This window comes from Ochotona princeps, chromosome 19 (assembly GCF_030435755.1).
Source record: "Ochotona princeps isolate mOchPri1 chromosome 19, mOchPri1.hap1, whole genome shotgun sequence".
Lineage (NCBI taxonomy): Eukaryota > Metazoa > Chordata > Mammalia > Lagomorpha > Ochotonidae > Ochotona > Ochotona princeps.
In genome coordinates, this window is record NC_080850.1 from 48,040,580 (window position 1) to 48,181,031 (window position 140,452).

A 140,452-nucleotide genomic window follows, 5' to 3' on the forward strand; every position below is an offset into this window, starting at 1 on the left:
ACATATCTCTATGATATTAATAAAAGCACCCTGTAATTTCCCTAGCCAAAAAATTATCAAAGCAGCTAAAGCAGCTACATGTTCTGTGCTCTAAAGAGTTGCAAGGACAGGCTAACCTTTAGGGTCACAGTAACTATTTTTTGCCATAGCAGTTTCTGCTCATACTCCCATCACTTCCATTAGTTTGTAGGATTCTTATCAAGCCATTTCCCAGAAGGTGTGCTACATGTCCGGGCCAGATTCTGGGACAATGAGTAGGCACACAATAAGGTGTCCAGAAACGGCATGGGTTTAATTGTACTCCCGTTTGTAAATTGTTAAAGGCCCACTCACAGAGACATGATCAGCAACATTAACTCCTAAGTTGACATCCGTAGCAAAAACCATCCCACAGGGGCAAACAACAATGCCTCAATGGATTATAGCATTCTTGGTGGGGTGGTGGAGCATCATGCAAAGGAGGTAAGACTGCATCGAGGTGGTTGGAGAGACATCCGCCAGACCCTGCCATACAGCTGGAAGCTCCTCGCTGCCTTGCCAACAGGGGAGCTGTTCTCTTCACACCTCATGTTGTCCACTGCATGGACCCCAGCATGCTCATGGGCAGCCCCGGAGGCAGCAGGTGGTCCCTCAAGGACTTGGTCCCGTCATGCTTACGGGAGACCGGGTGCAGTTTCAGATTCCTAGCTCTGACCTGGCCCAGGCATTTGGGAAGTGTCTCCCTCTGTCTTTCAAATGAAATGAAATTTAAAAGGTTGTGAATTGCATGGGCTTCTGAGATGTGCGTCGCCAGGAATTGTTTCCCCATAGACAGCGGTGGTGCCGGCAGGTGTCAATCTCTTTTATCTGGAATAAAGAACTCTGTCTTCAGCGAGCCCCACTACTTCCCCAGTGTTTTCTGCTCTCTAATCTGTCATGTGCAGACGTTGTATTCTGGCTATACCTGTTCACTACTTCTTGATGTTTCTCCAAGGACTGAGACTGTAATCTCAATGCTAATGTACATCTGTATTCTTTAACACACCTGTGTTTCCTAAAGAGAGCAAGTCCTTTCAAAGTAATTTTTTCCACAATGCTATTTGATACATTGTTATCATAAATGGAGAACTACGATCATGAAATCTGAAGGTAAGATTGACAACACAATAAATGTAGAGCTTCAGGAAGTTCATAGAGAGTGGCATCTAAAGGTAATGTACATTCGCACGAACTGTTGAGGCTGTTGGAGGGGCTCAGCAGAACCAGCCTAGGAGTTTTTGAGCTTAAAAAGGCAGCAAAGGGAACAAAATGATGTTAGCACCTGGGCCAGTGTTCTGCACAGCACAGTTAACTGCTCTGTGGCTGTGTCTGGGAGCGACTAACCACACACACAACACACACACACACACACACACACACACACACACACACACACACACTCGCAGGGACCCTGCCAAGGCTGACCTGCCCTCCAGGTAGACTCCATGTGTATTCATCCTCTCGTGGAGATTCCCTAATTTGAAGCCCAGAGCTTGATCCTACAATGGTCCAGACATAGTGTCTGTGCAGAGTTGGTTGTGGTTGGGCTGCGTATGTTTGGGGGGCGTGCTCTGGAGGAAGGCTGGCCTGTGAGTATGTCAGGGTCATTGCTGGCTCCTGGGGCTGCCCTGACCGCTTCCCCTCGTCCAGACCTACACCACGTGCTGGTTGAGACGCATGGCCACCTGGCTGGTTTTTGGTGGCGTCTGGTAAGAGATTCTTTCTCTGTGTCTGTGACATCGTGTAACATGCCTAGCAGAGCAAACCAGATATGATGTGGCACCTGTCAAACCTGCCAGGTGTGGTCCTCATGGTGCCGGAAGTCAGGACCCCAGCAGTGACCCCCTCACGGCAGTAGCTGGCCAGAGTGACCTGCTAGGCTGCTCACTGCACTGTGATGGACGTGACCTGTGCGCTCACTGCCCACTGCCCAAGGGATGGTGAGCAGGGGCCAGGGAGCGTCTGGGGAGACTGTGCTGAAGTCACGGGCTTGGGGGTCACTCAATCCTTGTCTCAGCATTTGTTTTGCTTGGTCTCAGTCATTTTACACGCACCTGCAAGATGGTCTCTTCGTTAGAAGACGGGGGGGTGGGTACTGTCTTCTTTGTCTGCCTCGAGTTGCGGCAGGCAAGGCTGCTTTGCCAGATCCCTGAGGTTCCACTGCAGTTTCACACTGGTATCCGCAGGCCGGGACCCATAGGCACATGGGGCTGTCCCACGCCGTGGACCAAAAAGCTCATTCTGTGTGTACACTGAGGGTGTGTTGCTTAGACCAGACGTCCTTTCCTTGGGCCATGTTTAAAGTGGACTCTCCGTTCCTCCTCCAGGGATTGCCCTGTGTTGTTCTCCATCTATTCAGTATCATCAACGTGAACCCCCATTGCCTGGGAGCTGAAAACCAGGAACTAGAAGTGGAAAATAGAAAACTTGGTTCAGTCTTTTTTATTTATTTATTTATTTATTTTTTACAGATTCATTTCATTGTAATTGGAAAGTCAGATATACAGAGAGGAGGAGAGATAGAGAGGAAGATCTTCCATCCATTGATTCACTCCCCAAGTGGCCACAATGGCTGGAGCTGAGCCAATCTGAAGCCAGGAGCCTGGAGCCTCTTCTGGGTCTCTCAGGCAAGTGCAGGGCTCTAAGACCTTGGACCATCCTTGACTGTTTTCCCAGGCCACAGGCAGGGAGCTGGATGGGAAGCAGGGTGGCCAGGATTAGAACTGGCGCCCATATGGAATCCCAGCGTGTGCAACGCGAGGACTTTAGCCACTAGGCTACTGTGCCGGGCCCTTGGTTCATTCATTATTGGTTGACTTATTCAGTTGGTTTTCTCTGTTGTCGAGAGAGCAGAAGTATTCAAGATGTCTTTTAGCCCCCCCTTGAAACCAGCAGCTTATCACTTCCAACATGCTCCACCACCTGCTCGGCACGGAACAGGGAGTCAGGATGTCATCGTTGTCCTTGCAGTCAGCGTCTACTGACAGCCTTATTTGGCAGGAAGAAAGAGAGAGAGAGAGAGAGAGAGAGAGAACACAAGTACTGCCGTCTCCTGGATCTCTTCCCAAATGCTCCCGGTGACGGAGAGTGGACCTAACCAAGACTGGGAACCAAAGCTTCAGTCCAGTTCTCCAGCTATGCAGGCAGAAACCCCACTGCTCCAGCATGTGCTGTCTCCTAGCGACTGCGCTAGCGCTGATCGGGTCTTCAGTGCCTTTCTGGGCCAGCACTGAGGCCCAGTGAGCGACGCTGATGCACTCGTTGGATTCCTGGGCGCTCTGCTTCCCACCAGCTCCCTGCTCATGTCCTGGAGAAAACCGGGCAGCTGAGGATGACTCAAATGCCTGCCCCTGCAGGCCACCTGGGAGACCTGGGTGGAGTCGCTGGGTTCTGCCTGACCTGCTCTGGCCATTGTGGCCATTTGAGCAGTGAAACCCAGATGGACACTGTCTGGTACTACCATCGTTATCACTGTACTTTCCAAATAAACAAGCAGTATTTTTAAAATTAAAAGGAGTTGGCCAGCGCTGAGGGAAGGCCAGGCTTTGCAGGTGGGCAGGCCTGGACTAGACCCTGGAGCTTGCTTGGACAGGGCAGTTCACCCCCAAAGCTTCAGTTTGCTCCACTTGCCCTGGGGCACCGGGGCTGCTTCCCTAGAACTGCTGTAAGATTCAGGGAGGTGGACCTACCAGGGACCTGGCACAGGCCCTGGGGACCAGGAACTCAGGATGGGGTTAACAGTGACAAGCAGCTGGGCCAGGTCAAAATCAGGAGCCAGGAGCTTCGTCTGGGTCTCCCCAGCTGGTGTGGGGCCCTAGCACCTGGGCCATCCTGCTGCTTCCCCGGGCCATTGGTCAGCGATGACGCACCCGGCACTGACACCCCGGGCCATTGGTAGGGAGCCTGGTCAGCGATGACGTGCCCGGCACTGACACCCCGGGCCATTGGTAGGGAGACTGGTCAGCGATGACGCGCCCGGCACTGACACCCCGGGCCATTGGTAGGGAGACTGGTCAGCGATGACGCACCCAGCACTGACACCCCATAGGACATCGGTGCTGCAGGTGGCAGCTTTGCTAGGCACGCCTCAGCACCAGCCCTTGATCAATGTCCTAATTAACCCTAAATTAAGTGTGCGTTCCCATAATTTTGTGATTTTGCTTGACGCTTCTGAGGCTGCATTCTGAGAACTTGAGAACTTGAGAATGCTGGTAGCAAGGCCCAGGTTTTAGCTTCAGAGGTATTGTCAAGTTGCCTCTGAAATGATTCAGTTGATGCTTTTCTAAAAAAAATATTTATTTTTTTAATTACAAAGTCAGATATACAGAGGAGGAGAGACAGAGAAGATCTTCCGTCCGATGATTCACTCCCCAAGTGACCGCAACGGCCGGTGCTGTGCTGATACGAAGCCGGAAACCTGGAAACTCTTCCGGGTCTCCCACGCGGGTGCAGGGTCCCGAGGCTTTGGGCCGTCCTCGACTGCTTTCCCAGGCCACAAGCAGGGAGCTGGATGGGAAGTGGAGCTGCCGGGATTAGAACCGGTGCTCTTGTGGGATCCCGGCGCATTCAAGGTGAGGACTTAAGCTGCTAGGCCACCGGGCCCCAATTGATGCTTTTTAACAGTTGACTTTATTTTATGCCATCACTAGCCTCAAATGTTAACACTATTTTTTAAAATCATTTTTGCTTGTTTGAAGTATTGAAAAGAGTGTCTACACAGTCTGGGACAGTGACTGTTGAGTCTCTTGTGTATTTTTCACAGCATTCTGCATAGGATGTATACACATTTGCTTTTAATGTAATTGGCTACACGCTATACAAAGTGTTCTTTTTCTCCATTAATAATAACATTCTAGCAAAGTCTGCAGCACACACATCCATCTTGACAGGATGTAGGTGTTCCAGCGCTGGATGCTCTCTGTATGTTTAAGTAGGCTGGGTTACCATTGTTTCCCCGCGACCTTGCTCAGCTGTATGAACATGTGGGTCCAGTTGGTTCCTACAAATGAAATGTCTGCTGGAAACAAATGTGCATTTTTCTATTTCAAATAAGATTTATTTGAAAGGCAGAGTTGGAGAGAGAGGGATTTTCATTGGATATTTCGCTGTTTCATTGAGCACAAGGGTTAAGGCTAGACTCAAGCCAGGAGCCTACAGCTTAATCAGGGTCTTTCCACGGCCGTGGCAGGGGCGCACGGACCTGGCCCGTTGTCTGCTTCCAGTTCAGTTACAGAGCAGGGAGCTGGATTGGAAGCAGAGCAGCGGGGACTCGCACCACTGTCCGTATGCGTGGGTGGCACTGCAGGCTCTGCTGTTGTTCCGAGCAGTGCCATGCAAGCAGAGCTGCTTGCAGCTCCAGTGTGTGCACTCATCGTGTCCTTGCAGCCTCTCTCAGCTCAGACTGTCCGAGGCGCTGCTCATCAGGGCAGTGGAAGATGATACCGTGGTTTAATTTTAACGTCCACCTGTCCGACTGGGGCTGATAACTGACAGACTCTTTTAGGAGTCTCAGGGCCGTTGTTTTTCTCTGTGACCTTTCTCTTGACATTGATTGCTCGTTTTTCAGTAGCGTTTTCGCTAGCTGTGAGGTTTTTATTTATGTCGGGCAAGCTGGCCTTGGCCGTTTCTCTTGATTCTAGTCCTTCCCTGAGGGTTTTTGGTCATGAATAGGCTTTGCTTCTGCTTTTGCATAGAGTGTATCGATGGTGTGTGTTCGTTTCCGACATTTTGGGCCTCAGGAGAGAATGAAAAGGTATTTCTCACTTCTTCAGGCACCTGACACACCTGCTACCTATTTTGGAGCCAGCTGGAGTCAAGTTTCTTTTCTGTCCAACTGGCAGTCTATCAATTATCAAACCTGCCCTCTTGTCCCCTGCCTGGGACAGCTGCTCAGCAGACCACACACACTGTAGCACGAGTTCCCCACGGGGGGGGGGGGGGTGCTGCGTGGAGCGCTGCGTGGCTTCAGGTCCAAATCTTGATTGTTTAGAAGACCAGCTTGTTATTCCACCGCTCCCTCTTTGAGAAGCACAGGAACCAAGAGCGCCAGTGAATATTTACAACCTCAGCTTGTATCAGACCCGATTTACACTTAAAATTAGGGCTAGCATGGTTGCATAGCAAATTTATTCATCCAAGGGGGAGGGTTCCTAAAAACTTGGGTGAAATGCATGGAATTTTAAAAATATTTTTGCACCAGCCATACTTAAATCCGGTTCTCCATGAGCTTTCTGGAGTCCTCTCACAGAGACATCTCTGTTAGGCCACTCTGCTCAGTAGGATGGGCAATAGAACACTGCTGCTGGCAGGCGTAGACTGCGTGTCTGCAACATGGGGAACAGACCTTCCACGGTCATAAACTGCTCAATGAGAGAAATGCTTCAACGCATCTCGCAGTTGGCAGTCGTGGCTGTGCGGTCGACAGAGGTATGGGGACGGTGAGCCTACTGTGTGGTAGGCAAGCCTCAGGACTGGATCGCCCCTCCGTTGGCTGTCTGAGACCTCAACACCTTCTGTCCTTCACAAACAGAGCTGCGAGAAGGCAGCCTACCTTGTGGGCTTCGGGAAGACACAGGCAGTGGGGTCTCCCAAATCAGAAGGTGAAAGACCCCTGCTCGCTTTCCACCGCCTCCCCTTGCCGCTGGCGGGGAGGTTCTCAACTCTGCCAGCCCAGCATGGCGGTGTGGTCAGCTGCGGCCTCAGGCCCGGCCTGGCCTGGCAGCGGCTGTAGAGTCTCCACATGGCAGGGAGAAGGGCCAGCCGATGGCCATGGGGATGCACCCTCACAGCTCCCACCCACTACCACAGCCACTGCCAGGGAGGGCCCAGAGAACACTGTCTCGGTGTGAGAGAAATGGGGGCTTTCCTGACTTGGGGGGTATAGAAGCATGTGACAGAGCGAGCTTGTGGGAGAACAGTGGCCTCTTGCCTGGCCATGCTACTGTATCCATCAGCCTATCACTGTCCTCCTCCCGTCTCACAGACTGTTGGCAAAGCGCCTGGTCCATTCATGGCAGCCATTCCAGTTTCCAGCATTGCTGTACTTGATTTATGCGAACATGCGCATCCTGGTCCTTAGAAGGATTTGGAGGCGGGTGTGTGCCCAGCCCGACATCTTACTTCTTCCTCTTTCTGCTCTAAAAGGGAAATGGGGACCCCCGAAGTGTCCTGAGCCAGAGGCTGACAAGAACCCTACACAGAGGAGGTTCCTCTTTGCGGGTGCCTGGCTCTGGGCCCTGGGACGCCTCGTTTGCAGTGGACGTCTCCCGTAGCAGGCTGCAGGGCAGACCAGAGACATTTTGATCTCTAACAGCTGCATGCCAAGCTCTGGCAGAGGAGCAAAGACGCACGGAAGGGCAAGGGCCAAGGCTCCCCTTCCTGAACAGCATGCCTCTAGATTTGCTTTTTAAAATGTTGAAGATAATCGTCCTATTCTTGGAATCTGAGAACCAGAAGAAAACCACAGGGTGCCCAAGTAGGAAAGAGAGTCTTGGAGAAGCCCAGGTTGGGCTTAGGAGCAGCAGCTTTGAAAGGCTTGCCTGCTGTCAGAAGCAGCGGGGTTGACTTCTGGTCCTGTATCACATCCTTGAATCTGAGCCTTCGCAGCCCAGCGCCAGGGTTCAGTCAGCTGCCATGTCCAGCTGGCTTGTGCCTCGAGCTGCCTCGAGCTACCTTGGCCGTGACGTATGCGTGGTCCCCCTGCTTGGAGCTTTATCTTTCCTTTTTTGTTTTGGCTGTCAGCCTTGTTTGGGCAAGCTTTCTCTTCTTTCTCCCAGCTGTTGACATCTTTCAGATTCTTAAACTTTAGGTGCAAATAGTTGACAACAGCTTAAACCTTCCCTCCTTTCATTTTACCGTCAGCGGCTGGAGCTGTGGAGTCCTGGTGTGGGGAGCTGGGACGGAGCAGGCGGAGGGCTCTCGTAGTCCCTCTGACCCCACTGTGGGTAAGACTCAAGTGTCTGCAGCGCTCCTTGGGCTGCAGCTGCTGGATCTGAATCCTGCAGGCCGTCATGAAAGGAGGGTGGAGGGCAGGGAGACTGACCCGACCTCCAACCTGTTCTTGAATCAAAACAGTTCCTTGTTTCACTTTAGCCGTCCTCTCCAGCCCCCAGCAGTGCCAAATGTTTGAAAAAGGGGATTCCATGGCCTAAACCAAGATGGCCAGCAGGGTGGATGAGATATGATCGTGGAATGGGAACGATACTGATTCCAATCTCAGTTCCGACCCACCAGAGGTTGCTGCCCCCAGCTGCCCCTTGGGAGAGGGGACCCCAGGCAGGAGAGATAATGCAGGTAGGAGACATTGCTCAGTGGACTTGGTGAGTCAGGCTGCTGCTATAACAGCCGAAGCCTGCCGGTGAGTGCTATGTCCCTGGGCTGCTGTGGGGGTTGAGTGAGCAAAGCTCTTTGTCCAGCATTTCAAGAATGATTGATTGATTGATTGATTTTCTACTTACTGCTTTGTTGGGAAGGCAGAGTGACGGAAGCGGACCTTCATCCACTGGCTCATGGCTGGCCCCAGCTGACAGGACTGGGCAAGCCAAGAACCAGGAGTCTGACCCTGGTCTCCCAGGTGGGCCATCTTCCACTGCATTTGCAGGTGCCTCGGCAGGGAGCTGGATCAGGAGTGGAGCAGATACAGGGTATCAGGGATGCGGTGGTGGCTCGGCATGCTGTGCCACGAGGCCCGCCCGACTCCGCCGGATGCAGTGTGGCTGTCTTCCGCAGGCATTTGCTTTCCCTGGGGTCTTCCTGCTCCGTGCACTTGCCTCCCAGCTAGACAGGAAGTATGTGGGTGCCGTGTCTGTCTCATCCTGAGCCACTGGACTCTTGTGAGTCCACAGCAGGCAGCCCAGCACCTGCCCCATGGTGAGTCCCAGCAGGTGCTAGAGGGTGGAATCGGGATGATCACAGATGATGCTGGGCGCTTTGTCCTGCAGTCCCTGGAACTGTGTCACCCGATGTCCCCATTTCTGTGGGCTCTTTAAAGATAGAATGCTACGCTGACTTCTAAGCCTTTGTGATTTAAAAAAAAAAAGCTTCTGGGATTTGATATTTTTATCTACCTACATAAAGATGTAAAGAAAGGGAAGGGACAAAGGTCAAGTTCTTTTGTGGGTTTTTAAGTACACTTTTGAACCAACTCAATAAAAGCTTACATTATCTGTGTTGAACTATAGGCTGCCGGGAGACTGCTTTGACCCACGCTGCCTTTCCGCTCGGTGAGAAGCTGGGGCCCCAGGAGGCGCTGTGGAGATGGTTACATCCATTATGAGCATGCACAGAAAGTTGGTTTATTTTCAAAGACTTCTTTGTTTATTTGAAAACTAGAAAGAGACAGAGCAAGAGAGAAATACAGGCAGATCATCTGCTGGTTCAGTCCCGAATGGCTATATCCAGGACTGGCCCAGGCCATAGCGGGGGGCCGGGAATTTCATTGAGGTTTGCAGAGGCCCCAGTGCTAGGGCCACTTTCTGCTGCTTTCCTAGGTGTCGTAGCAGGAAGCTGGATATGCGGTGGCATAGCACCGAATGGCATGCTGGTGTCACTTTTATGAAACTAGGAAACAGCTCTGCAATAGGTTCCCCTGCTGCAGCGCGGAGGGAATTATTTGAGAATATGTGTTTCTATGTGTTATGTGTAGGGCAGAGTTCTCTGGCCTGGGAAGGGCAATCTGCCCAGCTAGCTGATGCATTTTGCCTCAAAAGTTTTCTTTTAAAATTGAGTTTATTTTTATTTGAAAGAGCAACAGAGAAAGTGAGAGTGCGCATGTAAGAGCCATCTCTTGCTCACTGTAGGTGGGCCAGGCTTGCAGCTTCATCTAGGCTCCCAGGTGGGTGGCAGGTGCCCACGCCCTTGAGCCATCACTGTTGCCTCCCAGGTAACACGTGTATTCCTGTGTGTTCGCAGGCAGAGCGGCAGGAATTGGCATCAGGGTCAAGCAGTGACCAGGCAGTGTGCCACAGGCCCGCCCCTCGCGGAGAAGGGTCTGAGCGTCCTCACACACCTGTGCCATGAGGCCCTGCTTCTGCTCGTCCTCCCCTGAGAGCGCTGGGGGAGGAGCGTGGGGATCCCTAACACCTTCACTCACTCACCAAGGTAAACCAGCAGATCTGAATCAGAAGTCAGACTGGAAGTTCTCTGAGACTTTTATAACTTTTCTGATTCGGGGGGAAATCAGGCTGAATCACAGGAAAGTTCCCCATGGTTCTTCAAGTGTGCTAAGAGAAGTGGCCATTGCAAGTCTAGCAGTTTGTGATGCTGATGTAATGCACCTGTGACTAGATGGGAACTGAGTGGACACTCTGTGGAGCTGTACCTTCCCCGGGTTCATGTGGGTCCTGATCTACGTGTCTGCCTTTTCCCACAGTGTGCTTCTCCGCCTCATCAAAGGGAAATTCACGCCACAGCTCAATGCTAAGCAGCCAGAGGACAGCGTGAGGGCTGGGAATGGTGACCTGGTTTCAACGCACTGGTTTATAGGTCACACATTTCTGGACTCACGACATCTGACTGAATTAGGTTGCGGCCTGCAGGCGCTTCACCTAGCTCTGCCATAAATGAAACATCCCAAGGGTGCCCTCCACTCCCTGCGCAGTGACTTGCACAAAGGCATTTCAGCTGCCGTCAGTTACCTTGGTTTTTGGTTTCAGGAGAAACGGGGGCCCTCCAGTGGTTGTGATAGGGAAATATTCTCAAAAGTGAGTGAGAAAGTGAACCAGGCTATAGTTTGCTTCCACATCTGAGACTCCAAATTCTGCAGCCCTAACATGAAATCCCCTCCGTCCCCCCAGCAGAGGGCAGATCTCAGAGCAGGACACCATCGCTCCAAGGCTGCATTGATTCCAGACGACCAGCTCCAAGGCTCCTCCTTCCCTCCCCGCCCGCAGCCAGGAAAAGCAGAACCGGAAGTGCAGCAGAGCTTCGAGGAGGCCTGAGCGCCCCAGGGAGGGCAGAGGGCTGACCAGGAACGGCAGGTGTTCCTGGGGTATGGACAGCTAAGCCTTGAACCTCAGTGCTGGGCACCAGAGCCGCGGCTGTGACCTTCACCTCGCCCTGAGGCTGTCACCGCTTGTTCTGCCAGGCGTGCTTTGCGCTGCTGCGTGGGGGCTCCCGCTCCAGTGGGTGTCCGAGGCAGGACCTGGGCCCAGATGCTCAAACCTAAGGTGTTAAGAGCAATTTCTGACTTTTTCTCTGGAGGACCCACTCTCAGAAATTAGGACATGGTCACAGGTGACCAGCAGACGTAGCAGCGTCTGCCTCGGTGAAGCTGCGCAGCCTCAGCTTATCCTGGGCACCTGAAGAGGTTGGTCACAGCCTCACAGAAAGTTAGTGTCCCAAGAGAGACCCCTTACCAGGGGACGTGGGGAGGAGGGGCAGCTGGCAGGCAGGTGCTGCTTCCTGCGTGGCCCCTCTTGGGCTGTCCCGAGGGGAAGATGTTTTTCTCCCCGGACTGAACACACCCATGAGTCAGACCAACCCAAGCCTGGCTCAGGTCTCCTGCCCCTTGCCTCTGCCTCGCCCTGGCTTTCCTGGGATTGCACCTTCCTCACAAATGGTGCCCATGAGCTTTTCGCTTCACCTGTGTTTCCAGGGGAACCCAAGGTGCCAGCTGCCTCGTCTGCGGGTGGGAGACTCCTCGCCCCGGGACCGGCTACAGCTGTGCTCCCCAGAAAACTGCTCAGAGACACACAGGCTAAGCTGTGGGCACGCACCAGCTGTCGCTGTCACTCACACTGACGGCTTCTTTGGCTGCTGCCTCTTCGTTTATTTTTGCCTGCGTGCAGGAGAGGACTTGTTAACCGGGGGGCTGGGCTGTCAGAGTGAGGGTGGATGAGTGATTCACTGAGAAGCTGCTGGCTTCTGCTTCCAGTGGCTTCGTGCTTTTGGGCTTCTTCTCGCTGCCCCAACCAGCTGCTATCTCATGCCTCCATGTTCCTCTTCAGATTGCTTTGTCTTTCAGCCACCTGTAACACAGCTTGTACTTCGGGGTCCTGAAAAACTATCCTTAGGGGGCAACCTGAACAGCCCTCACAGCCTAGGTTATGGAGGAGCTGAGTGTTTCCATAATGCCTCATGTGCCCAATGCATATTCCCACAACGTCCTGTGTGTCACGTGCATTCCCACAACGTCCTGTGCATCACATGCATTCCCACAATGCTTTGTGCATCCCATGCATTCCCACAATGTCGTGTGTCACGTGCATTCCCACAATGCCCTGTGCGTCATGTGCATTCCCACAATGCCCTGTGTGTCACGTGCATTCCCACAACATCCTGTGTGTCACGTGCATTCCCACAATGCCCTGTGTGTCACGTGCATTCCCACAATGCCCTGTGTGTCACGTGCATTCCCACAACATCCTGTGTGTCACGTGCATTCCCACAATGCCCTGTGTGTCACGTGCATTCCCACAATGCCCTGTGCATCATGTGCATTCCCACAATGTCGTGTGTCACGTGCATTCCCACAACATCCTGTGTGTCACGTGCATTCCCACAATGCCCTGTGTGTCACGTGCATTCCCACAATGCCTTGTGCATCATGTGCATTCCCACAATGCCCTGTGTGTCACGTGCATTCCCACAATGCCTTGTGCATCATGTGCATTCCCACAATGCCCTGTGTGTCACGTGCACATCCCCATGATGCTCTGTGCATCCTGTTGACATGTGTCACACTGGATCCCAGCTGTGCACGTATGGGTCTTCATCCCTAATGCTTAGACCCTCGAGGACAGGGACCAGGCCCTTCCCAGTGAGTGTGGTGACGTGGGCACATCATGAGCTGTGAATGGGTGAACACTGCCAGTGCAGTGACTGCCCGGCTCGTTGCAGCGGGGCAACCTGTGCCATATGTAGTACTTGGTTTACCCACGGATCCATCTGGTGAGTGGGGCTGATGCCTGCAGCGGGCCTGTCTCGGGCAGAGGGGTTGCTGCTGTGCACAGGGTGATGAGGAGGGCAGTCACCCATGTGCAGGAATTGCTTGCCTCAGCAAACACGTATGAAGCAGTGTCATGGACTCATGTGGATGGTGGAGACCCAAGTGTCCCATAGCTGATTCTAGAGAGCAAAGGACACTCATTAATCACCACACAAGTAGGTGACCCGTGGCGACAACTGCTAAGGAAGGAAACGCACACTAGGGAGCTCCTAGTCTCCGTGGAGTAGAGGAGGTGAGGGAAGGGGCTGCTGGGAGTTGATGTCGGACCTGCACCCAGAAGGGTTACGATGAAGGGAAGGGTAAAGACCATTCAAGACGTGGAGATGCTGGCGATTGCTGGCGGCTGGTCTGGGACCAGGGGTCACTCAGAGTTTTTGGTTGCTGATGAGTTTTTGGCTGTTGGCAAAAGTGAGTTGGTGAACTTCAGAGTTGTTGCTTTCTATTCTTTTATGTTCTGTTTTATGTAGCAGATTTCTGCTTTTCTTCTTGCATGTTATATAGAAATCAATCAGGATGAAGAGCTATTGTACCAGTTTTCACCAGCAAGGACTGTTAGGATTAGTGTCAAGGGAAACCGACCCCACTGACTGGTGTCAGGTCTGCCTGTGAGAGAGGCCGTGGTGCTTCTCACCTGCCAGGCTTCTGCGTGCCCTGCGCCCCCTGCACCCATGACACCTGTGCCAGAAAAAGCGCAGTCCCAGCTCCAGGCCCCCAAGAGCAGGCATTTGGTTTCCTTTTTCAATGGCCTGAGCACCTGCTTCGCAGGTGACATCTGGTGGATAGACGGAGAGGCAGTTTTCTGTCCTTGCAGAGTTTATGGGAGGGGCTCTGGGGAGAGCTGGACTGCATGGGTTGGACACTGTGCTTGTTTCTCTGGCTCCATCTTCTTTGTAAAATTTTAAAATTTTAGTTATTTATTTTTATTGGAAAATCAGTTTTACAGAAAGAAGAAGAGACAGAGAGGAAGATCTTCCATGTGCTGGTTCACTCCCCAAGTGGCCACAATGGTCAGAGCTGAGCCAATCTGATGCCAGGAGCTAGAGCCTCTTCCGGGTCTCCCACTTGGGTGCAGGGTCCCAAGGCTTTGGGCCATCCTCAGCTGCTTTCCTAAGCTACAACCAGGGAGCTGGAAGGGAAGTGGAACAGTTGGGATACGAACTGGTGCCCATATGGGATCTCTGTGCATGCTAGGTGAGGTTTTTAGCCACTAGGCTACCGCACCAGGCCCACTTTGGCTCCATCTTGTCCACAGTGAGCAGCATAGTCCTGGGAGCAGGTGGTATGCAATCCAGCGGGGACCTCAGGACTTGTGCTTTGCCGTATAAAGTGATGAGCTGCAAATGATGTCAGACTTCTCAGCGGCAATGTTTGGAAAACGCGAGAGCAGAACACCTGCGGTGTGGGAGGGCACTCTCCCTCTCTGGACCAGCTGCTTTTCAAAGTGTTGCCTTGCAGTGAGTGTTGGCACTGTGCCTGGGATGCCATTGGGATGCCTGTGTTTCATTTTGGGTCCTAGTCATGGCTCCAACCCTGGGATGAAGTGTGATTCAGGTACTGAGTCCCCTCCACCCGTGTGGGAGACCTGGGTCGAGTTCCTGGCTCCTTGTCCTGGTCCAGCCATGGGAGTTGTAAGCAGTGAGGAGTAAAGCAGTGAATGGAAGCTTGTGAGTCCCCTCTCTGTGTGGCTGTGGGGTGGAACCAGCTGAGGCTGGAATTGCTGGTGCTAGATTTCCCAGAGCAGCCAGAAGAGGCAGAGTCATTGTACACGCTGCCGGCCGTAAACTTTAGAAAGAGGGTCAGCGATCATTAGTTACCAACAGTTGTTTCTGGAGAAACCAAGACTTCTTTCAGAGGGGTGGAGGAGTGGGCTCTCCAGGAACTTGGAGAACTACACTGCAAGTTCCATCTGTCCCCTGTGTCCCAGGCAGGGGAGGCCTGCTGCCATCGGAGAGTCCCAAGGCCTGCCACCCCAGTGCTCGCTCCAGGAGCACACCTTCTTGTCTGTCAGCTCCGAATCTAGAGATAGGTACAAGAACCACCACCTACAGAGCCTCATCCTGTCTGCTCAAAGCTACCCCAACAGAATGCATGCTCGAACCCACCTCTTGCTGATTGTAATGGTTTCTGACCAAAGCTCACATCAGTATGCATGTTAGAACGGCGAGCCAGGCTCCCACGGGAGCACCCAGCAACAGGGAGCTGGGACGACAGAGCTTTTGAGCGCCCCACTGTCCACGTCGGGTGTGACGCTGTGCCGCCGGGATTGCCGCTGAGGCACCTCTGCTTGTACCGTTATTAGCATGGTGGATAATTTTGCACCATTCTTGATATTCTGGGAGAAGGAGATTTTTTTTCTCTTGATTTCCTTCAGACCCTGCTGAGAGTCTGTTTGCTCAAACCTTGGCAGATTTTCCCCCATCAGTATGCAGAAGTGGTTTTTGTCAGTAGCTTTTTTTTCTGTGTCTTTGCTGTAAGTTTTCTGTTAGCAAGTGCATGCTGCTTTTAGCACTAGAATTTGAAAGCTTTCCTCTTTTGTCTCTGCTCTAAAACAAGTTGAAAATCACTGCAGCCTTTTTATTCTGCAAACATTTGAAGCCCTGTGGGTCCACACTCTTGGGGAGTCAATCTCTTGAAACAATCTAGACACTATTCAATTCCAGTTCAAACATGCAATACCGTGATGAAGAAGCAGAATATTTCCTAATTGTATTTATTTGCATATATCTTAAAGATGGGAAGACAGAGAAGGAGGCAGATGGAGAGATTTTCCATTCAGTAGTTTATTCTCCAAAGGCCTGCAATAGCTGGATTGGGCCAGGCCAGAGCCAGGAGCCACAGAGTCCATCCAGGGCTCCCAAAGAGTAGTGGGGCCTCAAGTCCTTGAGCTGGGAGCTGGGTGGGAAGCAGAACCAAGCCTCAAAGTGAGACTCTGCAGTGCAAGCACAGGCTTTGCAAGCTGCATCTCAGCCGAGCGCCTCACACCCTGGGAGCCAACCTGACGATTCTTCCTGTTTCTTGAGCTTTTATTGTTTAGTGCTTAGATGTTTAATTTACTGGTTTTAGTAGATTATTTTTTCTTAAAAAAAATCCAGATGTTCAAATTTACTTGTAAACAATTGAGCACAATAATTTACTATGGTTATTTTATTTTCCTCTGTATATATATATATATTTTTTTTTCTTATGTAATTGTTTTAAAAATAAAAAGACTTTGGAGTGAGGGAGAGAGGGAGAGGCAAAGAGAGGGAGAGAGAGAGCAAGAATCTCAGTTTGCTGGTTCACGGCCCACAGTGGCGGGAACCAACCCGGGCCTCCCAGCAGGTGTGAATGAACCTGCCCCCTTGAGCCAGCACTGTTGCCTCCGAGTCGGCCCTGGCAGGAAGGCATCAGCAGCTGGAACAGGGCTCGGATCCGGACGGCTGGGGAGTGGCAGTGGACGCTGGTATTAGAATCACTAAACACTTTTGCATCTACTTCTGCTTGCTTTCTTAATTATAATTATCTACCAAGCCACCTGGCAAGTATGTTTGCTCGAGTTTGTTAAATTCATTCACTTGGCTCATTATTTTTCTTGGTTTTGATTTTTAAGGTTTTCTTTTCCTATTGCCTAATTCATTTTTCCTTCTTGCCTTTTTTGTCTGATTTTCCCTGTATTTTTGAACAGCCTCATTCCCTCTTCCTTTTGTGCTTGTTGACATATTTATTCAGAACTAAATCTCTCCTGAGGATTGTGTGCAGATATGTGGTGGGATCGGTTTTTCCTTATTCAGCTGAGGTTGTAGTTGCGCCGCCTCTTTGACTCTAGAGTTTGAAGAATATACGTCCAGATGATAGGATCATTTGCAGAATTTCACCAGAGTAATTTCTGCCTTTTGTTGATGTTGCTGGATTTTTGAATATTTGCATAAACATAACCAACATCCAAACTGTTGTGAAGTCTACACCTTGCTGTATGCTAACATGAAGTTAAAAAAAAATGGATTTCAGACCGTTTGGGTTTTTTGGCTTTTGAGGGCTATTTACCCAGGTAGCATTCACGCTGTGTCCAGAGTGACCCCCTCCTTGGCTCTTGCCGGCGGGCTCCCCAGGAAGAGGGGGGCTGCTGCAGCAGAGGCGTCTGACAATTTCACTTCCAAGTCTTGATGCGTCCACCTGAGCCTCTCCCAAGATCTGCAGCCAGACAGCTCTGTAAAGCAGCAGAGTTCATCGAGGAGGCAGATAAACAGACCAACTGGCTGGGGTCAGCTCTCCTTTCCTTTAGAGAGTGACCCTGAGATGACAGTTACATGGGTTTTTATGGAAAGAGTGAGTTACACAGCCATGGGAACCAGGTGAGTTGGCTGCCACATGAGGCTGCCATCGGAATAATGTGTGACCAATGGGTGGGCTATACCAACCACAGGATGCTGTCATGGGGACAGTGGGTAGGCTATAGCAGCCACAGGAGGCTGCCATGGGGACAGTGGGTGGACAATGGGTAGGCTATAGCAGCCACAGGAGGCTGCCATGGGGACAGTGGGTGGACAATGGGTAGGCTATAGCAGCCACAGGAGGCTGCCATGGGGACAGTGGGTGGACAATGGGTAGGCTATAGCAGCCACAGGAGGCTGCCATGGGGACAGTGGGTGGACAATGGGTAGGCTATAGCAGCCACAGGAGGCTGCCATGGGGACAATGAGTGAATAAATCACACAAGGCCACGCCCCACCGCTGAGCCCCGCCCCGCGCCACACCCCTCCTCCACCCTTGGCCTTGGCGCCCCATTCCCACCCCCGTGTCTCCCCTCACGGTTGGATGGCTCCGCCCTCACCCTACCTTCATCCTCTCCCCTCACTTTCAGAAGGCTACGCCTTCAGCCTCGCCCCGCTCTCCACTGGCCACGCCCTCATCCCACCCTCAGCCTCTCACCTCACGTTCACAAGGTCACGCCCTCATCTTTGCCCCGCCCGCCACAGGCCACGCCCTCACCCCACCCTATTCAGATAGCCTCTCCCTCAGCCCCTCCGTCACGTTGGACGGCCACGCCCGCGGCTCCGCCCCGCTCCGCCCCTCACGGCGGCGAGGCGCGAGCCCCCAGGGTTCGGGGGCCGCGGCGGCGGGCGAGGCGAGGGAACATGGCCGCCCTGACGACGGTGGTGGTGGCGGCCGCGGCCACGGCGGTAGCCGGGGCTGTGGCGGGGGCGGCGGGCGGGAGCGGCGCGAGGGCGGCATCGGCGCCGCAACAGGTAACGGGGAGGTGCGGGAGCGAGGCGGGCCGGGCGGACCGGGGCCCTGGGCGCTGCGGGCCTCCGATGAGCCCACTCCCGGCCTCTCCCCGGCGCCTCGGGGCGCGTCCCCTGCCTTGGACTGACCGAGGCCGCGCGGGACACGGTCGGGTCCCTTCTCAGATCCCTGCGGGAACGGGCCTGGAGCGGCCGGGCGCAGCTCCCCTCTCCTTACCCGGAGTGCACGGAGCCCAGGGTGTGCCCACTCGGCCCGGCCAGCTCAGGGAGGAAACAGGGACATACGGAGCACCGCTGGAAAGGCCCGGGTCTTGCGTGCCCGGTCGTATGCCTTGAGGTCCGCTATGCTGGCGAGGGGTGGCTTCCGAAGGCCAGGCGGGCCAGGCGCCTCCCCGACCCGGTGCGGTGATGGTCAGTCCCCGACCCTCTGGGAGAGGGGGTTGGCTGCCCGGGCCACGCCTGGGGACAGGCCACCTGGCTGCTTCCCCACCTGTTCCCGTCGTGGGCCTGGAGAGCTGCCCTGTAGCCGCTACCTTGGAGTGGGAGGCAGCTGGTCAGTTGGGAATGTTTTCAAACAGCAGGACTGAGCACAGTCCGTGGGTGGACGTTCCTACAATTCCAGCAGCCGGTGTGTCCTGACAGGTGGCTGCTGGGGATGTCCCCGGGACGGGCTCTCAGCCTCAACCTGGATCCCTGCCCTGACCGTCCTGTCTCCACCTGCAGTCACATACTCATTCTGTTTGTTTACAACTAGTGTAAAATGTTTGTCCTAAGTGTTTGGAATCTCAAGTTCTTCTATGACGAGAAGTCATAGTGTTTCTGATCTGTGCTTTAAAAATTATTGTTTGCCTGTTCATTTGAGAAGCAAAGGGAAAGCTCAGAGCACAGGCACTGGGGACTCAATCCAGGTCGCTCAGGAGGTGGCAGGGACCCCGTCGTTAGATCACAGTCTTCCAAAGTCCCGGGTGGCAGGAAGCTGGCATCTGGAGGCACAGCTGGGCTTTGAACAGCATACTTCTGACTGCTGGTGCCCATGTGCTGCCTGCTCTTTGCCCTCCTGAAGACTGAAGGTCTCAGCTCCCCACCTTCTTCACAAAGACTGTTTCTCCTCTTGGGTGCGTGGTGTCTTTAAATGTTGAATTATGCATTGTGAAAACTATCTTCAGGGTTCAGCCAAGTGGCTAAAGTTCTTGCCTTGCATGCGCCAGGATCCCATACGGGTGCCAGTTCTAATCCCGGTGGCCTCGCTTCCCATCCAGCTCCCTGCTTGTGGCCTGGAAAAGCAGTCGTGGATGGTCCAAAGCCTTGGGACCCTGCACCCATGTGGGAGACCCAGAAGAAGCTCCTGGCTGGATCAGCTCAGCTCTGGCCATTGTGGCTGCTTGGGGAATGAACCAGCAGATGGAAGCTCTTTCTCTTTCTCTCCTTCTCTGTGTAAATCTGACTTGCCAATAAAAAACAAATAAATGTTTAACATCAACAGCAACAAAAACTCATCTTCAGCAGCATCACACGGTGGGATGTTGATTGTCTGACGTCTTCTGCTCCGATGTCCTAAAGGTTATGGACGGAGTACTCCTTCCATAATATCTGCATTCCTTCTGACTTCAGACATTGTTTATTGATAAGGCTGAGACACATTTGCCTTCTGCAGCCTATCTCAAATGCCCTTAACATCCAGTATAAGTTGGACCAAATTAGGAGCCTGGAACTCAGCTCTGGTCTTCCACATGGGTGGTGGGGACCCCACAAGTACTTGAGCCAACGCAGCTGCCTCCGAGGGTGTGCGTTAGCAGGAAGCTGGCAGACCGGCTGTGCGGATACCCAGCGCTCCTGCCTGCACTTTGGCTTTTCCTGTAAGTCAGAGTGGATATCCTTGCGTGTGACCTGGCTGTGTGTATATGCAAGTGGAGTAGGCTACACAGTGTCCCAAAGGTATTCATGTACCGCAGCGCCTGTGCGTATTTAAGTTTACAGCTTTACATAGTGAATGGGACTTTGCAGTTAGCATTGAACTAAGGGTCTTAAAATGTGGAGATTGTGCTGGATTCTCTGAGTAGACGCTTTGTAATCACAAAGGAGCCTGCATCTGGAGGTGGGGGAGTCTGAGGTAGTTGTGGATGTGATGACAAAAGCAAGACAGTGGAGTGGGAAGGGGGCCGGGAGCCGAGGGAGGGTGTACATGCTCAGTACAGATACATGGCTTGGGATCAGCACAGTGGCTGTGCACCTGCTGTGCCAGCATCCCACAGGAGCAGTGGCTGGGCACCTGCTGTGCCGGCATCCCACAGGAGCAGTGGTTTGAGCCCCAGCTGCTCTGCTTCTGATCTGTTTCCATGCTGATGAGCCTGGGAAAGCAGTGGAAGATGCCCCTGCTGCCCATGTTGGGAGCCTGGTGGAGTTCTGGTCTTTGGCTCCAGCTGTGGCAGTGGGCACTGGGGAGTGAACCAGCAGACGGAAGAGCTCTCTCTCTCTTATAGCTCTTTCAAGGAAAGGAATAAATCTTATAAAGAGAAAACACTGCCAGGTTTTAGTTAAAAAATTAAAGAGTTGGATTCTTTTTATTATTGGTGGTTGTACAAAATTCCTATACTCCATCATTTAATATTTGATCTGTAGCAGTTTTACTAGCAACAAGTAATTTTTATACTTCTGTTAAAATTTTTCACAATTATTTTCCACTTTCCCATACTTTGTGATTAATATCCACAAAGGAACACATGTAAGAAAAAGTTGTCTCAACAGAAACAATACAGTTTAACAATCAACACATGATCAAATTATTTCACATTTTGTAGTGGCCTGTGATGTTGTGACGTTGCATTCAGCATGCTATTCAGTGTTCTCAGAGTGACGTTTTCCCCTCTGATGAGATCATACTAAAACCAAGCCTTCTCCATTGCTCTGGGGTTGTCACTGCAGAGGCCTTGGGCTCTGTGTTCTCAGTGGACTCTGTTACTCATCTGTCAGCTCGCACCGCCAGGCTGGCCAGCAGCCTTCAGAGGGTCACTGGAGCAGTCTTCTGAGCACGAGTGTGTTTGCAATTACTCCCTTCCTTTTGTAGCTCTTTCACTGTTGCTTTCAGCAAAGAGGCTTCATGGTCTTGCACAGCCCAAAGTATTTCTGAGGAATCTTCATGTATCTCCCTTCCCAGAAGCACAGGGAAGTGACCTTTGCTAATCTCTGATGCTATTTGTGTCTACTGGTGAATTAGACTTTTTCATGACAAGGACCTCCCAGGCAACAGCTACCTTATTCGGGAGTTTCTGTGCAAAGTTCAGTTGGTCTCTAGTTCTCTCAGCTGAGTGGGAGTTAATTTTCAGGAAAGGACACAGGGACCCTGGCTGAGAGCCCCACAGGACCCCAGTGATGAAGTTCATCGTCTCCCGAGTCGAGGGACACCGTCTGCTCCTGCTGGGGCGGGGGTTCTTACCTATGTGCTCCCCAGAGCGCTAGAGCTTGGAGGGACCCTGGAGCTCAGCTCGACTTCCTGCCACCCGGCTACTGCCAGCAGGAGGCATTGTTCTCTGCCAGGGCTGGTCCCAACTCCACCACCCGCTCTGTCTGCCCTGACCTGCAGCAGGTGCAGACCCTCCTCAGCCCCAAAGCTGCTTTTCAGTTGACCGGTTTTTTTTGGGCAAGGTACAATAGCCTAGTGGCTAAAGTCCTCGCCTTGCATGCACCAGGATCCCATATGGGATCCAGTTGTAGTCTGGGTGGCCCTGCTTCCCCTCCAGTTCCCTGCCTGTGGCCTGGGAAAGCAGTCAAGGACGGCCAAAAGCCTTGGGACCCTGCACCTACATGGGAGACCTGGAAGAAGCTCATGGCTCCTGGCTTCGGATTGGCTCAGCTCCAGCCATTGCGGCCCCTTGGGGAATGAATCAATGGATGGAAGATCTTCCTCTCTGTCTCTCCTTCTCTGTGTAGATCTGACTTCCCAATAAAAATAAATAAATCTTAAAAAGAAAAAAAAAGAAGTTGAGTTGCTGCATCAGTAACTGATTAAAAAAAAAAAAGAAATGAAATAAACTTGGCTCTAAACTCATCACAGGAGATGCTGTCTCTCTCCACTCTGGTTGTTGGCTATAAGGGCTATAAGCTGTTTTTGTTCTCTGTGCAGAATGATGGTGGCTGCAGCGCTGCAAGCGGAGTTCGTCCTTTTCAGCTGCAAAGCTGGAAACAGAAAGTTAGTCGCACTAAGAAAGCAGAATTTGTACGTACTGCAGAGAGACTGAACAATCAGTGAGTATGGAAATTTACTAAGTCTGTAATAACTGTAGTGAGCAATGTAAGATGAACTGTACTCCACTAAGTTATGAAATTATAGCCAGTAGCCTTCAAATGTAGCCAGAGAAAGGTGGGAGATATGAAATTGGCAAATAATTATAGACAAGTTAGTGTAAAATTAATTTTCAGTAATTTCAATTTTATTTTTACCTTTTTAATGTGTATTTCAAGAGATGTATAATAGCTGTTTAGATTTTGTGTATCAACAAATTGAAGTACATCTTCATTTTGTAACTGTGGATAAGCATTCAATAGTTTGTGTAAATAGTTAAATAGTTGTTTGGCTTTGTAAGCGATGGACAGCATGCTTGTACGGATGAAGGTGCAGAGGGCCAGCTGTGGTGGCCTCGGGCTTCCCGTGCCGGGCGTGCTGCCTCCCAGCGTGTGACCTCATGGCCAGCTGCCGTCCTAGGCATGCTGTGTGTTGTGGTCACACGGGTGGAGAGGTTTCCATTTCTGTCGGGTGTCTGGCGTGTGTATGAGTTTCCTTGAAACAACTGGTGGCATTCCCTGATTGTGAGTGGTGTCGGCAGCGCTGCACTCCGCATCATAGAGAATAATGACAGGAATTGGAAATCCAAGCACGCCCGCCCGTGCACGGCCTCTGAGAGCTGTGCTGAAGTGCTGCTTTCAACTGTCGCTGTGTGAAAGAGAGAAGGATCTCAAGGTGGAAAGTGGTGTCGGACCAGAGCCAGTGGCCCTTCTCTGTGGAGAAGTTCCCTCAGTAAAAAGTTCCAGGTTGAATTTCAAAGTTCACACCTTGGTTCCTGTTGGCACCTGAATTGTCATTGTATTTATTCAATACTGGCATCTTTCCTCCAAACTTTGAGTTGTAATGGGCAAGTACAAATTGTATGTATTGGAAGGTATGTGATGTGATGTTTTGACTCTTGTGTATGTTGTAAAGTGGTTGCCACTGATGAGCTAATCAGCACATCCACACCTCACGAAGTGCAGTGTATGTGTGCATGTGTGTGCACATGCACAGTGAGGATCTGTTCTCTTAGTGAAATATTGTTATTCCAAGTGAAATAAGCCAGACACAGAAAGACAAATACTGCATGATGTCATGTAAATGTGGAACCTAGAAAAGTTGAACTCCTGGAGATAGAGATGAGAAGGGTGATTGCTAAGGGTCTGGAGATTGAGGAGTGGGGATGGCAGTTAGAGGTTGAAGGTTTCACTGCCCAAATGGCTTCAGTGACCAGGAGTGGGCCAGGCCAAAGCCAGGAGCCTGCCTCTCCATCTGAGTTTCTCATGTGGGTGTGGAGATCCAAGGCAGCAGGTGGGTCAGTATTTGCCGCCTCCCAGGTACATGAGCAGGAAGTTGAATTGCAAGTGGAGCAGCTGGAACTCAAGCCATCGTTGAGCTGGGATGCTGGTGTTATAGACAGTGACTTCATCTGTTACAAGCCAGCGTGGTCCCTGAGGTTGTGAGGCTGCGATGTACAGCATAGTAAGTGCACTCAATTATACATGTTAAATATACCTTATCCAAAATGCTTGAGGAGCTCAGGTTGTTTTGAATTCAGAAAAATTTGCAGATATGTATTGAGGTCTGTTGGCGATAAACACAGAATTCATTCATGTTTCTTGTGTGCCTAATGCTGAGTTCCTGCAGTCTGTACTTGGTGCACCGCGCTCTGCCCATGGCCCGTCACTTGACGTGGGGTGGGGAATTTGCACTTGGGACATTATGTCATGGCTCTAAAATGTCAGACTTTGCAGCATTCTGGCTTTTCATGTTACAATGTTCAATCTATAATTGTAGTTTGCTCATACTTATATCTTTAATATCCATAGTTTGAAAACATATGTATTTTTTTTTTTTTTAAAGATTTATTCATTTTATTACAGCCAGATATACACAGAGGAGGAGAGACAGAGAGGAAGATCTTCCGTCCGATGATTCACTCCCCAAGTGAGCCGCAACGGGCCGGTGCTGCGCCAATCCGATGCCGGGAACCTGGAACCTCTTCCGGGTCTCCCACGCGGGTGCAGTGTCCCAATGCATTGGGCCGTCCTCAACTGCTTTCCCAGGCCACAAGCAGGGAGCTGGATGGGAAGTGGAGCTGCCGGGATTAGAACCGGCGCCCATATGGGATCCCGGGGCTTTCAAGGTGAGGACTTTAGCCGCTAGGCCACGCCGCCGGGCCCAACATATGTATTTTTTTAAATTTCCCAAATAGGTCATCCTAGACAGGTCCAGGTTTTGGCAAATGTTTTTTCTTCACCAAGTGGCTGAAGTTAACAGAGACAGCCCAGCAGTTGTTGGACTTTGTGGTCAGGCTTTCTCCATCTGTTGGGAGTGTGCAGGAAGTCACTGTAGGAGTGTTTCTCTTCAGCAGCTGTGATTAAATACAAAGGAGGAACAGTGTGCAAGAAGCTGTATTTCCATGGTTGGTAGGGGTGCCCTCACTGCCCAGGGCCTCCCCCCACGTGGCCACTGGAGTTAGTTTCTTATTTCTGTTGCACAGATATTTTATGTGTTTATGAGAAAACAAACACAAAATTGAGACTTTTTCATTTTTTAGATAAATGCCAGCATCCTGTGTACATTTTGTCTTGTCTTTGCTTTTTAAAAATGAAAGTGTGTCAGATTCTGAGGTGTTGCTGGCTGTAGGCATGGGGATGGTGCTGGAGTTGTGTCCGTAGGCGTTGGTGCCTGTAGGTATGGGGATGGTGTTGAAGCTCCCTGGGTCAGGTGTGTGTATCTACAGGTACTCCCAGAAGCATGTTGGGGTAATGTGCAGGGCAGTGCATTTACTTTACCTAAAGAGAAAAGGGCACGTAGAAGGAGAGGTACAGTTGTTGAATGGTTATGAGGTGCTTATCATATTGAAGTCATGTATGAAGTGGGTGAGCTTAGCAGCCTCCATGTTGGGTGTGTCGAATATGTTCTTGTAAAATCATGTGATTCTGGAACTCTTTCCTTATCGATTCATTTACAGTACTACTCACTGTATTTCGTTTTATGAACATAACAATTATTTAGCTTGCCCAACATCGGGTGGTGCTTAGGTAGGCTTGTGTCTGCATTATTCTGTCTGTGTGTGGATATCTGATCAGGAGAAATTCCTGGAAGCTAGAGGGAGAGAAGCCTGTAGAGGTGACCAACGCTGCTGCTCCTTCGGCAGTGTTTGACCAGCAGTGCCTGGGAGGGCGTCATCCCCACACTCTTGGCTGTAGGATGTGTGTGTGTGAATGCATGTTGTTTTGCCGTCTGATGGGCCTCCAGTGTTAGTGGGGGTACTGTTCCTGCTGTTAGGAGTGAGTTGGAGAGTTTCCTGTGTTTGGTGGCTTGTCTCCATTGATACACATTGAGTGTCTTTGTAAGTTGAGGTGCGTAGCCCAGGAGAATCTAACTTCCTGTTAGAATGTGATGTGTCCGTGGCAGACACTGCCATCAGATGGCAGTAGTTTTCCCACACCTAGCAGGGAACAGGTGGGTTTCCCAGTCTGCCACACAGGATGTAAGCAAGCTTCCCCCACCTCCCTGCTCTGGGCTCCGTTAGTGTTGGCTGTTTCCTCTGAAATCCATTTGGTCCTTCACTGCCTCTGTCAACTAGCACAAGCTTCCAGAGGAGACATGCTAAGATAAGTCCCTCGTGCTCTGGGCCATCCCATCTGATACCACAGGTGCCTTGGCACAAAGCAGCAGGTGCAGGACTCTGCCAGCCGTGGTGCAGCTGAGCCTGTTTGGGGTCAAGTCAGGGCCTTGAGGTGCTTCACCGGGCCTCAAGCAGCAGTTTCCCCCTTGGAGCAGAAAGCAAGCATGTGTTGACAAATTGAGTTCTTTGCTCAACCTAAAGTTTTCTCCACAGCTATCTTTGTTTTGTTTTGGTTTTGCTTTGCTTTGCTTTGCTTTATCTGAAAGCTCAAACTAGCAGTTAGAACTGCTCAGCAGTAATGGCCTAAATCACGTTTTAGTCACCAGGACGCCCCCAATGTAGGGGCTCAGTGAAATAAACATTTTGCGCTTCAAATAGCAGTTCAAATTAGAGTTGATTCTAGTGGCACTTCACTGTTTCCTAGCTACTATTTTGACTACTCTTTGGACTCCTTAGCCTTAGTAATCTGAGTAATAGTATTCTTACCCTTTAAATGGATTAATCTAAGTACTGATTTGTGGATATCTTCATATTTTGAACAATGAGTATGTTTATTTAAATCATATTTATACCATTTGTTTCTTTTCCCAAAGAATTATTATCATAGAAAAAGATAAATGCAATCATTTCTACAACCAAAAAGGTGACTTGAGGATTGAGCGTAGTATGCTGGAAGAATTGGAAAATAAATTGATTAACAGCAGGAAAACAGAAAGTAAGTTGGGTTTGCGGTGAGCTACAAACTGCTGAGTGATTTTAAGTTGTAGTTTTGCTATGCACTTTGTCATTCTTTGTCAAAAAACTTGAGTTGGTGCTAGGTTTGTCTTTCAGGCCCATGTCATTTCTTCAGGTCACCATTTAGTTGTTCCATTCGGGCTGCCTTTTATATGTCATCGTATTTTCCTCAATTTAATAGTAAGGAGTGGTTTTGTGTTCTTGATTGATCAGCCAGTAAATTCTGTTTCAGTTTCTTAGAACAAACATTAATTGGTCCTTGGGCTTTGTGATCCGAGCTCATCCCTCTGGCGTCGACTGGCTTGCATTGGTGAGCAGCGACAGATCCAGAGCCACTCATGGGCACGTGGGTGGGATGGCTGAGTCACACAGGGCTCACACGTGGGTGTCACCACCACAGTCCAGCCCGCAGCTGCAGTTCCCAGTCACTGATGACACCCAGGACTATGCCTGCCTCACGCAGCTCTGTGACAAAACTTTGGCTCCTTGGGAAGTTAGACTGCAAACGCTACAATCTTCAGTACTGCTCAGTTTTCCTAAAGGAAAAAGCAACTCAGCCTTATAAAATGTTAGGGTTTATGATACAGACATTAGATTCTAATGATACTCCCCTATTGCCAAATGAAAGGAATTCCTAATACGGGTTTTTTAAGAATGTAAGGTTACCCCATTTTTAGGAATTACCTTTGTCAGGTAGTAGGAAGGGTCATTTTCTTTCCCGAGGTGCAGTGATAGCAAGCCCTGTTGTGAATGCCGGGTCCCAGTACTCTCTACTCTTAGTGCAGGAGAGAAATGTGGCTAGCCCAGCGCTAGCACGTTTTACTATCCCTCAATTCCCTTGGAGACAACTGGGAGACAGATCTTTCTGTTTTTCACTCATGCCATTGGGCAGAATATCCTGCTTGGTATTTTTGGGTTACTTGATATTCCCTTTTATAAGAAACTTTGACTTTCTTACTTCTCTTGGCTTTATGGCAGCCAGGGCAGGAAGGCCATGTCTTAGGGGAGCAATAGGGAAATGTCCCCTCATGTGTGATGGTTCAGAAGCAGCAGACACTCAAGGGTTCATGTCATCCTAGCCTGCACCTATGTCACATTGCACTTCAATGCTTTGTCTGTGCAGAGCGTGACTTCCAAATGCCTATGTAAAAGGATGATTTGTAATACAGCGATTTTTCTGTCGCTAATGAAACTATGACAAAAATAAAACAAACGATACTTGTCTTCACCAGACAAGTTTGTTGATTCACTGTCTAACAGTGAGAAAGACTCTCTAAAATAGATTGGACAAAGTTTCTGCTTCTATGGAGTTATTAGATTTTAGTAGAAATACAGAATTATCCAGTTATACTTTTTATGTACACATACATGTGCATGCATGTATATATATGTGGTACGTGGGAGGTGTTTTGAATATTAGCATTGGCTTTAATTAATAGGTGAACTTTAAAAATAAAGTTCCTCTTGAGGACTTTTTGCCAGGGTCTTGGCTTCCTGCTCGCGGTGGAGAAGGTGCAGAGCCAACTGAAGAGTAGGGCCCAATGTAATCAACTCGCATCACCGTTACTGGAACGTGTGTGCGTGAATGAATGTCTGTGGCATTAGCCTCATAATTTAAATAGCTGCTAAGGAGTTTTACTCCACAAAGTGTACATGACAGCCTCCTCTCTCTGCTGCTGCTGAAGACTGTCAGAAAATGTCCTGGAAACCCATCTATGTCTTGGGTTCTTAAAGTGGGAGGGGCATCTTGTTCTTTCTTGTTCTTGGGTTGAGCCATGAGTCCTGTGGCATGGATACCATCAAATAGTACCTAAGGTGCCAGTTGGTATCACTCACCCATTAGCGGCTATTTTTGGATGAGGTCAATTCCCAGTGGAAGATATGTCAGTATTCACAGAAGTAGTTACTGGTTAGACAGTTGTAATATTTCTACACTAGAGCTAAGATCAAATTCTGTTTGTATTTATTACAACAACCCAAAGAAAAGAAAAATGCTGTTAAAAACCAAGCAACCATGACTGAGTCTGCTAGGTGCTGATCTGTGCATCCACAGCAGTGAGAACAGTGCTGGGGTCTGCCTCCCTGCCTGCTGCGCTTGTGCGGACTGGCACACTGGCCTGCTGTCTTTAGGGCAGGTGCCTCCAGCAGCGGCTGTCTTGTGTGGCTATCCTCTACTGCGTGGGTGTGACCAGTATACGTGTGTAGGATTTTGAATTGTAGCAACATTTGTCACAGAATTATTTTAAAATACATTCTTCTTTCTTATAGGAACAAAAATCCAACAACAGTTGGCCAAAATATATAACAATGTAAAGAAACTTCAGCATCAGTTAAAAGATGTGAAACCTACACCTGATTGTGAGTAGTTCAAATGTTGTAATCTGTTCTGTGTACAAGTGTTTTTAGTGTTCACTGGAAAAGTATATACTTCTCTAATACAAAATGTACCTGCTTTTCTAGTTCATCATTAATGGAACAAAACCTTTACCATGCAGGGATCAATAAGGATATATTCTAACATCTGACTTTTGTGTAGATGTTTTTCCTTTAAAGCACAACAAATTTTTAAGACATTTATGAGGTAGCTGGGGTAGATCCTGGTGTCATTTATAGGATGGAAAATCTGTGATGGAGAAAAGTTACCACTTGGCTAACTGCTGGGGTGGAGGTAAGGACTGCTTTGCTCAGCACTGCATTTGGAAGTCGTTTCAGAGGCATTTCAACTAAAAGTACTTCAGAAGGTTTGTGGAAAGTGAAATTAAGAGACAAGTTTATTTTGGCGTGAATTTTGAAATCTGTATGATTTCAGAATTTGACAGAGGATTTTTTTTCATGAACTTTTTGAAGATCCCTTTTTTTCTTTTATTTGAAAGGCAGAGTGACAATGAGAGAGAGAGAATACTCCTCCTTTTGTTGATTCACTCCTGCAGCTGGCCACAACAGCCAGGAGTGACTGGATCGTGTTCAAAAGCCAGGATCCAGGAACTCCATGCTGCTCTCCCATGTGAGTCCAGGGGCCCCAGCTCTCGGCCGTCTTGTACTGCCCTTCCAGGCACATTGGCAGGGAGTAGGATGGGAATGGGACAGCTAGGACTCTGGGCCCCGGATTTGGAAGCTGGCTTGAAGACTTTTTGTATGTATGGATTTCAAAATTGTTTTATATCAAATTACATAGCTTAGAATGAATGATATGTTTGACGAATCTCTCACCCCACTGTCATACATGAGAAAAGATAGCAGCTGTATCAGTACTTCTTGGGTTATACCAATACTAATGTGGGAAATCTAAGCACTGACGCGAAGTGCTCAGGCTGTGTGGGCTCAGGAAGCACATGTTGGGTCAAACCTGGGGTCTCTGAGTTGCATGAAATTTGTGGCAAGTCACTTGATTTCCCTGAGCTCTGAAGTGGGGTGATCATGAGGTTATGTCAGGATAGTCAGGGAGGAGAAACAGAATAGGGCACACAAAGCATGTAAGCACTGACATTGATAAGCGAGCATACTTGTCAAATTAATGAAATGATCGAAATGAATTGATATTGTAATGCTAAAGTATTACAAAAACATGAATTAATATTGTAATACTAAAGTATTTCATAAGAATGATAGAATAAGTGGACAAATATGTTTACATGTTTTAAAGATTTATTTTATTTGTTATTTGAAACATGGAGTTATACAGAGAAGAGGAGAGCCAGAGATGTTCCATCTGCTGGTTCACTCCCCAAGTGATCGTAACGGCTGGGGCTAAGCTGATCAGGATCCAGAAGTTTCTTCCAGACCTCCCAGGGGCCCACGTCCCTGGAGCATCCTCCGCTGTTTTCTCAGGCCATAGGCAGAGAGCTGGATTGGAAATGGAACAGCTGGAACACGATCTGGTGCCCACATGGGATGCCAGCACTGCTTTTGGAGGGTTAGCCTACTTCTCTATGTGTATTTATTAAAAAAAAAAAAAAAACAGAAACAAACTGTAGGTCAAGTTGAAAGATGAATTTAGAAAGTATTAACTTGAAAAGCTGATACCCCAAAAACGTACCTGCAAATGAGAGCAATCAGGATGACTAGCCTAAAAGAAAAATGGCCCGGATTATAATGTGTATGGTGTGACAAATTAAAAAAACAGATTGCAGCTAATTAATGATGATGAAAATGTCCATTAAATCAATGATGATTGCAGCTGGCATTGTGGTGCAATGGGTTAAGTTGCCACTTTGAGTGTGCCCACACTCTTTATCTGAGTGTCTGATTCCAGTCCAGCAGTCAGACCCAGCCGCTGCCTGCTGTCCGTGCAAGGCAGCAGACACCGTCAGGGCCTGAGCCCTCTCCACCTCCGTGGCACGCCCCGGGGCAGCTCCTGGCTCACTGTGCAGGTGTCTGGGGAGTGAACCAGTGGGTGGGAGATCTCTGTCTAAAAGGAAAAAAGTCACCGATGACTTTTGCTTCTCTTTTGGAAATGGGTTGTAAGAACATATGAAGGCTCTCCCAGGACTGGAAGAACGGTAAAACTGTAGCCAGCACACGTGGCGTGTGCATGCATTCTTCTTTAACATTTTAGGATTTATTAATTATCCTCTATGTTTACCTTGAGCCTTCCAAAATATAGATGCAAGGATATTTGTAGCTATTAAAATATTTAATGATAGGAAAAATATGTAATGAGAAAATAATTACAGTCATGGAAGTTAACTTTTGAGCATAGCATTCCTTAGGCTAAGAAATGTTTCAAATTAGAGGAACATTTCATTTTTTTCCTTAATATACATGAACTCTTTGTGATACTCAGATAGGATGACAAAATAATTCTTCCATGGGTTTTTGTTTTCACAGTTGTTGAAAAGCTCAGAGAAATGATGGAAGAAATTGAAAATGCAATTAACACTTTTAAAGAAGAGCAGAGGTTGATGTATGTGTTAACTCATTTTAATATAAATATTATTGATCATGACTAGGATGCTGTAAACAGAATTTTGTTTATTTAATGAATATTAGAAGGAATATAAAACCTCTATTTGTTTTAGGGTTTAAATCACTTTTCATGTTTAAAGTTACAATGAGTTTTTGTTCATGTTTGGCAACCATAAAATCCTGAATGAGACAGCGAGAGTTGTATTTCTGAGGACTGTCTCTGAAGGTGTGCATCCAGGAATGTTGAGAATGTTGGGAACGGGCGGGGGAAGGGAAGGGCTAACGTGGCCTTTGCATCTTCTCACCCCTCTGACATCTTAGATATGATGAGCTTATTAAAGAAGAGAGGACAGCTAATAATGAGTTGACCGCGATATCAAAAAAAATTGACACGTGGCCTTTGGGCAATTTAGAGAAGGATAAGGCTCCCAGGGCAGCCTCAAGCAGAGTTCCAGGGGACAAGGGACTACCTAGCACCCTTCCAGAAGAAGTCGTGGACTTTGAGAAGTTCCTGCAGCAGACAGGAGGCCGCCAGGGCGGCTGGGATGAGTACGATCATCAGAACTTTGTGAAGGTGAGAAGCAGACACCAAGGGAAGCCTGCGTTTGTGGGAGCAGCTCTCGAGCACCTCCCAGGAAGAACGCAGGAGGAGGTGCAGCAGCATGAGCAGTGGTACCAGAAGTTCCTGGCTCTGGAGCAGAGAAAAAGAGAGGTAAGGCTAGCCAGAATCGTCATTGTTTATCGTGTGGGTGTGGGGCGTGGACTCTTGTCACTAACTCTGCAGCAGAATTGTGGGAGGTGTGCTGGCAGGAGGAGATGGAGGCATTGCAGGGCAGGGGGCAGTGGTTCCGAGCGGTGCTCCCCCAGGACATAAGCAGCACGCCGGGTCAGAGCATTGCGGGAGGGGGAGCTGTTTAGCTCCCCGGGTGGGAGTGGTCCAGCTCTGTCCTGTCTTTGGAAGGAACGGGTATTACCAGCAGAGGTCACATGGCTTTCAATAGAAAGTCAAGAGGTTCTTTTGACAGTTTCTTTGAGACTTTTGGACTTTAACTATGCTTTGCTTATTTTAATGACTCCAAATGTTGGCTACTCCAGAGGAAAAAATGAATCCTTCATTGTAGCAAATACCTAAAGAATTTCATTTTCATAGAAATGTTATTCTGGCTTTCATTAGATCAGCACTTCTTGGCCTTAGCAGTTGTGTGGGTTGCAGAAGGCTTGCCGCTTCCCTTTCCCTGCAGCCTTGAGGTATTCCTGACTTGTTAAATGTATTGCTGTCCCTAGACATTGCCACGTATCAAAGTTGGCCCAGTTGAGAAGTGAGAATCCTAGATTTAGGTCCTCTAAGCCTTTGCCATTTTTAGATAGACGTTTAGTAGCTTTCTTAATGATGGTCTTAGACCTCTTTGATTTAACAAGTGGCTGATGTACCCAAGGGACGCTGAAGAAATACTGGTCGCATAGCTCCATGTAAAGCCCTGGAGGACATGGCTGGAGCTTCCTGTGCTCATTGTTTCCTCCTCTGAAAGAAGCTAAGGGGGGAGGGGGAAGTCCCAGAGCATGGAACTGTGTCATGAAACAATAATTTTTAAAAAATTAAGGAGGTTAACTTTCAGGGCATTAAGGAACACATTTTGAAAGGTGCCCAGCAGGTCACAAAGGACAGAGTTCTTATGAACTGCATTCCTTGGGAGCCTGGGGGTCAGCAGAGGAAAGGAAGATACAGAATTCCATCATCAGACTTCCTAGAGTTACAGTAATTTTTTTATTATTATTTAAAAAGTTTCCATTGGAAAGGCAGATTTACACAGGAGAGGCAGGGAAGAAGATCTTCCATTTGCTGTTTAACTCCCCCAAGTGGCCACAGCTGCTGGATACTGAACTGATGTGAAGCCAGGAGCCAGGAGCTTCTTCTGGGTCTCCCACGTGGGTGCAGGGTCCCAAGGCTTTGGACCGTGATCTACCTCTTTCCCAGGTCACAAGCAGGGAGCTGGGTGGGAAGTGGAGCAGCTGGGACATGAACCTGGTGCATGCAAGGCGAGGCTTTAGCCACTGAGCCATCATGTCAGGTCCACATTAGCAATTTTTTAAAAAAGTGAAAGTAGAAAAAACATTGTGTTTGTTAAAAAAAACGTAAAAAAAATCTTAAATACCTGGCCTTCTACAAATAGGGTTCTTTCTAAAAAGGTGAAATTGAGGTCACATTTCAAATAATGGTGGTTGTTTAAAAACACTTCACCCATGCTGTCTTTTTTTTTTTTTTTTCATGATTTAGTCTATTCAGAATTGGAAAACTCAAAAACAGCAAAAAAAGGAGGAAATTTTCAAGTTAAAGAAGAAGGCAGACAACATGCCTGTGCTTTCCCATGATGAAGGTGAAGACAGTCCAAACCGGGAGGAGGCACAAAGAAAGAAGCAGAAATTGGCAGTTGACGCTTGGAAGAGACAGAAAAGTCTAGAATTGTCCATGAAACATGCTTCCCGGTTAAAAGAAGAAGAAGAGAAACAGAAGCAGCAGCAGAAAGCGCGCCAGCGTCAGTTTAAACTGAAGCTGCTGCTGGAAGGCTACACCCAGCAGAAGAAAGAGCAGGAGGAATTGTTGAGGCTTGAAAAGGAGCTGAGGGAAAAGGCAGAAAGAGCAGAGAAAAGAAAAACAGCTGCTGATGAAATTTCCAGGTTTCAAGAAAGAGTGAGTAAATGGTGTTCTACATAATTTGTAAATGTTACGCCTGGAGGCCATGGAGGCGTTAAGTCCATGTTTATTTTGGCAAAACCCAGCGCCTCGTCCATCTATTAGACCTGTGGGGGTGGGATACTGAGTGTGCAAGCTGTGTCCCTGGTTCCTGGCAGGTGGCGTGTGGCAGGGACAGGTGCAAGCCTGTGTGTGTGACAGGGGAGAGACCCGGGAAGCTCAGCTCAGGGAGGGCAACCCAGGCGGAGTGCTGGAGGGTGAACACTCTGAAGTGCGCTGGGTGCAGCCAGGAGCAGGCAGGAACCTGGGAGAGGCCAGGAAGGCAGCCACTGTCTCGTGTCCCTGCAGCCCAGCTGGGTTTACCCATGGGGGACTTCCCCTTTTGTTCACTGTTCCCTCTACACCATGATGTCAGCTCCGTGGGACCAGGGGGTTTTGTGTTTTTGCTCTCCCCAGACCAGAGGGGTCACGTGCAGCCTAGGTATGTGCTGCATACTTGAAGGCATCATGGTGTGTTTGGGTGGCAGGATTACAAATGCTTAAATATGTACACAGAGAAATGCCAACAGGGAGACTGAATCCAGACAGTCACTAGACACAGAGGATAGCTACACATGAGGTATGACTGTCGGGAACTGTTCATGTTTATCAGAGCAGACTCAGCGACATTCATGAAGCAGAAGGAAGAGGAGAAAGTATTGAGTGAAAAAAACAACTCTCAGAGATTTTGATTTATTTCTGTTAGCCCGCATGTAACAAAGGGTTGATGCCTCCTTGCCTCTCAGAAAGAGAGCCACTTACTAAAAGAATGAGAGAAGAGTAAATACCAACCAAACAGAAAATACAGCGTGAGATTCCTTAAACCATGTGTATCCATGTTGGTAAGTGGAAATGACTGAATTCACTGGAGACGGGAGCTGTGGACGGACTCCCGGACTCCCACCGCAGGATGGACAGCTGGGCGTGGGCAAGGGACATGCGCGGTCCTCTGCTGGACAGCTGGGCGTGGGCAAGGGACATGCGCGGTCCTCCTCTGCTGGGAAGCTTAATACGGAAGGCGGATTGACAGTTAAGGTAATTTACTTTGAAGTGTGAAACTTCCTGGTTAATTTTACTTTTAATATTGGTTTTATCTAGGATTTACAAAAACTTGAATTGAAAATTTTAGACAGACAAGCGAAGGAAGATGAAAAGGCAGAAAAGCAAAGAAGACTGACGAAATTAAAAGAAAAGGTATTTTGTGCTGAGATCCTGACCCTAATTCTACAGGTTTTCTTTGTGTCTTGCTTAATTTCTGTGTCACCTACTTCAAGTTTCATACTTGTGTACTTGCATATTGGAAAGCGTAACTTTTACAAGCAGCTGCTGTTTGAACATTTTAAGCACCTTTTTCTTTCATCCTGAAGTATTGCTTCCTGCTCACCCTTCTTTCCATTCTTTGAAATGAACCTGTTTTCAGCTGACAGCAGCTGACTACATTGTTGGCTCTCATTGGTGTTCCGAACTGGAGACTTTGTGACCTAAATGGTAAAGCCAAGGACTGACTGACGGTGACTTACCTGCATTTGTGATTTGGCTACAGTGTTACTGACACATTTGGATAATAAAACTAGGAAAAATAAACAATAGTAGTTTATCGATAGACTGATGCAGTCTTAATTTTAAGACCTATTTTTAAAAAGTCAGATTCAACAGAGGAAAGACAGAAAGATCTTCCATGTACTGGTTCACTCTCCATATGGCCACAATTGCCAGAGCTGGGCTGATCTTAAGCCAGGAGCCAGGCGCTTCTTCCGGGTCTCCCACGTGGTTGCAGGATCCCAAGGACTTGACCCATCCTCCATTGCTTTCCCAAGCCAGAGACAGGGAGCCGGATCAGAAGTGGAGCAGCTGAGCCATGAACTGGTGTCCATGTGGGACACCTGAGCTTCCAGGTGGAGCACAAGCCCACTGAGCCTCAACGCCAGCTCCACAGTCTTACTTATAGCTATGGGACACAGTTAGAAGCTTACTGAAAGAGGTTATGCATAATTTCATTACTGTTAATATTGAGGATGTGTTCTGCAATTGCTTTGTGGCTGAGTCTCTTAGTGCCGTTGAGATAACTGGTTCTGTCTGACTTCTGAGTTCAGGTTGAAAACCACGTTGGGAGAGATCCCACAAGGCTTCATAGACCTACCAAAGGCTGGGAAGAACGAATGAAAAAGACTGGACCAACTGGCTGTGGGCCACTGCTGCACATCCCACACAGGTGAGAGAGAGTGTGGGTACTGCTACCCAGTGCACATGTCTGTATGGTACCTTATGGTGAAAGGCCGAGGGAAATCAGTATGCAGTTTTTTCTTTTCTTTTAAAGATGTATCTTTTATTGGAAAGTCAGATTTACAGAGAGAAGGAGAGACAGAGAGGAAGATCTTCCATCTGTTGGTTCACTCCCCAAGTGACCACAATGGCTAGAGTTGAGCCAATCTGAACGCAGGAGTCAGGAGCTTCTTCTAGGTCTCCCATGTGGGTGCAGGGTCCAAGGCTTTGGGCCGTCCTTGACTGCTTTCCCAGGCCACAAGCAGGGAGCTGGATGGGAAGTGGGGCCAGGTAGAACACGAGCCGTACCCATATGGGATCCTGGTGCATGCAAAGCGAGGACTTTAGCCACTAGGCTACCACACCGGGCCCAGTATACAATTTTCAAAGTTAACAATCATGATTTTAATGTCTAAATGTTTCTAACTGTTCTTTTTTTTCCTTAGAGCTGTTCCAACGTGGAGACAGGGATTGTAGGGAGTAGGGCATGGTGAAATCGGTGTTGAGCTGAAGAGAACGCTACACTGTGTGGTTATGCCAGCAGAAGGGCACTAGCCGCGACTTGTAACATCACTGTCCTGGCTAGACTGTCAGCGTGCTGTGAGAGCTGTCATGAGGGAGTGTTGTGTTGCACAGCGGGTTCCTGCTGGGGGGAATGCAATATTTAATTTGTATGTTGGCTTGTTAATGAAATGAAAGGTGTTCAAATATGCTCATGTTACATTGTTGCATTTAATACTCAGAACATTTCAAAGACACTTTGTTTTTGTCATGGCATAAAAAAAATTGGGGCAAAGGTTTTTAAGCCAAAATTTTCGTAACTTTTATAACGTGTAGGTAAGTTGGCTTGAGTAACAAATGTTAAGTAGGTTTTCTTTTTGAGTTATGAAACAAGTTACTACTTTTCTAAGTTTAACAAATTGGTCATTTGATTATAAGAATTTAGTGTAATAAACATTTTGTATCTGTTTTACGCATGCTTTGTTTTTTATGGAGAATATTTTAAAAACATGCCTCGGGCCTCGTGGTGGGGTGATTGATGTGATTCTTTCAGTTCCTTCAGCTGTTCACAAATTTATAAATTTTGTGTCTTCACATCTTTGTGGCTAATGCAGTTTTCTTTTCTGCTTCTGTTTGCCTTTTCCAAAAACAGGAAAATTCTTTGATATGAAACAAGCCAGCTTTTAGAGTTGTGATTTCTGTTGGTGTCATCCAAAATGTTTTGAAATTGCTAGGCTCCATGGTCAGGCAAGAGAGTCAACTTTGAAATGTGTGGACCTCTGTACAGAAAAGTACATCTTAGCAGAATTCAGGTTTTCGAATTACCTCAGTTCTTGGCTATAATTCTTATATTGTGTGGGGAAGGTGCCATATTTGTAAATATACAGCAAACTTGTTTTTTTAATAGTATCTTTAGTTATAATTTGATAACACGTAGGTTAAATGCTTTACAAATTTACTTTAAGCAGTGGTAAAGCTTCTATTTTCCAGCAAAATCATGAGTTTCCACTTTGGATACAATTAGTGCTGAATGAGAGAACTGACATGGAAAGTCTCTAACAGGAGTGCCCATTTTATTCATGTTCCTGTTCCTCGTAACTATTAAAAATGCGTTGAAGTGTTTAGAAATAAAATACAAAGGGACCAGACAGTTTTAAAACAAGCAAGCAGTGGCAAGGTACAGAATTCTTGACTGTTGCTTCTTCACGTGTTGTCCATGTTACACCCAACTGCAGCTTTCAGCTTCCTACCTCTAAAGATGAGCATGCTGGGTGATAAAATGGAGTTTGTTGGTGTTTCTTTTTTGAAGATTTGTTTATTTGAAAGGCAGAGTGAAAGAGTGTTCTTGCATCGTCTGGTTGGCTCTCAGAATGGCCACAACAGCCTGGGCCAGCCCAGGTGGGAGCCAGGCACCTCCAGGGTCTCGCACGTGGGTGGTGGGTGCAGTGGATGGTGGGTGCACGGTCAGGGACCTTAGCAACCTCTGCTACTTTCCGTTCCCTAAGCAGGAAGCTGGATCAGAGGTGCAGCAGCCAGTCGAACCAGTGCCCACAAGAAAAGCTGGCAGCAGCCTAACCCACTACGTGACGGTGCCAGCCCCTGTTGTTATTTAAGTATGCAAGTTTCTTTGAAGAGAGCAACCTTTCTAACTGAAGCTCGCGAGAACTTTATTATGAGTCCTTCATGTAAAAAACAGCTGATGGTGTCCTCACTTGCTGACTCTTACGGGGCCTGGTACATGTGCCAGTAAGAGACTGAGGGTTAAGCCCCTGCTCCCCGAAAAGGGCTTCCAGGCCTCCGGGGTGTCCTGCACGGCGTCCCCGAAGGGCCGGCTGGGGGGACACGGGGTGACCCGGGGTGTCCCTCGTGGTCGGGGTGTGTGGGGTGACCCGGGGTGTCTTGCACGGCGTCCCCGAAGGGCCGGCTGGGGGAACACGGGGTGACCCGGGGTGTCCTGCACGGCGTCCCCGAAGGGCAGGCTGGGGGACACGGGGTGACCCGGGCTGTCCTGCACGGCGTCCCCGAAGGGCAGGCTGGGGGACACGGGGTGAACCGGGGTGTCCCTCGGGGTCGGGGTGTGTGGGGTGACCCGGGCTGTCCTGCACGGCGTCCCCGAAGGGCTGGCTGGGGCCGGGGTGACCCGGGGTCACCCTCGGGGCGCGGGAAGCTCGCGTACAGTGGCAGCCCGCGGGCCTGCAGCGGCACCCTCCTGACGAGTCCTGCGCGGGCAGAAGGCTGGTGGCCGGCCCCTCCGCGGACCCCGGAGTGGGGCCCCGACCCGCCTGCCGAGCTCCCTCCCGGGTCCCGCCGCGCGGCGACTGCTTCCGGGCCGCGGCGGCCGTCGCTTCCGGAGCAGCATGGCGGCCGTGGAGGATGATCCGCTGTCCGGGAGCGGAGACGGGGAGCGGCTGGATTTCCTGCGGGACCCGCACGTGCGCTTCTTCCAGCGCTGCCTCCAGGTGCTGCCCGAGCGCTACTCCTCGTTGGAGACCAGCAGGTGGGCGGAGGCCCGGGCGCCGGAATCCGCGGTTCCTGGCGGGCGGGACAAGGTCTGGCGCGCGTGGCCGCCCGGTCGGTGACCGGCGCCCCTCCGCGCCCTCCGGGCCCCTCGACCTGTTCCCGCGGAGAACGACTTTCCAGGAACGCTCTCTGGGCGGGAGGCGCGAGCGCCGCCGGGTGGCCTTGGAGACGGTGGAACCCGCGGACGCGGGGTGCCCAGTGTGGCCGGGTGCGCCTGGGGTTGGGGTGCCCAGTGTGGCCGGGTGCCCTTGGGGTTGGGGTGTTCCTCGGGATCGGGGGTGTAGGCAGGACCATGGGTGTGTCGTGTGCTTGGTATGCCCTTCGGGGTCAGTGGTGTCCGGCGGGACCCGAGGTTCCCTGTGTGGCATGGGGTGCTCCTGGAGTCGGGGTGCCCCTCGGGTCGGGGGTGTCCCGTGTGGCAAGAGTGCCCCTTGGAGTCGGGATGTCCTGTGTGTGCGGCGGGACCCGGGGTGCCCCTCGAGGCCGGTTGTCAGGGTCGCTTCCCTCCCGGGCCGCTGTGCCCGGAGCAGCTCAGGACTGCGTGGTTTTGGGTGGTTCCTGCAGTGGTGGGTTCCGGGGAGGAGCTGAGCTGGACGTGGCTGGAGGGCGGTTCGGGGGGCCGTCTCCCTGGCCCAGAGCGTCCTGGGAACGCCCCTTTTCCTGTCATGAGCTTTGAGGTCTCTGCGGTTTTGCCTCAGGATGGCCAGACCTTGGGATCCGCCACACGCCGGAGCTGGTGTGCCCAAATGGCTCGCGTTCACCCCATTTCCAAGTTCCTTCCCCTCTGTCGCTGCGGTGGCCGCCGCCCTGGCCACCTGCTGCTGTTTCAGTCGGCTGGCCTGGCTGGCCGGACACGGCCGTCAGCAGAGGTCTGGTCCAACGGTAGGGACGTACTGGAGTTCCAGGACTCAGCCGTTTGCTTGTGGCTGTAAGGTGTGTTTTAAAAAGGCGTGGGAAATCCCTGAGCCTAAGGAACTATTGTTATGAGAAATAGAGAATTAAAAAAAAAGGATAAGTGTGGATGAATTGTGTTTGGGTCATACAGGGAGGAACGTTGGGTGCGCTCAGAGCATTCTGCAACCCTTCCATCCCTGCACACCACCTCTGGGACCCCTTAACATTGCAGCGTGTGGACCAGTCTCTTCGGTTGTCAGACTGTGGTTGTGCTTGCAGCTGAAGGGAAGTGGCAGAACTGGTGCCCCGCTGAGCACAGCTTGCAGTGTTGGGTCTGCCCTGGGCGTCATGTTCTCTGTGTAACCTTGGTGTGCTGAGGCAGCCAAGTAAAGCCCTGTGTGTGCTGCTCGTCCCTTGGCTAGAACTCTGGGTTAAAATCACTTTTGGTTTTCTGGTGGCTCATTTAATAACTGTAATCAAGGTAATTAGCTGTGTCAGTTTTGTGGTTTTTTGAGCTGTTTTCTCCTTCCGGGCACAGTTCATAACTTCCCTTCATTTCAAGTTGGGTCCTTCTGTGCTGTGTATGACTGGAGCTTGACACTAAGATGCTTTGAAGAGCTTCCAGCCTTTGTAGCAGGGATGCTGGCCACATGTCTCCCTGCACTGGACAGTGCTGGCTGTGGCACGGTTCTTGCTGTGTTACAGTCCCACCACGTTGACTGGCTGCCCTGTGTGCTTACAGGCATTCAGAGTTAGGCCCTTGATTTAAACCTTCTGTTCTTTTCTTTTTTTTTTTTTTTATTATTGTATTGTTGTTGACAATCTTTACATAGTTAATTACAGTTAAAGGAAAAAGAAAAAAAAAGAAAAAAGGAAAAAAAAGGTTCAGGGGGATAGGAAAGTGGGCAATGCCATTATGCCCATATTGTTTCCATCCTGCATCTGAGGTAAAGGGGGACATTGAGGGAGAAGCCCCACCCGGTTTCCCGCCCACCCCAAGTCCCGGATATGGGGCATGCTCCGAGATATGTGCCCAAGTGGTGTTAATAGTTCTCTAGTTATGAATCGCTGCCCGTTTCGCTCGATGAGGTGGTCCACTGATTGATATGGTCCATCATAAAGTCTCCGTTTGCCCCATAATTTGCTGCCAACATATAGCTGAGATGAATGATTGATCTGCTCTGTCTTCTGTCTTTTCTTGATTAGAGTTCTTTTCTCTTAACCAGTAGATATGAAACAGCTGATTTTTTTTTTAAAGATTTATTTATTTTATTGGAAAGTCAGATATACAGAGGAAGACAGAGAGGAATATCTTCCATCTGTTGGTTCACTCCCGAAATGGCCACAACAGCCAGTGCTGTGCTGATCCGGAGCCAGGAGCCAGGAGCTTCTTTCCAGGTCTCCCACGTGGGTGCAGGGACCCAAGGCTTTGGGCTGTCCTCAGCTGCTTTTCCAGGCCACAAGCAGGGAGCTGGATGGGAAATGGAGCTGCTGGGATTAGAACCAGTGCCCATATGGGATCCCGGGGCATTCAAGGCAAGGACCTTAACCATTACGCTATTGCGTCGGGCCTGAAACAGCTGATTTTTAAGAACACCTCTACATATGCTCTCATCCCACATGGGTTGAACATTTATTTATTTTCTGACCTAGTGTTTCAGCAGAATTTTTCCATTTCCTGTCTTCTTAGACTGACAAATAGGAATAAACAATTTTTTTAGACTTCTGTGGTGATAATGACCTTGTGAAAATAAAAAGGAAATTTGTTCTGTGTCATCTGAGATTTTTCTTTTGTGTTGTCAAAAGTGATAGTAGTATATCATGTGCATGTTAAACCTTGGATTGTGAACTTTGGCAGTGAACAGATTTCTATTTCAAGTAGTTGAGGAAGTTGGTTTTTTTCTTAAGATGTTTTATTTATCTGAAAAGCAGAGTTACTGTGGGGAGGGGAGGAAGTCTTTCATCCACTGGTGTCCTCTCCGCCTGGCTGGGGCAGTGCCGCGCGGAAGGCAGGAGCTTGGAGCCCCATCCAGGTCCCCTGTGTGGGTAGCAGGGACACAGGGAGTTGGGCCATCTCCTGCTGCCTTCGTGGTGCGTTAACAAGGGCTGACGTAGAGCAGCTGGCCTTAAACGGGCTCCCCGTGCGGCAATGGCGTTGCAGATGGACAGTGCTGGCCCCAGGGAAGCTTTTCCTGGTCTTGAGGTTTTACTTTTCTCTCTCTTTTTTTTTTTTTTTTTTAAGATTCTTTTTTTTTTCTTTGATTGGAAAGGCAGATTTATAGAGGGAAGGAGAGACATAAAGATCTTCAGTCCAGCAATTGTCTAGTAGTGGTCCACGCCACAAGAAGGTGTGTGTGTGTGTTGGGCAGCCTGGAGAGGCAGGCGTGGGCCAGGCCGGGGAAGGCGCTGTGTGTCTTTTCTGGAACCTTGCATCTGGGGCTGTGTGAGTGACGGGAGCTGGCCGAGCAGTGGGTCTTCCCAGTTAGATGGGCAGTTCCCAGTGGTAGTCACGGGTCCAGACGTGGGGAAGCCGGTTAGAAGCCAGTGAGAGCAGGGTAGGAAAGGGCTGGAGGAGTGGTCACGCTAGGGGGTGGGTCATGAGGCGCTGTCCGGTCGAGAGGCAGAAGGAGCAGCTCAGGTGCGGGGTTTCTAGCAGCATCTATCAGAGGCCTGCTGTACTCGCTCTTGCCCTGACCTATGGTCTGTGGTAATGTTCAGTCAGCATTTCTTGCTGGATAATTTGAGAGTAAGAAGACTTACCTGTTCATGTAATTCCAGAGATATGTAATCACTTAAAAGTGTTGAGCAGCTCAGTCAACCACGGAGAAATGGCACAAACGGAGAGTAACACTTGGAGTTCTAGAACTCATGCAGCCCGTCAGCCATCTGTTCCAATATGTATCCAGCATTTATGTGCTAATATTTTTGCCTCATTGTTTATTCTAATGTGTCCTGTTTTGTCTGTCTTCCCTTTTGTGTCACAGCGCTGCTCACTTACACTCTGAGACGTCTGCAGTGTGATTTGGTTGGGCCCCTGAGGTCCAGGTCAGCGCGGCCCGCTAGGGAAGACAGGGAAGTGGTGCTGCGACATGCCCACAGCTGCCCAGGACTCTGGAGTCTCCTTGGGTCCTGTAGGCGTGTGTGCCACAGCAGGCCACACTGGCTTTCTTTTTGCAGCCCGGCAGCACTCCTGACTCAGTAGTGTCCAGGCAGGAGCACCGAGGACGTCTCCCCTCCGGCCGGGCCTGCTCTTACCCGTCCTGTGTTGGTAGTCCTTGGGTCTTGTTGACTGTGCGGGTGTGCGAGCATGTGTGCGCGTAGCCCAGCGTTGCTCGAGCCGTGTGTTTGGTTTACTCTGAGCTGACCCGCTGATGGACTCAGCATGCCCCTCTTCCTCCATGTGAGAGGATGTTCAGGGAGGAGTGGGCTGACTTCCTTCAGCGAGTTCCCTCACAAGAAAGGAAGGCAGCACATGTCCTCCAGAAGAGAGGACGGCGTCATGTTGGCCATGTGTGTTGGGATTGTCCCTCGGTGTACCCGTCGGGGAGACCACCTGTGGTGGCTGCCCATGAAGCTGTCAGCTAGATGCTATTTCCCATAGAAGCTCACAGCCTGGGTTCTGTTTTAACACCTCACTTAACATTCTTTCACAGAGCTGTGGGCTACTTGAGAGTTGTGGTGTGATCGGAAATGCAATTCTGAGGGCCTATCCTGGAGAGAGACCAGCCATGGGCTCCCCAGAGTGCGTCCTGCCTCTGCGTGTTGCCCTTGCCGGCCTTCGCGGCCCTGCAGCTGCTCATGTCAGCCTGCTCCCGGGAGCCGGGACCCCGTCAGCCTCAGTCTCCGCCGACGTCTCAAGCTGCACTTGCATGGCTGCCTAGTAAGGAAGTGGGCAGGATTTCTAAATTCTGCCAGAAGATGAGTTTTGTATTTGATACTTGTTTGTAAATGGAATGCTTCTGTATCCAGAAGCAAGTAATAGCTAATTGAGGTCCGATGTGATAGGTAGCAGTGTGACTTTAGGGCAGGGCCTCTGTAGGCCCAGCACTTGCTGTTCTGGGGGTAGTTGGTTGTGCACAGGCCTGCCCTGAACCTGTCAGCGTGTTTGTAGGAAGTCAGCTGCACTTCCTGTAGCCGGGAAGCCATCCCCTGGGAGGCTCAGGAGGGGCTGTGCCCTGGTAGCCCTGGTAAGATGCAGTACTCCGAAGCCTGGCTCTGTCTTTCAGGCACCGGGAAGTTTACAGCAGGTGCCTGGGCTCCTTGGCCTGCGGTCCTACAGGGCCTGGGGTTGCTGAGTGTCCAGCCTCAGCCAAGAAGCCCTCGTGCTGGATCTCAGGGGTCCTCAGGAGTTTGATTTTCCAGAATTGAAATCTCGAGCAGATGGCTTGAATGCTTTGGCGTTCACTGTCTGCAGCGAGCCCAAGGGCTGGACTGGCTCGCTTCGGAAGTTTTCGGTTTTAGAACAGAACACCAGCTTGCTTTCAGGCTTCGTGACCTTTGGGCTTGTGTTATGACACATTGCTTTCACAGACAGGAAGCTCTTGATTTTAGCCACTCTCTGACCTCAATTCCTGTTCTCCCTACGTTTATTTCTCTTCCTCTTTTAATAAATTATTAGATGATTTTATCTGACTACAAATATCTCATTTACTTCATGGATTATATCCAAACTGAAAACCCTTGTTGCTGTTCTCGGGGGTGGGGTACAGTATTGCAGGTCACATAAACCCTTGAGTGCATGCCGCTGACAAGACTGCCCCGCCCTGTGACTCCTAGGGGCCACCAGAGCAGTGATTTGCAAAGTACTCCGGCAGCGTTTCCGAGTGTCCCTGAGTCCTGCTGCTGTGTTACCCTGTGGTGTCCCAGAGCATGGTTGGAGCCACAGTGATGGATGGTTCCTCCCGGAGAGCTGAGTGTGACTGGGTCCTCAGATGGCTGTTGATTCTGTAGAGCTGTGGAGCGTGGCAAGGTGCTAACGTGGTTGTTGCTCTGGTGTGTTCCAGGGCATGGTTGGAGGCTAAGATGATTGTTCCTCCTGCAATGTCATTACATGTGACCCCATGTCACGGTCATTGTTACTCCTGCAGTGGTCTATGGGGTGACTGGGTCCTCAGGTCATTGTTATCTTGCAGTGATCCGAAGTGGGATGAGGTCACATGGCCATCACTGCTATTCCTCCAGGTCTGGCAGATGTAAAGATGGCTTCCACTTGCTGTGTTCATGGAGTGTTTGATGCGAGGGTCAACAGAATATCTGCGTTAGGGGTCATATTGATTTCTGTTATTGGAAGCAAACACTTAGAAAAATTCAGTATCCTTTGCAGAGTCATGTGGCTGGAAATTGGCCAACTTGAGGTTAGAGTCTATGGCTGATGTCTGAGCTCATTACTACCATGTAACACGGGCCCTGCTGCCTTTAATGTGATCCTGGTTTGTCTGCACAAATCACTTCCCTAATTCAGGTGGATCTCAGTAGGTTGTTAGAAATAAATTGAGGTAATGAATGAGGAGTTTGCCAGCAAGGTGTCCGATACATGGTTCGTAGTCCCAGTAACTGAGTTTCCCGAATGTTTACCGTCCTTATGTACCAGAGCTTTGTTTCTGTGCTTAAGCTTCGGTTGGAATTAAGTCACTCTGGTTATCTACTGGATGCCAGTCTTTTCCCACCGGGAATCAGAGAGAATTAAGCCATTTACAAAAGAATGACTGTATTCTCATTTCTCCAGAGGTTGGTAATGGTTTCTAGAAACTACCATTCTAGAAGCCCAGGAGAGGCGTTAACTATTACACATGGACCATGTCTTAGGGCAGGAATTAAGGCTTAATTCGCTCTGGTGGCCTTCCTGGAGAAGTTACAGCCATGGCTTTGCTGTGCTGTGAAAATGTTAGGCCAGACAGTCTGAAGTGTTGGTTTATTGCTTGGTCTTGTTAGGCTATGGAAGTGACGTTGACAGTGCTCAGGTCGCCTTCCCGGACGCTGCGTGTCAGCGTGAAGGGAATTAGGGAGAAGAAGTTTGAGGAGGACTCGGGTCTCCAGAAATGCGCAGCCTCTCGCTGGCGGGGGGAGGAGTGCCTCGTTCTGCTGTGCCTCTCTGGGAAAATGTAGTTGAATTACATGTATACATCCCTGAGTGGGTTCATTCTGCCCTAGAATTCAATGTGGGTTATTTTCAAGGAATCACACTGTTGATAAATGGGTTTGGAGAAGATAAATGTACTCTCATCCCTCAAGAATTCAGCACAGTAGATGCAATTGCTTTGGGTGTGTGGTGACAGGGACGTTTTGCTTGTCCCGGTCGTCTGAGTGTTCGGTGCAGGCGGAGGGAGCTGCTGTCAGGGTCCTCTCTCCCTCGGCTTGCTGATGCAGTCCAGTGTGCCTTCACTAAGCATTGGTTCCTTAACCCCTCAATGTCTCTTTACAAAGATTGAAGCAGGCTGTGTTGTGCTATTACATTGCAAGAATGGTAGATACATTTTTAATTTATTATTAGTTTTTGAAAGATTTATTTATTTTTATTGCAAAGGCAGATATACACAGAGGAGGAGAGACAGAGAGGAAAATCTTCCATCCGATGATTCACTCCCCAAGTGGCTGCAACAGCCGGTGCTGTGCTGATCCGGAGCCAGGAGCTCTTCCAGGTCTCCCATGCAGGTGCAGGGTCCCAAGGCTTTGGGCCGTCCTCGACCGCTTTTCCAGGCCACAAGCAGGGAGCTGGATGGGAAGTAGAACTGCCGGGATTAGAACTGGCACCTATATGGGATCCTGCCGCATACAAGGGGAGGACTTTATGTACTAGGCTACCGCACAGGGCCCCTATTTATTATTTTTATTGGAAAGTCAGATATATAAAGAGGAGGAAAGATAGGAAAAAATTCCATCTGCTGATTTACTCCATAAGCGGCTGCAATGGCCAGAGCTGTGCTGATCCAAAGCCAAGATCTTGGAGCCTCTTCCAGGTCTCCCACGCGGGTCCCAAGGCTTTGGGCCATCCTCCACTGCTTTTGCAGGTCATAATCTGGGAGCTGGATGGGAAGTGGGGCCACCGGAATTAGAACAGGTATGCATCTGGGATTCCAGCACCTGCAAGGGGAGGGAGGACTGTAGGTGCTAGGCTATGGTGCCAGGCTCAGTGGTGAATATTTTTGACTCTTGTGATGCAGTTTAAATTATTGTAGGAGTAGCTTATGTTGTTACTTTTGTGAATGAGGCTGAGTTCCATGGTTTGATGGTTATGATAGAATTTTTCCCTTTTTCTCTTTTTAGGTTGACAATTGCGTTTTTCGCACTCTCTGGTCTGGACATGTTGGATTCCTTGGATGTGGTGAACAAAGATGATATAATTGAGTGGATTTACTCCCTACAAGTCCTTCCCACAGAAGACAGTGAGTGAGTTTTTGCCATCTGATTTTGAGTGTGACTGGTGCCTGCCACACGTGTGGAACACACCTCCTAGTGTGTATTATCATGCTGTTGGCATGTTTATTCATGCGTGCTTTGTGATGAACAGTCCCATTTGTTCAGATACAACACTTCAGTCTCCAGCCTCTTGCGAGAAGGATCTAGAGTTGTCTTGGATTGAGTGCTAATTCACAATTGTGTCACACTCTGTGGTGCATTCCCAAATTGATGACTGCTGATTGGTTGTGGGGATTTCAGGGTTATGCTTGGCTAATTCTGTAATGTTCGTTTCCTTTTTCGCTCAGCTGTTCTTGCCATGGCGTCTGTCTGTAGTCCTCTGTCCTGTTCCCTCCAGTGCTTCACCAGCGTCTCTTTCATGGTTTCGGGGAGCACTTCTATCCCTCATTTTTATACTTCTTAAAACTTTTTGAATAATTCTCAGACTTCTTCAGTTCTGTGAGCAACTAAATATGAAAAGTTTCGTAAGCTTTGTTCCTTACTCCAGTAGGTGTAAAGTTCTAATTTGAATGTAGGAATTCTGACCAGGAGCAAGCATTTGGTGTAGCAGTTAAGCTACCACTGGAGACTGGAGCCATGTTCCCTCTCTTTGGGCCTGGCTTCAGGTCCTGGCTGCCTGCTGAGGCACACCCTGAAAGGCAGCTGGTAAAGGTGCCAGTCTGGGGGTCCCTGCCTCCCACATGGAAGACCTAGAGGGAGTTATTGGCTGGCAGCTTCAGCCTGGCTCATCCCTGGGTGTTGGGACATTTAGAGAGTGAGCCAGTGGATGGGAGATCTTGGGCAGTCGCTCCATGTATCTACCTATTTCCTTTTCAAATACATTTTCTTTAAAAAGAAGGATGAAGCAAATAAACTCTTGAAAAACCATGAAGTTTTAATCAGTGATCACCATCTACCTGTGTCATAAAAATCAGCACCTGTGGGTTACCAGTGTGGTTTATTGGTTGAGTAACATTTATATATCTCACTCTAACTTTGGAGAAATAATAAGCCAAAAGGTTATTGAGAAAAACATTCAGCAGTCAGTGAGCAGCAGTCTGAGATCCACTGGTGGCTGGGTGTGAAGGGGGTTCATCAGGAGCTCAGCAGGTGAACCCAGGCAAAGAACGGCTGGTCTGTTTGATTTGATCAGCAGCAGAGACAGAGCAGCAGATCCCAAACAGGCCGTGTGGAAACTGGGTGGATTTTCACAGCCCAGACCCCCCCCCCGAGCTGCACGGGGGCACCATTTTGTGTAGGGAGGCAAAGGCTGCCCTGGGAATGAAGTTATTTTGGGCTCAGTGCATTGCAATGACATTGCATCCTACAGGTTGCTCCCGAAATAGGTCTGAGTAGCTCCCGGACCTGACGGCCAGCAGATCAAGAACTCCATGAGTGGTGCATCGGGCGCCTTTGTGTACAGTGTGGCAAAGGCTATGAGACTTCAGTGACAACAGTGAGCTGCACATGCGCTGAGCTGGGAGCAAACTCACTTCCAGTTCAGTGCATCGCACTGAAATACCACATCAAAAATAATATCGACTTTGGCATCTTACGTCTCAAAATAGGTCTGTGTGGCCCTCAGACCTAATAGCCACCAGGTTCTGGCAAGACCTGCACCATCAACAACCTAGCTGTTAGGACACCTGGTGTCTCCCTAATCCTGGAAACCGCTCTGACCAGAAGTGGGAGAAAGGTTGTGTAGACAACTGTGCAGCCTCAGCATGGCATCACAGGAGGTGGAGACTGGTGAGCCAGCAGCTGGGGCTAAGGAGACTGTGGTGGAAGTCTAACGTAAGAACTCAGACCTGGAACTTGCTGGAGGGAGTAGCACAAGTGGTTCCAAACAAAGAGCTGTGTACCAACCACAATAAATAAAATTGAATTGCAGACCTGTCAGTGACACAGCTTAGAAACCTGCCCCAAGAAGAATCTGCTAATTATGACCAAGAGCAAAAGAAGAGACAAAGGCACAATGAATATTACTGAAGACTCCCCTGCAAAGGAGCAAAATTCCTTGCCAACTTCAGAGTTAACTAAGGAATGCATTGGAAAAATGAGGGATACAGAATTCAGAAAACTCATTCTAAAGGTTCTTATCAACAGTGAGAAGCACATACAGGGTTGACCAAAAGCAATCTTCACCACAATACATGATAATCAGGCTCTCTTCAATCAAACACAAGGAAAAGATCCTTAAATGTGCACATGAAAAAAGTCAATTGACGTATAGAAGAACGGCAATCAGACTCACAGCTGACCTCTTACAGGAAACTCAACAAGCCAAGAGAATGGTGTGACATATTCCAGATTCTAAAAGTAAAAAATTGTCGACCCAGAACAGCATACCCAGCAAAGCTGTCCTTTGTCTTTGAAAATGAAATAAAATTCTTCCAGAGTAAAGAAAAACTCACACATTATGCCTCTTCCAGACTTGCCCTACAAATGATTTTTAAAAATGTTCTCTTGGGCCCAGCACAGTGGCCTAGCAGGTGAAGTCCTCGCCTTGAACACGCTGTGATCCCATATAGGTGCCGGTTCTAATCCCAGCAGCTCTACTTCCCATCCAGCTCCCTGCCTGTGGCCTGGGAAAGCAGTCAAGGATGGCCCAAAGCCTTGGGACCCTGCACCCGTGTGGGAGACCTGGAAGAGCTCTTGGCTCCTGGCTTTGGATCGGCGCAGCACCAGTTGTTGAGGTCACTTGGGGAGTGAACCATTGAACGGAAGATCTTCCTCTCTGTCTCTCCTCCTCTCTGTATATCTGCCTTTGCAATAAAAATAAATACATCTAAAAAAAAAAAAAAAGACATGCAGTAAGGTTAAGAGAACTTTTTGGACTAAAATCTTGGGCTTCTGCATTCCCAGTCTGAGTACTGGCTCACTGTTGAAGTTTATGGGTCCGTTCCTAGTGGAAACAGTCACTATAGCACCTCCACTCACTCCAGGGCTGTGCAGGCCCTCCGGGTGTGGCATATGAATAAGTGTGATGGCCATTGGAGTATGGGCCATTCTGAACATCACGAGGAAATACTCAGGATACAGGGGCTAAGTATAGCTTTGTGCCTTCTGTTCTCAAGGACTTAAGTGGAGAACTCCAGGCTAGAACAGATCAAGGGGTATTATGGCTCATTGCTTCTTTATTTTAATTAAGGGACAGACCATCAGACTCCCCAGATTCCTGCAGCAGCTGAGCTGGCCAGGCTGGGGTTGGAAGCCATGGTCTCGGACAAGGTCTCCTGGCTGGGTGACCTCCTCTGCTGTACAGTTGCAGGAAATGGAGCCAGGACTTGGACCCAGGCACAGCACTGCAAGGTGTGTAGGGTCCCAAGCAGATGCTTATTTTTTTTTTTTTTAAGATTGATTTATTTGAAAACTAACACAACAGAAACAGAGTGTAAGATTCATTTTCTGGCTTCTTTCCAACTGACCTCAGCTTCTGGGGCCGGACCAGGCCACAGGCAGAGGCCGGGAACACAGGGATGCTAGGGGCCCACGTGTATATTTGGGCCTTCTTCCCCTACCTTCCCAGGTATGGCAAAAGAAAAATGGGTAAGAAGCATTGTAGCCAGCATCCTGCATGGGATGGCAGCATTGGAAGTGACAGATTAACCTGTGGTGCCACTACTACCCTGCTGCCTCCACCTCCCCCTCCTCCTTCCCCAGTGGTATCTTTATTGCTGCATCAGCTGACTGTTTCTGTTTAGTTCTTTTGCAAGTGGAGCTTTTAAAGGCAGAGAGCCTGATGGTTCACAGTTAGGCAGCTAGTTGGTGCCAGAGGCAGGATGGGAATGCAGCTCTCTGTTCCTTAGCACTTGGGCATTTTTCTCATATACGGATTCTGGGCACTGAGCCCCTTGTTTATCGTGTGGTTTTTCTGTGAGACACAGATGTGGTTATGAGAATTCTTTTTCTTTTTTTTTTTAATTTTTATTAATTACATTGCATTATGTGACACAGTTTCATAGGCTCTGGGATTCCCCCCCAACCCCTCCCCATACCCTCCCCCCATGGTGGATTCCTCTACCTTGCTGCAGTACTACAGTTCAAATTCAGTTGAGATTGTTTCATTGTAAGCATATACCAAGTATAGAGTCCAGCATATTATTGTCCAGATAAATTCAACAGTTTCTCGGGTAGACCATCTCTGATCTGAAGGTGGAGCTGGCAGAATATCATCCCGGTCCATTAAAAGTCCCGACAAAACATCAACAACAGTTTACAACACTATGGCATTAATTGACATGGTATTGAGTAACCAGTATGTGAAAAAATGCAAGTTCTGAACCACATCCTGTGACTACTTCATTGACATTTCAGTTTTTGGAAAGGGATGCTAGATTTGGTATCTGTTCCTTAATAGATCTCGTAAATTATTAGAATTGTTGGGAAATGTAGATACAAGTATTGGCTATTAAAGGGAAAAATACTGAATGATGTCAGCTTCTGGTTGGTTTTTCAGGTGGCCGCCCCGAGTGTGGTTTCGTGTGGTACGTTCAAGCTCTGTAGCTTGAATGAAAGAGCAGCGGTTGTGGAGACGTTGTACGTGTGGGCAATTTTTGTGAAGCTAGCCTCAGTGTGTGTGTGTCCTTCCTGCCCCTTGTCGCCTGCTGGAGACCTTTCCAGCAAGGCATGGTCCGAACTCTCGGTTGGCCCTCTCCTTGGAGGAAACACTATTAAACCACTGGAGGAAAGAACATTTGCTCCTGTCTTGCTTACTTGGGATTTAAGTCAGTTCTAAAACCAGCCCGTGAAATCTTAAAAAAGATGTTGAAGAAAACATTTTTTTAGCTACAAAAATTTTTTTATCTTGTCTGGATCTTAGTTGACATCTAAGAAGTTGTGTAAGATATGTTTTCCTACTAGGAAACTTGGCTGTTTCTTAAGAAGACCTATTCAGAATTCTTTCTGTGTTCGTAAAACATAAATGTATATTTCTATGTGTGACATATTGCTACATTCCTCACTGGAAATCCATTTGCTAAGTGCAAGCATCTTTTTAAGTGGGGATTAAAAAGTTAAGAATGTGCTTACATCACATTTTGAGTTCTGTTTAAGCAGCGTTACCTTTAGTAGGTATGATAACATTTTATCTTAAGGACCATGCCTTTTTAGAAGCACCTCAATGCAATTTTTGATATAATTTTTACTTTATCTTTCTCAATGCAGTTGTCTCTTGAAAGAGAAATTCCTATAAAAAGCAATTCACATTGTTTCTTGAATGATGAAATACACTACTTGTCAAAGACACAATCTTTTTATGTCTTGTTAAACTTTTATATTCTAGAAGATAGTTATGTTAAATATAAATGTACTATTGTATAATACTTGGCATATACTTAGGAACTTAATATAAACCTAAAAGTTCTACAGTGTGATCTGCTCATCAGATAAGAGCTGGCTGAGGGGTCAAGCCACCCAGCTGGGACTCTGGTGTCCCACATGGGGGCTGATTCCCGTCCTGGGTGTTCTGCTTCCAAACCAGCTCTCACTTAATGTGTCTAGACGTCCAGTGCAAGACGGCCCGGGTGTGGGGGGCCCTGCTACCCACGTGGGAGACCTGGGTGGTGTACCTGACTTGTGGCTTCAGCATGACCCAGTCCTGGCTGTTTTTGCCATTTGGGGAGTGAATTAGCAGGTGGATGTCTTTCTCTGTCTCTCTTTGTCTTTCGGATAAATCTTTTGAAATAAAAGAGCTGAATATCTTTCATGTAAAGACTAGGAAATAGATGAACTTTCCTTCTAGTTAACAGCTAAACATTCTAGTAGGTTCTAGTAATTTATCTTTCTACATAGTTACACATAAACATATACTTATTACATTATATTCAGACTCCCACTTTTGCTGCTCTTCCAGTGTACCCGGTTTCCATTTTTCTTTCATAACCTGATCTGTTCTCTCTGTTAACAGCTTGAACTGGTTTGACTTTATGGTGCTCACCGACCCAGTGGCTTTTGGTTCTGTGTCAGACAGGGGTTGGTTGTTTGTGTATTTGGTTGACCGGTCCCTACCCTCTGTGGTTTTTAATGCAGTGCTGGGATAGGACTTGGTGAGCATCTATACTCTCACAGGTCAGATACTCTCACACGGTGAACTTCTAGTTTGTTCTGTTACTGCTGAGCACAAACACTAGATGGTGCTATTCTTGTAAAGATGTGCTTTATTTGACAGGCAGAGTGCATGGACTTAAAAGGAGATGGGCGTGCACACACAGAGAGAGCTCTCCTGTGGCTGTAACATCCAGAGCTGAGCTAGGCTGGGATGTTTGGTGCTTCATCCAGGTCTCCCATGTAGGTGGCAGGCACCCACTGAGGGACGCTGTCTTGTCCTGCCTTCCCAGGCATGCCAACATGGAGCTGAATTAGAAGCAGAGTGACCTGGATGTAATTCTGCATGCTTAATAGTGGCTTGCCTTGTGGTGCCACAACACTGGTCGCTGGTGGTGCTGTTTAGTAACACGGGAAGACATTTGGATGTCACTGCAAGTGTGCACTCAGTCCTAAATTTGGAGTGAATTGCATGTTAATACTTTAATGATTATCACAAAGATAGGCTTATTAGAATAATGAAAGAAATCCCATCAGATAGATCATGTTAGGAACCCAGAGAGAGCTTAATAAATTAAGAATGTTGAAATGTTATTATTTATTTATTTATTTATTTATTTGAGAGACGCAAAGAGATAGGCAGACAGCTCACATCTGCTCATTCATCTCCAGGTGCTGACAGTGACTAGGTCAAAGCTGGGCTGGGGCTGGGGCTGGGCTGGGGCTGGGCTGCTGGGCTGGGCTGGGCTGGGCTTAGGGCTGGGCTGGGACTGGGGCTGGGCTTGGCTTGGTTTAGGGCTGGGCTAGGCTGGTCTTAGGACTGGGCTGGGGCTAGGGCTGGGCTGGGCTTAGGGCTGGGGCTGGGCTGGGCTTAGGGCTGGGCTGGGCTGGGCTTAGGGCTGGGCTGGGCTGGGCTGGGCTAGGCTGGGCTTAGGGCTGGGCTGGGCTGGGCTTAGGGCTGGGCTGGGCTTAGGGCTGGGCTGGGCTTAGAGCTAGGCTGGGCTGGGCTTAGGGCTGGGCTGGGCTGGGCTGGACTGGGCTGGACTTAGGGCTGGGCTGGGCTGGGCTTAGGGCTGGGCTGGGCTGGGCTTAGGGCTAGGCTGGGCTTAGGGCTGGGCTTAGGGCTGGGCTGGGCTGGGCTGGGCTTAGGGCTGGGCTGGGCTGGGCTGGGCTAGGCTGGGCTTAGGGCTGGGCTAGGCTGGGCTTAGGGCTGGGCTGGGCTGGGCTAGGGCTGGAGCCAGAGCCAGAGCCAGGAGCCAGCAGCTTAATCTGGTCTCTTTTTCCTATCACCCCACATAATTCTATTTTTATTCCCATCCAGTTTTTTTCAGTATGTACTATTTTCTTATAAACCGCAATGCACGTGTATTTTGTGTACTATCTCTTAACCCAGTTGTATTTTTGCATATTAGTATGCAGTTTTACTAGTTATTTAATAGCAGTACAATGTTCCTTCTAGTGGAACATTATGGTATGATATATGCGACCTGTTGCATTTTCAGCATTGCATTGTATGCATGTCTTAGATTTGAAGGCGTTGAAGTAGATTCTTAGATTCACTAGGTCACAGAGCCTGAGTGTTTTTCTTACTCTCCTTACATGTTGACAAGTCTTCAATAGCTTAGCAGTCTAGCAGAAAGGCACCCAACAGCATGTGTGTGGGCTGGATAGTGGAGCTGGTTAGGTTCAACTAGGCTTCAATGCCCTTTGACATGTATGAGAGCCAAATGGGATGTGGGACAGACTGGACTAGTCTGCTGCACATACTCGCAAACCAGGATAGGGGGCGGGCCTGGTGGGGGTTATTGTGGATCGCTCCAACTAGGCTGCAGATCCCACTGGTTTATGTGAGGGTTGAGTGTGTGCTGGGCAGAACCAGGCTGGACTGCAACACCCATCAGTTCCAGTGGAAGACAGGACTGGAAACAGAACCGACCCAGCAATTGCAACCACCAGCTGATCGATCGGGGCGATGGACTGTGCCGGGCCCTGTGCTTGCTAGTACATACAAGAATCTGGTCTGGGTTCACCTCAGACAAAGTTTCTTTAGGGATCCCCCCAGTCGAACTGCTGGACTCAGAACCCTAACCATGAAAAGACAGAGGACAGAACAAATCAATCAACTACACTAGCCATGTGTTGACAGTGAAAAACAGGGCAAATGGAGACTCTGTGATGGACTATGTCAGTCAGTGGATTCTCCAGCACCTCATCATGCTTGGAGTGGCGAGACTGGCAGCAATTCAGAACTGTTGAACTATCCGAACACTTGAGCAAGACCCTCGGAGCATGCCCCACATCAGGGACCTAGGATGGGTGGGAGACTGGGTGGGGCTTCTCCCTCAATATCCCCCTTTACCTCAGATACAGGAAAAAAACAATGTGGAAATAATAGTTTTACCCACTTTCCTATAGGCCTTGAACCTTTGTGCCCCAATTAACTATGTAAAGATTGTCAAAAATAAAAAAAAGAAAAAATAGCTTAACAGTCTAAAAATCTTCAGAGAATAAGAGAATTACATGCACTAAAATGATTACCATTAGTATCTTTTTCAAAATAAATGTTCACTCATAATGTAAAGGTGATTGGTGGAGAATGTTAAATGTAGTAGTTCCTGATTTGTTGAAGGCATCATGTCAGCTACTGTGATAAATAGTTCAGGTGTTGAACAGAGCAGTAGAGGCTAAAAAGGTTACTGCTGTTCCTGTGGGCGGGCAGAGCTGGGAGGGGTCCCCACAGCAGAGCCTGCTTGTACACCAGGCTGAGCTGGGAGGGGTCCCCGCAGCAGAGCCTGCTTCTCCCAGTCCTGTGGGCCAGGCTGAGGTGGGAGGGGTCCCCACAGCAGAGCCTGCTTGTACACCAGGCTGAGGTGGGAGGGGTTCCCGCAGCAGAGCCTGCTTGTACACCAGGCTGAGGTGGGAGGGGTCCCCGCAGCAGAGCCTGCTTGTACACCAGGCTGAGGTGGGAGGGGTCCCCGCAGCAGAGCCTGCTTGTACACCAGGCTGAGGTGGGAGGGGTCCCCGCAGCAGAGCCTGCTTGTACACCAGGCTGAGCTGGGAGGGGTCCCCGCAGCAGAGCCTGCTTCTCCCAGTCCTGTGGGCCAGGCTGAGCTGGGAGGGGTCCCCGCAGCAGAGCCTGCTTCTCCCAGTCCTGTGGGCCAGGCTGAGCTGGGAGGGGTCCCTGCAGCAGAGCCTGCTTCTCCCAGTCCTGTGGGCGGGCTGAGGTGGGAGGGGTCCCCACAGCAGAGCCTGCTTGTACACCAGGCTGAGGTGGGAGGGGTCCCCACAGCAGAGCCTGCTTGTACACCAGGCTGAGGTGGGAGGGGTCCCCGCAGCAGAGCCTGCTTGTACACCAGGCTGAGGTGGGAGGGGTCCCCGCAGCAAAGCCTGCTTGTACACCAGGCTGAGGTGGGAGGGGTCCCCGCAGCAGAGCCTGCTTGTACACCAGGCTGAGCTGGGAGGGGTCCCCGCAGCAGAGCCTGCTTCTCCCAGTCCTGTGGGTGGGCTGAGCTTGGAGGGGTCCCCACAGCAGAGCCTGCTTGTACACCAGGCTGAGCTGGGAGGGTTCCCCGCAGCAGAGCCTGCTTCTCCCAGTCCTGTGGGCGGGCTAAGCTGGGAGGGGTCCCCACAGCAGAGCCTGCTTGTACACCAGGCTGAGGTGGGAGGGGTCCCCACAGCAGAGCCTGCTTGTACACCAGGCTGAGGTGGGAGGGTTCCCCGCAGCAGAGCCTGCTTGTACACCAGGCTGAGCTGGGAGGGGTCCCCGCAGCAGAGCCTGCTTGTACACCAGGCTGAGGTGGGAGGGGTCCCCGCAGCAGAGCCTGCTTGTACACCAGGCTGAGGTGGGAGGGGTCCCCGCAGCAGAGCCTGCTTGTACACCAGGATGAGGTGGGAGGGGTCCCCACAGCAGAGCCTGCTTGTACACCAGGCTGAGGTGGGAGGGGTCCCCACAGCAGAGCCTGCTTGTACACCAGGCTGAGGTGGGAGGGGTCCCCGCAGCAGAGCCTGCTTGTACACCAGGCTGAGCTGGTCTCTGCTGTGTATTTACATCCCGCCAGAACTGTGTCCTGTACCTATGGTGTTGGTTTTGTGATGGTTCTCAACATTCTCACCATTATTCATGGGATTGTTCTAAGTGCGCCTTGAAGAATCAGAATTTTAGGTGGGAAAAAATTGTGTGAGCAAACATACGTTGAACAAATACAAACTAAGCACCATGTCATAGTCTTCTCTGTGCCTCAAAGCCAAACGTATTACTGGACTGGACTATTGAAATACGAAGTATGTGTTTTCCCTGCTGTTGAGGTGCTTGATCTTGACCTTCACCACGTAGAGGGACGTGGAGGAAGAATAGAAAAACGCACTGGACCGGAGCTAGCGTTCCCAACCCTGTCTGTTCTGTGGAAAAGGCACTGAAGTAGAGGTAGATGCCTTCTGCATGCAGTGGGGAGAGGTCCCTAGCAGGCTCGGGGTGGAGCTTGTGACGTGTGGACATGAAGTGAGACCCTCAGGAAGCACGTGGGGCGGGCCTGGCGTGTCCTGAGCACTTGGCGCTAGCCAGCCTGAAAGTGCAGACCGTGACAAGGCTTGGGGACTGAAGGCATTCTCAGAGACTGCGCTGAAGCTCTCAGACTGCGTGGGAAAATGAGATGTCCTTTAAGCACATACTTTTATTTTTTAGGATCAAATTTAAATCGCTGTGGTTTCCGAGGCTCTTCCTACCTGGGTATCCCATTCAATCCATCAAAGGTTAGTTCTTGGGGTCAGAAGGGAGGAGGGGGCTTTGGGGAGAAATAAGGGAGAAAACTGTGCTCCAATTCCTCAGACAAAACAGCATGGTCTTCACATGTAACCCATGCAGAACAGCACAGCCTGGACATGTAACCCATGCAGAACAGCACAGCCTGGACATGTAACCCATACAGAACAGCACAGCCTGGACATGTAACCCATACAGAACAGCACGGCCTTCACATGTAACCCGTGCAGAACAGCACAGCCTGGACATGTAACTCATGCAGAACAGCACAGCCTGGACATGTAACCCATGCAGAACAGCACAGCCTGGACATGTAACCCATGCAGAACAGCACAGCCTGGACATGTAACCCATACAGAACAGCACAGCCTGGACATGTAACCCATACAGAACAGCACGGCCTTCACATGTAACCCGTGCAGAACAGCACGGCCTGGACATGTAACTCATGCAGAACAGCACAGCCTGGACATGTAACCCGTGCAGAACAGCACGGCCTGGACATGTAACTCATGCAGAACAGCACAGCCTGGACATGTAACCCATACAGAACAGCACAGCCTGGACATGTAACCCATACAGAACAGCACGGCCTTCACATGTAACCTGTGCAGAACAGCACAGCCTGGACATGTAACCCATGCAAAACAGCATGGTCTTCACATGTAACCCATGCAAAACAGCACAGCCCGGACATGTAACCCATGCAAAACAGCACGGCCTTCACATGTAACCCATGCAGAACAGCACGGCCTTCACATGTAACCCATGCAGAACAGCACGGCCTTCACATGTAACCCATGCAGAACAGCACAGCCTGGACATGTAAACCGTACGTGTCCTTACATCATCGCTGGATTACTTTGCATACACTCTAAAAACATCTCTCGGATCCAATGCACATGTTATGGAAACAGTGACAGTACCTATGGAAGTGCATTGGTCAGGGAATACTGCTTAGTGACACTGGGTTGGCGTTACTTTGGAAAAAGTCCTGTACGTGTCCGGTGTAGATACCGGGGCTGGCGTGGTGGTCCAGGGAGGTAAGCTGCCACTTCTGACCCCAGACCCCGGCTCAGTGCTGGCTGGAGTCTCACGGCTCTGCTTGCAGGCCAGCTCCTACTGGCGCACCCGTGATGGTAGTGGAAGAGGTCATGGAACCCCTGCATGCTGGGGAGTGGAGCCATGTGGGGAGCGAACCAACAGAGCAAAGATTTCTCTCGCTTCCTCTCTCCCCTCTCTGCTCTGTCCCCACACATCCAGCACTCTTTCAAATAAATACAAAAATTGAAAAACAAGCACATGTAGGGTTTTTTTCTGCATATTTTCAGTTTGCAGTTGTTTGAAACTATAGATATGGAACTGAAGGGTCCAGAAGCCAATGATGTATAAATCACAGCTCGCAAGTTACTAAAACCTCATGTGGAATTAGTAAATAAGGTCAGTTCCAATTTCAGTTCCTAATTAACATTATATTAATTTTGCATATAGAATCCTGGAACAGCTCATCCTTATGATAGCGGTCACATTGCAATGACGTACACGGGCCTCTCGTGCCTGGTCATTCTGGGAGACGACCTGAGTCGAGTAAATAAAGAAGCTTGCCTTGCGGGCTTGCGAGCCCTTCAGCTGGAAGACGGGAGGTATGAGCCAGGCTCTGTGACCTTTTCTTCTTTTGTAAAACAGATATAGACACAAAAATGAATGTTTAATAGTCTCAGGATTGGGATTCTAGATGAAAAAGTGAGTATTTCGAAGTAATCATAGCTGAACGCCCTGCCTTCACCATCACAGTGCGTGCTTGTGTCAGATCATGCTCTACCCCATACATTTGTACTTCCTGTGTGTCAATACAAAAAAAATGGAGGCAAGAATGAACACTAAATATTGAGTTCCAGTGGAAGTTTTCCAGTGACAGTTTTTAAGATAGGATAGGAAGAAGTTGGTTGGTTAACATGTGTTTTTTTGTGTGGTGTGTCTAAAGAAGAATCTGCGTGGAATTTTAAGATGAAAGAAAGTTCTGATTTGAATTAAGAAACCAGCAATAATGCCATCTAAGGAGAAGAAATCTGGCCATGTTACATCCTCGTACAGTGTCCTCGTAGGTCCCTTGGTGAGGGAGAGCTGGTGTAAATGCAGAATAAATGGAGGTTACTTAGAATATGCTAGAAACTTGTTTTGAGTCCACTTTGAACCTGGGACATAGCTAAGTATTTGTTTATAAATAAAGAGGCAGAAGGAAACACAAGCTATTCCCTCTCTAAAGCCAACTCAGTATGTGACATTGAACAGTAGTATGATTTTGAATATATATTTGAGTGGGATTCCAAGCAAAACGGGCTTGGGAAGTTCTTACTGCCCGGTGGCTGCTGAACTTTGCCTGCTCGCTTCTCTGCGGTACTTACCCAAGCTGCTGGCCACTGCTGGCCCTGGCTGTCGGCGAGTCGGCCATGTGCAGCTGCATGAGAGACCACTGGGAACTTTGGAGGTTCATGGTTATACTCTATAATGCAAGTAGAATGAAGTTGTTAACTCGGCGATAGGTTTTCCTACAGCTGAAGACAGGGTGGGTGTTCTAGCCCTCCGGAGAAAAACGTGGAGTCTGGTGTGAGTCAAGCATCATTTACTGTTGTTACTTTCAGTTTTTGTGCAGTACCTGAAGGCAGTGAAAATGACATGCGATTTGTCTACTGTGCTTCCTGCATATGCTATATGCTCAACAACTGGTCAGGCATGGATATGAAAAAAGCCATCAACTACATTAGAAGAAGTATGGTGAGTGATGCTGACACAGGTTCCTGCCGCTGGTGTGTGTGGACTGCCGTGGCCAAGGGCCTCGTCTCTCCCGGGATCTGGAAGTAGGAGTGCTAGGGTTGCCTTGTGGTTACAGTGTGAACGCTCCATGGAGGAGTTACAGTGAAGGACAGATCAGCCTTTCAGCCATTAACGTTGAAATGTAATCTAGTTTTAGGAAGACATGTCTTTTACAGAAAGGTTTGATCAGCCTCAGGAGAAAAAAAAGTAAAACGTTTGCTAAATAGTTTTATTTATTTGAGAGAGTGTTCCCATCTGCTGATTGCTTCTAGCTGAAGCTGGGGTCAGGAGCCAGGGACCTAGTCCAGGCCCCACTTGGGGTGGGGTGACAGGGACCCAGTCCAGGCCCCATGTGGGGGGGGTGACAGGGACCCAGTCCAGGCCCCACGTGGGGTTGGGTGACAGGGACCCAGTCCAGGCCCCATGTGGGGGGGGGTGACAGAGACCCAGTCCAGACCCCACGTGGGGTGGAGTGACAGGGAACCAGTCCAGGCCCCATGTGGGGGGGTGACAGGAACCCAGTCCAGGCCTCACGCGGAGTGGGGTGACAGGGACCCAGTCCAGGCCCCACGTGGGGTAGAGTGACAGGGACCCAGTCCAGGCCCCACGTGGGGTGGGGTGACAGTGACCCAGTCCAGGCCCCACGTGGGGTCTAGTGACAGGGACCCAGTCCAGGCCTCATGCGGGTGAGGTGACAGGGAGCCAGTCCAGGCCTCATGCGGGGTGGGTTGACAGGGACCCAGTCCAGGCCTCATGCGGGGTGGGTTGACAGGGACCCAGTCCAGGCCTCATGCGGGGTGGGGTGACAGGGAGCCAAGGACTGGAGCTGACGCTGCTGCTCCCAGCATCTGCACCGGCAGGAAGCTCGAGTCCAGAGCCGGAGCTGGAACCAGCCAGGTACTGTGGTGAGGGCTGAGTGTCTTAAGCAGCAGGCCAGACACCCAGCCCCAAGAAGTAAGATCTTAAAAACAACAGCAGCCTACCCTACAGGAGTCAGTTCAAACACAGTAAGATTATGATCTTCTTGGTGAGAATACTTGTTTTAAAGGCTTATTTTATTTATTTGAAAGGCAGGATTACAGAGAAAAGAGAAGGTGAAACAGAGGGATTCTTGTGCCCAGTGGCCACACAGCCAGGGCTGGGCTGGGCTGAAAGCAGGAGCATACAATTCCACAACCTTCCCAGATGGGCTGCAGGGCCCAGTGACTGGAGGTGCCCTCTGCTTTCTTAGACACAAAGCAGGGAGCTAGCTCAGAGGTAGAGCAGCCAAGGTTCAAACTGTCAGCCACGGGGCATGCTGGATCACAGGAAGTGGCTTAACGATGATATTTTTATATAAAGAAGACCCAAATGAAGGGGTTGCTGTTAAACTACTTGCAGTGCATTCCATATGGCTGCTGGTTCAAGTCCCAGCTGCTCCGCTTGTGATCCAGGCCGCTGCTAAGGCATCTGGGATAGCGGCAGCACATGTCCTTGGGCCCCGCCCCCTCATCAGAAACACGAAGTTCCTTGCTCTCCACTTCAGCCCGGCTCTTGGCGGCCATATAAATAATTGTTTAAAGAGACCCAAATGTAAAAAGGCTCAAGGAGCTGATAGAGGCAGTAGGGTTTGATCTCACTGCTGCTTCATTGATTTGAGAGGCAGAGAGCTCCCGTCAGCTGGCTCATCCCCCAGAAGCCCGCAGGGCTGGGTCGGGACGGCTGAAGCCAGGGCTGGGCCTCCCTCCAGGTCTCCGTGTGGGTGCAGGGACCCCACTTCGGGGATCATCACCCGCTGCTTGTGGGGGCGGGCTAGGAGGAAGCTGGAAACAGGAGGGACCCGAGGCCAGGCGCCCAGTTTGGGGTGTGCGTGGATGGCCTTTCTGCTAGGCCGGCGGCTGAACCACAGGGTTTTTTTGCTTTTTTTAATTGGAAAGCCAGATACACAGAAAGGAGAGACAGAGCGCAAGTTCTTCCATGTGCTGCTTCACTCCTGTATGGCCACAGTGCCGGTGCTGAGCCGATCTGATGCCAGGAGTCTCTTCCGGGTCGCCCATGCATGTGTGAGGTCCCAAGGCTTTGGGTTGTCCTTGACTGCTTTCCTAGCCCACAGGCAGGGAGCTGGAAGGGAAGTGGGGCTGCCAGGATTAGAACTGGCGCCCACATGGGATCTCTGCATTTGCAAAGCAAGGACCTCAGCCGCTAGGCTACCGTGCTGGGCCCTGAACCGCAGGTTTTAATTTAAGGAGAATTTCTAGTAGAAATGATATTTTTCCTCATAGGATTGTTTGTGATCTTTCACTGACAGCAGTAAGGAAGGCTTTGTGATCAAAATATTCTTTGTGCCACTCTTGTCTCTTAAATAAAACTCAAGAAATAGAAATGTTGCTTTCCAGGTTTGTTATTTCCCAAATGTGAAGGATTTTGTATTTTACAGGTAAGACTATCTTACTGCAGCTCAACTTTTATTATATCAATATTTCAAAAAGTATAAAGTTTAATGGGATTGTTTTGAACTCAGTGTGTAACTCACCAGGTTCTGTAGAATTGACGTGAGTGTGTAGGAAGAGCAGACTCCTGACAGAGTGCCGAGGGGAAAGGAGGTTTTCCCCTGAGCTGTGGGGCCGAGTCCTGCCTCCTCAGTGCGTGGTCCTGGGTGGGGCAGGTGCACCTGCCTTGTTTGTGCTTGTTGGTGGCTCTCAGATGGCCGCTCGCCGAATGGCGCTGCTGTGCCTGGTCACTGCGGCAACACACTGTTGTGTCTGCTGCTTTCCCATGTCAGTGTCCCGGTGCCCCTCGAACTTCCCTCCCCGCTTCACCCTGGCCCGTGTTTCTGTCTAAACATGTCCTTACCCTATCGTGCCATCTGGAGCCTCTCGCTCTTGTTCCTTAGATTGGTTTATCCTTCTCTTGCTGCTTTCATGAAATCATTTTTCATTTTCTTCTCCCTTCTTCCTGTTGTTGGTCATTTCTGTGTTTGATCTTGATTTTCTGTCTGTTCCCATGTGAGGGCCTGAGGCTATGGGTTGGGACAGCTGCTGCTCTCCTCCGACAGCTCCTCTGGAACAGGGCCGACTTACACACTCCGTTTCCTCTCAGGGTGACTTTACTGTCAGTGAGCTTTGGTTCAGAATTTCATGTTTTGCTTTTTCTGGTAAGAATTCCTAGATTAAAGATGCTGCTTTCTTTTCATTGGGACAAGGTGTTTTTGTTTTTATGGGGACTGCTGTTGCTGTCTGTAGAAGGGAAGGGATTCATGATTTTCTAGGAGAGTTCTTATTTGTTCCTCAGGTGTTTAAACAGGCCTCCTCAGAGCTTTATTAGTTGCTGTGGTTTCATTTTCTTTTCTTTTACAAAATATGCAACTCGCTAATTGTCATTTCTAAAAGTCTGCAGAGTTTATGAAACTGGTAACGTCACTGTTGCTTTAGTTCAGTGTGAGTGTGAGGCAGTGAAAACAACAAGTCGTCCAGGACCTGTTTTGCTGCTTCTCCATACGTGTATTGTTTGGAGATGGCCGCCCCCAGCGCTCTCTGTGCTCCCCACCCCCGCTCATCTTCTAGAACCGCACCACTGTGGTGTCTTGTTTCTTGTAGTATCACTGCATCCGTTTCTTTACTGCATTTCCCTTTTTGTCCAGTTCCCTTGCCAGTTCTTTGTATGAAACGTGATGTGGGCTTATCGCTGAGAGACGGGGCGCACCCCTTGCTGTGTGTGAACCGAGGAGCCTGCTCAGTGAGGGTTGCCAAAGGGGGCATGATTGGCCGTTGCTCGTGACTGAGAGCTGTTAGGTGTGAGACGATCTATGTGGACCGAAGTCCGAGCAGCAGACTGTACACCTTGTTCAGCCACTCTTGCTTCCATTGCTGAACTGCGCAGGGTGTTTGGTTAACTAAATTGTGTCCCTGGCACTTGTGTGTGCCAGAGCCGCGCCCCACGAGGGCTCCTGCATTTTGGTTCATGAGTGAGCTTTGTGTTCAGGCCGGACCCACTGCTGCCGCCCCACCGTCCTTCCCACAGCCCTTCCCAGCCAGGGCTCTCCCAGAGCGTGAGTGATGGCGTGTGCACCTTGACTCTGTCTGTGCCTCCTTGGCTAAGTTTGAGTTTCATGCATTTTATTCTTTTTGTTCTTTTCCTGTTTTGAGTTGGGAGATTGAAATGTAGGCAGTATCCCAGGTGACCTAAAATGGCATCAGAATAGATTTGGCTCATGTTTATAATGTTTCAGGAGTATTTTATTTGAATTCATGTATGCGTGAAGTGGTCAAAGAATAAGGCCAGAGGTAGCATAGGACGGAAGTGGAAATACCTCGGAGCAGTGTGTGTTGAGTTGCTTAGGGACATGGCTTGGTGCAGCAGGCAAGATCGGATGCTGACAGTGCCTGCTTCTTCTCCATGGGTCAACGTGCCTGTGTTGGGACAAACAGGAGAATTAGCACCATGGCAGCTTGCTTATTCCTGGTACCATTGTTTCCCTTCTAAACTGAACAATGTTTTTCTTTTGCAGTCCTATGACAATGGGCTGGCCCAGGGAGCTGGACTTGAGTCTCATGGTAAGACATCCTGAACTGTGTCAATGTACAGTGTGTCATTCTGCTGATCATCATCGTGGCGTCTTCCAACCTCGGAAATGGGTGTCAGCTGTAGGCGTGGCTGATGACCTCCGGGCCATTTCTGTCGGCCTACTGGGCCTGTTGAAGTCTCTTAGGTCTGTGACCCTCTGGGATTGTTCACACCAAAATGTCCATGCTGTGTTTCTAGTAATCCATCCCATCGTTAGCTGCATGAACACACCTTGTGGTTATTTCTTAACTTGTCGTGAGAAGAAAGTAACAGCTTTTCCTGCATGACGTGACCCTGAAGGCCTAAGCCGGAGCTGCCGCCCGCTGCACGGGAATCTGTACGGTTGTGAAGAGTCAGAGTTCTTGGTTTGCCTTCTCAGGGTAGTTGTCCTAAGTGGGTGTCGCAGTTCATCTTGCCACTCAGAATATGTGCAGTGCACACCCTGGCCCTGTGTTGTCTCTCACAAGCTCCCCCTCCAGAAGCTGGCTGTCCCTGTATCAGCACAGCGACAGCCGGGGCTTGTTGAATTGCAGTTTCCATTGGGAGGTCACAGTTTCTGTTCTCTGTGCCACGTGAGCCCAGCCCCTGTGTGCAGTGCCTTCCTGCCCTTGCTAGCACAGTCGTCCCCCCTCTGCTCATGTGAGCACACGCTGGGCCTTGGCCCGACACTGGCCGTTGCGCTAGGCCTCTTACTGCACCTGCACGGGCTTCCTCACCAGTGGACGGAGTTAGAAGAAGGAGAGGAAAGCAGGCTGTGAACTAAGAATGTCTAAAAGATTTTCAACATGTGTTCCTGGACTTCTGCCTCCTAGCTCTTCTTCATTGCTGTCATTTAGATGTTTGCTGAGTACGTGTGACTAAGGGATCTGGAAGACTGGCCCAGATATTCCTGTGAAGTTGTCTAATAGTTTGGACCCTGTATTCCCTGGGCTCTGTCTGAGGTGGGCGCAGGGCTGACGGCTGCAGCTGTGTGGCTCAGCAGGGGTGACACAGCTAGCAGCCTGCAGAGGAAGTGCGGCGGCTCCAAGACCCCTTGGCAGCTGGGTCTGGTGCCCACTATCGGGTGTGGAGTCACATTGGGCGGACACTGCAGTCCTCCTCCTGGACATCACGTGCTCTGCAATGTGAAGTGGAACACAGCTGCCCAGTCGTGGTCTCCTGACAGGGCCTGAGTCAGACAGGCCATGAGTTTGAGTGGCAGGACCCAGGACTGTCTGTGAAGATCTCACATGTGCAGGAGGGCTGGGCCCGGCCGAAGCAGCGGTGCTGGGGGCAGGAAACCCAATCTGGTGCTCCATGTGGCTGGCTGACCAAGCGTACATTACTGTGCCTCGAGGCAGAGCTGGGGCTCTAAGCGGGCGCTCTGACCAGCATGTGGGCCTCCCACCTGGCCTCTCGGCTGCAAGGCCGGAGCCCGCCCCTTGTTCCCACTGTGAGTAATAGTCTCCAGAAATGAACAGGTGTGTTTGGGAGCAGCATGAGAAAGTGCACACCTTAGATAACCGCATTCAGAGGGATTGAGGCAGACGGGGCTTTTAAAAGCAGAATGAGCAAGCTGACACCTGCTGCTGATGCTGGAATCTTGCGCTGCAGGGATCGGTAGCAGGTGCTCAGGGGTCGGTTCTAAGGGTGACAGGCGACCAGGATGGACAGATCCTTGTTGGGCAGACACGGGAGTGTTTTCCACACAGGCTGTGTGGTGGCAGTTTCTTGTGCCAGAAATCAGGTCAACTTTAATGATCATGTTTTTAGTTATCTTTAGGGTTTGACGAAAGTGACTCCATTTTGAGTGACAACTTTTTCATTGCCAAAATAGCTTATATCTTTATAAATTCAGTGTGGTAGGCTTGAGGTCTGCAGTCTTAGAGGATTTCCTTATACCTGTCACAGTCCTTGGTCTGCACGGCTTTCTTGGCCTGTGGGGCAACTGGTAGCCCTGGGGATCTGGAGCCCCTCCTAGGGTTGCCCTGGAGACGCCACAGGGTGCCTTCCCCTTCTGGGAGCATAGTTGGTATCTTCTCTGTGCCAGCAGATTGGGTTGACAGGCAGTTCTGCCAGGAAGAGTCTGCTGGGGGTCAGCCTGCGCACCGTCCTGCCATGCACTGGCAACTGCCCGCTCAGCTACCTAGCAAGGAGGTATCTTTTCCCCTTCCCTCTTTTTGTTGGACATTCCTGTAGGAAGGTGGTGCAGGCCTTTCTTCACAGTTTTTGTTTGTTTCTGTGCAAGCTTTTAGCAGCTTTGCAAGTTTTCCCCCTTAAAGTGGTTTTAGCCCATTTCCCTTTTCTATACAAAAATAAATTTAGTGAGCAATAGAAATATATTGTTTACATTTAGAAATCCAAGGTTGTACTGCCAGCATGAGCCCAGCTGAGCCCTGGGGACGCCGTCTTGGCAGATGGCACCACAATGGGAGGAGACATCGCAGGGCAAGGCAGGAAGCCAGAAGGCCAGGAGGGCGGAACCGGCCCTGCTTCTGCACGGCTCCAGCTGGATGAGCCAGCTGCTGGAGACCAGCACTGCTTCCGGGACAGTTCCCCCGGGGACCTCATCACCTCGCCCCAAGCCTCCTGTTGAGGGTCCGCCACCTCCCACCACCACACAGTGCAGGCCCAGCCACTGTCTGTTTACATTGCAAACCGCTGTCTTGCTTTCCTTCCTTGCTTTGCGGTGTTTGAATCTGCCAGTCTCCCCTCTTTGTTGAGACACCCCGTTCCACGTGTACTGTCTCCTGCCAGTTGCTTCAGCATCTGTTGGTCTCTCTGTGGCATTTGGCTCTTTCCTGAATGTCCGCACTTTTGTACTTCCTGTTCCTTGTGTGTAGAACCCAGCACCCTCAGAGTGTACCTGGGCTCGCCTGACACCTGATGGTCTTGGTTTGGATGCTACTCTTCAGGTTAAAATGGCAAACAGGGAGCTGGCATGTGGCACAGTAGACAATGCGACATGAGTTGTCCACATCCATTGTGAGAGTGCCAGTTTAACTCCTGGCTGTTCTGCATCCTCACACGTCCTGGGAAGCAGCAGCTGATGGCACAGACGCCTGGGCACCTGCCACCCTCATGGGAGACCCAGATGGAGCCTGTGTCTTTGGCCTGCAGCAGACAGCATTTGGGAGCGAACCAGCAGGTGGAGGATCTTTCTGGCACTTCCTTTCAGGTAGATGAACATGCATAAGTCTGTAATGGCAAACAGTGCACACAACACTCCGTGTAGAAGTCCTGCCTATGTGCATCCTGTCCCCTGACTCCCCGCTAGGGTTATTTTTCTCCGTATTGTTTATATTTTAACAGTGATTTATAGTGTACATTTCTGTTTTTTGGTCACAGCACTGTCTGCGTACCAGCATGTCTCGCTCCGTGCCTCCACAGCTTCTCCAGCGGCACACTCCCGAGTGGCAGCGGAGGGCAGCCCAGTGCCACCTCTGCATTTACGTGCTTCCTCTTGTTCTCACTTAGTTACGGAGAAGTCGAGGGATGGGTGGAGCTCTCATTTGGCATTCACTAATCAATAGCTGGAGACTCCACTGGGCCGCACTGGCAGCTGGTAACTCAATCCAGGCTTGCCACATGGTGGCAGACACTGCTGTGCCTTCCAGGTGTGCACTGGCGGGAAGCTCGAGTGGGGAGCTGGAGCTTGGCGGTCCCCCAGCACTCCAGTGTGCAGTGCTCCATTAACCGTGAGGCTCCTGGCACTCCAGTGTGCTGTGCTCCATTAACCGTGAGGCTCCCGGCACTCTAGTGTGCTGTGCTCCATTAACCGTGAGGCTCCTAGCACTCTAGTGTGCTGTGCTCCATTAACCGTGAGGCTCCTAGCACTCCAGTGTGCTGTACTCCATTAACCGTGAGGCTCCCGGCACTCTAGTGTGCTGTGCTCCATTAACCGTGAGGCTCCTAGCACTCTAGTGTGCTGTGCTCCAGTAACCGTGAGGCTCCCGGCACTCTAGTGTGCTGTGCTCCATTAACCATGAGGCTCCCGGCACTCTGGTGTGCTGTGCTCCATTAACTGTGAGGTTCCATGCTCATGCCTTGTTTTTGTTTATTTGCCAGTTAAAGTGGTGTCTGTCCTAATCACCAATTTATAATCCCTGATCTATACAGGAGAGGAATATACTTATTAAGCAACTGTTGTGTGCCACCTGTCATTTGCAACCGTATCTATGGTTTTATTTAATTTTTTCACCAGCCTCCATGGATGTTGAGGAATAAAGGGTTTATTATAGGAATATGATGTACAAAACTGTGGAAGAAGATGGAGAAGTAACAACCTATTTAACATATTTTCTGTTGTTTGGTTCGGGGTGTTTTTGTTTTGCTTTCTGTCTTTTTCCTTTGAATTCAAGTGCTTTTCTTCAGCTACTGCTTAACCAGAGCCTGTTTGCTATGGAAACCATGTGGTGTGCAGTGGTCTTCTGGGCCATGGCCTTACACAGTAGTCATCTGTAGCCATGATAGCCCACCAGTTCCCCAGTTTTTGAGGAGTTTACCATAAGCGATCCCTGTATTTTGGGAGAAATGGACTTTTCCTGCTTTGTGTAGTAGAAAATTATTTTCTTTCTCAGTATTCATAATATAAAAATCAGAGTACAGATTGCTTTGATGGTATGATTTTTTTAAGATGACATACATCTGGCCTTATTGAAGCATTCGCTGCCTTGAGCTTTCTTCACGTTACCTTCCAGTGTGGTGTTTAAGTATAAAGCATTTATGGGGCTGGCGCATTGCCAAGGGCTGAGTCTCGCATCCCCTCTAACAGCAGCATCCCGCGTTGTACTAGTTCAGTCCCAGCTGCTCTGCTCTGGATCTGGCTCCATGCTGACACACCTGGAGAAGCAGTGAAGGCTGGCCCAGGGACCTGAGCCCCTGGTGCTTGCGTGACAGGCCCAGATGGAGTCGGTGCCCCTGGCTTTGGTCTAGTCCAGCCGGTGTGTGTGACTGGGGGGTGAGCTAGCAGGTGGACACTGTCTCTCCTCTCCAACTCAAGCTACAAATAAAAGCAAGAACGTTTAAAAAAAAAAGTGAGGTTCTTAGGTACCTTTTCATTTAGTTTTCTACTTTTATCTCCAGCTCTGTTGTTGACCACTTCAATCGACACATTTCAGAAGACAAGAATTCTTTCAGATAAGCTACATACAGAGACTAGGAGAATGCTTGCAGTCATGCCCTCAGTCTTACAGGGTAATCGTGGACTAGAACTGCTAACTCTGCAATAAGCCCATCATAGCATGTGGAAGTGCTTGCCCTGCGCCTGGGTGACCTACAGGTGCGGTGGGAGCGAGCCTCTGGGCCCCTGCGCTGGGGTGACCTGCAGGTGCGGTGGGAGCAAGTCCCTGGGTCCCTGCACTGCTGATGCGGGTGACTCAGGAGTGGGCACACATTTGCCACGTGACCGGGACTCCCGGCTGCGGGTGGCCGGCAGTGGGCAGTTCAGGTGGACCCCGCCCTCTGGTTGAGTTATTTATTAAAGCCAGCATGTTGCTTTTAAGATTTATTTTTAGAAGTATTTTTTTAAAAAATATTTATTTATTTATCTATCAGGAAGTCAGATATACAGAGAGGAAGAGAGACAGAGAGGAGGATATTCTGTCCAGTGATTTATTCCCCAAGCAGCCGCAATGACCAGAACTGCACCGATCCGAAGCCAGGAGCCCAGAACCTCTTCTGGGTCTCCTGTGCAGGTGCAGCATCCCAAGGCTTTGGGCCATCCTCGACTGCTTTCCAAGGCCACAAGTAGGGAGCTGGATGGGAAGTGGGACCTCTGGGATTAGAACTGGTGTCCATACGGGATCCCGGTGTGTGCAAGGTGAGGACTTTAGCCACAAGGCTACCACTCTGGGCCCCGATTTATTTTATTTTTATTGCAAAGGCAGATATACAGAGAGAAGGAGAGACAGAGAGGAAGATCTGTCTGTTGATTCACTCCCCAAGTGGCCACAACAGCTGGAGCTGGGCCAGTCGGAAGCCAGGAGCCCGGAACCTCTTCCAGATTTTCCACGTGGGTACAGGGTCCCAAGGCTTTGGGCCTTCTTCGACTGCTTTCCCAGGCCACAAACAGGAAGCTGGACGGGAAGCAGGCCGCCGGGGTTAGAACCAGTGCTTATATGGTGTCCATACGGGATCCCGGTGTGTTCAAGGCGAGGACTTTAGCTGCTAGACTACCACACCAGACCCTCTGATTTATCTTATTACATATATGTGCTTTACTGTATCCTCTTACTGTTACATGACTTTTAAAAGTTGATTCATACCTTCTATAATTAAGACATAATGGGGCCCGGCACAATAGCCTAGTGGCTAAAGTGCTCGCCTTGGATGCACCAGAATCCCATATGGGCGCTGGTTCTAATCCTAGCAGCCCTGCTTCCCATCCAGCTCCCTGCTTGTGGCCTGGGAAAGCAGTTGAGGACAGCCCAAAGTCTTGGGACCCTGCACCAGTGTAGGAGACCTGGAGGAAGTTCCTGGCTCCTGGCTTCGGATTGGCGCAGCACCGGCTGTTGCAGTCACTTGGGGAGTGAATCATCGGATGGAAGATCTTCCTCTCTGTCTCTCCTCCTCTCTGTATATCCGACTCTGTAATAGAAATAAATTAAAAAAAAAACAGACATATTGGACACAATTTAACCTCCTCCTGATGAATCTAGAGCATCACTATGAAAGCCATTCCAGCGTTGTTTAATGTGATGGTGTGTTCAGTGTGTAGAGATCATTGGCCGTCCTACAAGGGCTGCAACTGACTTCTTAGGGATCTTTTTAATGATGTTTCTAGAGTTAATGTTTTCAAACCCTGGTGATTTGGGCAAAGAGCATCTTTACTTTGAGCAGTGCCAGTTTGCTTTAAAGAATCCCAGCAAGTGTTTGAAACTAACGAGTCAATGAAGAGAAATTAAGGTTGGTAGTTGCTTTGCAAAAATTATTCCAAGAGATTTGAGAAAGTCAGCTTATTTTTCTGTTTTGATTCCCTTAAGACTTACCTAGATATCCAAGCTAATTTGGAAAATTGAGAGGATGAACTGGTGTGTGCTGCCCTCTGTGCCTCTCATGATCCAGCAGCGGGCTCTGCGGGCCGGACGACACGCAGGCAGCAGTGAGAGGTTGGGAGTGGTCACTCTAGTTTCCGAAATTAACAGAAAATCACTGAGACACAAGTGTTTTCATTTTTTTTTTAATTCTTTGAAGTATGTTATTTTCTTGAATTTTTTATTTTTAATTGTATTTTATTTTATTTTGGCAATCTTTACATTGTTGATTAGGGTAAAAACTTACGAGGGCTAAAGGGAATATTGAGGAGAAGCCCCACCCAGTCTCCCACCCACCCCAGGTCCCGGATGTAGGGCATATTCTGAGATCCTTTCTCAAGTGGTCCCGGTAGTTCACCAGTTATGCATTGCTGCCAGTCTCGCCACTCCAGACACGATGAGGCTGTTGAATAATCTACTGGTTGACATAGTCCATCATAGAGTCTCCCTTTGTCCAGGGTTTCGCTGCCAACATATAGCTGTGGTGGTTGGTTGACCTGTTCATGTTGTTTTGAGTTGACAACAGATTGTGCCAGTGAGTGTTGTATGTAGAAAATACTAATTATTTTTTCATTTCCTGGGAAAAATAATTCCCTGGTGAGTATGTTAAATTCTCACTGAAGCTTCCTGGGGGCCTGACTGCACTCTGCCTTGGCTCCTGCTGCTGCTCGTGGTGGCCCTGCTGTGAGCTCACTGCATGGCCCTGCAGGCTGCTGTCCTCTTGCCCAGGGCACGTGCAGGGTCCTCCCAGGCAGGCGCTCTCTGCATGCTGTCCATTTAATGCCATCACGCTTGCAGAGCCCGTGGGGCCATGTGCAGCAACAGTCCGACCTGAGGACCTAGCGGCATGTTCTAGGTAGTTCTGCCTCCCACAGGGAGTGGAAGGACTCCAGGAGACTGAGGATGGTGCAGTGAAAGATACGGGTATTGTGGTGCAAAAGATCTTGACATCTACCCATTCCAGGGAATCTCAAAAAGTTCATGCAAATACACGTTGCATTTTTTTCCCCATGTTTCTGCAACAAAATTAGCTTCTCATCGCTGTTTTTCAGACTTTGGAGGGCACGCTTACCTTTGATTTCTGTGTATTCTTCCCTCCCTCCCCTTACACTTCTGTAAAATTCTTTATCTGACCAAGTGTCGTAACTGCAAATCTGATTCTAACTTGTGTGTAAAAATTCTGTATTTCTGGGCAGGAGACACCAGTCGAGAGAGTCAGGCTTTGGGGCTCCAGACTCCCATGCTGAAGGTCTCCAAGGCTCCAGGGCTCCAGGCCGTGGGGCTCCAGGTCGTGGGGCTGCAGGGTTCCTGGGCTCCAGGCTGCATGGCTCCAGGCTCCCGGGCTGCAGGTCTCCAGGCTCCGGGGCTCTAGGCTGTGAGGCTCCAGGATTCGGACTCTGGGTTCCGGGCTCCAGGGATTGAGTCTTGGGCAGGGATCTGGGAGTCCTAGGGTTAGTTCCCAGTCTACCATGAATCATACAATTTTGAAAAAATTATTTAATTCTGTTGTAAGTCTTACTGTTTTTATTAGAAATATTTCTGGTTTTTTAAAAAGATTTATTTATTTTTATTACAAAGTCAGATATACAGGGAGGAGAGACAGAGAGGAAGATCTTCCGTCAGATGATTCACTCCCCAAGTGACAGCAACGGCCGGTGCTGCGCCAATCCGAAGCCGGGAACCAGGAACCTCTTTCCAGGTCTCCCATGTGGGTGCAGGGTCCCAAAGCCTTGGGTCGTTCTTGACTGCTTTCCCAGGCCACAAGCAGGGAGCTGGATGGGAAGTGGAGCTGCTGGGATTAGAACCAGCGCCCATATGGGATCCCGGTGCGTTCAAGGCGAGGACTTTAGCCGCTAGGCCATGCTGCCGGGCCTAAGAAATATTTCTTACAGCTTTATTTTAAAATCCTCTCATGTCATCAAGTTTACATTGAAGATTTCAGTACTTAGTAGTTACTGTAAAATTCTAGTTGTCTTTTAAATTGTGAATGTTTCGCATTTTCTGGGATTATTCAGCTGCTTTTCCTCTTGCTATGTGAACAGCTGTCCCAGCCTCCTGATGTGCAGTGTGAAGCTGTGTGTGCTTCTCATTGGCAGGAGGGTCTACCTTCTGCGGCATTGCGTCACTGTGTCTGATGGGCAAGCTGGAGGAGGTGTTCTCCGAGAAAGAACTGAACAGGATAAAGCGGTGGTGTATAATGAGGCAGCAGAACGGTTATCACGGAAGGCCTAACAAGCCGGTCGACACCTGCTACTCATTCTGGGTGGGAGCAACTCTGAAGGTAAGAGATGAGCACGAGGCCTGTGCCCCGTCCTGCGGGCTGTGCCAGGTGGCTCAGGGTCCGCAAGGGCAGGACACACTGTCAGGTTTGGGTAGTGTGAAACTCCAGTAACTCACAATCTGCCTTTTTAAAACATAGTTATAACTTAACATACAGCTTGTTAGTCTATTGTAGACAGAAGGTTATAAAAAAACAAGTTACTGAAATAGACTATGTTAAGTTATAACTATGTTTTAAAAAGGCAGATTGTGAGTTACTGGAGTTTCACACAACCCAAATCTGACAGTGCGTGAAAGTGATCCCTGTAACGTTTTTACGTGAGGATATTAGCCTGGAAAGACAGACGCAAAGCTGTTGCTTTTGAAGCCATTTAATGTTTCCTGATTATTGATTTTTTTTTGGCTAAACCTCCTAAAACTCATTGACTGGCCTACCCCACATCTTCTCCGTCTCTACCACCTTTTACTGTGCCTGAGTGCACAGTGTTTAGCCACTCAGTGCCCACCCACACGTTTGCCTTAGTTAAAACTTCTTTTTCTCCATTGGAATATCTCATTCGGATGTTATGAAATCTGTGTTTGTCTTCCTGAGTGTATCCTGGGTTCACTAGTCTCACACAAAACTGTTTCTTTGCATCGGGTTAATAAGCTTCTTGCTGTTTTTTGAAGTTTTTTTTAGTAACAGTTACTGTTGGTTTGTGAGTTATACCTCAGAATTCTGTCTTCAGAGTCAAAATAAGGTAAATTAAAATTGCACTCTTTCAAGGACTGATGTTACAGTAGGATTGGAACCTGGCTTTACGGCGATGCAGAAGCGTAGCTGGGCCTTGCTCAGATGGAGGCAACAGCAAATGGGGCAAGAAAAGGACGGTAGCTTCGAGAAAGACAGTGAACATGATGTGGGTGGCAAATTGAAGTGCCCAGCTCCCCGAGACCCTGTGTGAGCCTGGCCCAGGCAGAGATGTGTCTGGCTGGTGCCTGGGTGCCAGAAAGCAACATCACTGTTTCCAGTCAGTCCAGTGTCCTTTTGTTTCAGCTCCTGAAGATTTTCCAGTACACTAACTTTGAGAAAAACAGAAATTACATCTTATCTACTCAAGATCGCCTCGTTGGTGGATTTGCCAAATGGCCGGACAGTCATCCAGGTGATTACTTTCTGTGTGAATACACAACTTTGATTTCTTAGCATCTTTTTAAGAAAGAATATATGATAGAAAATGTATCCCCAATTGTAAGTTACTTCATTACGTTTTGAAGAGGTAGATTGGTTGTGTTCAGGCTGGATTTACAGTTGAGGATATTTGCGCAGGGGTTGATTATCAAGGGGCACTGAGTGATACCCTGTGCCTTTGCTCCACATAATTTACAAAGCCTATGTTTTACTTCATTTGTAGCAGCAAGCCCCATGGATCTTACTAAATCCTTGCCAAAGCAGAATGATTCAGCTTATTTGAAATCATCAACTGCATTAGCTGTACTTGAGCCAAAAAGAAGTTACTCTCTTCCCTGAAGTGTCTCAGTTCTTAAGCTTCAGAAATCCTTAAACAGAAAATTTCAAATTCTGAGTATTGGTGTCCTTAGCAGCTCATACTCATGTTCTAAATTTTGGCAGATTCACCGACATTTTCTGGGTGCATACTGGCTGCTGGGACACTATGTTCGTTGTAGGAGGCCCTGGCGTTCAGGGGCCCAACACGGGGCTCCTCCCACGGGCAGCTTCATTTTTTAGCCCTGTGCACCCTGCATATTTTCATCCATAAGTGAAGCTGAGAGTTTGTTAAAATAATTGAGATCACTGACGTTTCTGATGAGCAGCTGTTCACAGAATTAACTATAAATACAAACCAGACACAGGAGTGCCCGTTGTACATTGCAGTAGAATCATGATTTTTTTTAATCATTCTAAAAAAATACCTCTACCTCATCTCCTGTAACATGACTGCTGCAGCTGGGATGTACTCCTGGATCAGTGTATAAATAGGAGGCTCACTCAATCTTGTTTTTATATCTCGCCCACTCAGCTACCTGTATTTTGACGTAAAACATGTTTTCTTAGGTGTGATACTTTCAGAGTCAAAAGGCAAAGTATATTTTCATTAGTTAACTTACAAAGCAACATAATATTTTTGAAGTTCTGATCTCATAACAGCTATAAGTAAGTTAGAAAAGTGCCTCCATGCAACAGTTATTTTGGTCTTGAGGCCGTTTCTGGGAGCCTGTGTCTGGCAGGATTAGACAGTGACACCAGGGGAATGGAAACGTCTGGAGAGTGTCTCTTCATAACCATGCTTGACAGGCGAGAAGAGCATTCTGTGGAGATGGGCGCCACGTGCTTGGACAGAACGTGGCCTCTGTGGCCACCTGGGAGTCTACGGAGAGCAGCAGTCTTGGTGTGATGGGTTGAATTCACGCCAAAGGACCTGTTCCCAGATGTGCAGGACAAGTCCTTTTAGTAAGAGCCTTTAAATTCGCTTCTTCCTGGTCCTCACGAGTGGAGTAGCAGCTTTGACCCAGGAATTGTATAGACATTTATGGCAGAAACTCCGAAGAGAATGGTTCATTCTGAAGCGAAGGTTCCCAGTGTCTCAAGGATGGCAGGGCCTCGCTGCCGCAGATGGGGGACTTGCCCACAGTAGTGCAGGCCCTGGAGCTGTGGCCCGGCCAGCTTTTGAGGAAGAAGCGCTTTATTCATACTTTACCTGCAGAGATTTTACCTTTACATTGTTCTGGGTTTATGGTTTATGTCGTATCCTTTTCTGTTGTATCCCACTCCCCACCCTCCCCAGTTTCTACAAGATTAAGCATCATCCATTCTCTGCCTTGGTTACTGTAGAGTAGCCATCTGGACAGTGTTACAGTATTTTTATTGGAAAGGCAGATTTTTAGAGAAATTTCCTATCCACTGATTTGCTCCCCAGATGGCTGCAGTGGCCAGAACAGAGCTGATCTGAAGCCAGGAACTTCTGGGTCTCTCACGTGGGTACCTGGGCCCAAAGCTTTGTCCTTGCTCCGCTGCTTTTCCAGGCCGTAAGCAGGGAGCTGGTTGAGAAGTGGAGCAGCCAGGACTAGAACTGGTGCCTAAATGGGATGCCAGCACTTGCAGTCGGAATATTAAGCAGCTGAGCCATTGTGCTGGCCCAGGTTGTTATTTTTTGTGGCCGAAAAATCAGAGGAGGAAAATGAGACAGAAGAAATGAGCGTTTTCCATGAAAGTCTTGGTAATTAACGCAGACTCTGTTAATGAAGTCACAGTATCATAGATGGTGTCAGGCACAGCTGTCTGTCAGTCACTCCTTTTTGTGAATTGCATTGCTAGGTGCAAAACGCTTTCAGCACAGAGTTGGACTTGGTAAAATGTCTTGGACTCTAATGTCCCTGGGAGGCCAACTGGAGGATATAACATTCTCCTTGGTCTTGGGGTCTAAAGCTGCGGGAGCTGGCAGCGCTGGTCACCTGGGTGGGAGAGCTGAGCTGGGAAGTGTCCCTGAATGAGATGTATTCCCTCCTGCTGAGCAGAGTGTTGTTGGACTAGGATGTGGGAGTGGGGGGATTGCTGCTTAGATGTTTCTTCTAATGTTTAAGGAAAACACCATCTTTTGTTGGTACAATGTGACTGCCCTGGTTTCTGTAATCCCTGGGGACGCCTGTGGGGCCAGCTGCTGCACTGACCTGCATGGCAGAGCAGGCGGGCAGTGGCAGTGACGTGTTTGTCAATGACTTTAACATCGCATTTTTTAAAAGCAGTGATTGAGACTTTGGGCAAGCGGAGGGGAAGCCCTGGGTGGTATTTTCTAACTTACGGTTTGATGTGGGCCTGAGAGTGAACTCTCACTATGCCTCTTGCAGATGCCTTGCACGCCTACTTCGGGATCTGCGGCCTGTCGCTCATGGACGAGAGCGGGATCTGTAAGGTGCACCCTGCTCTGAACGTCAGCACGCGGACTTCCCAGCGCCTGCAGGCTCTCCACCAGCGCTGGAAAAGCCAGGAGGCCGCCCGCTGCCCGGAGAACACGGCCCTCTCCACGTGACTGGCTCTGCCCGGGCAGGCGCGGGTCCCTAGCCTAGCTGTAGCTCCAGGTTAAAGCCATGTAACCACGTGGGCTCTGCTGTCTGAGAGGCAGAGCCCTACAGTCACAGGGGACGCTGCGGCACGCTGCGATGTGGTCCTGAGCCAGGACCCGAAGTGTGACCCGCAGTGGACGGCACCGTGCTTCTTAAATGTTTATACCATATTTCTAAGAAGTTCTTTGAGCAACTTGACTGTGTGTGTGTAGATTATCTTCATAAGAACTCTTGAGTACACATGTTCTCTTCAGAACGAGTACGCTTCACACAGCATTGATAATCTGTCTGTGGGCGGACAGTTAGCACTTGACAAGCTTGACCGCCGATGGTCAGAGTCTTCCCGCAGTGATTAAGTGTCTGGGATTTGTCTGTGGAAACAGATGAACCCATCATTTTTTGGGTAAAAAAGTGTTTTATTCTGACATGTGCCAGTGAACTAGTGTGGCCTGTGTAAATGAAGTGAGTAACTGCACAGTAAAATAAACAGGCTTGACTGATAGAGTAGTTTGCAAAGGAAGCTGTTTTAAGAATATTCTGTAACCAAGGAAGAAGTAACCTGTTGATGTGCTCATGAAGCAGAAGGCTTTGTGCTGCGTGGCTCCTGGGGAGGTTGCTGAGATAGGTACCAGCTACGTTTGAGTTTCATCTCGAACTATTGGTTGTTTTTTCCCCTCCGGGAAAAAAAAGAATCTATCTAAAAGGAAAGCCATTGATTGTGTGGCTTATTTTTCTGACATGCATGTTGTTGAGGATTGTGTTTTCAAAATGAAATTATTTTTGGCCCTTTGGATTTTTGTATTGCTCTCAGTATTTTAGCTGCTGAAATTATACAGTAATCTTTTTCAAATTGAAAAAACAAATAGCATAAAAATAGAAGCACACAAATTCAGTCAGCCAACTCCATATGTCATCCTTAATCCTTGAGGTGTTTGTATTTCAGGGTAAGTGGGAGGCAGATGTAATCATTCCAAAGGTAAAACTGAGGGCTTTGTTACTGTGAGCTTCTGGCACAGGAACGGGCGTCTGCCGGGAGTGGCGGCCGCGGCCCTGCCCGAGACCTGACGCTCCACGCAGCCGCATCAGCAGGCGTGCTGGGAGCTTCACTCTGCAGGAAAATATCCTGAAATAATAATCCCTCCCGAGAGGAACCTAATGGGTACTTGGAGGAAGGGCTCATTTATTATGGGCACTCTTTGTTTTACCAAATTTAGTAGTCTTTTTTTTTTTTTTTTAATTTGGAAATAGTCTTATGGTGAAGGAAAAAATAAGCTTAGCACCAGATGGGATTTTACCGTGTTTCTCCATCTCCTTCTATTTAAATCCTAGGAAATTAAGATATCCATGTCTCAAATCCTATCTTGGACACTGGGGATTAAATTAGGAAACTGTTTGCAGTGGCTTCAGGGCAGCCACCCTGCCTGCTGCCCTGCGTCCCCGCCGATGCTCAGAAGGTAAGAAAGCTGCAAACGCAGCGCTTTCCTGTGGGCGTCCAGGGCGCGTGTCTAATAAAACTGACATTTTCTGATTCGTTGAATAATTAACATCATAAGACATAGATTATGAGAGTACCTAATGTACCTGAGAGACCCCATGGAGATCTGTGGACTAGTGAATGTTCCATTTTCCATGCCTACCAAAAATTTCTGGATTGGTGTGAGTTAGCAATTATTTGCAAGCGAAAAATGCTTATTGACAAATGATAAGCAATATTTCCCCATGTACACTTTGTTCTTCAGCAGAAGTGACCTAAGCAGAAAAACCTGAAACCCAAAGGTTCAAGTAACTGCTGCTAGACCCTGCTCTCCTGTCACCCCAGGTTCACTAAGCCAGACAGCAGAGTCTAACCCACTTGTCAGCGTCAGTGGCATTGGCCATGTTTGTTTATAGATGTTTTGTCTAAGCAGGAATCCTTCTGGCAGTGGCGCATCAGCCCTGCCTAAGTGGGCAGAGGGCCATCACAGTGTGCGTTTACCACCGGTGCCTGCAGGGCCACTCACTGGGCAACAGATTGCCACAGGGCTTTGCCATGGCAGCACAAGGGGTCGCTCGCAGCCCAGACATGGGTCATGGTGTGGTTGTTTGAACACTTGAAGCTGCGGTAACAGGCAGGCAGTGGCAGGGGTGGGAGGGGCTACTCTGCACTCATGCGACTTGTGTCCAAATCCCAGACCTGCCCGTCAGCAGCATGATCTGGAGCTCCAGTTTCCCCGTTCAGAAAATGAGGAAAACGGAAGCCTGTGTCCGCGTGGAGGATGAAGTGCTTCCTGTCGTGTCTGTGGTCACACTCCCCACAGCACCTCTAACACGGAAGCCTCCTGTGTACGACCCAGAGAGGCCCGCCAGAGTCCAAGCCCCAGGAGGATGCTGCAGCCAGAGACAGAGTTGCAAAACTAGACAGGTACCGTCTCCACGGGCTGACACACCTCGGCTACGGAGCATCAGTGTCGGCATCCATGTCTACACAGGAGGAAGCTGAAGGTGCCCTCCTGGTGTCTGATTCCAGCCCATGAGAGAAAGCAGTGATGCCCACAGCATGTTACTGCAGGGTGTACTGGGCCACAGTCAGAGGCTGAGCCTGGGAAGGCGTCCCCCAGAACCACCTGTAGATGAGGGTCTGGGCATGAAGACAGGTCTGATGATTGTGCCAGAGGGAGCCTGACCATGGAGATCCTGCTGGAGGTGCACTCTTCCAGGGTAGGACCAATGTGATGAGAAAAGAAGGGGAGGTCCCAGCAGACAGGAAGGAAAGCCAGTGTATCCAGAAAGTGTGTGCGAAGTAGCCGTCAAGGTGAGATTTACGTCGGCCTCAGCTATGCTGAGATCCACACATGTGAGGAGCTTTCACTGAATTCATGGAGAAAAGCACACATGGATTTCACATAATTTTGGCAGAAAAGTTACTCTTTTCATTCCACTGTAAGATTCTACCAGTTAAAATTTCCTGGCAGCACCTGAGGCAGGTCCTTCCACATCACACAGTCCTGGCCACAGCAATTGGTGCTGCCATCTCTGGCATCGTTCAGGCTTGCCAGTAGGATGAGGGGCAGCCAGCCTTGTCTCGCTTAGCACCAAGAACCAGGCCCTTTCTGCCGCATTCACCAGGGAGACTGACACCGAACTCTGTGTGGACCAAGGCCACACACCCAAGGGAACCCTCATTCATCTCAAAGCCACACTTCTATCCATGGAAGCAGAATACTAGGGCACAGTGTCAGACACAGCTACTATCAATTTGAAAATATTCATAGCTTGGAACAGTAGCCTAGTGGCTAAAATCCTCATGTTGCATGCACTGGGATCCCATATGAGTGCCAATTCATGTCCCGGATGTTCCATTTCCCATCCAGCTCCCTGCTTGTGGCCTGGGATGGCAATGGAGGACAGCCTGCAGCCTTAGGGCCCTGTGCCCATGTGGGAGACCCTGAGGAAGCTCCTGGCTCCTGGCTTCGGATCAGCTCAGCTCCAGCCGAGCTATTTGGGGAGTGAACCAGCGGATGGAAGATCTGTCTCTCTTCTCTGTAACTCTGACTTTCTAATTAAAAAAAAAAAAAAAAAGAAAGAAAACAACTTCAATCTTAAAAAAAAAATGTTGAGAACCTGTTAAATGAAATAATAGTTGAAAATTTACCAGGTCTTGAAAAAAACATGGACATCCAGCTATAAAAATCCGAGAACCCCCAAAAGACAACCAATTAAGATCTTCTGTAAGGCACACTCTAGTCAGATTCTCAAAAGTTACAGACAAGGAGAGAGTCCTAACGACAGAGAACAGTGCCAAGTTGAATGTAAAGGAAAGCAGATTAGCATCTGGCTTCTCAGCAGGAACTCTTACAGGCCGGAGGAGAGTAGAATGATGTGATCAAACTTCAGACTAAGAATTACATCCAAGGAAGTTATCCTCTAAAGGAGAGGGAAAAGTATTTTTTATCAAATCAACAAAAATAATCAAGCGTAGTTCTTGCCTGTAAATACTAACCTTGGATGTAAATAGATTGAATGCAGCATTAGATTGACTGAATGAATTAAAGCAGAAAGCACTACCGGGAACTCTGTATGCTGAAGGTCCACATGTTGCAGGATTGGAGACATGCGCCAAGCATGTGGAAAAAACACAATCAGAAATAGCTATGCTGATATCAAAACCGACTGTAAGCAGAGGTAAAGGGCCGGTCAAATAAACATACCCAATACAAGATCACCAGATACATACAGCAGATACTGTCAGACCTAAGGGAGAGGCAGACTGATGCAGTACCACTCCGCCCATCAGTGGATGAATCATCCAGACAGAAGGGTGCATTGGACGTGTTATGTGCTTGGGCCCTGTGCTGGGAAGGTACCAGCTGCCCTGCAGCGAGGGGGCCAAGGCCCACCGTGCCTGCATCTGGCCAAGCCAATGTGAGACCAGAGACAATCTCTCCTTGACACCCAGATCATCAGAGTTTTGACCAGACTTGTGAGTGCACACTGAGGGAGAAGAGCTGACCAAAAGGACAGACTCTCGTGCTGAGATGGATTTCTAAGGACCTTGTCATCTGACCTGTGGCGTTCCAGCACCCTGTCCTGCAGCTCCGGTGGGAGATGATGTGTTTCAATGGCAAGCCACAACTCTGGACCTGATGACAACCCGTTGCAAAGCAGTATATTCTTTTTGACAAATCATTTTCTAGAGACTGCCCCTTCAAACCACATAAGGTTGCATTTACGGCAATAACTTAACATCCAAATATTCACAGTAATGGAAGCATCTCCACAATCTGAGACCGCAGAGATCTCGTGTTTAACCATCTCTAAAGTCCTTGTATTGGTTTGCTCACTGCTATATCATCCAAACTCAAAGAGCACACAAGTCTATAAAAAAAGATTTCTCCAGGATGAACTGTAGCTTGGTTGTGAGACAAAAACCATTCCTCACTGCTCTGTCCCGCCTGGGAAGTCATCTGAGAGGGAGGAAGATGGACGCTTAGCCGTCACACTGAGGGAGAGCGGTCTCTTGGCAGCGTCCATGTTTGCTGAAGCCTTCCTGTAGAGGTGGGAGGTTCCCAGGATGTTCTGTGGTCCTGACTGGTGTGGCATTGACGGTGTCAGCTCAACAGACAGCAGGATGTGTTCATGCATATCATAAAGGAAAAAAAGTTCTTGTTTTTAAAGAATGCAAATTCCAAGTCCAAAACCCTTCGTATTCCAGAATAAGGTCTCAAATATTTTGTAATTTTTATTTAAATTGTTAGGAAGCTTAGAGCTACATATCTTCATATACACTGTTTAATTAGCCTTGAATAAATGATGAAAGTCATCAATGATAAGCCATCAGTTTATCATAGTTCTGCTAACACTTGATTTATTTTTCCGTAATAAAGTTGCATAAACAAAAAAAATACACAACAAAAAAAATAAATAAAACCCCACATTAGAATTAAAACATCTTATCAAGCAAATGGACCCACCAGACAGGCTATTTCACTCACCAGCTACAGAATATGCCTTCTTGCCATAAACACACGGAACATGTTCTAGGATAGAACACTTATTAGGCCACAAAATAAGTCTGAGAAAATTTTAAACAATTGAAACCATACCATTTATCTTGTTAGATCATAAAGGAAATCAAATAGAACAAACACTTGGAAATTATGATAATGATAAATGGGTCATTGAGTAAAAGCTTTCTTGAAATAAATGAAAATGAAAACCTAGGAGATAAAGCAAAAAACAGCATTAACGGGGATATTTATAGCAATAAATGCTTACATTTACAAAAAGTCAAAGTTGTAATGGAGCATCTTGAAGATTTAGAAAGGAAAAAGCAAACCAAAACCCAAAATAGCAGGAGGCAAGAAATAACTATCAGAACCAAAATAAATAAAATTGAAACAAAAAATATACATGGGGCCCAGCGCCATAGCGTAGTGGTTAAAGCCCTCGCTTTGCATGCGCCAGGATCCCATATGGGCGCCAGTTCTAATCCCGACTGCCGCACTTCCCATCCAGCTCCCTGCTTGTGGCCTGGGAAAGCAGTCGAGGACAGCCCAAAGTCTTGGGACCCTGCACCTACATGGGAGACCTGGAGGAAGAGGTTCCTGGCTCCTGGCTTCGGATTGGCGCAGCACCAGCTGTTGCAGTCACTTGGGAAGTGAATTATCAAACAGAAGATCTTCCTTTCTGTATATCCAACTTTGCAATAAAAAATCTTTTTAAAAAAATACATGACATACAAAGGCCCAGCACAGTAGCCTAGTGGCTAAAGTACTTGCCTTGCATGTGCCAGGATACTAAATTGGTGCCCGTTAATGTCCTGGCCGCTCGACTTCCCATCCAGCTCCCTGTCCTGTGGCCTGGGAAGGCAGTAGAGGACGGCCCAAAGCCTTGAGACTCTGCACCCACATGGGAGACCCGGAAGAAACTGGAGGCTCGGCTTCAGCTCGGCTCAACTCTGGCATTTGTGGCCACTTGGGGAGTGAACCAGCAGACAAAAGACCTTTCTCTTTGTCTCTCCTCCTCTCTGTAAAGCTGACTTTCCAATAAAAATAAACAAAATTTTTTTTAAAAAATTAAAGGGTTTTTTTGAGAAGATAAAACAGATAAACTCCTATTCTGACTAATCCCCCCAAAAAACCCTCAAAATTAGAGATGAAAAGGTAAGGATAACAACTAACATCGCCGAAATGGAAAGGATTCTAAGAAATTGCTGTGAAGGACAATATGCTCACTGGAAAGCCACGGGAGTGGGTGCATTCCTGGATTCTATCACTGCCCAGATTGAATCAAGATGTAAACAACCTGAACGAGCCCATTGCAAGCCGACATTGAAGCAATAATCGGAAGTCTCATGTCAAAGGCAACTCCACGACCTGATGGCTTTACTGCTAAAGTCTGCAGAACATTCCAACAGAGATACTAACCCTCTGCAAACGATTCCAGAATATTGAACAGGTTGGAACTCCACTAAACTATGAGGTCAGCATTGCCTTGATACCAAAGACAACATGAAACGAAAACTAAGACCTGTGGCTTGGATGGACGCAAATCAGAGATTCTGAATAAAACACTAGCAGATTACAACCAGGTCAAAGCAATCACACATCACAGTCAGGTTTGATTGATCCTAGCAGCGCGTGGGTGGTTCAGCCATGCAAATGAATAAATATTATAAATCACATCAACAGAATAAAGAACAAAAGTACATGGTCACCTCAAAAAATGCAGAGAAAGCATTTGATAATAAGACTCTACACATTAAGTATGTTGGGAATATTACTGAAAATTATAAAGGCTATAGGTGAGAAACCAACAGCAAATATACTTAATAAGGGAAAACCGAAGGCATTTCCTCTCAGATCTGGAGCAACACAAGCGATACACACTTCTGTCATTCTTATTCAATGTAGTACTCGAAGTTTTAGCAAGAGTAATTAGGAGAAAGAAAAGGGTTTGAAATTATCCGTGGTTGTAGATGACATGAGGAACATGTAAAAACCTAAGCACTTCACCAGAAAACTGTGCAAGTTGATAAGCCAATTCAGTAACGTTGCAGGTTAGAAAACAAACACCCAAACAGCAGTTTTTCTGTGCTGATGGTGAACTCACATAGAAATCAAGAAAGAAATTCCATTCACAAAAACCACCAAAAAATTTTTTAGGAATAAATTTAACCAAAGAATTGAAAGCGCTCTTCATGGAAATCCTCAAATATTGATGAAAGAAAACAACTACACAAAAAATGGAAAGCTATTCATTGCTAATGGATTGGAAAAACAAATACAATTAAAATGTCTCTATTACCTAAAGCAACGTAGATCCAGTGCAATCCATGTCAAAACACCAATTACATTCTTTACAGAATTAGAAAAAACAATCTTAAAATTCACAGTGAGTCATGAAAGATCCAGAGTAACCAAAGTGGTCTAAAATAAGAAGAATCAGACGGGAGGCATCGGAATGCCTGACTTCACAGCATGGCAAAGCCGTGAAATCTAGAACGGCACAGACCAATCAGACGGGAGGCATCGGAATGCCTGACTTCACAGCATAGCAAAGCCGTGAAATCTAGAACGGCACAGACCAAACAGAACCAAAGCTTAATCCACTTACAAGCAGCCCACCGACTGTTGACAGAAGCACTCAGACGGTGCAATGGAGTAAGGATAATCTCTTCAATGATGCTGGATATGTATATATATACAAATTAAATTAGATTTCATAGCTGCTCGCCATATATGAAGATCAACGCAAGATGGATCAAAGACCCAGCTTTAAGACCTGAGACTATGAAGCTGCTTCAAGAAATAGTGGGGTAATACCTCAAGACATGGATGTAGACAGCTTCTTGGATGAGACCCCCTAAAGCATAGGCAACAAGAGCGAAACTCGAGTGGGACTGTATGAATCTCAGTCCCACTGTGGCTGTCGAGGGGAGCCAGGATGTCAGTCTCCGGATGCGGGGTGCTGAGAAGGCTGTGGGCGATGGCAGCTGCCTCGGGTGAGCGGGACTCTTCCCCATCCCTCCCCCACTGAGCAGATACCCGGCCTAGGCTGCGGCTTTCTAGTGCAGACCTGGTCAGCTGCTTGGGGATTGTTCTCTCAGTGGTCACCGAGCAGGTGGAGAGCGCTGCTCGCAAGGCATGAGCAGGCAGCCAGAGGCATAGGTGCTTCACCTGGAGGCTGTAGTTGGTGCATGGCCCCGTCCCAGCTGGCACACAGGTACTCCACTGCAGGTGCTGCCAGGCACAGTCTGTGGCCATTTGCTTCGTGGAGCCTGGTCCATGGACCACACTGGATCCCAGCAGCTGAGGCTGCTCCCCTGCAGTGTTAACGTCCCAGACTCCCCTACCCCAAGCTCCTCAGACATTAGCTAAAGAGGCCCTGCTGTCACAGGCTCATGCCCGCCTCCTGTGCATGCGTGCAGTGCTGGGCCTCCCGACCCTGCCAGCCTGCCTGCTGGCCACTGCAACACAATCCAAATGAAGAGTCCCCAGCCTGTCCTTTTCTCCTGGCAGCTGGTTCTCACCAAGCTGATCCCCTGAACTAGCCGTTGCCAGCCCCTTGCCTTCCTGATTTCCACAGTCAGGCTCCGCCTGCCACAGCAGCTGTGGGCAGCAGCCTGCCCCTGACCTCTGTGACAGGGACTCCATGTACTGCCCGCAGTGCTGTTTACTGCCTGTTTGCTCAAGCACTCGGCTCCCATTTGCCTGGTGATAAACAGGACCCATGGTGGAGATGCAATTCCACTTGGCACAAACACCGATCAGGGGAGCCTAGTGGACTTCCTGTCCAACAGTGTGTCATCTTGAACACAGTGGCTCACACACTCAGGATTTATGTCAGAGGAATTCTGGCATTTTTGATTTGAAGCCAGCTCCATACATGCAGGATAGCAGTGTTATCTGGGATGCTGTCCTTCGGGCCACGTGTGGGATTAGCACCCAGCTTTTCAAGATGTAACATGATTCCACTGCAAAGAGGTTATCCTAAAGAGAGAAAGTCATGAATGGAGTTACAGAAGGAAGAACAGGTTCTGACATGGGCAGCAGCTGCCACATGGCTCTCCTTCCTGTGCCCTGGAAACAACTGCCTGAACAGCCCCTTGAAGATCCCGAGAAATCCTTCCTACCTGCTGGCTGCTGTGTCCACTGGGAAAGGCTGGCTCTCACATTTCCTCCTTTCTTCGCTTCACCTCCTCACAGGTGCAGGGGCCTCTCAGATGCTGGGCCGGTCCCCTGGGACAGAAGGCTCCAGTGCAAAGGAGGATGTTGTGAGAACAGCTCCCCCCACCCCCACTGCTGACACCTGGGCTGCCCCGCCCTGGGCATCATCCACCTGAGACCTCAACAGGTGTGGCACAAAGCCAGGCAGGCAGAGTTTCCTTCTGGAGCAGCACTGGGGGAAGGGAGGGTGCAGCTCAGGGAAGGATGGCCACCTTCCTGGGGAGCAGACGCTTCCAGGACAAGCACGGAGGAGTTGGGAGCCATTGCTACAGCTGCTGGCCTTTGAGCTCCAAATAGTAGCAGGGAACAGAGGGGATGGAAGGGGCACGGAACACAGCAAGGGTTTCTGCCTCCAGCACTGGGGATGAAGGAGCAGCAGCCTGCAGAGGAACAGGTGGCAAAAATATCACCACAGCAAAGGCTGCTGGGAATGGACCACCTAGGCTCCAGTGTCAACCAGGCCACAGTTGAAAGCAAAGGCTGGCAGTGGCAACATTGTGACCCTGCCTGTACCTGTGACTGCACTGTTAGTGCCTCCAGAGAGCCTGTAGGGGGGCAGCTGGGGGCACCTGCAGGGTGTCCAGTGCACGTGAGTCAAAGTCATGATGGTTGTGTTAAGGCTGGAGTAGAACCGAGCTGGCAGGCTCAGAGGCTGCTAGTATCCCAGGTTGGGGGGAGAAATCCGACCTTTGAAACAATCTAAGAAACTGCGATGTAAAGTATAATTGTGGCCGCACCTGCTGGCAGGCGGAGTCACTCAGGAGCCAGGTGCAGCAGTCTGGTGAGCTGGCAGTTGGCCAAGCCCACAGTCTAGGGTCACAGATGAGGACCAGGGCAGCGCAGCCCTTGCTGAAACTCAGTATGAATTTAGGCTACTGAGCCAGCTGGTGAAGGGGCTGCCAACGCACACTGTGGTTTCCGCCCTGTCTAGGAGTTCTGCTGAGATGTGACTCCTGCAGCTAAGGCTGTTTTGCTTTGAACCCTGCAGCTCTGCCCTAGGCGGTGTGCCTGAAGAGACAAAGGCAGTGGCTTCTGCCACCCACACAGGCTGGCACGTGTTCCACAGGTGTTCTAGCCTGGACAGCACCTGTGTGTAATACTGAGAGAGACCCTCGCTGAGCCTAGCTAACACGCAAGCCTCTGGCAGCTCTGACTCAGCACTATTGCACCCATTTCCACAGGTGAGTAAGTTGAGTTACAGAGAAATTCAGGGACTGATTGTAGCTCTTCCAATAGCTATGCAACGACTGTCAAATAGCTACAGTGTGGCTCTATGAGCTGGGACTGGGCTTGGCTGTATGTAACAGCTCACATATGATAAACAAGTTACAGTTTGATTTTCCCTTGGAGGTAGCAAGGCAGGAGCTGCGGCCACCCCACTGTGCTGAACACAGCTGAGGCTGCGCATTTTGTTATCCAAAGCCAGGCTTCCCATCGCCTGCCAGGCTCCTGTTGTCCCTATCCTGCAGTCAGGTGCCACGTGTTTAAGCTGCTCATAAGTAAGGTACATGGTATCTCTCTGTGCCTGACTCATTCCCTTCCACAGCGTCCTCTAGTGCCATCCGTGAGGCTGCCACTCTGGGTATGGCAGACTGATGTCCCACAGGACAGTGTGTTGACCCATACTTCCTTTGTCTGTGCCTTCCTGACAGGTGTCTCAGCTGAGTCTCTGACTTGCAGGCAGTACAGCAGTGAACACGATCATGCAGGCATCCCTTTCATGGGCCCATTTCGTTGCCTTTGGGTGCGTACCCACAAGTGGGATACCCTGGTCATGCGGTAGCAAGCATTGGGTTTTCAGAAGTACTTCCTATCCCTGAGATTGGCTGTTTGATGGGCGTGCCCACATACGTTTTGCCTGAGGTCACTTCCTAGACAGGATGTGGGTGGTTGGGCTGGCACTGCTGGAGTGACTGCCATGTTGTCTCGTGACCCAGGTCCACTCCTGCCACTCCTGGCCCCTCTCTAGGGCATGGCATCACCCTCAGGGTCCCGAGGCACTGTGAGGTTAGAATGCCATGCACCCTGCATAGATGTTTGGGGACACGGAGCAAGGTGAGCGCATGATGCGAAATCTGAGAACTCTGCCAGGATTTACGGGTTTCTCTTTTTGGCAGTTTATGTATAATTGATGACAGTCTCTAACCTCATGGGTTTAGTGGTTATTTTAGCCTCTTGTAGTCAGGAGTGACTGCCAGAGTGGCTTTAAAAAACTATGTATTTAATTATTTAAAAAGAAAATGTAGAGGGAGAGACAGAAATGTGCACACGTGCACACACAGGCAGAATCTTCCATTTACCAAGTTACTTCCCAAATGGTCAACAACCAGAGCTGAGCTGAACTGAGACCAGGAGCCTGGAGCTCCGTCCTGGTCTTCCACAAGGGAACAGGGATCCAAGCACTGGGCCATCTTTCCCTGCTTTCCCAGGAGCACCAGCAGGCAGCTGGCTAGGAAATGGACTAGCACAGACAGGACCTCATGGCTTTCTGGGATACCGGCATTGCAGGTGGCAGCATTACCTGCCATGCCTCAACACAAGCTCCACGAATGGTATTTAAAGGAAATAAATTTTTTTCTTTATTTCTCTTCTGAAATTTTAATCTGACATTTTTGAATACACACCCAATGTTAGGACTCCCATTGGTCTTCTAAGTAAATAAAGAAAATGGTTAACTAGGTGTTTTAGAGTTCTTTTTTTTTTTTTTTTAAAGATTTTTATTATTATTGGAAAGCCGGATATACAGAGAGGAGGAGAGACAGAGAGGAAGATCTTCCATCTGATGTTTCACTCCCCAAGTGAGCCGCAACGGGCCGGTGCTGCGCCAGTCCGAAGCCAGGAACCAGGAGCCTCTTCTGGGTCTCCCACGCGGGTGCAGGGTCCCAAAGCTTTGGGCCGTCCTCGACTGCTTTCCCAGGCCACAAGCAGGGAGCTGGATGGGAAGTGGAGCAGCCGGGATTAGAACCGGCGCCCATATGGGATCCCGGGGTGTTCAAGGTGAGGACTTTAGCCACTAGGCCACGCCGCTGGGCCCAGTTTTAGAGTTCTTATGGGCTTTTTAATGCTTGTTTTCCACTGAAACTTTTCTTTGCAAAGGAAAATTGTTGACTTTTGTCTTCCAACATCCTTTCCTGTGAAGATTCATTGTGTAAACTACATTTTGCTCTGGGTACCTGTGCTTAGTTGAAGCATCTGTACCGATTGTACAAAAATGTCATTCCAAGATGACTTGTAAACAGGTGCACTGGTTCACGTATTCATTGGACAGGTGCTTGTGCTGGGCTTGCTAGCTTGGCTTGGTGTACTCCTGCTGCTGCAGCACAGGGGCAGGGACAGGGTGACATACAAGGTCAGGGGGGTAGGAGGTCCGAGCGTGGGCATGGGCACGGGTGTGGCCCAGGGCCTCCTTGCAGCCTCACCGCTCGGTCAGGGTGTAGTCAGGCAGCCTGAGCAAGCTGGTGGCGCGGCACTGCCCGGCAAGGCCACTGTCCTGTGGGTGACAGCTGCATCTTTGTGATCCCACTTACCTCCTGTGCCAGGGTGGGATTCCTCGCCCCCTTCATCTTATTCTGACTGGGCTTAAGTTTCAACATGAGATTCAGAGGGGAAAACCTTCAAGTCTCAGGATGGTGTTGGAAACGTTGTAGCTGACGATTGTGTTTCCCTATTAGACTGAAGGGCTCACATGTAACAAATTGTATAAAGCCTATGAGTTCTTTTATAGTTTAATAGAACATATTTTCATAATGTAAACCAAATTTGCCTTAGTAGTATATCAAAATAAGACACTGAAAATTCCGCTTGGTATTATATGAAACACAGCTATTTTGAACAAACATGTATTACACAGAGATAGATATATTTTATATTGGGACTCTTCACACAGAAGATACTGGAAGACAAATAGTAACAGTTTCCTTTTGATGATACAAGCCACACGCTGTGAATGGCTTTTGTGCAAGGCCAGGCTCTCCCCTCCAGGGCTCATGCAGCACTGGCAGGAAACCTGCTCATGCATATTTATGCGGCTGTATGGCTTATCCAAGGAAATGTTTATAAATATTGCTTCCGTGTTTCAGAAACATGTTAATGGTGGAAGAGTGTTCAGTGGAGACTCAGCGACACTGTTCCCTGATGGATGTTGAAATGGGTGTCTCACAGGATGAGTAGAGCAGAGCCAGTGCTGGGCACTGCCTCTGTTCCTCTGGGGTGCCGTGAGCATGCTCACCTTAGCCCGAGTGAGGGCCTAGCCATAGGGGTGGCTGGGGGCAGAGAGGGCCTCTGAGTGGCTGGGCACTGCCTCTGTTCCTCTGGGGTGCCGTGAGCATGCTCACCTTAGCCCGAGTGAGGGCCTAGCCGTAGGGGTGGCTGGGGGCAGAGAGGGCCTAGCCGTGGGGGTGGCTGGGGGCAGAGAGGGCCTCTGAGTGGCTGGGGGCAGAGAGGGCCTCTGAGTGGCTGGGGGCAGAGAGGGCCTAGCCGTGGGGGTGGCTGGGGGCAGAGAGGGCCTAGCCGTGGGGGTGGCTGGGGGCAGAGAGGGCCTGGCCGTGGGGGTGGCTGGGGGCAGAGAGGGCCTGGCCGTGGGGGTGGCTGGGGGCAGAGAGGGCCTGGCCGTGGGGGTGGCTGGGGGCAGAGAGGGCCTCTGAGTGGCTGGGCACCGCCTCTGTTCCTCTGGGGTGCCGTGAGCATGCTCACCTTAGCCCGAGTGAGGGCCTAGCCGTAGGGGTGGCTGGGGGCAGAGAGGGCCTAGCCGTAGGGGTGGCTGGGGGCAGAGAGGGCCTAGCCGTGGGGGTGGCTGGGGGCAGAGAGGGCCTAGCCGTGGGGGTGGCTGGGGGCAGAGAGGGCCTCTGAGTGGCTGGGACCTGCAGCTGAGTCCAGAAAACAGCATATTCATGCCCATCACTGAAAGCCACTGCAGTCCCCATTGCACAGACTGGAGCAGGTGTGGTGGGCAGTCCCAGAAGGTGAGCATCAGCACAGCAGGCCGGGAAGGGGCTCGTGGTTCTCAGCATGCCATGCAGGAGCGGGTTCCTCTCGGGCCCAACCCTGCCAAGCCTCACTCTTGCCCCGGCAGGGGACAGGCGGACGTGCTGTCCTTGGGCCGCGGGTCTCTGGCTCCTGCTCCCGTGCTGTTTCCCTGCGGGGCGCACAGTGTGTTTTCTGCTCTGAATCTCTTCCCAGCACTCTGGCCCTTGGTGAGGCTCTGTGTCCTGCATGGGTAGCAGGAGTCGGTGATGTGAGCACTCTACATTGGTGCTGTGGGGAGTTGCATCTCTGCCTTGAGCCCTGGCCTCAGGTGCTGGGTGGCAGAGTAACAGCTGGACTGTGCCACTTTGTCCAGAGCTGGGGCGTCCCTGTTTGATCACTGGCCAGCAGCCAACCCTGTGTGGTCACTGCCGCCTAGCACATCCTGCCGTTACCATCTCCATCACGTCACGCACTGCCTGGAAGCAGCAGCAGGAGATCTGAACCCATCTGGCCTCTCTCCGCCTTTCATGCTCCCCTGGAAGCCAGCAACATGACCAAAGGAGAACAGGAAGATGCTCCCAGAGCCACACCATGTCTCAGCCCAGCACTAAGAGGGCTGCTCCTCAGAACAACAGCTAAGGGCCGCACCGAGGCCCGAGGCCCTGAAGCCTGGGAAGCAGGCGAGACCGTGCCGGAAGAATACATACATCCAGGTCCGATGAGGAAGCAGATCAAAGGAGCAAAGACAGAGTGTGGGGTTAAATTATTTACGACAATGCCACAGCTATATCTGTCAGGGACAGTTTTCTCGGTTAACCCTGCCTTCTCTCGTACCAGTAGAAGCTGGCACTGCCCAGAGAATTATGCCCCAGAGAGGGGTCAGCTGGGAGCTGGGCAGGACCTTGGTATGAAGCCAATGAGTCATCCAATATCTTTCACAGTCTCTGGTGACAAACAAGCTGGCCAGCTCGCCATAGATCTCATTTCCCAGGAGAGAAAAGCAATGGATCATGTCACTGTGCACCCAGTGGACAGGAAAAAAAGGTCCTGCCCCTTGCTGCCCACTTGCTGCCCAGATCCCCTTTCCTGAGCACCCAGAGCCAGGGCAGAGTGATGTCCACGTTGGGTGCTGTGAGTGTGGTGGACTGCACTGTGTAGCCAGGGCTCCCTTCCCCGAGGGGCGATGCAGGGTGTGGAGCTTTGGTGCTCGGGCCACAGAGGCTTGTGGCTCAGCTCCAGCAGGAGCAGCCTCTGGCAGCGGGGCTTCCAGGTGCCATGCAACTTGCTAGAAAAACAGCTGCATCTAAGCCTGTGTACTTGGTTTTGTGAGCATCACTTGTGTCTGGAGCATGGCTGCAGCTGAGCAGGCTGCTGCTTCTCCGAGGCAGCTCTGAGCAGCTGTCCTGGAGGAGTGCTGGGATGGCCACCGAAGAGAGGTGGACCGTGACGCTGCTCCTTTCATCATAGCTTGGCCGGCCACCTGCCTCTCTGCTAACCATAAACCAGTGTGGGCTTCGATAGAACACGCTGAGAGAGAAGAGCGAGTGTTAGGGAGGAAGGAGCACCCGCCTCTGGTCACAGCAGATGGAGCAGAGAAGCGAGCAACCTCCACTTAGAGTCCGAGAGGTCACCCTGGCCCACTTCCCCAATTTCTTTTTAGAATTTTTTTCCTTCTGGAAGGTCAGAGTCACAGAGAAGAGAGACAGAGAGGAAGATCTTCCATCCATTGATTCACTCCCCAAGCAGCTGCAATGGCTGGAACTGCTCCAATCCAAAGCCACGAGCCCTGAGACTCCTCCGGGTCTTCCGTGCGGCTTTGGGCCATCCTCGACTGTTTTCCCTTGCCACAGGCAGGGAGCTGGATGGGAAGCAGGGCTGCTAGGATTAGAACTGGTGCCCATATGGGATCCCAGCACTTGCAAGGTGAGGAGTTTAGCCGCTAGACTACCTCACTGGACCCTACTACCCCATTCCTAGAAATGGTGATAAATATTATATCCACAGCTGTACTGGAACACAGCAATGGATGCATTGATTGGTCCAGAAATGCTGGCAGACCTTCCTGAAATGCAGCAGGCAGACGGATGCTGTTAGTAGGGAAAGCTCCTGTCTGGACATGGAGCGGTTCCAAGTGTGCTCCCGGAGACAGGGCCAGGAAGCATTTGCTGCACTTTAGAGATGGGTGGCTGCTTCCGTTGTCCAATGCATTAGCTGAGTGCAGTCGTAAGCCAGCTGGATGGGTGCCGTGCTAGGGTCTGCACTGGAGAGCAGAGCCTGCCTGCCACTGTGTGCTGGGTTGGACCAACCAGAGACATCAAGACCATGAAGGGTGTGTGGTGCAGTTCATCACAGCACCCACTGTGGCTTTTTCCTAACCCAATCAAGGATATTCAACAAACGCTCCTCAGCTACAGAGGGGGCACTATCAGAAGTGCTTCCATTGAAGACAGAAGTGGAATGGGATGGCTGCTACCCAGCCTGTCAGTAGAAATTCTAGCACATACAAGGAAGAATGATCTCCAAATATTGGCCAAAGGGAAACAATGACCTGCATGTGTATTCAGATAAGGCATCTGTCTTCTAAACCATTTCCTGTAAAATCAAGTAACTTAGAAGTAATGAGAGCCTAACAAGCTGACAGACACAAGGTCAACAAAATCCCCAGCCCTCCTCACCGGCAATAGTCATGTAAGGGGTGCATATGAGAAAAAAATTCCAGTAGGTCTGTAACAGTTGTACTCTTCCCTGGAGGATTTAAAACCAAATGATGTAAAAAGCTGTGGTTCTTCGAGCTAGCACTGTGGCACGGTGGCTTAAGACACTGCTTGCAATGTTGGCATCCCATATGGGCACCACTCCAAGTGCAGGCTACTCTGCTCCTCACCCAGCTTTCTGCATTCTGCCTGGGAAAGCAGCAGAACACTGCCCAAGGCTTGCCTCCCTACTACCCGCTGTGTAGACCAGCAGGCAGTGCATGGCTGGTGGCCTTGGCTTGGTCAGCCCTTGCTGTTGCACTGGTTTGAAGACACCTATCTCTCTCTCTCTCTCTCTCTTCTCCCCTACCCCCACTGTCTCTCTGCCTTTTAAACAGAGAAATCCATTTGTAAGAAGCCGTAACTCTCGGTTGGTTCCAGTGATTTAGCAGCTGGCAATGGAACACTTAGACTGAAGACTCAGCTCGGTTTGGCAGAAGCTGCTGGCCAGCAGACTTTACAGGGCAAGGTGAGAAATCCACGTCACGCGTGCCTCTCTGTCCAACACGTGCCTCTCAGGTATGATGATTCTTTACATGTGTTTCTAGAGAAACCCGAATTAGCTCTTAGTTTTGGTTCCTTTGGGGAATGGTCTGACACGAATGCCTCATTTTAATTTTATTATTTTCAAAAAACATTTTTATTTAGAAGGCAGAGTTACAGAGAGAGATTTTCCATCTGCTGGTTCACTCCCCAGATGGCCACAATGACTGCCGCTGGGCTGATCCAAAGTGAGAAGCCAGGAGCTTCATCCAGGTCTCCCACACGAGTGCAGGGTCCCAAGGCCCTGGGCCACACTCCACTGTTTTCCCATGAGCAGGGAGCTGAATGGGAAGTGGGGCAGCTGGGACTACAGCCGGTGTCCATATGGGATACTGATGCAGCAGGTGGAGGCTTAGCCCTGATTTTAACCTTATTTTGTTCCTAGAAGAAAGAGAAATGACATAGCCACATCTGCCTGCTCCCTGTTGGCCATGTAGCCCTTCCTACCACACATGGTTTCCCAGACAAGTCCCCAGTGCCTTTCATCTCTGACATCTCCCCAGGGTCCTGGGTGATTGTCAGGGTCCTTCCATGTGGATGCCAAGGAACTGGCACATAGCCCAGCACACACCCCATTGCTCAGGACCAGAGCCACATTCTGACTCTCAAGGCCACTGTCCGGCACCGCCGCAGCTGTTCCCTGGCTTGGTCGTGACCAGGGTGTTTTTTCTTGGAGGGCATTCTCGCAGCCAGGGAAAGGCAGACACTTTTGATAAAGCAGCTCTTCCAGGAGAAGAGTGGCAGCCAGAGTTAGGGCTCTCCCCAGATCAGATCTTGGCACGAGGAAGCGGGAAGGGGCTGGAGGCCTTTCAGTTCCGGAAAGCGAGAAAAGTTGCCCTGCATTAGAGAAAGCCGAGACTCCCAGAGCCGAGTGGACCTGCTCTGTGGCAAAGCCCAGCAGCTTCCTGCCCACTCTCAGTCATGCTGTCTTCCTCACCAACAGGCCCTCGGGCTTATTTAGAGCGACAGTCTTGCAGGGTGAGAGCCTCTTCCCCAGCCCAGCCTTCCCAACAGCTCAGGCTGGGGCCAGGAACTCGTTCTCATCATGAGGTGTGAGCTGAGCTGGGGGTCCTGGGGAAGGCACCTGCTGGGCCAGGGTCTCTGCTTCTCTCCCTGCCAATGTGCAGTGCACACAGATCACTCACTCATCAGTGGCTAAGATGCCAGCCTACTGCACTGGACACAAGCCAGGTGCCAGCCCTGGTTCTGCTCCCGATTCTGAGTTCCTGCTAAGAGACAGTGGACAGTGCCTCAAGTGCTTGGGTCCCTGCCAAGAACCATGTGGGAGAGACCCAGACAGGCTTCCAGGCTCCTGGCCTTGGCTCAGCCCTGGCTGCTGTGGCTATTGGGCAAATAAGCAGGCACATGGAAGATCTCTCTGGCTGATTTTCCTTCTCCCTGCCTGGGTGTGGCTAGTTCCAACTGCAAAAGTGTCTCTCCTTCTGGCATCCCATCCACTCTGGCTGTTGTCATGAAGTGTCAGAGTCTGTGACCAGAAGCCACAACCTCAGCCCGAATCCCGCATTTTGCTGATGGACGCACAGAGCTGAATGGGACACTCTGCAGAAGGGGAGATGCCTCAGGGACCTGGACTGGGTCTCACCTGCTACCCAGCCCTGGCCTGCGGACACCCAGCCCAGGAATGCCTGCTCTGCCCTCAGAGAGGGGAAAACGGCCAGGAAGAAGCAAAGATCTAGGGAACAGTTAAGGACCACCATGGTACAGTTTTAGAAGTGTGCGGGGGGCGGGGGACAGCATTCTTTTATGATTTGTGGGCCAGAGAGAAAAGATTAGAGAAAGACGGAAGAACAGGCAAGGCAGAACCCCCTCCCCAGCCCGGTCTCCCATGTAATGAGCTCTAAGGCACCCCCACAACAGGAGGGGCGGGGAGAGTCCCTGGGTGCTGCGACAGCGCAGTCCGGCTTCACCAAGTGGTTTTGATCCTGTGGAAAGTCTCACTTCTTGGGCAGATTTTTTTTCTTAAAGAACCCAAAAGTTTATCTGTTTTTTCCTTTTCAAGAAAGAGGAACCTGCCCAGAGTGGGGGGGGGGGGGGGTGCCAACAGACCATGGCAGGCTTTTGTTCAACCCAGGGTGGTCAGGTGGGGACCCGAGGCCCTTTCAGCAAGGGGTGCCGCAGGTCCTGCCTCACGGAGGCGCCCCCGCCGCCGCGCGCATGGCCACTGGCCGAGGACGGGTGCGGTGGGGAGGGAAACAAGATAGTGTCGCCCTGCCCCCTTGAAAGAGCATCCTGCCGCTCACTCTTTGTCACCTATTGGATTTCAGGAAGGCTGACTCGAGTTGCGCCCTGGCCGCTTCCTGGGCCTTCGCTGCTTAGTTTATTTATTTATTTTCCGGCGCTGGCAGTCACATCCTTTGTTGCGCCTCCTCTGCCTTCATTTCCGCACTGGCACCTCCAGCCAATGCCTCGGGATTGGGGGGTTGTTTGTTTTTCCTTTACGGGGTTCGCTGTGCTTAGAGCCGGGCACGCGCCCTGCCCGGCGTCCGACAAAGGATCGCCCTGGGGGGCACTGGATGTCAGGCAGCTCCCGTGCCTCTCCCGGAGCCCGGCGCTTTGTGCGCGCTGTTCTGTCTCAGCAGCGCTGGGGACCCCCGGGAGGAGGCGGGGCTGTGCGGTTGCCGCTGCGCTCGCGCAGGTCCTGTTAGGTCGCGCTCCTTCAGCGTCCCTTGCCCCTATGCCCCGGTGCCGCCCGGCGCGGCTCCGGCTTGCCCATTTGGCCGCTCGACGCCTCTGCGCGAGCGCTTGGCAGAACTCTGAGGAGGAGCGAAGGGAGGAGTGGGAAGAAGGCGCTTCGATGCCCCGGGCCCGGCGCTCTCTAGTTCGTGCAGCGCCGTGACCATGTCCGAGCCAGGGGACGGCAGCGAATTCGGCTACATCATGGACCTGCTGGCCAAGGGCAAGGTGAGCGCGAGGCAGCCACCCGGCAGCGCCCTTTCCTTCCCGTGGGCCACTCGGAAGTGAGACCCGTGGCTCTTGGGTGCATGCGGGGCCTCCACGGCGTGGTGGGGGCGCAGCGCCCGGTGCCCGCACGCCATAACCCGGAGAAGAGCTGGGGGCGCTGTCCAGCGTGGCCACAGCGGTCCACGCGCGGTGACTTAGAGGGGGCGACCACGTCTGGGTCCTGGGTCTGCTGTCCATCTGGCCATGCTGGGGAGTGCAGCCGGTCCTGAAGCCCAACGCCCCTGGGGCTTGGCCACGGCCTTGGGCCAGATGCTCCAAGCGCCCTGCTGCTTCTGCTGGCGAGGGCTGTTGAGCCTCACATCTGTCCGGCCTGTCCCGTGGCTGGAGCTCTTTGGAAGCCGGGAGAGCGGGGCTGAGCTGGAGCCTGCATGGAGAACCGGCCCCCAGTGGTGCCCAAGAGGTTGCCAAGAGGTAGCGAGGAGGGTTGAGCAGGTGGCAAAATGGAGAGCAAACTCCCTGGGTGCTGACATCGCCTAGGGAAAGCCCAAGCCCAAAGCCCCACAGCCGGCCAAGGCCAAATGCGAAAACCCAGTGTTGAATGGTACTGTTTGGGGCAGGGGTCCCCACGAAGCCGGCTCTGCAGCCCTGAACAGTCCGGGGTGACGCCCACGGTGCCACAAGCGTGGTGACTCCAGGACTGGTGGGGGGGCGTTTGTCATTACAAAATAAATGGACCTTTCTTGATGGGATGCCACAGCAGTTGTGGCCAGCGGTGCCTGAGCTGCGCATGCCTCACTTCTCCAGGAGGCCCAGCGAGGATGGCTTCTGGCTGGGCCCCTGTGGTTAGAAGCAGACAGGTGAGCCTGCATCAGCATCAGCTTGGGAGTGGGCCTGAGGGACTTAGGACAAAGGCAGGTGTGAAGCAGGTCACATGCCCAACTCAGGACTGCTCTGCTGCGGCCCTGGATGCACCTGGCGCTGTCCTTGGCCTCTCTGGACCTCAGGCCCCTCAGCTGCATGGGCAGCTGCCTGGTATCTTTCTGTAAAAACCCTGCCTGTTGGTCAGGAAACCATGGTCACCAGCGGCCTCCCATCTCCCGGCTCCCTCGTTCCCCCGAGGATGCCCTGGTGTCCAGCTCCGTCGGACGGCCCTGTGTTTGGGTTAGATGACACTGTGTCTGCATGTTGGGTGTCAGCCACAGGAGGGCCAACCTTGTGCCTTGACTTGCCATAGTTTCCTTGCAGGCGTTAGTTTGCACTTTGCATCCAGGTTTGTGATGTCCTGGTGGAGGGCAGTGGGAGCTGAACAAGGGCCTCTTTTCTGCCAGTCCCTCCTGTCCTTCCTGGAAGCTGGGCCCATGTGTTGGCCACTGTGGTGTTTTCTCTTCTTGTGGTGGTGAACTTTTCCAACCACGCGTTAGCTGATGGAAGTTGTGTAGAATGAATACACAGATAAGGGCTTGTTTCATGGCATGTAAACTTTTTCTTCCTCCTCCTTTTTTTTTAAGATTTATATTTATGGAAAGGCAGATTTACAGAGAGGAAGAGAGATAGAGAGAAAGATCTTCTGTCTGCTGGTTCATTCCCCAAGTGGCTGCAATGGCTGGAACTGAGCCAATCTGAAGCCAGGAGCAGGAACTTCGTCTGGGTCTCTCACATAAGTGCAGGGTCCCAAGGTTTTGGGCCACTTTCCCAGGCCACAAGCAGGGAGCTGGATGGGAAATGGAGCAGCCAGGATACAAACTGGCACCCATATGGAATCCTGGCACATACAAGTGAGGAATTAGCCACTAGGCTATTGTGCCAGGCCCCCTGCATCTTCTACACAGTAAAAAGCAGACTTTCCGTGTGGCTGTTTAGGCTGAGGATGAATACACCCATGTCCCCACTGTAGTACCGGGCAGTGCCAGTGTCCCACAAACACAGATCCCAGGAGGCAGCTGCAGTGGTGCCAGGAGGAGGGTTCCTGGGTTCCTGCCCTCCATGGGGAAGACCTGGCTTGGGTTTCCAGCTCCTGACCCCTGGCCCTACCCTAACCCTGGCTGTCACAGGTATTTGCTGAGGGAACCAGCAGGTGGGAGCTAGCTCTCTTGCTTTCAAAGGTGGGACTTCTCAGTCACCTCTGCCATGTGGGGGCAGCCAGAGTGCACTGTGCTGGGCCGTGAGCAGGGTGCCTTTCATCTCCAGCTAACACAAAACCCACCTGCCAACCCTGAACAGCTCACTGCACTCGGCTGCAATGGCTGCTTTAATATTTAAAGGACACCCTGGGCAGTGCCGTTGTAATCTTCCTGCTCACCCAGAGATCTCCTGGAAGGGCACTTAGTACTTGTGGTCAGTCTCACAAGGTTCCTAAATCAATGTAGTTCCCTATTCCTCATGCTCAAGCTTTCAGCGTTTCTAAAAGTTGCCCTCTATCTTTGCTGATTCTTCTCTTTGGACATCTGTGGTGGATAGCTAGAGTTAGTCACAGCAGGATTTTCAAAGCGCTTTTGTCTTCTGAGGGCTTGGCCTCATTAATTGTTTATCATCTTTGTATACCTTTTCTCCTTGCTCTCTCTTAATGGAATCACAAATGAAGATTTGATAACAAGGAACAGGTCAAAACTGGAGTACGGCATACCTGTTTGTATTTTTTGAGTATTTAGTGTCTTTATGTATAAATAGCCAGAAATACTTCCTGTTCTGTAGCTCGGGGTGGGCCGAACCCCGCTTGTGAGCTAGCCCCTCGGTAATGAACATGGAAAGCAGGGAGAATGCCATGTCCTTGGGCTCTGGCCGCCACGCACAGACCTGGATGCGGTTCCTGGATCCTGCATCTGTTGGGATTTGGGAAATGAACCAGTGGACAGAAGGGTTCCTGTCTTTCCCTCTCGCTCGCTTTCTTCCCCTCACCTTCTTTTTATCTCTTCCTCTCTCTCCTCTTTTCAAATAAACAAATCTTTAAGAAAAATAACAGTGATGGTTCCGGTACAGTCAACAAATACAGCAGATTGGGCAAAATGCAAAAGGCTTTGAAAAGCTCCTAGGCCATTTTGGTCAAGAAACACATATTTCCATTACTTGGTAAATTATTATTTTAACTTTAAACATTTCTTAGGCATAAATGTTTTTAAGAATTTTCACAAACAAGCTTTTTTTTTTAAAAAAACAAAAGGACACTTATATTCTGAAAGAACTAGGTTTAGAAAATTCCCTAATCTAGATTGTCAAGTCTTAAACCACTACCTAGGACCAAAACAAAAAACCACCAAATGACCTGTTTGTGAAGACTGAGTAGACATTTGCTCCAACAACTGAAATCTGAACTGAGTGATAATGGTAAGGTTGTGCCCGCTACGAAGTCTTCTTGGAATAGTTTCATGTGTCTTGGGATTGGTATGTGTTTGTGCTGAGGGAACTTGGGGGGAAGAGGTAATCAGGGGATTCCTACTTTGTAATATCATTTGAAAGCGGGAAAAATTTCATACAGATCACAATTTTTCTCTGTCTACTCCCTACTTCTCAAAGTAATTTGGAACAAAGTGTCTCCTAAACTGCTCTGTGAAACAAAGTTTCCATCGGCTGTGAAGCCCTGAATTGGGGTTGGGTACTTGGTGTGGCAGTGCAGGCGTGGTGCTGCTGGGATACCCTGGTTCTATCCCAGCTCCCTCCTGGCTCCATCCCAGCTCCATCCCGGTTCCGGTTCCATCTGGCTCTGTCACAGCTCCTCGGCCTAGGCAGGTCACCTGAGGGATATCATTGGACCTCAGGGTGGAGCTGAAGGAGCCGTTCTTGGGCCTTCTCTCCTGGGCAGGAAGTGTACCTACTTCACGGGGATGCTGCAAAGATCACATGAACATGGCAGGCAAGGTTTCTAATCCTGCTGTTGACACCCAGTAGGCCCGCAGTGCAGGAAAGCTGTTGCCTGCCGTCTGTGACAGCAGACATGCTCACTGTGGCCGCTAACAACTGGCAGTAGTGTTGTCACAAACAGCATACGGGCTGTGGAGGGCAACTTGAGTCTCAAACAATGCACTTTTTCCTTCTGAGTACATGTACATCCTGGGCACTCGCTTATTCATAAAAAAATTTCATTGTTTGAAGTTTAGACTTCTCTTGGTTATGTGGTGTTTTTATAGGCTCAATCTAGCAGTGCTAAGGGGAGGAACAGTATGGGCTGAAGAAGGATCTGCTGGACCCCTCAAAATACAGCCAGAGTGTTCCCCTCCAGTTGGCCCCGGCGATGCAGCCGGTGCACCACTGCACCCAGGGGAAGCGTCTGTGACAGCTGCCCTGCACCCCACGCCTTGGCCTACGCCACAGTGCACATCAGTGAAACTTAGGAAGCCAAGTCTCAGGCAAGGAGTACACAGTGCTGAGCCTCAGTGCACAGGGGACGGCTCTGGGAAACGGGGCTGAGGGAGGGGGAGGCAGTGCACCTGTGGTTGCACTGCGGCTTGGCAGGTGCTGGCTGACTCCACTTCCTGCTTCTCTGGACTTCCACCCCTCTGTGTTCCCTCAAGGACCTGTTATGACAGATAAGCAGAGGCGTGGGTCAATAATTGACAGCCATTCACTGTCCTGCCTCCTGTGACCAGCCGATGCCCCTGCGTGCCAACCTTCAGTCACTCCCCGTGATTCACTTCAGGCCCGTCTCCTTTGTGCCCCATGTCCAGGGGCTCATCCATCTTCTCCCCAGGGTTGCTCAGTGCCTCAGGACTTTCTTCCAACCAGGGGCAAGCCTTAAAGGAAGACAGCTGCCTTGCCAGGACCTCTCCTCCGCCTCAGCAATGCTGCCAGGCCCTGCCCTCCCTGCCCAGGATATGCCCCAGCCAGGAATTTAACCTCTTGTTGGGTCTCACTAGTAACATGGGAAGAGATTAAGTCAGCTTGGCCTGCAGGGTAACAGGTTTGTATCTTCAGTGGCAGGCAACAGTGTGTGTGTGTGTGTGTGTGTGTGTGTGTGTGTGTAGCGGCTGTTGGCTTTCCTGTAGTAGGTGGCTGTGCGACAGCCTGGGATGAAAGAGGCATGGAGTCGTTACTCCCCTTACTGCAACATAGGATAGCGGGGGGACTGCTGGGGGTCTTTGGACTTGGAATGATGACAGGAAGGAAAGTCATCTTGGTATTGAATTTTGGCCAAGATTTTAAAGTCAACTATCATGTTGGAAAAGGAGCTGTTAGGATGCTGGCAACAGAGGAGGTGCCAGGAATAGCACCTGCCATCAATGCGAAATGGGAGAGTACCAATAGAACAGTACAACCACCTAGATGGTTCAGCTCTCCCAGTTTCAAAGCTTGGTCAGGCTTCCAGCCTGCACAGCCCACCACGGATTCCCCTGCCCTCTTCATCCACAGCCCACCGCGGATTCCCCTGCCCTCAGCATCCACAGCCCACCACGGATTCCCCTGCCCTCTTCATCCACAGCCCACCGCGGATTCCCCTGCCCTCAGCATCCACAGCCCACCGCGGATTCCCCTGCCCTCTGCTCTCAGTGGTTCCATGTTACTGCACATGTCTGCGGCTGCCTGCCTGCCTCCTGACACGCATGCAAACACCCCAACCTGCACACACCGCTCTGCCCACCTCAGCTCCCATGTTCCACAGCTCGCTCTGCACCTCCTGTAAACCGCGGTGCCCACGGTGGCCCACGTGTGGGTGATGGCCTGCTGGACGTGGGCAGCGGGATGAGCAGGGACGGTGCGCCCGCACAAGAGGCGTGAAGACGTGCGTCCCCAGCTGTGGGAGCTGGGGAGGAGCTGAGCCGAAGCATGGCCAGGCGACTGGCAGAGCCCCAGCTCCCACAGCAGTTCGGTCCTGTTGACTGTCTTTGCAGCCACTGCAAACCCCTTCCCAACATTTTTGCTTGCAGGAGTTCACTATTTTAAAGGGATTTGTGTCCACAGAAATAGAAGCCAAAAACAAAAAAAAAAAGTAAAGGCAAGCCACCAGGGCGTACGGCGCCAGCTCCCTCTCCCTCCTCACGGGGGGTGGGGTGTATGTTTGCCTGCGTCAGCCTGTTGTGTGGGAACCCCAGGTGCTGGAAGCCCCGCGTGCCCCGCTCACCTGCTTCGCGGTCTGCCAGGTGGCCGTTCCACACGCGTTCCAGAAGCGACCGGCAGTGGCCCCTCGCGTTTTATGCTGGGTTGTGGTCATGTGTCGCATGGCCTTTACATGGCGAGGAGTGAGTGCTCAGTGCGGTGGCCTTTGCGCCGGGCAAGGCTGCTCGCCTTTATTTTAGCCAACAGCCCTCTATACAAGGCGGATCCTTGAAGCCTGCGGGGCTCCCAGCTCCACCGGCGCCCAAAGGAGTCAGCCGCCGCCTCGGCTCGGGTCGCTGGACGCACGTGGCCAAGAAACCCTCGGGGCGGACAGAGCTGGGGTCGAGCGGGCTTCGGCAAAGCCAGGGCACAGCACCACGAAGCGAGCGGGGCCTGCCGCGCCCCACGACCTTCGCTCAGCTCGGGTTCGCGTTCCGGAGTGACCCGCCGGAGCCAGGGGCTCCAGGTCCCGCCAAGGCCACGCCCCTTCTGTGCAGCCACGCTGTTGCCCAGGCGACGACGACGCCCTGCCCCTCGGGCCCCGCCCCTCGCGGCAGTCGCAGCCCCGCGTCTCTGTGCGGCCATACGGTTGTCCAGGCGACGGCGCGGCCCGCCCTTGGGTCCCGCCCCTCGCGGGCGTTGCAGTCCCGCCCCCTCTGTGCGGCTGGCTGTTGCCCGGGCGACGGCGCGGCCCGGCCCCGCCCCCTCGTGCCCCGCCCCGGCCCGCCGCCGCCCGCCCAGCCGCAGTCCGCAGGAGCCGCGGCTGCAGCCGGCCGTGGGGCGGGGATCGCGGGGCGCGGCAGGGAGCGAAGCTCGACTGTCCCGCGCCTGGGCTTCGCCCGCGGGATCCGGCTGACCAGCTCGCCCTCAGGCTCTGACCCGAGGTGCACGGCCGCCGCAGGGGCCCGCCCACCGGAGCCGCCGTGGGGACCCTGCCGTTGATGACACCTGGCCGGAGGCTGCCATGGAGGGGGACGGTTCAGAGCCGCCGGTGCGTGGGGCGCGGCGGTCAGGCCCTGACCGGGTCCCCGGGACTTCCTCCTTCCCGCCCGGGGCTGGGAGGCGGCGGGCGCGGGGGTCGCTCCGGCGGCGGGTGCTGGGGGCGCGTGCCCCGCGCCCGCCGCCGCCCTTTGTCTGGCTCCGGGCCCGGCGCGGTCGGGCACAGAGGGTGCCCGGGCGCCGCGGTTAGAACCGCCCAGGTCGGTTGTGAGGGAGAAGCCGCACGGTGGGACCGCGGCGTGACCTGCGGGAAAGGGGGAACGCTTGTTCGTGTGACCCTTGGCCGCTTGCATGCAGGGGGTTTTAGCCCCAAAGTGAGTGCGGCGAACGCCCGGGCACCGCGTTCTCCTTTGTGCGGCGAGGGAGGCCGCGCGTGTGCGTGTCTCTGGGTGTGGACTGCGGGGTGTGGTGCTTTTGCTTATCCTGCCGCGAGATGGGTGTGAGGGATGCGGCGGCCGCCGTGCGGCCTCAGTGGGCAGACCCGGGTCAGGTGTGGCATGAGTTAGCAAATACAGGTTTATTGCCTTAAGATGCAGTAATTGCTTCAAGAATTGTGATTTTCTGTGCATTTGCAGCGGTTGGCTAACGCAGCCCTTAAAAAGCACGGATTCCTGGATTCCTGGCTAGTTGGAATCAGTGGGGAGGGTGTGAAGTGGGGGGCCTTGGCGAGAGGCTGTCTTCAACCAGGTTTCCGCACTGGCAGCCAGGGGCTCAGGGCTAATGGACACCTCTCCCGGTCCCTTCCACACCTCCAGGGCCCTCCAAGTGCTGGAGAGCCTCAGGTGGAAACCCGGGCAAGTGGGAAGCCGCTGCTCCCGCAGCTCCCGCCTGGCTCGCTCCAGGATTCCTCCCAGGAGCCTCGTGGTTTTCCTGCTGTTCCTCCCGCTCACCAACCACTCCCCAAGGGAGTGCAGGTCACAGTCACTTTACATCCAAGTCCTCTCTTGGGATTTCACCCAAGTTTCAACTCGATGAATTATTCAGGACTGTTTGAATGACGTTGCATTCAGATGGAGCATTAAGTAAGTTCTTAATACCAAATGCCAATGTTGGCACTGTCTTCCCTCCCCTCCTCCCACCTCTCATCCCTTCCCGTCTAAGCTGTGGATGTGGGCTGGGGGGCACCTGACGGTACAGAATTTAGTAATTCTAAGGGGCCCTTGAGCGGGAAGCTGCCTGGATTCTTTGCAGCGGGCGAGGAGAGCAGGTGCTGGCACAGGAGGCATGCACGTGTTCCTGCAGCCCCCCTAAGGTCCTTTGATGCTGTCCTCTTCCTGATTCAAGGTCACCATTAGGAATATTGAAAGGGAGCTTATTTGCCCGGCATGCAAGGAGCTGTTCACGCACCCGCTGATCCTGCCCTGCCAGCACAGCATCTGTCACAAGTGTGTGAAGGAGCTCTTCCTGACGATGGACGACGGGCTCAATGATGTGGCGTCCGACACCTCCAACCAGGGCAGCCCCCGCCTCCGGCTCGCCTCCCCCAGCATGGACAAAATTGACAGAATCAGCCGGCCAGGTATGTGCCAGGGAGTGGATGTGGTCTGGCCCCGGGGTAAACGTGCAAGGGAAAAGCTGTGTGTGTGTATTTGTGCGCACACACGTGTGTGATTTTCATCATTGGTTTTTCTGGGAGAATGTCTTAGACTGTAGTGGTTCCCACCTTGGGACCATGTCAACGTAAACTTCTGTTCTCGCTGGGCTTGGCACGGAAAGTCTTTGTTTGAGTGTAGTAACCATCTTTGTGCCGAACTCCTTCTTGGTAACTGCGTTTGAGGAATGTTCTGGCTCTGACGTTCTTGGTGGGATGAAATAATGGGCCACTGAAGGGCTTACCGTGGTAACATCCGCTGATGTCAGAAACTGCAGAGGGAGGAGGCGGGGCTACCTAATGGCTCCTCCCAGAAAGCTTCGTGGAGGAAATATTTGATATTATTTCATCTGAAGACTTGCTTTTCTTCAGTCATTTTTTAAAGAGATTTTGAAAATCGTATAGTGTGGACTTACAAACATGTGAAGTTGATCTCACTTGGTGTCTTGTAGGTAAATTACATCTTTGGCACATACACAGCCATTGTTGAAATAGTTTCCTGTTGGGTTCTAGACCTCCTTGGCAGTAGCCACTGTAGGGTTAAAATGCATAAAGTTGGAAGTCACTGGGTGGTGAATTCAGGGCCGAAGGCTGGTGCTGAAGTTGGGTGAGGGCCAGGGCGGGAGGACGGACCCCAGCCTTGAGATGAGCGTGTCCTCCACTGGGTGGGGAGCCCATGGTGGCTGCCAGGCCTGGCTCAGGGCTTGAGTCTGCCTGGCCTGGGGCTGCAGGCTCGCCGCCTCTTGTCACTCTTGACTTTTTCTCCTTGAGGGGCAGGAGTGACTTGCTTGAGTGATGTGTCCTTGTGCTCCGTCAGTGAGTGGTAGTCTTTGTTTAAGGGTGATACTCTGCTTTTTAAAGGGTTATCTTTATTTGAAAGGCAGAGTTAGAGAGATCTCTCCCATCTGCTGGTTCCCTCCCCAGATGTCCACATGGCCAGAGCTGAGCTGGTCTGAAGCCGGGAACCAGGAATTTCTTCTTCCTGGTCTCCCATGACTATGGACCGTCTCCCACTGCTTTCCCAGGCCATAAGCAGGGAGCTGGATAGAAAGTGGAGCAGCCGGGACTAGAGCTCGTGTCCATGTGGGGTGCCAGTGCTGCAGGTAGATGATCAGCCTCCTGCACTGTCCGCCACTCCCTCCCCCGGTGCTGTTTTTAAGCATGTGTGCTTCTTGAAATGCCCGTTGATGCTCACTTGAAGATACACTGTGTACGAATAGGCGTGCTGGGCAGTGTGTGAGGGCTGGGAGTGTGAAGACACAGGCCTAGTTCTGGGAGGCTGTCGTTGCTGTTCCCTCCTCTGGCACTGTGGGGGGTGGGGTACAGAGAGTGCTTGCAGCCCACCTTAGCCTGGTCTGTTGTGAGCATCCTTGACTCACTGGGGAGCCTTTCTGGATGGACCAGGCAAAGCTTACCTTCTAGACATAACCCACCAATTAGATGGAGATCTAACTAAGTACTAGTATTTCTGCATGTAATCGGATTGTGCACGTGTGTGTTTTTGTGAATCTTGTGTCCCATGAGTGGGCAATGCTAACTATGCTTTCTGGAACTTCGCCTTTCATGGTCTACTCTGTAGGTGCTTAGTAAGTGCCTGTTGAGCCTGTTTCAGGATTGATACAGAGGCTCAGCACACTGGCTTTCACCACGAGTGGCTTTTATTTATTTATTTCTCCAGAGTGGGAGCCACATCCCTCCATGTTTTCCTCTGCTGGTGAGACTCCCTTCCTGCTCTCTGGGAGAGCACTGTGACTCGGGGGAAGTGGGTGCTGTCTGCGGGTGCTGCGGGGTGTGCTGGTGAGCTGACAGTCTACCAGGTCAGGGCTCTAGGGAGAGGATGGTGGCTGGACCTCAGCATGAAAGAAGGCAGGTGCACGCCCAGTCCTGAGGTTGGGAGAGAGATGGAGATTCCTCTGTGGCTTCACTCTCCAGAGGGGCCAGGCCAAAGCTGGGAACTTCATCTGTCTCCCCTGTGGGTGCTGGGGCGCAAACACTTGGCCATCTTCTGCTTCCCCAGGCTATGAGCAGGGTATTGGACTGGAAGTGGAGCAAGCCTGGATATGAACTTGTACCCATGTGGGATGCCAGCATCAGGAGGGGCAGTTTCCTTGTTATGCCACAACACCAGCTTCTGGTGTGTGTGTGTGTGTGTGTGTGTGTGTGTGTGTTAAAGGAGAGCCAGGCTTGGGAGCATAACAGAAGGCCTCGTCCAACTGTGTAGCAGTTAAGTTGCTTTCTACTTTTAATGATTTATATGTAAACCCTCCCTCATTTTGTACTTTCTTGTCCAAATGACATTGGCTTCATTAATGTTTATTTGTAGTTTTTAAATCAATAAGAAGACAAACAAAGATGCTTAATTTCACTTTCATTCCTGGTATGATGGTTTAAATGGACGAACACGTAGGACCCATTGCTGTGCCACCAGTGGTGACTGTGACAGGAAGTGGGCTCTGTGTGCTGGCTCCACGCAATCACGTGGCCCAGGAAGAACACGTGTTACTGTTCATTCAGTCCTTGTGAAATGTGGTGGACAGCCGCTGCTCGATCTTCTGTTACCAAGTGTGAATATTCTGTTTGAAAGTGAGTCTGAATCCGGTTTTCTGTTCGTTGTTTGCAGCATCCCAGCGGAGACCCTTGGGGTGGAGAGGTAGCTGTGTGCCTTTGTGCTGTGTTGGCTTCAGGCAGTGTAGCCCTAAGCCTCACTTGGCTAGCCTGGCGGGTGTGAGAGGTTCCTGAACCTCGGTGGTCAAGTGTTCACAGTCACGCCCAAGCGTGTGCTTGCGCGCTCACACACACACACACACACACACACACACACCACACACACACACACACAGCTGCAGTGACTCAAAGGCCAACTTGAGAGTTTCCATACACATTCCGAAGCGTCTAAGGGAGAAGGTGGATTATTCATGTTTGCCTTTTTGTCAATATATGTGATAATGTTTTTTTTTTTTTTTGAAGAAAATGACATATACTCCTGCTGATTCCCTGAAAATCTTTTTGTTTGCTTGGTGGAGCAAAGCTTGATATCACTACATTGTTCTGTTGAAAACCTTGCTAAAAGGTGTTGGGAGTTTTATAGCTAGTAACATAATCTTTGCCTGTTTCATGCACACTAGGTCTTTGTTGCAACTTTGTATGTGAAAATATATTTACTCAAAAGGTAGAGTTAGAGAGAGAGCGAGATCTTCATCTGCTAGTTCACTCCACAGAGGCTGCAATGGCTGGAGATGGGTCAGTCCAAAGCCAGGAGCTTCTTCCTGGTCTTCCATGTGGGTGAAGAGGCCCAGGAATCAGGGCCGTCCTCCACTGCCTGCTCAGGTGCCTTAGCAGGGAGCTGGATCAGAACTGGAGCAGCTGGGACTTGAACTGGCACTCATGGGATGTCAGCACCACAGACAGCAGCTTTACCTGCTCTGCCGCAGCACTGGCCTGCAAGTGTTTGAGAGTCCTGGGCACTTAAGACGAGGATTTTAGCCCTGAGGTCTCAGCTACTTCGGGGGTAGCTGGGGCACCTCCTTTTCCTAACTGTCTAAGTGTTTGACTCCATGTAAAGAGAGTTAGCCTGTTGGACTTCTTTTTACTGTGCTTGACCTTTCAAAGGAGAATTGGCGACTTTTGGTTGATTCTGGTGACAGCGTGCATCTCGTGGTAAAAGTGCCAGCACGCACGTGTCATCCCTTCTCTGGCTTTCTTGCCGCCTTCTGCCTCTTGAGCCGTCGCAGAGCCCCCTAGAAGGCACTCCAGCCCGGTAGGGAGACTCCGAGATTGGTTAAGTGTTGGTAGATTGTAAACTTAGTAATTAGAGGAGAGAGTTTTACAAAAGGTAACTGCATATACCCAGTTTTGGGTTTGGAAGTGGAGAGTTACAAAAAGGTAAAAGGACTTCCAGGTGTCACATGGTCAGAAAGTCCACAGAGCCGTTCGCGGGGCGGCCTCCCTGCTGCCTCCTGCCCGACACGCGGACGGCCGCCGGAGGTGGCTCGCGCCCAGAGTGCTGTGCTGGGTGTCTGTAGCCAGACTCGAGGCTGAGGCCTGGAACCTGGTGGTAATGAGTGGCTTATCTGTCCATATTTGAAATGCTTTGTTTCTCGTTTTGTATTTAATCCTAAGACATAGCCCTGGACGCTGACTTTTGGGGGGAAATTTGCTTTGAACCACTTTGAAAGGATTGGGAGTCTTCATTTTAGAATTGTGCTGTGACTTTGCTTGTAAGGCACATGGTGGGAAGAATTGATTCCACCAGGTAATAGGGCTCACACTGTTCCGAGGTGTTGTTGGCCCCACACGTTCTGCTTGTCCATCATCGTGGTCCTTCCTCTCCATGCTGTGGCAAGAGCAGAACCAGCCGGTAGGAATCTGTAAGCACCACACTGGCACTGGCAGTATGTGCTCGCTAACCACGGCTGGCTCCTGGAACTTTGAAATAGGGCTGATATAACTGAAGAGCTGATTTTTTCTTTTAAGATTTATTTCTTGAATTTTATTGGAAAGGCAGATTTTACAGAGATAGAAGGAAAGAGGTCTTCCATCCTTTGGTACACTTCCTGAATGATCCAAAGCCAGGAGCCAGGAGCTACTTTCAGGTCTCCCAAGAGGGTGCCGGGACCCAAGGCTTTAGGCCATCCTCTGCTGCTTGCCCAGGCCACAAGCAACTGAAGCAGCCGGGACACAAACCAGTGCCCAAATGGTGCCACGGGGTAGAAGATTAGCCTGACGCGCCGTCATGCCAGCCCAGAAGACCTGAAATTGTATTGCTTTAATTTTGGCCGCACTGACTAATGGCTGCTGTGTTACTCGGCTTAGCCCTAGCAGATAGCAAGTTGCCTCTGTTATATTTTTGTCCTTCATTCCTGTCTTTGTTTTTTTATTAGCTTTGTTTCTCAGAGTATCCTTACATCTGTTTTCTTGGAATACAGATTCTGTCATTTGTTTTTGTGAACACAATGGTGGAAATACGACAGAGGAAATAAAATGGGTTTAGCATTCAGAAGAAAATCTTCAGAGCTTTCCAGATCTGTTTAGAAAAGTAGCCAAGATAACTCTTGGAAAAGTTACATGAAAATTCGTAAAAATCTTGATTTAAGTTTATGTGATCTGAGAAGTTTGATGTGAGACTTTCTACCTTCTATTTTGATGCAAAAATAAGCTGATTAAGGTGTGCAGAAAAGGGATGAAGCATTAAAATTTTTTTTTAATAAAATTCTATATCTGAGTGTCACTAGTGTGCATGTCACAGCATGATTTTGTTACCATGATGTAATCTTGTTTGATCATATCACTGGATCACAACCTTCATACAATCATAACCTACTTTATTTATTATTGGCTTTTGGGATGAGTTATTCATTCATGTCAATTTCCATCACCTGGTTCATTTGTGGAAGCATCTATTGTGACATGCCATTTGTTGAAACTTGACCACTGCACTGCCTACTCAGAATTGTTGGGTCTGTTTGCTGTGAGGTTTCCCTTGGCGTGTGTTTTGGAACGGCTTTGCTGCTTGTTTCCTTGCGTGCCTGTCATGGTGTGAAGCACCCTGGGTTGCCCTGCATGCTTGGGGGATCGCAAGGATTTACCTTATGACAGCTGTTCTGTGTGCATTAATGGTAGAACATGTGAAGATTTAAATTTCTTTACATGAAGCTAGTGGCAACCATCCGCACGCTGTGGTGTAAGTAGCCTGTGGGAGCAGGGCTGTCCATTTTGCATGCTGTGAAGTCCCATCAGACGCACGCTCCGTGGACTGACACGTTTCAGCAGCTGGGTGTCATGCTGCACGGGTGAAGTCACTCTGGAGCGGCACTGTTCCCCTGCCAAGGCCATGTCCACGTGGCTGTTAGAGATCCTCTCTGCATGTGCGTGCTGAGGGCGGCCGTTCTTTCTCTGCACTGGATTGTGGCAGTGTGCAGGGGGGGCCAGAGGCTAAGGAGCTGGGGTTGGGGTTGAGGGAGTCATGTTGTGGGCGGCCAAGGACACCTGCTGGCAGAGTTAAGTGGGCAGGTCTGAATTCCAGGGCCGGTGAGGCAGGCCCGCAGGTGTTGACCCTGGAGGAAAACAGACTGTGCAGGTTCATTTGTTGCACTATGTATGTTGTGAAAAGTTACTTGTAGTGCTCTGAGTAACTTTTGATGCACTGAATTAAGTAATCTTAATGGTTCTTTGTTTCAGGTCAAAAGAAGATACTCTATGGTTGGTCCCCCTTCAAGTTACTAAACTCTAGGTCTACGAGTGCATTTTTCACTCTTCCGTAGATTGTGCTTGGCTACCCATGATCCCTCCTTCTGCATTTTCCCAGAAAAGACAGTAATACTACACTGGGGATGCCCTCGTGGTTCTTAAAAACAGTTTGTTCTCACATGCTTCTTTGTGAATCTGGCATTTTAACCAGGAAATGTGTGACATGTGCGATACATGATGGAGAATTTTGCACACAGTTTAAACTCTCTCGCGGACCTGCCCTAAGTCCCCTGCTCTCCGCATCAGCCCAGCTTCTCTCCATCAGCTGCAGCTGGGTCCTGGCAGAGTGGTGCACCCCGCCACCCTGAGCGCTCGCTGCCTTTGGAAGCATCCTGGCCCCATGTAGTGTTGTGTTCTGTCTTCATAACCTGGGATGGTATACGGGTTTCCTCTTTGTCTTGGAGCTGGTGCCTCTTTAGCAGCTTGGGCTTGCCTTTTTGGTTCCAAAGAGAACCCGTTGTTAGAATGCAGTGTTACCGCATGGAGCCAACTTGGGGATCCGCTTTGGGGGATCTGCGTGTAGATGCGTGTCCTCCCTCTTGCCTTGCCCGCTGGTGGGATTTAACAAGGGCTTACTGATCACACAGGCTGGAAGCGCAACTCCTTGACTCCTAGGACAACTTCTTTCCCTTGTCCTGGCTGTGAGCACGACGTGGATCTCGGAGAACGAGGGATCAGTGGCTTGTTCCGCAACTTCACTTTGGAGACGATCGTGGAGAGGTACCGGCAGGCGGCACGGGCGGCCACGGCCATCATGTGTGACCTCTGTAAGCCACCCCCCCAGGAGTCCACCAAGAGCTGCTTGGACTGCAGTGCCAGCTACTGCAACGAATGCTTCAAGATCTACCACCCATGGGGCACCGTGAAGGCGCAGCACGAATACGTGGGCCCCACCACCAACTTCAGGCCCAAGGTGAGTGCAAATGTCGGGCACCCGGCCATGAAGGACTGTGAAAAAGGCAAGTGGAAGGGTGGGAGGCCTCGGGGCTGAATACCCCAGCAGACAGAGCCAAGATGGCGGCTCAGCAAGTCCATAGCCATGGCGTTGAGCACCAGGTGAAGAGCAGACTCTCCGATCATCCTCCAGAGTGGGAATGGTCACCGCTATCTGTGGCTGTCGTGACGAGCCCCATGGTGGCCCGGAAGAGTTGGGTAGGAAGCAGCTTTTCATATGGTGTCAGAGTATGAGTAAACCGTGACTGGTTATTATTTGAAAGACTTGATAGTAATAGTTGCCTTGTAAGGCAAGGTGAGGCCATAGTTTCTCTTAGGCTGTTATGACGCCTCAGAAGAACTGCCACATCACTGGGGTCAGAGGGCCCTCTGGCCTGGGTGGGTGTGCCACTTGGGTCTGATAGAGACAAGTCTGTCATTTTCTTATCACCAAACGAGAAGAGATAACATCTCCAGGTGTAGGATTGTTGAACTGCCATGCTGACTCCCAGGCAGCTCATGGGGTGTCGCAGCATCTGTACCTGCAGGCTTTTCTCACGCGGTGATGAGGGGCCTTTCCCAGGTCACACGACTTTGTTTTTCACCATTAGATTCTCATGTGCCCGGAGCACGAGACGGAGAGGATCAACATGTACTGTGAGCTGTGCAGGAGGCCCGTGTGCCACCTCTGCAAGCTGGGGGGCAACCACTCCAATCACCGCGTCACCACCATGAGCAGTGCCTACAAGACGCTAAAGGTGGGCTGGCTCGACTGGGGAACCGAGGTTTGATTTAAAACAAAAAAAACTCATGTCTCCCAAGTTTTAAATTGATAAGATCATGGTTGATTTTGTGGTACACACCATAAATACTTCACAATGTCAAGTATTTCTGATCGGCCACATTTTGGGGTCCTGCTGCCAGCTGAAGCCTACACTGGGGGCGCAAGAGGTGACCCCCTGCTGTGGTTCCCAAGTGAGCCCAGTGTCTGTGTTGTTGAGTGTGAGGGGGATTGAGGTGCTCCTGAGGGACTGAAGCTATTTTAAGACCTAACCTACGGAATTATTATAGACTTTGTTTGCCTGCTGAGCTGGCATTCCTTCCTGTCTGTTAACTTTACTTTAATCCTTGTGTGTTTGAGGGACAGAGGGATTGAGGAGGGCCAGAGACACACATGGAGGGTCGCTATCTGCTGGTCCATTCCCCAGGTACTGGTGATGACCTGGGGGGAGCCAGGGGCCAGGGACCCGGGGCCTTAAGCCATCACCCATGCCTGGCAGTCTACATCGGCAGAGGCTGAGAGCAGCAGCCAGAGGCAGTTACCAAGCCAGGCGTCCTGATGGGACTGGCATCTGCTTTGTCAACCTTCAGCCTGTGGGAAGTGCACCTGCTCATTGGAAGATGGAACACCCACTCTAGTCTCAGCTTTGTAAGGTGGCCTCTTCAAACTTTAAAACTTGGTCATGAACATGCAGTAGACAGTGGTATAATTAGTTCATCTACAAGCCAGCCACTCATGCTAATCGTTTTCTCCCATTTTAAGCATGTTTGTATACATGTATGTCCCCGTCCGTGTCATGCACATAGCTGTATGTCTCTGTCCAGCTCCATCTCCATTCTGCCTGCGAGCGCTAGAATACAGGTGCACTTGTGTTGTTTTGTGTGCACTCTGTCTCCCTCACTGCCAGGTCAGTTCTGGTCAGTTGCCTTAGTTCACATGTCCCTGCTCCTTTCCCTGCCTGGTCAGTGTTGATGGGCTGCCAGGTGCTGGGATTTTTACCTTGTTGTGGGGACCTTTGTTTCTTTGGGGTGTTGCTCTAAAGCTTCCTTAGCAGGTGAGAGCGGCGTTTAGTTGTGAGCTAATTTGAGCTGTGTGAGATCAGACCCCCTGGACATGAACTCCTGATAGCCAGTGAGCTGGGGCGCTCCCCACCCATGGGAGAGCCCCTGGAATTGCTGCCTGAGCCTCCCGGGCAATCCCGTTCCTGGCCCCTGCACTTGGCACTCACGTAGGTTGATTTGCAAGGTGTGTAGCTGGGGTTCTGTGCCTTCTTGCTTCCTGGTAAGGTCTCAAGCCTCACTGGTGTGGCCCTTGGCCCTGGCAGCTTCATCTGCTGGCTCCCCTCGAGTTCCCAGTCCCAGGACTGGATGCCTCGTCCTGACAGTGAGCCGGCTGGGGCCGCCATGGGCGCTTCTTGCGGGTGTCCTTCAAGAAAGGACCTCTGCTTTATTGGGTGGAGTCTGGTGGTTTCGGCTTTTCATGCATTTGGTGCGGTAGTTTGCATGGGAGAGTAAATCCAGACTTTGCCCCCACAATGGGGCCCCCTCTGCCACTGTCTGTAATTACGTTTTTGAGTCAGTTTCTTGCTGGTTTGTCTTCCACAGACTGTGCAAGGTTAGTTTCACAGAGAAATCTTTGTTGTAACATACACTTCAGCTTTCTTGTAACTGCTGTGTTAATTTGTTGCATGTGTTTCAGGTTTTTAAATCATAGGCTCTGAACTGGGCCTTTCCTTTTACTTAGTTTTCAGGACAGATGCTGTTTTCCAGATTTGGACTTGGGAAGGATCAGTGAACATGTCCCACCTTTGTCAGGGTTTTGGGCCTTAACCCCCAAAGGTGGTTTCTGTGGTCGTTCCTTTCACTTTTGGTCCCTATATGGACAGTAGGTGTCACAGGAGGCTCTGCTGTGTACTGGGTCTACACGGGCAGGGAAGGCTCTGCTCCCTACCTCCTGAGGTCTGGCTTCCGGTGAGGGGTGTGTGTGCTGTAATGGTGGGTATGTATGCTATGGTGTGCATGCTGTGGTGTGGGTATGTGTGCTGTAATAGTGTGTGTGCTGTGGTGTATGTGGGTGTGTAGTGAAGGTCTGTGTGCTCTAATGAGGGTGTGTGTGCTGTAGTATGTGTGTTGTGTGTTGTGGTGTGGGTGTGTGCTGTGGTATGTGTATGTGTGTTGTAATGTGAGTGTATGTGCTCTTGTGAGGGTGTGTGTGCTGTAGTGTGGCTGTGTGTGCTGTGGCTGTTGGCTGTGGTACCTGGTTAGTCCTACCCTGCAGTGTAAGGGTTGCTTAACATTTTACTAAAGAGTATTGCTTGGGGAGATGTGTTTGTTCTCTGCTAGCTTTGTTTTCTGCTTGTATATGATATGCTGTGATGTGATTTCTACTTTTTGTAAGTTGGAATTGAAGAGCGTGGCTGTATTTGCTGTAGTAATCTGGCACCGTGTATCTCTCCTTCGCACGGGTGAACTCTGACTTCATGCAGTGGGAGGGCTGACACCATTGTGGGGTTCCCCCAGACCAAGAGACTCATGGAGCAGATAGGGCAGTCACTGGGTGGATGACACTCTGTCTCCCTCCTTTTTGCTTGATTGATTCACATCTGACACATATCTCAAATGCCCACAACGGTTAGGGCCAGGCTGAAGCCAGGACCCCAGAACTCCATCTGGGCCTCTGCGTGGCTGGCCGATACCCAGCTCCTTGAATTGTCACCAGCGGGCAGCTGGCATTGGGAGCTGGAGCTGGAACATGAACCCGGGTATTCCAGTGTGGGATGCGGGCCTCTGGCTGCTAGGTGTGGCACCTACCCTCTGAGCCGTCTCTGCTGCTGCTGCTCCAGGAGGTCGCAGGGCTCGTCTGCTGCTGGCCGCATGGCACTCGGGCCCCAGAGCTTTCCTCCCCTTGCTCGTGTGTTCAGGGCTGGTTTATGTGTCCTGTCCTTGACATCCTTCAGGGCCCCAAAGTTGTGTCTGTGTAGGAGGCCTTCGTCTGTCCCTGCAGTGAGGTGACATCTGGCTCTCAATAGGCAGGGCTGGCCAGCCCCGTCCCCTTAGCTGTCCCCGGGCTCGTGAGGAAGTGGAGGGTTGTGTGGGCAGGCGCACATGTGCTGCTGACTGCTGCCCGTCCTTTCATCTCCTTGTTCCCTCTTCGTTCCTCATGTTCCGTGAGGGCTGTCATCGGGGCAGCTTCCAGCCTGCCCTCACTCTCCCTTGTGCTCTGAGGGTCTTTGTTCACAGAGACCTTTCTGGGACATGCCCTCTGAATCTGTGGCTAGTCCCCGTGTGACAGCGCAGCATCCGGCCCAGGCAGGGAAGGTCCTGCTGCTGTCCCTGCTGAGTGCGTGCAGGAGGTGGTGGTGATGGACTCAGAGGGGAAGGCCTGTTGTCTGCCCCTCCGCGTGTCTTGGGGGAGGGTGGGGAGTGAGATTGTAGTGGTGGCAGCAGCCCGGTCTCAGCACTGCCACCCTTTCCTGCTGTCCAACCTGTTTCCCACCTTCCATGTATCCCTGGGCCTGTGTCCTCAAGGCCCACACTTCGCACGCCAATGCCAGTGGTCAGTGGTCACCATTGTCGACGTCACGATGTGGTCACAGGTGGTGGATGGGCTGGTGCTGTGTGTTTACCTTCGTGCCCATGTAGCTCCGTCCATCTGCGTCCACAGGAAAAGCTGTCGAAGGACATTGACTATCTCATTGGCAAGGAGAGCCAGGTGAAGAGTCAGATTTCCGAACTCAACTTGCTAATGAAAGAGACGGAGGTGAGTGATGGAGTGGCCCGAGTGCCGCCTGTGGTTTTCGTTTCTTTGCTCGTGGAGCCTGAAGGTGTCATACACACTGTGCCGGGCCTCCTGCTGCCCCGGCCGCTCTGGGGCTGGGACAGTGGCACAGACAGTGAGCTGGAGGGCCAGATGGAGAGCAGGGGCGGGGACAACCAGCTGCTCTGGGATCACAAGGAGAACCTTTGGGGACATCCATGATCGCTTTGAAACTTTGTATTTTTAAATCATTTGTTCACTGGAGAGAGATGCTGACAGGGAAAGAGAGATCTTCCGTGAATTTGTCCAAATATCTGCAGTGGCTGAGGCTAGGCCAGTTGGGAAGCCAGGAGCCAGGAACTCATTCTGGGTCTTCCACGTGAGTGGCAGAGACCCAACTCAGGCCCTCACCTGCTGTGTCCCAGGATATGCAGGACGCTGGAATTAGGAGCCAGGACTGGGAACTGAACCCTGGCACTGCAGTATGGGCCTAACGCACATCTTAGCCACTAGGTTAAGGTCTCGCCCGGATTACCAGATTGCTTTTTGAAAAATGTGCTGCCATAAGGGCAGGTTAGCCTAAGTCTCCAGGTGTTCCTGATACGCACGCCACATGTCTTAGATAAAGGCACATGTGAGAGTGTGCCGGGCCGAGTGGAAGCTGCTCACACACCCACAGTCCCGGAGCCAGCAGAAGGAGCCATCTGCAACTGTGGACAGCCATGCAGCACAACCCTGCAAGGGTGTTGGCAGCAAGATGCCAGACCCAGTGAAGGACACCTCTGTGTGGATGCTGGCTGAGCATCACGGGGCATGGCACTGTGCTGCTGGGACGCTGGTGGCCCCTGCAGGTGCGCTGAGTTCCAGGGTGCCCTGTGGGCTGCATGGGTGCGCACCTGCAGAGGGTCGCTGCTCCCTACACTTGCATGCACACACCTCTGCCTCACTTAGAAAAAATAATGGTCCTTAAGAAGAGTAAGTGATCCCAGGAGGGCGTTACTCAAACATTGTATGCTTTTCATGGCATTGTTTCTCTTAGCTGTTTGTAACAAAATTCAGGACCCTTGCTCTGGTTCTGCAAGCTTTGGTTTGAGGGGCGAGTGTCCTGGCGGGTGTGAGAACAGTACTTCCCCGGGTGGGTTTTGCTGTTTTTCTGGCCTTGGGCAGTTGTGACACAGACAGCTTGTAGGTCTGTGGAGTGAGTGTCCTGCGAAGCAGAGGCAAAAGTGGCTTGTTGTGTCCCAGTGTAATGGCGAGCGGGCTAAGGAAGAAGCTCTCACACATTTTGAGAAGCTCTTTGAAGTTCTGGAAGAGAAGAAGTCATCTGTTCTGAAAGCCATCGACGCCTCCAAGAAACTCCGCCTGGACAAGTTTCAGACCCAAGTGGAGGAGTACCAGGGCCTCCTGGAGAACAGTGGGCTGGTGGGCTACGCCCAGGAGGTGCTCAAGGAGACGGACCAGTCCTGCTTTGTGCAGACGGCCAAACAGCTGCACCTCAGGTACCCGCGTGGCCCGCCTCGTGGCTCTGGCTTTTGGGCTTTACGGGCAGGGGCCTCTAGCCTCGCCAGGGTGTTGTGTTTGCTCACAGCGTTGCAGGTGCTTGGTGTGGGCTGCCCTTGTGAAGATCCACGCTCAGGGAACGTGTGTGTGTCTGCAGGATACAGAAGGCTACTGAGTCCCTGAAGAGCTTCCGGCCTGCTGCCCAGACTTCTTTTGAAGACTATGTGGTTAACACAACGAAGCAGACGGAGCTCCTGGGGGAGCTGTCCTTCTTCTCCAGCGGTGAGTCTCAGTGGCAGGAACCACGGGCTCTGCAGCTGGGCACTGTGCTTGCCCAGCCTGTTGTGTCCCTCTGAATGGGGCGGGGGGCGGGCAACGAAGCAGGGCACTTGAGAGAGCTCCCAGCCACAGTTCTCTCCCCAGAGGCTGTTTGTTGCCCTGGACTTGGTGATGGTGAAACCAGGAGCCAGGAACCCAATTCAGGACTCCCATTGGGTGCCGGGACCGAAGTCTTTGAGCCAGCCTGCTGCGTTCCACGTGTGCATGAGCAGGGAGCTGGGGTCAGTGGGAAGCAGGACTCGAAGCCCAGCGCCCTGGTGTCTGACGCCCTGCCCCAAGCGGCCCCGGCCACTCTGGCCACTCTGCCCAAGGGACACCTCCATGACTGCTTCCAAGCGTGGTGCCGTGGTGTTGCAGCGCACGCTTGCTGAGCAGTTCAAGCTGGGCTTCTGTGAACACCCAGGCTTCTGCTTTAAGCTGTCCTTGAGCCATCCACGGTGTTTCTTGAGTAAGACATTTCCCTGCCAAGAGGCAATTGCTCCTGGTTTTTCTCTGCCATCAGCACAGTCACATTGGGCTTCATGCCTGGGGCTTCTCTGGGCAGAGGGGCTTGTCTCGGGGGCTGGAAGCTGCTGGCCAGAGCTGCTCAGGAGTGTCCTCACAAGTGTCCTGTGCTCATCTGCCAGGAAGTCTCCCCAAGAGTTTTGAAGCCCCCAGGCCTGGTCAGTCCACCCAGTGCCCTGTAGACCTGTAGACCTTTCCCCAACGCCAAGTCCTGTCAGTGCCCAGACTCCGGGAAGGCCCGGGACAGAGTCTTGCAGAGAGAGGCGGAGATTGACAGGCTCGTGGTCAGCTTAGGTACAGGCCCCTGACTGACCTGCAGTGCTCCCATCTTTGCATGGATCAGTCCCCTTGGGCTGTGCCCCGGTCTTCCTGGAGTGGAGTCCAGTCCCATGCAGAGGTGTGGGGAGGTAGGGGGTGGGACTTTGTGTGACGGCACTGGCCTCCCGAGCTTCAGCTTCCCTTGATGGGGTACAGTGGCTGACCTGGCAGTTACGGCCTTGTGACTAGGCCAGGGTGGATGTGGGGATTCGCACATGGGAGAAACCCAGCTCATTAAAAGTTAAAAGCTCTGGTCACTGTGGCCTTTATTTTGAAATCTCTTCCTCAGTCGGGTATGTATTTATTGTATGACATTTGTTTATTTATCTTTTAAAAATATAGACTTATTTATCAGGGTGAGAGAGAGAGACAGAGAGAGAGAGAGAGAGAGACTTTCCATCTGCTGGATCTTTTCACAAACAGCCAGAATGCCTATTTTTGGTCAATGACTGGAAAAAAAATGCGCAAATAGCACAAACCACCAACTATTCTACTTAACATTTACAGATTCACACTACAGCTCTCAATTGGGTTCTACTCAAATTCAGTAAAGAAAACTTTTAGCCAACCCTCTATGCTTCTGTTCTGATGTTCCCAACAGAACTGAATATCCAACAGGTATAAATCTGCCTTTCAAATAAATACAAATAAATCCTTTAAAAAACCGCTTCTGGAGCCATTTGCATCCATCTCAGAGCCTGGGTTGAGTCCAGGGCCAGCTTCCTGCTAATGCGCACCCCGGGAGGCAGCAGGGCTGGCTAAGGGCCCTGGGAGCTGCGGCCCACAGGCGACACCTGGCCTAAGTGCTCGGTCCCTGTGTGTGGCTCAGCAATGTGGAATGAACCAGTGGATGAAAGATTTCTCCCTGTCCCTCTGCTTTTCAAATAAAATGAAAATGAGTAAGTGAACAGTTTAAAGCCCGTGACTAGAGTGGTTTTCTAGGTGTGCCTGTGGCTCCGTGGTCAGCACTGTGTCGGTGTCTCCTGCCCAGATACACTATGTCCTTCTCCTGGTCTGTGACTGCACCTCACAGCCTATTGTATGACGGGATGTAAGTGTGCCTGCATGTGTGTGTGTGCACGCACTGTAAATGTCGCAGCTTATTGTCCCAACCCTGTGATCCAAGCTTAGGAGCTTGGTGGGAAGGATTCTGCATATGCCCGAAGACTTAGCTATGATGTTACAGTCAGTAGAAATCTGTAGAATACCGATTCACCCACCTAGTGGAGTGTCACTGGGGGAGATGCCGACTCAGCTCCTCCCAAGCTGGTGCAGGGAGGACCTCTGTGTCATTTGACATTGTTGTACATTCAAGGTCTTTGTTTTCTTAGCAGTGTAACCTGTTACTTGCTCTGTGGCTGCAGGAGCTAGGGAAGGAAGTGACGCAGACTTCACTGCAGGGTATTTGCTTTCCTCTAGAAGTTTAGATATTAAAATACTAAAGTAGTTATTTACTGACAGGAAAACATAACAATTTCACGTCCATAGCTATTAATTAGTAGGTGGAAGGTGTGTGATTAAAAACTTCGATTGTTAACAATTATTAATTTATTTAGGCCTTTTAAAATTTTTTAACTTTGTTCAATTTAAAGATTTATTTATTTTTATTGGAAAGGCAGATCGGATTTACAGAGGGAAGGAGACAGAGAGAAACATCTCCCATTTGCTAGTTCACTGCCTAAATGGCCACAATGACCAGAGCTGAGCTGATCCAAAGCCAGGAGCCAGGGGCTTCTTCCGGGTCTTCCTCGTGTATGTAGGGTCCCAAGGCTTTGGTCCATCCTCTACTGTTTTCCCAGGCCTAAGCAGGGAACAGGATGGGAAGTGGAGCAGCTGGGACACAAAGCAGCACCTGTATGGCATGCAGGTGCTTGGAGACAGAGGGTTAGCCAATAGAACCAACATGCCAGCCCCAATTGGTTCTTTATCCTCCTATGTTTTATTATTCTTTTTCCTTTCTGTTATAAATCCAAGAGGTAAGTTGCAATTAAATAGCATAATTGCTACCTTGGAAGTTTTATGTAGTGTAATTCTGTATTTTTGGCTCAGTGTATAGAGATCTCTAAGGCATAGAATCTAAGTAGATCTTTCTTAAATGTGTTGATTTAATATCTTTACTTCCTGTGCTTTTTCTTACACGTAGGATTATAGATTGAGGCAGTTTTGGGGCAATGTGGAAGTCGTGAAGTACCGTTCACACCGCATGTGCCCTGGGGAAAACCCGGACCCTGAAGGTCCCGAGTTGTGACGCTGTCCCCTCTCTGTAGGCCTGGACGTGCCTGAGATCAGCGAGGAGCAGAGCAAGGTTTACAACAGCGCCCTGATCACGTGGCAGCACCCCGAGCAGGGGAAGGCCGACAGCTACGTCCTGGAGTATCGCAAGGTGGACAAAGAGGGAGAGATGGTGCCGTGGAACCAAGTGGAGGTGTGTGGCACCAGCAAGGTCGTGTCGGGCCTGGAGGACAACTGCAGCTACGCCTTCCGAGTGCGCGCCTACCGGGGCTCCATCTGCAGCCCCTGCAGCAGGGAGCTGGTTCTGCACACACCGCCTGCCCCAGGTACCAGGCCCGCAAGGTGCAGGAGACCTTCCTGACATGCACCAGTCAGTGTCTCCATGCAGTCCGCAGTGTGTGCTGGAGACTCCATCAGGTGGAGTCCGTACCGAGCAGGCCTGCACGAGAGAGAGGAAACTGAGGCAGGCAGGCATTTGGGGAGGGGGAGTGCAGGGCTGAGGACTCAGGATTTAAAGGGTGTGGCTATGTCTTGGAGGTTTCCACTAGAGTCATGCTGTGGTCCTTGCTGTATTTGTGGGAGTCGCTCCCACATGGCATCCAGCTGGGTGTTTTTAGGTTGTATTACTGCATTATCCCTGCAGTGCGGGTTCCATTGAGCTCCAGGCTGGCTGCTTGGACTCTGTGCCCTCAGCACATGAGTGGGCCCTTGGCACTAATGAACTTTTCATCATGAATTTCGCAGATTTGTGTGTGTGCACACTTTCCCTGAGCTGGGAGGGCAGGCCGCTCCGCTCGGGGCTTGGAGGCTTGCTCGCTCTGCTTTCGACCTCGTCTCCCACCCACGCTTCATGGTCGTGTGCGCGTTCTCTGGCCCACCCTTCCTTCCCTTTTTGTCCAAAACGGAAAGAGACTGGTGCATTTGTTCTCCATTGTTGGATATTCAGTTCTGTTGGGAACATCGGAACAGAAGCATAGAGGGTTGGCTAAAAGTTTTCTTTACTGAATTTGAGTAGAACCCAACTGAGAGCTGTAGTGTGAATCTGTAAATGTTAAGTAGAATAGTTGGTTTGTGCTATTTGCGCATTTTTTTCCAGTCATTGACCAAAAATAGAAGAAGGAAGAGTCCCAGGCGCCTCGCTGGTTTCAGAGCTCTTGGTGGTGGGGAGGGAGCCTGGGGGCCAGACGATCTTCCTGTCCTCTGGCTGTGCCCACCTGGAGGGACGCAGGACGTCTGCCCGTTGGTGGGTGTCACCTGTTGGGGAATGGCGGCCCCTGGGCTGCAGGGCTCTGCGGAAGCTGTGCTGTGACAGACCGTGCCTTCCCCCGCCTTGAAGTGTGTGGCCTGGTGGCTTTAAGTTCAGGGCACACACACCCCTGTGCTGCCCTCGCCACTCAGCCCGCAGAACTTTTGCTTCATCCCCAAGGGGAGCTTTGAACCCTCCTGCACTCCAACACTGTCACTGTTCTGCCTTTTGCCTCTCTAAATTTGTCTTTTTGGGGGCCGCCATGCATCTGACTTTTTGGGGTTCACCCCTGTGGTTACCCAGATTGGAGGTTCCTTTCTGAAGTTAACTGTCCACTGCGGGCATGGCCCTATGACTGGCAGGTGGGCTGAAGCTTAGTGGCCTTGTGTCGGTACGGACCTAGGTAAGTTGTGTCCACTCCACACAAGACGATACTGAAGGCTGGGTCAGGCTTTAGGGCAGTTAGCAAGGATTTGAACCTGGGTCTCTCAGAACCCCAAGCCTGTGTTTTTCTTTCTTTAAAACAACGCACCAAGTTTCTCCTGTTTGCTGTCTGATTGAGAAGGTAAAGTCCTTATTTTCTTTAAAAAATTATTCATTTATATCGGAAAGGCAGATTTACAGAAAGATCTTCCATCTGCTGGTTTACTCCCTAAATGGTCACAACAAATGGAGCTGAGCTGATGCAAAGCTAGGAGCCAGGAGCTTCCTTGGGGTCTCCCATGTGGGTGCAGGGTCTCCACTGCTTTCCTAGCCCACAAACAGGAAGCTGGGTGGGAGTTGGAGCAGCTGGGACATGAACCAGCACCCACCTGTATGAGATACTGGCACTTACAGGCAGAGGACTTGCCAATTGAGCCATTGCACTGACTCTGTGAAGTCCTTATTAAAACAAGTCTCCAGGCCTGGCACGTTTGCTTTCCTTGTCACGGTGGCGAGGCCAGTGACACCTTGCTCTCCCTGTCTCTTCTAAGAAATTTCTATCTGGAAAACCTTATGTGACAGATCTTCAGACTAACATGCAGGTTAATTTCTACTCAGTTTTCAGTTTCCTCTTTGATGAGAAATGCGGCTACAACAACGAACACCTCTTGCTGAGCCTGAAGCGGGACCGGGTGGAGAGCAGAGCCGGGTTTAACATCCTGCTCGCTGCCGAGCGTATTCAGGTGGGCTACTACACGACCCTGGACTACATCATCGGCGACGCTGGCGTCACCAAGGGGAAGCACTTTTGGGCCTTGCGCGTGGAGCCGTATTCTTACCTGGTGAAAGTAGGCGTGGCTTCCAGCGATAAACTGCAAGAGTGGCTCCGCTCTCCTCGGGACACTGCCAGTCCACGGTATGTCCTGGCGTGCTGCTTGCGATTACGTTTGTGCTGATTTCTTTGTGTGTTGTTTATTTTAAAGGACGTGAAAAGCAGTTACAGAGATAGAGTGCGAGCTTTTCCCTCAGCTGGTTGGTCCTGGGATGAACACGGCAACCCAGGCTGGGCCAGGAGGTGGGAGCCTCTTCCAGGTCGTCCACAAGGGTGGCAGGAGCCCACGGACTTGGCCATCTGCTGCCTTCCCTGGCACATTAGCAGGGAGCCGGTTTGGAAGTGGAGTAACAGGGACATGAACTGGTGCCCGTGCACAATGCCAGCACCTCTGGTGGCAGCCTAACCCGCTCTACCACAATGCCAGACCCTTACTTTTTTTTTTATCACTTCTGTTTTTCTCACTTTATTTCAAAGGTAAGCAGAGGCAGGACGGGATATTGGCTATCCTAAATGGCTTAGCTACCGTGCCAAACACCCACCCTGAGCTCTTTATTGGTTGGATTGCCGTATGGACCAAAGTTGGTCATGGTGGGTGTGTTCCTACAGCAAAGGAGTCCGTTTCATGAGCGATGGAATGTAGTTTAGCTTCCTCAGATGGGGTAAGGTCAGTTAGCCTGGACAGTGCTGCAGGGTGTGAGCGAGATCACACCAGACATGTCTAAGGTTTATTAAGGAGTCTATTAACTAAGCTTGGTGGTAGTGCAATAACAAATCACAAGTCCATACGGCAATCCAACCAGTCATAATCCAATGAATCGTAATTCCCAAAGGAACAAATGGTCATTATCTTTAAGTCCATCCATTAAGCTGAAGACCTATGTCCCAGCTTCCCCAACAATATAAGTTATCCTCAGAGACATACAACGAATAACCTGGACACACTTACAAGGAACCTGGACACACTTACACAGAACCTGGACACACTCACAAAGAACCTGGACACGCTTACAAAGAACCTGGACACACTTACAAAGAACCTGGACACACTTCCAAAGCTGCAGACATTCACCTTTCCCTGGCTTCTCTGCCCACATTCCATCACTGCTGGGCCTCACCTCTCCTGAACTCCTGATAGTACACAAAGCAGAAACAACATCATTATAACCATTGCCTCATCTAAGCAGTACACAGGGACCATGCTCAGGGGATTACCTGTCCTGGGTCAGCCAAGAGTCGAGGTGCCAGAGTAATGGAAGCACCTGGCCAGAAAAGAGTGAGAGCCCCTGCTTCACGGGCCTTTTAAAGGGGCTTGTGAGGGGAGTGGTTACACACAACACAATACAGTCCCCTCTCAGTTGATAGGTGAGTCCCAGGTGGGCAGGAGCCAAAACCTAAGTGTTGTGGGCTAAGGAGTTGATTAGTGCTAGTTGGGATGGGCAGGGACAGGAACTGGGCTTGTAGCTAAAAATGCCTAGACTAATTGGACTTGTCTACATCCAACATCCTGGCTAAATTAGGACGTGGGGGAAGTGGTTGAGGATGCATTACCATTCCATTGTGTAGGACCCACCTTCAGGACAGAGGTTGGGGGACACAGCCACATTTCATTTGCCCACTGTCAATGGGTGCTGGCTATCACTGGCTGCACCCCGTAACAGACAGCAGCTTCGACTTCTGTGAATACTATCCCAGTTTAATCTGAAGGAGAGGACAAATTTGGGGGGCTGCTCTTGCAGCATGCAGTTAAGCCACCTGGCACTGCTGCCTCCCATGTGGGTGCTAGTTTGAATCTCAGCTGTTCTTGGAAAGCACCTGCAGATGAGTGAAGTGCTGGCGTCCGTGCACCTCTGGGGAGACCCGGCTGCAGCTGACACGCCTGGCTCGGTCTGACCTGCCCTGGCTGTGGCTGTCATCCGGAGACTGAGCCAGCAGATACAGAGATCTCTTTCTCTGTCATGTGCCTCTCAGTACATTTTAAAAATTAATAAAAAGTTTGTGCAGTGGTGACAATTTTACTTAACCATGAATATTAGAAACAAATCATAGCGGCATGTGCACTTGATTGAATGGTAGTGTTAATTTTTTCGAAGTTTATAGTGTGAGAAGTAGCAGAAAACTCTAACGTCTAGAACGTGGGCTGTGCCCAGGGACGAGGGGAGCAGTGGCCTCTGTGTCCTCAGGGCTGTGGGGGCATCCCAGGTGGACCCTCACCCTCTGATACTGGCATCTCGTCTCATTCCACTGCCCGGAGTGAATGTTTGGATCCTGACCGGGGTGGAGGTCGGGAGGAAAGGCCCTTGAGGCCAAGTCCAGCAGAGTTCTAAATTGTAATGGTCTTTGTTTGTTTTTAAATTGACTACATTTCAGTAGCAGTTTTGATGTAAACATTGTTTTAACTCTAAATCAGTGTATTTTGTCATGTGAAGAGGTTTTGAGGATACCGGAAGACGTGGGTGAAGTGTGTTTTTGTCTTGTGTTTTAGATACGAGCAAGACAGTGGTCATGACAGCGGAAGTGAAGATGCAAGCTTTGATTCTTCACAACCTTTCACCTTGGTCACCGTCGGCATGAAGAAGTTCTTTGTACCCAAGTCACCGACGTCCTCTAACGAGCCTGAAGACAGAGTGCTGCCCATGCCCACAAGCATAGGGATCTGCCTGGACTGTGACAAAGGCCAGGTGAGCTTCTACGACATGGAGCACATGAGGTGCCTGTACGAACGGCCCGTGGACTGCTCGCACACCATGTACCCAGCCTTCGCACTGATGGGCGGTGGGGGGATCCAGCTGGAAGAGCCCGTCACAGCCAAGTATCTGGAATACCAAGAGGTCATGTAGCTTGAACCCCTGAGGTGACTGGGATGAGAACTGCAAGCAAAGCCATGCCTTGTGTAGCCTTGGTAACCAATTACAGATCGTCTCCACACTGTGTGTTGTGTATGATTCTTCTTACCGTGGAAGACCCACCCAGCCTTGTCTCTCCTGGGTTCCATTCTGTGTTTCCCGTGGCAGGAATGAGGACACGCATCCCGTCAGCCTGGGTGGAGGCGGTGCCTCTGTGTGCAAGGGCTCCACCTTAGTGTCATATCGGCTGGTCCTCCTCACCTGTCCTCCTGGGAGGGAGGGGCACAAAAGTATTTATTATGCTTCTTTGGTGTTTGATTTTTCATTTTCTTAATATCATGTGTATGTCCTAAGAGAAGATATTTTTAAGATGCCTTATGGTTAGAAATCAGAACTAAGCAGTCTGTCTCACAGTCGTTTCTTAATACAAAAGCAAGTTATAGATAGGTGAAAAGTAACAGGCCATAAAAATGGTAGTGTATTTAAGTGGAGAACTCCGTATTCTAAAATCTGTAAGTAGCTACTAAGAGTACACTGTGTGGAAAACGAGTACCGCTGTGCTTTCTGACCACACACTGTGTTGTCCAGGACAGTGGGAGAGCTCTGCTGGCCGGGTGGCCACCTGCCAGCTTGCAGAGCGAACACGATTTCCTGCGGGAAACCGTCCTTGCTAGCAGTCTTTCTCTAAACAACTTCATGTTCTTTAGAGAAAAATTTATCTTCAATTTTGTTTTTCTTGCTCTGTGAAAACTTTTGTACTTATGCCAATGAGTTGCTTCCATGAATATTAGTAGATGGGCTGGTGTTAAAGGCTCGTCTCGTTGGCCCTCCTTCTGGGCCCCGACATGTCCCTTGTTTTGGCCTAAGTACTTGTATCAGACATGAGGTTTTCCTGGCTTACGTTTACATGTTGGGAAAGTTCATGGTTGGTAGGTTGTTCAGTTACATGGGCTGTTCTATTGATCACTGTTTGGCAATAAACATTTGGAACAGAAGCAAGTAAAAATACAAGTTTAATTGACATGCATCCTTTTAAAGCTGCCTTTTTATTTAATTCAAAGAATCCCATTTTGCTTGAGCTGTGTGTTCAGCTTTGAAAGATGTCAGCCGATGGTCGCTGCTGGGACACCTGCTTGCCTGGGCTTCTATGATGAGAAGGTGTCCTGTAGGATGCCAGTGGTCTTGGTTTGCAGTGTGATTAGGTGACAGAGGCTCACCTGAGCACAGGTGCAGGGACCCTGCTGAGGTCACAGGCATGGCCTGGGGGACCCTCCAGAGCCCCGTGGGGAACACCCGCAGGCAGACAGTTTTCACTACAAAGCTTTAACGGGAACTGGAAAGCCATTTTGTTTGTCCAGCTGCACATTCGCTGCTCACCTGATTTTTCTTTCATTTTCAATAAACATTGAAAGGAAGTCAAGTGTGACGAGTCTAGTCTGCGTTCTAGGAATTACTTATGGCCGTGGAGCTCAGCTGTCACAGCCAAGGTGCTACACGAACGCTCTTAGACCTCCTCTGTCAGCCTTCATTCTCGCTTTCATTGGAAAAGCTGAAGCAACTGACCCAAGCGTTGACATCTTTCTGACTGTAATGAATTGGATTTTAATCAGATCTGTGGTTGTTCTGTTTACTTTCAGATTCTGGGGCTTCAGCTGTTGGGAGGGGCACAGGCTTGGTGGGTTGCAGAGTTTTCTGTAAGAGTCGCAGCCAGGCCGCGGTCCTGCACGCAGCGCCACGTTCACACCTGCTCCTTGGAGGGTCAGAGGAGGTGGGGGGGTCCTGCCATCATGGCCAGGCCCTGGTGGTGCATCCCATGTGGGGGCGTGAGGGTCCCAGAGCCACCAAGGGGCATCTCGGGCAGGTGTTCCGGGGAGAACGCCCCCGAAGCCGACGTCCTCAGAGGCAGATTTGCATTCATGGTAAGCGAGGTTTATCCATTGGTTTGTGAGAATGTCCTGGGAGTTACAAGTTTTTCTTGGACTCTGCTTTCAAAAATAAACCTTTAAGACTTTAGTATGTTTGAGTTTGATTAGGAACAATTTCACTCATTTTCCTGCTGAGGGGCCAGAGCCAGTGCTATAGCTGGGTGGGAAGTGAACCTGCCAACCTCTGGTGGCGCCTGCTCCCCTGGAAGGGGAGCTGATGTCAGATCTGGTTGTTGGGGCTCCCCTTTGAGGAGATGAAGACAGCCACACAGAAACCTGGGGTACAAGGAAGCTTCAGGACAGCACACAGTGCAGGGCTGTGCAGGAAGTAGAGTGACCTGGTTCCCAGGACGATTGCTTGACTGTCCACAGGGAACACACAGTGCTGAGGCATGGGGACAAGGACAGACAGAGAGAATGGGCCTGCATCTGCTCCTCAGGTTTGGGGCTATTGCCCAGCAGTAAGAGCTGGAGGTGTCCTCCAGTGCCACAGCCAAGGCCTGATTACCAGGGCTGTGTGCTGGCCATGCCTGCTGGACGGCAGTGGCCAGGGCTGGCAGAGGCAGAGGGTGCAGTGACGAACGAGTGGCATGGGAAGAGGTACAAGGGCTGGGGTACAGGATGGTGCTGCTCTGTGGCAGGGGTGTGGTCCTCTGCGTTCGGGAACACAGCCTGCCGAGGGGCACAGCGCTGGGCTGGAGAAAGCCTGCCGCGTCTGGCTCTCGGTGTCTCCCGAGCTCATCTGTGCCGTGTTGAGGCCTCTCTTGTCTGCAGCCTTCTCCCTCAAGTAAGGACTAAGTATGGAGGTTAGAAGGGAGTTCTTGAAAGTTCTGCCTAGACTCTTGCCTGCATGTAAGACGTAGAACATACTGAATGTGCCACGCACCAAGTACAGACTCCACTCTGACTTAACTTAAAAACCACTTTCAATAAAACGTGCAGAAATGTTTCAATAAAATGTTCTTCTCCTCCACCTATTTCTGTTCCCATCCCTGGAGTCTGTGTGACCTTTGTTTTTAGAAGCGCCATCACTGTATGCTTTTGGAACCCCTGGAATGTTCCTTGGTGGTCTGTGTGGGCCTGAGGTTCAGAGATGCTGGGCCTGGGGCGAGCAGCTGGGGGCAGTGCGAGTGCTGGTTCTGTCTCTGGGCAGAGCCTTCCGGGTGCGCAGCCCACAGCCCCTGGGGCACCTGTCGTGTGTTCCAGGGACAGAGCCTCGCCTCACTCTGGTCCTGAGGTGCAGGGTCTCAAGGCTTTGGGCCGTCCTCCACTGCTTTCCCAGGCCACAAGCAGGGAGCTGGATGGGAAGTGGGGCTGCCGGGATTAGAACTGGTGCCATATGAGATCCTAACGAATATAAGGTGAGAATTTAGCCACTAAGTCATCACGCCAGACCCAGTACCTCTGTTTTTAAAAGCAAAGCACACCAGTACTATATGCAAACACTTGTAGTTCAGAAATTATTGCTCTGTTAAGATTTGTAGGTTGCCAATTTTGCCCATAGCTTTGAGGTATGAGTTGCTCCTTGCCGTATAACCAATATGCCTTAATGTTGTGGGGAGGGAGATCCGGCCGTGGTGTGAGTACGCTAATATTCCACCTGTGTTGCTGGTATCCATGTGGGCACTGGTTCATATCCAGCTGCTCTTCGTCTGGTCCAGTTCCTTTTTTACAGCCTGGAGAAGCAGCAGAGGGTGGCCAAGCAGTCCTTGGGGTACTGCACACATACGTGAGACTCGGAAGAAGCTTCTGTCTGCAAGCTTTAGACCAGCACAGTTCTGGCCGTGGCAGCCACTTGGGGAGTGAACCGGTGGATGGAAGCTCTCTGTCTCTCGCTTTCTCTCTCTGTCTGTCTGTCTCTGAATTTCAAGTAAAAATAGGTCTTTTAAAAGGCTTGTCTCCGTGGTTTTATAGGTTTGGAACCAGGGGGAAGACTGAAAGTTTGGATGACAATGCATTGAGCAAAGTTAGGTGCTGGTTTTATTTTTGCCAGCAGAAATTCTCTTAACATTTAGCTTAGCGCTTAATGGATTCTTCTGTGGAATGCATTCGTAGTGTTGGTTAGGACACATGTTGGGAACCTGAGTGGTTTGGATCCCTGCCCGAAGCTTGTCGCGTAGCTGTCGCCATCAGACAAGCTCCCAGGCAGCAGGCTCCATCTTACGTGGAAGACAGCGCATGTAGGCAAATTCGATAACACATACAAGGCATTTCACACGGCACCTGGTGCATAGTGGGGACTTCCACGTTCTGCTTTGAAATTCTTATTTGAGGCAGGGTGTGGCGCAGGGGAAGAGACAGCGCCCTCCTAGTGCTGGCTCACTCAGCCCATGCCTGGATGGCTGGGGCTGGGCAGGGGCCAGCACCAGGAGTCAAGAACTCAGTCAGTTCTCCTGCAGGGGGTGGGGGTGGGAAGCAGGGATTCAGAGAGGTGGGCCTCCCAGGAGCTGCGCTGGCAGGAAGCTGGAGCCGGGGGCCAAAGGAGAGTCAGTGCAGGCACCTCAACCAGGGCACCAGATGCTTTCAACAGCATTCATGACAGAAACGTGTTTGGAGAGAAAATCACCCTGAGAACCTGGAAGCAGTGTGTCCACCTGCTCTATTGTTCCCCAAACAAAACTGGAGTTATAAAAACAGTACATCGGCACATCAGCACTTGCAGGAAAGCACCTCAGGGCCTGGGGGGCTTGCTGGCCTCGGGTGGGGCTCTGGGTACTCAGAGAGCAATGCCTGGGAGGGTGGGGCCCAGTGAGGGGTGGGGAACCTGGGCGGCTGGGACCCGCCTCCTGCCAGCAGCAGGTAAGGCTGGCAGGGTGACAGGCTTGGAGAAGCTCGTTTGTTGGAGCACTTTTAGGAAACAGTTTTCCACCGGCTGCACGGGAGTTTGCTACTGGGGGGCTGGATTTTGTGGTCTTTGTTTTTACCAGCTGGCCCCTGCCAGGGGAGGGACTCGCCTTGCTGTAACTTTTGTGTCCCCGTCCATGAGAGGGAAAAGCTCCCAGCCCTTGCGGCAGAGCCGGACTTTGGTTCTGCCCAGGTGAGCCCACGCCTGCCTGTGCTCATGGCTGCCGCACCTGTGACCCTGCAGGAAGAATGTGAAAGTGTGAGGAGTCTCAGCTGCGTCCCCTCTCGCTCCTTTGCTCTCAATTCGAACCCGGGGCCACACTAACTCCCCGCCCCTGCGCGCTGACCCCGCGCGCTGACCCCGCGCGCTGACCCCGCGCGCTGACCCCGCGCGCTGACCCCGCGCGCCGCTTTCCCAGAATGCACGCGGAAGGAAGACCGGCTGCGCGGTGAACGCGTGAGAGGTAAGTAAACTGTGGAAATGCCACGGGGCTCCCAGGAAGCCCCTCGTGTACTAACCCCTGCTCAAAACGCCCCCTCACGTGTGTACTCGGGGCCTGCCTCGGCCTGTGTCCTCGGGCTTTCCCCTCGTGGGCAGCGCCCTGTGCCTCTGAAGGCGACTCTCCCCCACTGGGGGTGCCCACGCTCCTTCATACCATCACACCCTCAATTTTCCTTTGAATCCTTATCTCGCGGGCTCCAGGACCTGGAAGCCCACGCCTCCCACGCCAGGCCCATGGCTTTCCAAAGCCGAGCCGGCCCTGCCCACGGCGGCTCCCCGCGTGGCCTCGAACCACAGTTGTTTCCTGCCTCCGCGGGCTTTTGTGGCACGGAGCTCCCCGGGCTGTGTTGGCCTTCTCCGTGCCTCACCGTCTCGTCGGGATGGTGTGAGTTTGTCGGCATTCAGCGTGAGGGAAGTCGGGCCTACAGGACAGATAGGCGTCGGGCGCGACCCAGGTGCTTTGCTGAGGCAAATAATGAGTTGAAGCGCAGTTACTGAAATCCACGATGTCAGTCCCCGAGTCCAGAAGTGAGATGGCCGCATCTCGCCTCCATTTTGTGGCTTTGTTAACTGTTTTCAGGTGCTGATGGCCCAGGCGTGGCATCCTCCGCTGGCCCTTTTCTAGAGCTTTCCGGTCTGGGTCCCCTCTGGCTAGGGCGTTTGGCCAACCTCGGATGAATGATTGTTGAACCTCCGTCAGCGCCGGCAGAAGGCACGCGTGCAGCCCAGCAGGGCCGCCCAGCTGCAGGACTGGGCGCTGGCACCCATGGGCTGGTGCCCCGGGAGCCTGTCCTGACCTGCTTTTAGGCCACTCACAGAGGAGGAAGGCTGCAGTTAACAGCCCGTCTCCGAAGGAGATGAGCTGTGTCTTCAGAGGAAGGTGAGAGTGGCCAGGTCATGGCTTTTTTTCCTGTTGACCGTGCGAGATTCTGGGGTCATTTTAGACCATTTGTGTTCCTCTGGGGGATTTTAGGATTTTGAAATTCTGGTTTTACATGGACGTCGTGTCCACCTAGAGCTCCTTGGGTCTTCCCATCCCTGGTTTGTCACTGTTTGCCATTTGTTCCAGAGTTGATCACCGTGGCGTCGCCCTCACCTCTGCCCCGACACCCCTCACCTGGCCTGCCAGCCCCGAGGGGCGTCTGTGCCCCGTCTCCTGGAGTTCTTGGCCGTGCTGCCTGCACTGTTTTTTTTTTTTTTTCTTTCAAGCAATGTGCTTTATTTGTAAATCGTGGGCTTTTTAAAATGTTTGCTTTATTTACTCAATCTCCTGTGATGAACATATGTAGATTTTATTGTATTTGTAATTATACATGCACAACACACACACAGCACTTCCAAAAGTTTGAGGGAAATGGTACTGATAAAATAATTTGTGTTGGTTAAAAAAATTAAAATTTGCACATAATTTCATAGTATAATTTTCTATGAAATTTGGAAAACCCTTGTGTTAATGGATTTCATATTCCTTTTTGCACCAAGACAAACTTATGTTTTAATTTCATTTTCCATAACCTGTTTTAAAGCATCCTTCTATATGTACAATGTAAACTGTTAGTATTTACGTAAATTTTTTTATTAATTATTTTGCATTATGTGACAGTTTCATAAGCTCTGGGAATCCCCCCCCCCACGCCCTTCCCCCCCCCCCCCCCGGTGGATTCCTCCACCTTGTTGCAGTATTACAGTTCAAATTCAATCAAGATTCTTTCCTTGCATACGTATACCAAGCATAGAGTCCAGCTACTTGTTGTCCAAATGGGTTGAACAGTTTCTTGGGGAGACCATTTCTGGTCCGAAGTTAGAGCTGGTAGAATATCATCCCAGTCAATTAAGAGTCCCAATATAACATCAACAGCAGTTTGCAACATTATGGAATTGACTTGGTTGTGGGTAACCAGTATGTTAAAAAAAAAAAAAAAAAAGCAAGTTCTTAACCACAACCTATGATTAGCTCATTGACATTTCAATTTTAGTTTATATACAGGACCGGCTGCTATATACCTTAAAATGGCTATAAGGTACCATTCAGCTGTCTCGTGTCTATTTCATTTTAGTATTTAGCCATTTGTTATGTTGAAGTATAATTTTGCTGATCTTGGCAGATTTTAGGGTAATCTAGACTGGCTTGTAACTCTAACAAGACATTTGTCAACAATTAAGGTGCAGAACATTTTTTTTTGGGGGGGTGGTTGTGCAGGGAAATCCCCAACACCATGGTGAGGAGTGACTAATCTTTGTGTCCCACCCAGCGAGGCATGAGCCAATCCACGCCAGCTCTTTCCTATCAGATTCCAAGCTCTACTTTTTGTTGTTTGTCTATTTATTTTAGGTTTTTTTAGTTTGTATGGTTGTTTGTTTGCTATGAGGGGTTTTCGGAGCGATCCCGATGGTCATTGCGAGGGAGGGTGGGGGTCCAGAGATGGAGCCAGGCTCGGACCAGAGAAAGCTCTCCTCCCTGGTCCCGAAGGACGTTTATCGTTCTTCTGTTTCTGCGAACCGCTCACGGCTTCTGGTTGTCTTTCCGATGATGTTGATTTCTGTGCGGTAGTGTTTGGACTTCTTCCATCCCCTGCGGAAGCTCCGGTTGGGGGTGGGTGACCTCAGAGTACTCGGCCTCCGAGGGCATCCAATTCCCTGTGGCCTCCTAGCTGCCTACACTGTTTTAAGGCAAGGGCTGTGAAAAGTCTGTGAGCCGAAACAGCTGGTCTCAGAGGTGGTTTTCGTAACATCCCTTGGGTGTCCTCTGCGGTTCATCAGGGTGCTCAGGAAAGGTGTGGCTGCTGGGCTGTGAGCACAGAGGAAGAGTTGGGTCCTCCCCTCCCCACGCCCCATTGCCTCCTGGGAGGCCTGCAGCAACTTCGTGTCCCGCTTGCTCTCTGGACGCCCTGCCTGGGGGTTGCTGTGCAGTGGAAGGGCCCCGGAGGAAGAGGTGCTTGGCATGGAGTCACCTCTGCTGTTCTTTTTTTTTTTTTAAATTTGTTTATTATTTTTAATTCATTAATTACATTGTATTATGTGACACAGTTTCATAGGTACTTGGGTTCTCCCCACCCCTCCCCAAACCCTCCCACCATGGTGGATTCCTCCACCTTGTTGCATAACCACAGTTCAAGTTCAGTTGAGATTCCCCCATTGCAAGCATATACCAAACATAGAGTCCAGCATCTTCTTGTCCAGTCAAGTTCAACGGCTTCTTAGGTATACCCTCTCTGGTCTGAAGACAGAGCCAGCAGAGTAGCATTCCGATCAATTAAAAGCTCCAACATACCATCAGCAAAAATTTATATCATTATGGAATTAATTGACATAGTAATGAGTAACCAATATGGTAAAAGTAAATGCGCATTCTTAACCACCTTCTGTGACCACCTCATTGACATTTCAATTTTAGTTTATACACAACATATAACAAACCTAACAACACAATGTTATACATAACATTGTGTCATCTTAAATTAAGGCAAACATGTGGTATTTAACCTTTTGGGATTGGCTCATTTCCCTTAGCATTATGGTTTCCAGTTTGGCCCATTTGGCCACAAAGAACTGCATTTTGTTTTTTTTATTAGCTGAGTAGTATTCCATGGAGTAGATGAACCATAGCTTTCTTATCCAATCCTCTGCTGATGGGCATTTTGGCTGCTTCCAATTACTGATTGTGCTGCTATGAACATAGGAGTGCATGTTGGTTTCTCACAAAACAAGTGTTCTGGATATATTTCTAGGAGTGCTATTGCCGGATCATATGATATGTTGAATTTGAGTTATTTGAATGTTCTCCATACTGATTTCCATAGAGGCTGTACCAGCCTGCAGCCCCACCAGCAGTGGAGTACCTCTGCTGTTCTTTATCCCAGCTGTGACCTCAGCAGAACGAGAGCCCCTCCCAGCCTCAGTTTACTCATCTGCAAAATGGGGACATGCTCCCTTGGAGGTTTTAGAGAATGAGACCAAGCCCAGCCCCCAGGGTGGACGTCCGGGGGTTTCTTTGGACCCTCTTACCATAGGGGTTTACCTGGCGGCTCGTGCTGCTTTGATCCTGGTAGGTGGGGAGGGGTCTTTGTTCCCTTCCCTCTTTGGTGCTGAGCGTTTCTGTCTCCATCAACAGTCATCATTTCTGGGAGAGGTTGGCCTCATGTCTCCTAGCTCTTTGCAGAAGCTAGGGCTTCTCTGAGT

At 50.5% G+C, this 140,452-nt stretch overlaps 3 protein-coding genes across 5 annotated transcripts; all 3 read left to right on the top strand.

The window, feature by feature from the left end:
- Positions 1 to 18,032: 18,032 nt before the first annotated feature.
- CCDC112 (coiled-coil domain containing 112) lies at positions 18,033 to 37,268 on the top strand. The gene is made up of 10 exons (XM_058677268.1): positions 18,033 to 18,189; positions 22,307 to 22,428; positions 26,678 to 26,799; positions 29,088 to 29,177; positions 31,647 to 31,722; positions 32,046 to 32,436; positions 34,000 to 34,413; positions 35,554 to 35,649; positions 36,549 to 36,667; positions 37,164 to 37,268. Exons 1-10 carry the CDS (start codon positions 18,079 to 18,081, stop codon positions 37,192 to 37,194), a joined length of 1,572 nt encoding a protein of 523 aa, XP_058533251.1. The 5' UTR covers positions 18,033 to 18,078; the 3' UTR covers positions 37,195 to 37,268.
- A 2,286-nt stretch (positions 37,269 to 39,554) lies between these two features.
- Positions 39,555 to 79,740, top strand: PGGT1B (protein geranylgeranyltransferase type I subunit beta). Of its 2 annotated transcripts, XM_058677512.1 has the most exons (9): positions 39,555 to 39,715; positions 47,896 to 48,014; positions 58,754 to 58,821; positions 60,323 to 60,474; positions 61,474 to 61,606; positions 66,132 to 66,177; positions 75,297 to 75,481; positions 76,517 to 76,625; positions 79,327 to 79,740. In XM_058677512.1, the coding sequence occupies exons 1-9, from the start codon at positions 39,576 to 39,578 to the stop codon at positions 79,506 to 79,508; spliced, it is 1,134 nt and encodes a 377-aa protein (XP_058533495.1). In that variant the 5' UTR covers positions 39,555 to 39,575; the 3' UTR covers positions 79,509 to 79,740. The 2 variants fall into 2 exon arrangements, with proteins under 2 accessions (XP_058533495.1, XP_058533496.1); XM_058677513.1 differs by lacking the exon at positions 39,555 to 39,715 and having other exon boundaries at positions 47,896 to 48,018.
- A 27,444-nt stretch (positions 79,741 to 107,184) lies between these two features.
- On the top strand, positions 107,185 to 131,086 carry TRIM36 (tripartite motif containing 36). Of its 2 annotated transcripts, XM_058677619.1 has the most exons (11): positions 107,185 to 107,447; positions 108,740 to 108,974; positions 115,224 to 115,244; positions 115,880 to 116,205; positions 116,837 to 116,983; positions 120,670 to 120,765; positions 122,008 to 122,261; positions 122,420 to 122,544; positions 125,691 to 125,981; positions 127,943 to 128,240; positions 130,642 to 131,086. In XM_058677619.1, the coding sequence occupies exons 1-11, from the start codon at positions 107,421 to 107,423 to the stop codon at positions 130,994 to 130,996; spliced, it is 2,175 nt and encodes a 724-aa protein (XP_058533602.1). In that variant the 5' UTR covers positions 107,185 to 107,420; the 3' UTR covers positions 130,997 to 131,086. The 2 variants fall into 2 exon arrangements, with proteins under 2 accessions (XP_058533602.1, XP_012782865.2); XM_012927411.3 differs by lacking the exon at positions 115,224 to 115,244.
- Positions 131,087 to 140,452: the final 9,366 nt, after the last annotated feature.

What these genes read in the sequence shown, in the direction of transcription:
- CCDC112 (XM_058677268.1), top strand. Translation starts at nt 18,079, where the DNA reads ATGGCCGCCCTGACGACGGTGGTGGTGGCGGCCGCGGCCACGGCGGTA. An exon ending in GCAGAGAGACTGAACAATCA is followed by an intron (nt 22,429 to 26,677) that starts GTGAGTATGGAA and finishes CTTTTCCCAAAG; the next exon opens with AATTATTATCATAGAAAAAG. An exon ending in TGTGAAACCTACACCTGATT is followed by an intron (nt 29,178 to 31,646) that starts GTGAGTAGTTCA and finishes TTGTTTTCACAG; the next exon opens with TTGTTGAAAAGCTCAGAGAA.
- PGGT1B (XM_058677512.1), top strand. Translation starts at nt 39,576, where the DNA reads ATGGCGGCCGTGGAGGATGATCCGCTGTCCGGGAGCGGAGACGGGGAG. An exon ending in AGTCCTTCCCACAGAAGACA is followed by an intron (nt 48,015 to 58,753) that starts GTGAGTGAGTTT and finishes TTTATTTTTTAG; the next exon opens with GATCAAATTTAAATCGCTGT. An exon ending in ATGGCCGGACAGTCATCCAG is followed by an intron (nt 76,626 to 79,326) that starts GTGATTACTTTC and finishes TGCCTCTTGCAG; the next exon opens with ATGCCTTGCACGCCTACTTC.
- TRIM36 (XM_058677619.1), top strand. Translation starts at nt 107,421, where the DNA reads ATGGAGGGGGACGGTTCAGAGCCGCCG. An exon ending in GGGACGGTTCAGAGCCGCCG is followed by an intron (nt 107,448 to 108,739) that starts GTGCGTGGGGCG and finishes TCCTGATTCAAG; the next exon opens with GTCACCATTAGGAATATTGA. An exon ending in TGACAGAATCAGCCGGCCAG is followed by an intron (nt 108,975 to 115,223) that starts GTATGTGCCAGG and finishes TCTTTGTTTCAG; the next exon opens with GTCAAAAGAAGATACTCTAT.